The sequence below is a fragment of the Ovis canadensis genome, chromosome 10, assembly GCF_042477335.2.
Source record: "Ovis canadensis isolate MfBH-ARS-UI-01 breed Bighorn chromosome 10, ARS-UI_OviCan_v2, whole genome shotgun sequence".
Taxonomy (NCBI): Eukaryota; Metazoa; Chordata; class Mammalia; order Artiodactyla; family Bovidae; genus Ovis; species Ovis canadensis.
In genome coordinates, this window is record NC_091254.1 from 27,420,906 (window position 1) to 27,563,479 (window position 142,574).

At 41.8% G+C, this 142,574-nt stretch overlaps 1 protein-coding gene across 1 annotated transcript; it reads right to left on the minus strand.

Moving 5' to 3' along the window:
- Positions 1-12,871: 12,871 nt before the first annotated feature.
- On the minus strand, positions 12,872-115,985 carry EPSTI1 (epithelial stromal interaction 1). Its single transcript, XM_069601250.1, has 11 exons — positions 115,502-115,985; positions 95,382-95,440; positions 93,490-93,573; positions 89,491-89,564; positions 88,598-88,681; positions 73,567-73,640; positions 58,095-58,188; positions 46,395-46,478; positions 25,136-25,209; positions 18,559-18,658; positions 12,872-13,416 (listed from the first exon to the last, which is right to left on the minus strand). Exons 1-11 carry the CDS (start codon positions 115,678-115,680, stop codon positions 13,408-13,410), a joined length of 915 nt encoding a protein of 304 aa, XP_069457351.1. The 5' UTR covers positions 115,681-115,985; the 3' UTR covers positions 12,872-13,407.
- Positions 115,986-142,574: the final 26,589 nt, after the last annotated feature.

Consider the following 142,574-nt stretch of genomic DNA (forward strand, 5'->3'; position numbering starts at 1 on the left):
TTTCACATCCTACCGTGGACTTGTCCAGTAGTGTATGAGATAGAGTGTGTTCTCACTCTGATGAGATCAAAGGATGCCGAAATAACATATCTCACTTTGCCAGATCTTATTCAGACACAATACCTGGTGGACAAAGTGATGCCTGGATGCCTCTTCAAAGAAGGGCTTGCTGCCCAGCTGTGGGCACTGCAGTGAGCAAGGTGGCCTCGAGCTGTCAGCTTCTTCGGGGTGTGCCTCAACTGCAGAGAGTGGCCCCAGCAAACGTCATGCCCCTTCTAGGACAGCCTAGACCTGGTGACCAGATGATCTAGTGACCAGGTGAGTTTTAGTTGCTCAGTCATGTCTGATTCTTTGTGACCCCATGGACTGTAGCCTGCAGGCTCCTCTGTCCATGGGATTCTCCAGGCAAGAATACTGGAGTGGGCAGCCGTTCCCTTCTCCAGGGGATGTTCCCAACCCACGGATCGAACCCATGTCTCTTGCATTGCAGACGGATTCTTTACTATTGGAGCCGCCAGGGAAGCCTGACCAGGTGAGGTGTGCATGTAAATATCCAGCCCACTCAGACCCAATAGGGGACATTCTAATGGGCCACATTTGCTCCAGAAACCCCAATCAGGTGATCCAAGGCCTTGTCAAGCCTGCATCCCAGCTGGACAGCTCCCTCTGCCCAGTCCTGCTTTCCCCTCGTCCTCTCATGGGTGCTGTTCCCAAATAATCATCTCAAGCCCCAAACTTCCTCTCAGCAGCTGCTTCTGGATAATACAACCTGCGATACAACTTAACATTTCTCTTTCCAGGACAGCTTATGAGGTGTTCACTTAACAGAAGAAAAAAAAAAAAGTGTGTTAGGGAACTGGCAGATAGGAACAGCTCCTTCTCATCTGGGAAATGGAGAAATAATTGATGTTGCTGCCTCCCCTGGCCCCGCGGGATACCAGCCAGTTGTGAGGTGACCTTTGTCTGAATTTGAGAGATGCCGGCTGTCAGCAGGCCACCATTTGTGCAGTCAGTGGAAAACAAGACCAGGTGTATGTGAAATATTTATGGAAAATAAAGACTGAGCGGTCCTCCGTCACAGAGAAAATAGAAAGGACTTTAACTCCTCTCGCTATGGTGTTTTTATTAACAACATTAATGACACCCTGTATAAATCTACAACTATTATGTGTTTATTTGGTAATACTTTTAAAATTGGCAACAAATATATTGCTACTAATGGGCTCAAAAAATGAAAGATTGCTTAATGAAAAATCAAATACTTCATTCATGAGAAAGTTGATGACAAACTTATAAATTTCAAAATGTTTATCAAAACTGAACACCTACCACGGGGACTATATGATACCATTGATCCCACAAAAATCAGAAGACACAAATATGCTAAAGCACCAATATCAACTCCCAAAGATTTTTCCTGAAGACAATGACCCAACATATACAGTTGGGTAATGTACGCAGCAAGACAAGACTTTCAGAAGAAATAACTGCTCCTCTACATTAACTCTCCAACATTAACTTTCTTCCATTTTTCTTGTGCACATACATAAAGTGAAGGCAGCTATTAATGCACTGGCTCCAATGCAGAAAAATGTTGCAAACAATTCAATGATGCCATTTTTACATGAGTATAATCAGATGCTATGGGGCTTCCCAGGTGGCTCAGTGCTAAAGAATCTGCCTACCAGTACAGGAGAGGGTTCCATCCCTGGGTAGGGAAGATCCCCTGGAGAAGGAAATGGCAACCCACTCCAGTATTCTTGCCTGGAGAATCCCATGGACAGAGGAGCCTGGTGGGCTACAGTGCACGGGGTGGCAAGAGAGTCAGACACAATTTAGAAACTATACAACAATCAAACACTATATATTGGAAGATGATTGTTTTTCAATAACGGTATAATTTTTCAAATGGAATTCACGGTACCAAAGTAAAACATTTGGAATTTCACCCTGTTGAGAGTAAAATATTTTACATTACTGGAGCAAGATGCCATTATAAACTCAGTTAAATGAATCGCTGCTACTGTAAATTCAGTGTTTAAAAAGTTCACACTAAAATTATCCTCACATAATAATATAAATACAGATTGATGGAGAACAATGCCACGGCAAAACCATGTTCTTTCTAAAGAAATTTATGGAGTAGGAATGTGCTTGGAATTAGGTGTGGTACAACATAATTTATCCTGCACTCAAGTTGTCAAACGGTAGCAGTAGCTATAGAAATTCATAAATATTATATCATATACATAGTAAGAATAACTGAACCACACTTTTTTGTGAAAAATCTGATTTTGAATACAAAGCAGTACATGTTTTTCTCTTTTCTGGCAGCCATAAGCAGGATTTTAGACATATTTAAGCCTCTGAAGAAATATTTTGTAAATCAATCTAAGTGCCCGACAATGGTGTTAAATTCTTTGTAAGTGAGCCTTCTAAATTTGGTCCATATTTTTTCAAAATAGTTTTAGAAAATTTATCAACATCATCAATGAATGGAAGATCAAAAAGCTTCAGTTTTTCAGACTTCCAATTATTGATAACAAGGTATAAAGACAGCAAGACACTAAAATTTGTCCCCACAAAAGAACAAAACAAATTAAATGATTCGTTCTGAACAAATCAAATGATGTGCAAGATTTAACTTTGAAATTCTATAATTGCACTTCAAAATATCTCAAATTGTAAGAAACTTTATTTAATAAAGCTCCTATTTTTTCTGTTTCAGACTAGCATAAAGTTGAGAACTGAAATTTGCAAAATATAAACTTGGCAAAATAAAGAAAACTAATTTGACAAGCATTGCCTTGTAAAAATACTCTCTGAAGAAAGGTACTCTGAACGGAGGCCAAAAGTAGCCTTGAAAATACATAAGAATTGAGAATATTATCCACTTAGAATTTGTTTTGATCCTATTAAGTATGCTAGAGACAGTACATTCTGCAACATAATATGGTCTATAGAGAAGTTCAATTGAAGGTTCATTTCAAATTTATTAGCTTTAAAATGCAACTTTAAAGAAAATTTCAAGTAATTTTCTTCAAAAATGTAACATAGCAAGACCACATTGGGGGAAAAACATATTCTTCAGAAAAATACAGTAGCATGTTATTTGAGATACATGTGTTTTAAGAAACTGATTAAAGGGGGTGAGTTAAAGGGTTGGGGGGGAAGTCTTTCAGATGGGGATTCTGAGAGGGCTATCCTAGCAGCTCACCAGCAAAGAATCTGCTGCAACGCAGGAGCCTCAGGAAACCTGGGTTCAATCCCTGGGTCAGGAAGATCACCTGGAGAAGGAAGGAATGGCAACCCACTCCAGTATTCTTGCCTCAAGAATCCCATGGACAGAGGAGCCTGGTGGGCTACTGTCCACACGGTCGCAAAGTCAGACACAACTGAAGCAACTAACACAATTACTCTGATTCTTCTCTAATGTTTACTTTTCACTATAAAAAGTATTTTTAAAATTAACTTTATTATAGGTGCTTTACAATGTTGTGTTGGTTTCTGCGGTACAGAAAAGTGAATCAGCTATATGTTTACATACATCCCCCCTTTTCCTTTTTGGATTTCCTTCCCATTTAGGCCACCATAGATCATCAGGTACAGTTCCTTGTGCTACACAGTAGGTTCTCATTAGTTATCTATTTTACACACTGTATCAATAGTGTATATATGTCAATCCCAAATCTCCCAATTCATCTCAGCCCCGCACACCCTTTCCGCCTTGGTATCCATACATTTGTTCTCCACATCTGTCTCTATACTTCTGCTTTGCAGAAGAGCATCTACACCATTTTTCTAGATTCCATACGTATGTGTTAATACACAGGATTTTTCTCTTTCTGACTTCACTGTGTATAACAGCCTCGAGGTCCATACACATCTCTACAGATGACCCAACCTTCTTCCTGTTTATGGCTGTAGAATATTCCACTGTATGTATGTACCACATCTTTTATCTGTTCATCTCTTGATGGACATGTAGGTGGCTTCCATGCCCTGGCTATTACGAAGAGTGCTGCAATGAGCATTGGGGGGTGCATGTGTCTTTTTGAATTATAGGTTTTTTCTGGGTATATACACTTCCTAAGAGGATTGCTGGATTATAGCAATTTTTAACTTTACCTTGAAGTCCACGGATGGATGGAGTCGAAATGATGTCCCACCAGAACTGGCCTAGGCCACGCCAGAGGACAGAGACAACCCCAAGGCTAACCCGGCCGCTCTTTTTCCACGTGGGGCCCTTCACCACTCCTCCCCGCCTGTCCACGCTGTGTGGAAGTCAAGGATGCTTGCATGGAGCCAGACCCTCTCGTCTCCCAACCCCGACGCTCCCCCGGGTTCCTCAGACACAGCAGACACTCTCGCGAGGCCTAGTCAGCTTGCATCTCGCGAGAAGTCCTCTGCGAAGTGGGCTTTGGGGCCGGGAGGTTCCCTTGGTGCGTGAGCACGTCCCGCCTGGCCCTGGGCGGTAACTGGGAGTACTCTGTGTCGGTCCTGAGGGGCTTGAGGCCAAGTAGGGGCATCGTCTCCGGTTCCCAGCAAGGAGCCCCTCAGGCTCCCGTGGCCATGGTGCTTTCGGTGAGCAAGCTTTCCGAGGGGTTGAGATGGTAAGGGAGGCACAGCTGTTATCCCATACCCTGCACCCCTGGCCGCCTTGGGGCAGGGAACCGCCTCTCCGCGGTGGTCCTCACTGACCGCGGTGGTCCTCACTGACGCTACAGAGGGAGGGCGGCCTGAGTATCAGAGCTCCACCTGCCTAGGTGAGGTGGCTGAGGAAACTCACATGCATGTTTTCTCCAGAGCCCGGCACTGTCATCCTTCAGAACCAACGACTTCCGCGCACTTGCAAGCCACTGCCGGGCTCCAGAAATCCTAGAAGGACGCAGTCGCTTCCCCTCAAGATCCCCGCCGCTCCCATGCTACCGTGAAAGTGAGGTGCAGGAGACAGGAGGTCCAGGTAGTTCTCTCTGACAGTGGTCTTTTTAAAACATACCGAGGGGCCAGGTCAAGTGGATGGCAATAACTTGAAAGTGGGCGATTGTTCTAGACATGGTGGAAGTCAAATTGGTTGTTTTGGCAATGAATTATGCCTGGATGGGGTGGAGGGGAAGACCGGTGAGTCCTGTAAGAGTCCATGGTGTCTGTAAGTCAAGGGTGTTCTGTAGAATGGTGATAAAGTAAGGGAGGAAGAAGACTGAAAGACTGAACCTTGAAAGCCTGTTTCTAGTTGATTCTAATTTAGCACTTGCCATTCCCTCACCTCATTCCATAGTTCATCAGGCACTCTTATCTATCAGATCTAGGCCCTTAAATCTATTTCTCACTTCCACTGTATAATCATAAGGGATTTGATTTAGGTCATACCTGAATGGTCTAGTGGTTTTCCCTACTTTCTTCAATTTGAGTCTGAATTTGGCAATAAGGAGATCATGATCTGAGCCAAAGTCAGCTCCTGGTCTTGTTTTTGTTGACTGTATAGAGCTTCTTTGGCTGCAAAGAATATAATCAATCTGATTTCAGTGTTGACCATCTGGTGATGTCCATGTGTAGAGTCTTCTCTTGTGTCGTTGGAAGAGGGTGTTTGCTATGACCAGTGCGTTTTCTTGGCAAAAGTCATCTTTGCCCTGCTTCATTCCGCATTCCAAGGCCAAATTTGCCTGTTACTCCAGGTGTTTCTTGACTTCCTACTTTTGCATTCCAGTCCCCTGTAATGAAAAGGACATCTTTCTTGGGTGTTAGTTCTAAAAGGTCTTGTAGGTCTTCATAAACCGTTCGACTTCAGCTTCTTCAGCGTTACTGGTTGGTGCATAGACTTGGATAACTGTGATAATGAATGGTTTGGCTTAGAGACGAACAGAGATCATTCTGTCGTTTTTGAGATTGCATCCAAGTACTGCATTTCAGACTCTCTTGTTGACCATGATGGCTACTCCATTTCTTCTGAGGGATTCCTGCCCGCAGTAGTAGATATAATGGTCATCTGAGTTAAATCCACCCATACCGTGAACTTCCGGATGTTCAAGCTGGTTTTAGAAAAGGCAGAGGAACCAGAGATCAAATTGCCAATATCCGCTGGATCATGGAAAAAGCAAGAGAGCTCCAGAAAAACATCTATTTCTGCTTTATTGACTATTCCAAAGCCTTTGACTGTGTGGATCACAATAAACTGTGGAAAATTCTGAAAGAGATGGGAATACCAGACCGCCTGACCTGCCTCTTGAGAAATCTGTATGCAGGTCAGGAAGCAGCAGTTAGAACTGGACATGGAACAGCAGACTGGTTCCAAATAGGAAAATGAGTCCGTCAAGGCTGTATATTGTCACCCTGCTTATTTAACTTCTATGCAGAGTACATCATGAGAAACACTGGACTGGAAGAAGCACAAGCTGGAATCGAGATTGCTGGGAGAAATATCAATAACCTCAGATATGCAGATGACAACACCCTTATGGCAGAAAGTGAAGAGGAATTTAAAAGCCTCTTGATGAAAGTGAAAGAGGAGAGTGAAAAAGTTGGCCTAAAGCTCAACATTCAGAAAACAAAGATCATGGCATCTGGTCCCATCACTTCATGGGAAATAGATGGGGAAACAGTGGAAACAGTGTCAGACTTTAATTTTGGGGGCTCCAAAATCACTGCACATGGTGATTGCAGCCATGAAATTAAAAGATGCTTACTCCTTGGAAGAAAAGTTATGAGCAACCTAGATAGTATATTCAAAAGCAGAGACATTACTTTGCCGACTAAGGTCCGTCTAGTCAAGGCTATGGTTTTTCCTGTGGTCATGTATGGATGTGAGAGTTGGACTGTGAAGAAGGCTGAGCGCCGAAGAATTAATGCTTTTGAACTGTGGTGTTGGAGAAGACTCTTGAGAGTCCCTTGGACTGCAAGGAGATCCAACCAGTCTATTCTGAAGGAGATCAGCCCTGTGATTTCTTTGGAAGGAATGATGCTAAAGCTGAAACTCCAGTACTTTGGCCACCTCATGCAAAGAGTTGACTCATTAGAAAAGACTCTGATGCTGGGAGGGATTGGGGGCAGGAGGAGAAGGGGACAACCGAGGATGAGATGGCTGGATGGCATCACAGACTCAATGGACCTGAGTCTGAGTGAACTCCGGGAGTTGGTGATGGACAGGGAGGCCTGGCGTGCTGTGATTCATGGAGTCGCAAAGAGCTGGACACGACTGAGCAACTAAAATGAACTGAACTGATTCCCTCACCTTATCCCCTTGCTTACCTTTGAAGAGCATTTAGCCCACCCAGGTTGTGCAGAATGTGAAGTAGATATGGAGCTAAGAGAGTTGTTCAACATTAGCAGCTGACTCAGAGAAGGCGATGGCACCCCACTCCAATACTCTTGCCTGGCAAATCCCAAGGAGCCTGGTAGGCTGCAGTCCATGGGGTCATGAAGAGTCAGACACGACTGAGTGACTTCCCTTTCACTTTTCACTTTCATGCATTGGAGAAGCAAATGGCAACCCACTCCATTGTTCTTGCCTGGAGAATCCCAGGGACGGGGGAGCCTGGTGGGCTGCCGTCTACGGGGTAGCATAGAGTCGGACACAACTAATGTGACTTAGCAGCAGCAGCTAGACTCTCCCTTCTCCTGGCAGCCCAGAAGTCCTCCTTCCTTTTTCCAAATGCTTCAGCTCATGGCTAATGATCTGTATATAGGTATTAAAAGACTGGCATCACCAGCAATCTTGCTGAATTACAAGTAGACAAAGCCGGCAGTGGTTTGTGCCAGCAGCTGCCAGTGGCAGGGGCTGAACTGACTAGTTCAGTCTGATAGCCTGGTCCCAAGAATCTTTCCAAACCTTGACTGCCACACCTGGGGTTGGTCAGTTAGCTATGAGACATCCCAAAACATCAGAAGAAACTCTTTTGAGAAGTTTTCTTCTCTCCTCATTCTGATCTTCCCACTTCGTTTCACACTGAGCAACAACTGTATGAACCCCCAAGGTAGCTCCCCTACTCTCTCTCTCTGCACCCAATCTTCCACCAACCACCATGATACTTATTTCTCTTAATCTCTGAAAATCCTATTCCTCCATCAAATCCATTCATTTACCAAATATTTTCCCTGTTATGTGCTAGGCACCTTTCAAGGCACTGGGAATATAGCACTAAACAAGACAAAGTCCCTGAGCTCACCAAGTTTAAATCTACAGTCTTTAAAACTCTTTATTGACTACATCAGGGCTCCCCATCTTCTGAAATAACGACATATTTTGTCTCTGTGGTTACATCACTACCAACACATTCACCCAGGCTAGAAATATATTCTTGGGTGGGAGATGAGCTCCATGTCCTCTTACTCTGCCATCTTCATCTCTCTCTCCTTAACTAGAGACCCAGGCTACAAATACAAAACTCATCTCTCACTTGTCATTTTCCTTTTACATTTGAGTCACTCACAAAGTGCTGTTTTTAAAAAAAAAAAAAAAACAGATGCCTGTCCTGTTCTCCCCATCTCTAGTCAGTGCTCTGGCTTAGGATTTTAATTATGGATCGTTTGGACTCTTACTGATTGCTCTGCCTCTGGTCTTGCCTCCTTCAAATCTATCTTCCATGAGATCTCTCATGATTTATTTAAAACAAAGTCGAATCAAGTCCATTCCCTGCTCATAACCCTTCAAAAGCCCGAGCTACTTGATATGGTACACAAAGTCCTCTGACATTGATCATGTCTTATACTTCTTGCCTCATTGCTTTACATAGTTGCTAACTTGTTTTCTCTGTGTGTGTGTGTCTGTATCTTTGCACATTTTGTAGTTTCCATACCCAGCACAATGCTTGGCATGTAGTAGTCCCTTTATCAATTTTGAATTGGACAGGGCTTCTGCTATCATTTTGCATTTATATGTATGTCTTAAGTTTTTATGGGTCTTGCTTCTTCAACCTTACAGTGCCTTGAGGGGTAGTCATTAGAATTATTTACAATGTTCCTGTTCTTTTCCTCCTTCTGGGAATATTGCAGAATTATATTTCCCTCTCCCTTAAAAGTTGGGCATAGTCATGTGATTTGTTCTTGCCAATAACATATGAGCAATAATAGCATGCACCGTTTTCTGAGAAAGCCTTTAATTACAGATGCAAGACACTGCTACTGTCTCTTCCCCTTACATGAGGAAATGGAAGCTTCATCAGCTTGGTTCCTTGAGGGACAAAGGTGAGCAGAGCCTCCTGCTGCCTATGCTTGAAATATAACGTAGTCAAGAAACAGATATTACCAGTCCACTAAGATGTGGGGCTTTACTATGGTCACATAACCTTGTCTATCTTCACCACTTCATTCCCTCAGGACAGGAACAGTACCATTTATCTTTGGGTCTTCATGGTGCCATATTCAAATCAGACTAGAATATAAATATTGTATTTAAACTCTGATTTCTGATTTTTTTCCTAATTTACAGTGTCCCATTTCAAAGATTCCTCTCTCATCTGTTTCTGCTGTCTCATTACTAAAGCTCATCTTATGCTCCATTTTAGCACCATTTTGGCTTCTAAAATGCAAAAGTTAAAAAATTCTAATCAGTTCATAATTCAGTGTTGATCATCGTGTAACATTTTGTAGAGAATAAGATGGCTACCCTCTGATGACTGAGTGAACAGTTTCTCCAGCTCAGCTGTAGCAGTGCTCTTCGGGGAAGTAAAGGAGGCTGGAGCACAGGCATGCAGCTCTGAGGAATGATAGTAATCAGCTTACAAGGGGATGTGAGTGTTACAGCACAGGTCACCCTGTATCCTCTGCCCAAGCAGACAGCACAATGACATGGTAATACATGTAATAAAATGTTTCCTCCATTTGCCTTTATATGTCTTTAAAACCCCTCAGCTTTGTGTATATGATTCTGTGAGGAAAAAAAAAAAATCCTCTTTCTATGATCCTTTTTAAATGCCACTGTTAAACAATGGACTCTCCAAAAAGAAGAGTTCCGACAAAGACAGTCTCTACCTGAAAGAAATGCCTAACATTTATTTATTCTCTCTGTAATCCGTATAGTAACTTAAAAGGCATATCATATTTTTTTTTCTTGCTCATGTAAGTATTATACATTACTCCAGTCATTTCCTGGACATCGGTACAGAGCTGCCTACTATATGCTTTAGTTCATAGGGTTAAAAGCAAAAGGCCCACAGCCTTCTTACTATTTTCTTCTATCTATTAACAGTTCTAACACAGTATCCATTACCTCCTCCAGCATCCACAGCTCCAAACATGCCCTTTCATAGGAAAAGGTCCAGCTCATCACAGCCCATCTGTTAAATATTCTGGAACTTAAAATTAAGCCTGTAGGCACTGTCTCTATGATTTATGTTTCCTAAAGTCAATTACAAATTTTCAGCCAGAGTTATCAAAATTTTGAATTTTAACTTGAAGTTTTCATTTTTACAAATACCAAGTGCTTTTAGAGGGAAATATTTCTATGTTTACTAAAACTATTAATATAATGTAATTTCCTATAGATAGTTTCTGAAAGACAAACAAATCTTCAGGTTTAAAAAACAGCTTAGAGAATTTTATCATGTTTAGCAAAATCAATCTGTGGAAGGAATCTAATTTTTTTCAAGCTAACAAAATGTTTAGGGACCACAGGAAATATATCTTTAGTGTTAAAAATACATAAAACCAATCTGTGAGCTCAGGTCTGTGCTATGAATGGAGTAAGATCTTCTGCCCCATATCACTCATAACCATACCCACGAGAAGTCCTGCATTTTCTTATGATGCGTCTTTGGGTGGGTTTCTGCCTTTAAAAATCTACCAACATAACACCAAGAAAAAACCATAAAGGAAAAAGATTAATAGGTTCCCATACACAAATGTTTAAACTTCAATACTAAATAATACTAAAAGATTTATAAAAATTTAAGTATTTCAAACATAATATCTCAGCACAGAGAGATCTTTTATAAATCAGCTACACACACAGACACACACACACACAAACACACAAGAAGATTAAAAAATGACCAGTAGACCTAAGGAAAGAAAAGAGGGATTAAGCTCTCCAAATGAGATTTTTTACTCAGCTTATAAGCAAAGATTTTTTTTAAATAGTAATAGGATTAAGGAGAGTATAGAGCATACTTTTGGTGCCAGTAAATATTGAAGTCAACTTTTGGGAAAGTAATTAAACTACATATATTAAAAGACCAGTAAACATGGATTCCCTTAAATCACCAGTGCTAATTAAAAGTGTTTGTCCTCATCCAGTCATTAGACAAGTATCTGTAAGGATTTTTATTGCAGGGGGTTTGATATATATGTTGATAATATCTTGATGGATGCATACCAAAATATTAAGCTGTGAAGATCAGCAAATTAAACTTGAAAAAGTCACTAGTTTTTTTTTCTTTTTATAATTTACTCATCTGTATGTCTAATGTTTCTGTAACAAGTATCTATTACTTTTGTAACAGTTTGTCTCATTTTTATTCTCTTTTATAGAAAATGTACTTTAGAAGCATAGAAAAGGTAATTGGAACTTTGGAATTCCTATCCAGGGTTACTCATAAGTCAAATTGTATTCCAATAAAGAGCAGGTTAAATGTGAAAAACAAAATAGTAGGCTCCCTTACTCAGCAACTCTTGCTTCTTTTCTGGTTACTTCTACCTGCATAGAGAATTGTTTAAGGAAGATGTGTATGATCCCATATGTAGTCTAGAAAATTCTGGCCATAAAGTCACAATCTTCCATACTTGCACAGTAACTTTTTAACAAGATCAGATACCTGAACAAAATCTTTGGGAATGCAGGATATGGCAGGCAACAGAAGAGAAATTGACATCAATTTTCCTGAGAGTCCCCAAAGTGTGAAAGCCTCTCCTTCCCCTATATTGAGTCCTGGTTACACATGGGAAAACAGAAGCAAATGAGAATGCCGAGCCTAGACAGAAAAACCAGAGCATGACCATGAACTGTGAGGTAGCCAGGCTGGCAGGTGCAGGCCTGAAATGGCTGCAGTAAAACGCCTCCAACATTCACACATTTACAATCAGTTTGGCGGTGTTTCCAGGCCAGGCTGAGGGATTTCATTGTCCCCATATTAGGCAATGACAAAGATTTCAAATGGACCGAACATTTTATATTACTGTCAACAGCACTAACGTAGATTTGCCTGGCAGAGGAGAGGGAAACCAAGAGTGTCTGCATTACTTCAGAGGAACACTGAGTACCATCTGCTCTCAACCACCATCACCACCACCCAGTGCAGCTCTTTCTGTACCACACCCTCACCCCACTTCTGTGAGCCCTCTCCCACCAGTCTTGGTCCAAGAACCTGAAATCCCAATGCTTCTCCAAATACACATTTGGAAAGTCACTTTCAATGCAGCAGTTAGTAACACTGGAGAGCTCTTAATGTGCACAGTATTGTGTGCTCTTGTCCAGTTCCAAAAATTATCTGCTCTTCCAACCTTCATTCTAAGACTAAATGCAATGCTGCAATGCTTCTCTTATATAATGTGGGAGGAGAGGGGGTGGCCAGACCATACAGTGTGGAAAACCAGTAATTCCCACACCAGGGTCTATAAACTGGTTCAAGGTCATAAAAGAACAGGAAAGCCTACTGAACTAGTAATAGGAACTAGGTTGCATGAGCAAAGACAAGTTTCTAAAACACATACAAACCACATGTGGTATTGACATTGGTGTCCAGCTGGTTTTTTATGACCTTTCAGGAAATGAACTGTCCCACTCTCAAAAACTAGAGGAACAGTATTAATAAGTCAAAACCAAAGCCAAATCTAGTAGTGATTATAGTACTACATTTGATCTCTATGGACTGTAAAGAAGAACATAAAAACAAGAGAGAAAAACTCAAGAGCTTTTCATTAAAAACAAACACAAACCATCTATATGGAACCAGTTCAAATTTTATTTATAAATTTTTTTAAAAGCATATAAAGGATTTTTTCTTTTGCTCACATTTGTAGCCTAAATTAAGAAAACAGGGATACAAATCTAAAGGTGCCAGAGCTTCCCCAAACCTGATCTGAGAAGCAGAAAAAAATTAGCTGTTTATAAAGACAGGCAGGCAGGCAGCACCCACAGTTCTCACTAACCTGAAAGCATCAAATGACTCCCTGCTATTCTAGCTTACCAACATGGCTGTAATTATACTTCCAATAAGAGGCAAAACCAATCAGAAAAATAATGCAACATTTCACTAGCAGTAGAGATTAAATATGAGTTCAGTAATCTGCGCCTACAAATATGCATAAATAATGACAGGGAGAAGAAACCAGTCATCCTCAGCCACTCAGCTGAGTGGGTGGGCAGTGGGAGTCAAGGTAAAAAACAGTGAGGCTGAACAAAGCTGCAAGAAAGAAAAATATCTCGTGTGGTTTTTCAAGGTCAGTTGACAAAGGCCAGACATAAGCAAATATTTCTCATGTATCCTGGAAGAAAAAGAAAACGAAAATTAGCACCAGCAACAAAACAGAATTCAAAGCCTTTGTAAATCCAAAATGAAGTTCCTCCAAAAAACACTCTGACTACATGACTATTTTTTTAATGATTTCAAGTCCCAGTGAAATGATTTAATTTTCAAGTTCCATTTCGACTCACAAAATGGTCTCTGTCAACAGTGCATTGGCTTATTGAGTGACAGCTCATCAGCTGTGTTCTGAGAGACAGGCTAACACGAGTGACAACTAATAGTGTTCACAAATATTGTCACCCACCTCCATAGTTAGAGCAAGGACAGGGCAAATACAGTATGGAGCAGAGCTACTTCACTGGAAATGTGTGGAGTAAAGTGCACTGTATTATACAGCGGGAAGGTGACATCTAAGGGGACCTGGAGGAAAGGAGGTAGACTTAAATGAGTTCCCTCCTCCCACTATGTGCAAACAGTCATGTCATCTCAATCAAGCCTCCCAGACTACCAGGCCAAGGTACACCGAGGTTTCAGACTACTGCTGCTCCAACATTCTGGGAAACAAATATCAGGTTGCCTCATGGGTCATGGCAAATGCTTAACTGCCCTCGAAGACACAGGATTCAGAGTTTCCACAGCATCTCAAAGGGTCTTACCTACTGGTATCAGAGAAATGATCATTTGAACTGATTCTTTAAATACCCTACCTTAGATGCATCTTATATGCGATTCAAAGAAAAGCTTTGGAGGTATTTTTATTATAGATTTTTGATCCCTTGTATTAGATAAATTTATTTTCTATACCTAGTTTGCTAAAGATTTTTACCACAAATGAGTATTGAAATTTATCAAATGCTTTCTCTGTATCTGTTGAGATGTTTCTCCTATAATCTATAGGTGTTTCTCCTATAATTTATATGGTATATTATCTTGGCTATTTTTTGGTTCTATTTATTTGTGATGAGCCAAACTTAAATTTCTGGGATAAGTATATACTATGCTTTTTTAAAAAATTCATTGTTAAATCTGTCAAAATTTTGTTGTGATTTTTTTAATCTATGTTTATGAGTGAGACTGGCCTATGATTTTTTTTCTATATAGTCTTTGATTTTGATTCTAAGTTACATTCACCTGCTTAATCCTTTGGAAGAATACTCCCTTCTTTTCATTTATCTGGAAAACATTCTGGACATTTGGAATAATCTGTTTCTTGAACATTTAGTAAAGCTTTTCTGTAATATGTGTAGGCCTGTTTTTTCTTTGATGGGAAAACAGTACCTAATCTAGACACAATTTAAATCATTTTGAATCCACCTACAAAGTGTGAAAGAAAGTGTCTCCCCTATCTTGCAAATAGAGCATGTTGTCAATCTCTTGTATTTTTCCAAATAATAGACAAGAAGTGGTATTTTGGTTTAGTTCTTAATTTGTATTCCTTTTGTTATAAATTCATTGGGTGCTTTACTTTCAAAGATTATAATTTTTTATTCCTAGAAGTTCTACTTTGCTCTATTTCAGTCTTCTTTGTTGTCTTTGTCTCTTCTTTTCGCTTATCATTTCAAAGTCAATATTTATTCCAGATGTTCTATACATAAATACCTTAAATTCAATATCTAATCATTTAAGTATATCAAATCATTTGATTCTAAATTTCATTTTGGTGACCCTCAGCCACAGCTATCTGTTTCCTGTCCTTGTGGTAAGTTCCAGTCATTGTGTTATACTTAGGATATACCAGTGAACAAAACAGTCAAAGAGACCTGCTCTGATGGAATATGGAACATAAATTATCACAAGGGGAGAATAATAGTAATTGATCAACAAAACATCTAAGACAATGATGTTAGAAAATTAGGCCAGAGGTTGCAGAGTGCTATAGAAAAAAGAAATGGAGCCTGGAAAGAGAACTGCAGCAGTCTGGTGGCAGCATCAAATGGATGGCCAAGGAATCCTTGGAACTTAAGAAAATACTTGAAAGAAAACAAATCATTTGGATGTTTTGGAGAAGAGTACAGAGAGAGCAGCCAGTTCTTAAGTATTCAAAGAACAGCCAAAGAAAGCTGGCGTGGCTGGGAGGAATGAGGAAGAACGGCAGTTGGAGGAGAGTCCCCGAGGAGTAGCGTGGGCTCTAGGTCTTGAAGCACCTGTAAGGATGAGTAATAGACATCCTGTGGCTTTTACTCTAAGGACTTTGGCTTTTACTCTGGAGTCATCAGAGCCACTGGAGGGCTTTGAGCCAAGGAGTGACAGCAGATGACTTATTTTTCAGTCTCATGTTGAGAACAGACTAGGTGGAAGTGTAAAAGCAAGGACACCATCTAGGAGATGGTCTCAAGAATTGAGATGAACAATGATGGTGGTTGGGATCAGGATAATAGTGGTGAAGGTGGATGAAGCTGCGAGACTGGATACATTTTGAAGAAAGAGTCAAGGAGACTTGCTGATGCATCAGCTGTGGAGGTGTAAGAGTCAGTCATGCAAACATGAAAAAGTGCAGACAGAGAAGTGGGGTCAAGGGCATCAGAGGTGAAGTCTTAGACATGTTAAGGTTGAAATGTCTATGAGATACACAAGTAGTGATGGTGGGCAGAAAAATGGATCTGCAAGTCTAGAGGAAGAGATCGAGGCTGGAAGTTGAAATCTGGGAGTAAAAAGCATATTGGTATTTCATTTCATGAGAATGAATGACGCCATGAAGGTATTAAGTGTACATAAAGAAGGTAGTCCAAGATATATCCCTGAGACACTCTAATGTGGAGAGGACAGAAAGATAGAGGATTCAGCAAAGGAGTATGGAAAGCAGTGGTCACTGAAATAAAACCCAGGAGAGTACAAAAGCCAAGTAAACAAAGAGTTTCAAAGAGGAGGCAGTGATTTATCATGAAAAATGATGCTAATCAGTCAAAAGATGGAAGACTGAGAAATAACCACTTGATTTTGCAATGTAGATAATGTTAGTGACCATGAGAAGAACTTTGTAGTTAGACAGAGATGGTCTAAATTCTGATTAGAGGGGGTTTAAAAGAAAAGGGAATAAAGAAATTGGAAACAGGACAAATACCTCAAAGTTTTTCTCTAAAGGGGAACAAAGAAATAGGACAGTAGCAAGAGGAAAATGGGCATCAATATAATTTAATATTTACATTTTCTGCTGATGAGAATTTAGTGACGTGGCAGCTCAGGAGAGAGGGAGGAGCATTGTTAGAACAAAGTCCCCCGGCGGATGGAGAAGACAGAATCTGTGCCATAACGAAAAGCAGACACAGAGGAAGGGATGTCTGTAGTGAAGTGAGGTGGAGATGAGAGCCTGGGCAAGTTTTTGCCTCCAGGCCACTGCTTCTTTCATGCAAGTGAAAAGTCAGTGACCATGTTGGACTTGGGTATGCCTGTCTTAGCAAGGAATCTTCAGTCATCCTCACTCACATCATATCCTGAGAAAGTGATGTTTCTCTCTTTCTATCTGTGAGGAACCCAAGTGGAGATTCATAGCTCACTTACCTAAGACCTACCAACAGTCAGGGGAAGCCAGACTCCCACATCCCTATTCCCCTTATGGCAGCCCATGGAGTATTCATTTACTCTCTCCTGTCATCTTCTCTTCAGCCGCAGGTATTTTTCTATGTATGTGTGCTTAGTCTCTCAGTCGTGTCCAGCTCTTTGCGACCCCATGGACTGTAGCCCGCCAGGCTCCTCTGTCCATGGGATTCTCCGCGGGATTCGCCTCCAGAATACTGGAGTGGGTTGCCACGCCCTCCTCCAGGGGATCTTCCCAACCCAGGGATTAAACCCAGCTCTCCTGCACTGTAGGTGGATTCTTTACCATCTGAGCCACCAGGGAAGCCCTTTCTATGTATATGTACCTTCTAAATTGGGGATATTAAGTACAGGAGAAAATGTACAGGAAGGCCTGTCCAAAATCTGAGTGTCAATCACATTTCACTACTTATAAATTCTATAAACTTGGATAGTGTCTTAAATTCACAATGCCCTATTTTCCACATGACTCCTACTCACATATTCTTTTAAGTCAATAATTTGTCAATTTCACACACGATACAAAGATACTGTTTTGATTCTTTTCTCTCTTTGTACATTGAATGCCTTTGTACATTGAATACCTCTCTCTTTCTACTCTGAATGCCTTAGTGATACACAGGAGCATACATTATAAATAGACACACCCACTATGCATTCTCTACAATTTGCCTACATTTAATTATCTTCAATATATATATGTTTGTGAGGTCTATCCATAAATTTTAACCACTAGATGCATTCCAAGGAACCTATCAAATCTCTAACAGATTATTTTCTCAAAAATGACCTTTTGTCCACCAAGTATTTGTTAAGGGGTGATCTCCTCTGGAGTTACCAGGTCAGCAAGTACTTGATTATTTTCTCATATTTTACCAGTTTAAAGATTTCTGTCTGTTCCTTTTTTTTTTAAATAAGTACAAATACACTTAGGCTTCAATTAAATTGTAAAACCCACTATGGTTAGTTTTAATTCTGTACACATTGCAAACCCCACAATCCCATACATTCCAAAGCTTTGGTGCTGTTTAAATAATCTACTGTGCACACAAAACACATTACACACATATTACAACACAGTCGCAAGGCTTTCTTCCCCCAAATCTGTAAGAACATTTCATTTTCAAAAAGTGCCTTTTGCCATAGGGTTTTTTTAAAAATCATATTGTAGTGAAAAATTAAATACTGATTTCTTTGATGTGCTAGTTTCACTGAAAGAATATGTTACAAGAGAATGCTTACTACTTTTAGAACCATATTTCACTGAAAATCTTCCTGGAAAAAAAAATGTTCCTTGGTTTTTATTGTAGGCCTGGGCAAAGGGTGATTTTTTTTTTTTTTAAAGACTTGCAGTCCAGGCAATCACACAGCAAACAAAGGGCAGGTGTCATTTTTTATTGTGATTGGCATTGGGCTAGAGCTGAAATCAGGACTTTCTCCATCTCTCAGAAGCTATTGTGGAATTTACAGTAATCACCCCAGCTGCCTGCCCACTACACAGCTGAATGGCACACCAAAAAAATATTTATCTAGAGAGAAGACCACAACATATTTTTTAAATTCTCATTGTTTTTATTCTTCAACTTGGAAATATTTATTTTTTGAGGAAAAAAATAATAAAACTCACCCAGCTGTTACCACTATTCATATTCCAATAACCACCAAAATTCTGGAGGCCACCTGGTTGACTTTTGCCTTGGAGTCGGTCCAGAAAAGCATTATTTACCCTTTAAAACAATGAAAAATGTGGGTAAGTGGAAAGCTTGCTGCAGGGCTGAGAGATTTCTGAGAACCTAATGTGCTGTCTGAATGGACTGTGGGGAGCTCTGCCCCCATTCAGCTCAGAAGAAATCTACAGACACTTCTTTTCACATTAACCATATGACTTGCTGCGAACAGCCCTTTGGTGGAGGTGGTGGTAGTCTTGGATCAGTCCAAAAGAGGCATAAATTCTTTACTCCAGAGTTTCACTCACCCACCTCTACTAGTTCTACAAGAGTCTTGGTCACCCAAACAACCATACCCCTCAGGGCCATTCCAGGCGTGAACCCCAGAGGAGGAAGGAAGATGGAAGCTTCAGCGAGAACTAAATCATGAATTACAAGATAAATGTCTCTCCCATACACCCTGTACCCCATTGCCAGTCTTTCTAAGGTAAACCCAATAGTGAAAGGTAGAAGGAAAACAGGAAGAGAGCGTGAGAAAAGTGAAACATCTGAAGAAGGAAGCCCAAGCTTTCAAAAGAAGGGATACATCTTTCCCTGATGTTTGATCATACCAACAGCAACCAATTTCAGAAATAAAGTCAAACATATAAGAGGTAAAACTAAAAAGAAAGGCAAGAAGTGATCATCCTAACAGTCAAGATACGGTTACCTGTAGGACGATGGTTATGTTATTGGAGCTGGCTACCTGGGTGTCCATTTTATAATTAGTCATGCTAAATATCCTTTTCATGGACTTTTGTGTGTTACATCTTACAGTTTTTAAATTTAAAAAGGAAAATGGCCACACCATGCTCTGTGTTGCCCATGTATGGCTGAGCAGAGTCAGAGACATGGCAGCTGGAGAAATAGCATGGTGACAGGTACCCTATGATGGAGAAGGCAATGGCACCCCACTCCAGTGCTCTTGCCTGGAAAATCCCATGGAGGGAGGAGCCTGGTGGGCTGCAGTCCATGGGGTCACGAAGAGTTGGACATGACTGAGCTACTTCACTTTCACTTTTCACATTCGTGCATTGGAGAAGGAAATGGCAACCCACTCCAGTGTTCTTGCCAGGTTCCTGGTGGAGCCTGGTGGGTTGCCGTTTATGGGGTTGCACGGAATTGGACACGACTGACGCGACTTAGCAGCAGCAGTACCCTATGATGTGAATGAATTATTGAGGAACAGCATCATGAAGGCCATAAGCTTCTCAACAGAAACACAGTGCCTGGATCCCAGAAACCGTTCAATCCATGCTTGTGGAAAAGGGGTTAGGCAGCACCCAGTGAGGTGAGTCTCCTTTTTAGTCATGAAGTTTAAAGAAGGTGATCATGGTGGGTGGCTGTAAGTCAACATCTGTGTAAGATTTAGGAACTTTGAGGATAATGACTGCTGACTTGCAGAGTCAGAGGCTGGGGGTTTTGCCTATTTGTCTTGCTTAGTGTGTTTAGCTAAAATGCCAACTGCATGTTGACTCAGGCTAGTCTCTGGTTTTTTGGTTGCTGTTTTCAACTTCAAGCCCCATTTGGCAGTGGTTACATCTTAGTTATTAGAAAGCCTTTTTTAAAAAAATCTTTCACCATAAAATCTACCAAGGTGTCATATTCTCATCAGCCTGGTGGTGGCGGTTTGGTTGCTAAGTCATGTCTGACTCTTGCAGTCCTGTGGACTGCAACCTAGCAGGCTCCTCTGTGGGATTATCCAGGCAAGAACACTGCCGTGGTTTGCCATTTCCTTCTCCACTGGTCAGCCTAGTTCACTGCAGAACTGAATGTTTACGCCCCTTTTTCTAGACCTCTCAGCATGCAGACTGAAATAGGATACCTGAGCTGGAGACTTGAATATTAAGGAAGAAGGAACTGGCTTTGATTCCCCTAAAACTATACAACCAATGGTACAGTCCATACACCTGGAGTGTCCAACTATTCCATACACCTGGGGCTGTTTTTATCCAGTCTCTCTGTCATAGCAAAGATGGACGTTCCCCTCAATATCCCTCGTCCCACTTCACATCCAATCTGCTAGAATCCTTGTTGGCTCCACCCACTAAACACATTCTGAATTTACCTGTTTATTTCCATGGCCACCATTCTAGTCCAAATCCCTATCTTCTCTCATTTGCCTCTCTTTTCACTCCTGCCCTCTGCAATCCATTCTCCACACAACCACTTGAATAAATTATAAAAGGGATCAGGCCTTCCTTTTGTTTAAAACCCTCCCACAACTTATCAGTCTTAGAATAAAATAATAGACTTACAAAATCTTCTACTTCCTGCCTATCTTTCTTTCCTCATTTTGTACTCTTCTCTTTCTCACCGTCTATAATCAAATCATTTGGGCCTCAGAAAGTTCAAGCCTATTCCTGATTTAGGGCCTTTGTGTTTGTTGCTATGCTTGATAAGAGGGGACATCCCATTGTAATGTTTTGCTCTCTTCCCATCTCTGTGTGACTGACTCTTGTTCTTGGATGTCACCTCTTCATTGAGGAACTATCGCCTGTAATCTCTCCCTTAGCGTCACTTTGTGATGTGGTCCTCATGGTATGCATCGCTATCTGAAATAATCTTGTTGCTAAATTGTTAACTTCTATTTATCTCCTCCAGACTGTAAATCCCACGCAGTTGGGGACCTTCTCTGCCTTGTTTACACCTATTCCTAGTGCCTAGAACAAAGCACAGGGTATGCCCTGATTCTTAAGAGGTGAATGAATGAATTGTCCAGGTGCATGGTCCCCACATTAGCCTCTTTCTGTGACCGCAGCTGCATTGTAAAATTAGCCGTGGTAGTGAGAGTAGTTCATTGTCCACTGCCCTCAATTCACTTAAACACTCTGAAGATGGATGACTCTGTAATGTACACAAGGTGATGTGATTCACTTTTGAGCGTGTTACTAAGAGGACAGCAGACTGGGTCAACTAGAGATCACAGGTGGTAAAGAGATTACTCTTTCAATTTCTATCAAGAATTTGTAATAGGGAAGAACCTTTTGTATTCTATTACAAGTTAATCACAAAAGGGATGTTGCCTATAAGCTTAAATTATACATAATGGCCCATCTCTGAGAACCCTGCTTCTCAGATAATGAGCATTAAGCTAAAATACCTTTGTTTAGCTCGCAGGAAACATCAACTAACACATAAACTCCAGTGACTGACTGGAACCAGGAAATGTTTGACTTTACTCCCTCCCCTTTTAGTAGAAAAGAAGCCTGAATTCTAATTCAGGCAAGACTGGTTCTTTGAGACACACGTCTACCATCTTTTGCCGACTGTCCAATAATGTTGCTGTTCTTTGTCCCAGCAACTCATCTCTCAATTTATTGGGCTGTCATGGGACGAAAAGTGCGAGCTTGGACTCAGTAACAAATTCAAATGGGGGGAAAAGTACCAGTTTATATTTTTGTTTACTAGTTTTAGAAAATACATATATTTCATTGCTGTCAAGCTAGTGCTCAGGATTTTCTTCAGAGGCTTAACTTGGATAAAAACTATTGTTCAGAGATGATTCATGTTTCAATAAATCAATTCAGTTCATTCCAATTTCCAGCTTGCAGCCCAGTTCAAGTCCTTCACCCCCAGCGCTCTGTTTTTTTCCTCTGAAGTTTTAACTTTCTTCTCTTCCTCAGAAAGTTACACTGGGTCAGGTTCAGGTGCCATCAGGTTCAATCGTTGCAGGGTTGGTTGTAAAGCTTGTTAGGAATCTGCATGATTTCTATCATAAAACTCAGGGCTGCATTTTCTGCTATGTGAACTTCCAAACAGTAGAAAACACATCATCTTCTTGTCTCCGATAAAATTATGTCCCTGGAGAAAACCTAACTTAACGACCCCTTTCCCCAAACCACATAGCTTGTATTGCTGCCCTCAGCAGGAATGGACACAGTTATTTTATTCTTTAAGTGACAACTGAATGAGTATTTTTATATGAAAAGCTGGAAAAGCTCACTGTAAACACCAAAGGACAATACAAACATGAGCTTTTATCAAAAACTGATAGTATAAATAAAATATGTGTAAAGACTTGATCAATTGTTTCAAAACTGGTTGCTGAGTTTATTATCCAGAGAGATTTCCTATTGGATTAAGTTGGGATCTATATTTAACTAGAATCAGCAGAAACAATAGAAGGTGAAGGAAAGAAATAGTGCCATCAATATTGGTAGGTATTCAGCAATAAGGAAATAAAGGTCAAAGTTCCTATAACAAAAAGTAATCTTTTCGACCTCTAATCAAATAATGCATTTTTATCGGGTGCCCACTAAAGATTAATTTCTTAGCAGTGGGGCCTATTAATGTGACATATCACTATCTTGAAAATGCCTAAAGCTTTATAATCCAATTAATCCTCAGAAATCCAGAGAAATACTGGCTACTAATAACTAGTGTTATAGAAATATCAGGTTTTTTAATAGAAAGACTTTAAAGAGAAAAAGTAAAAGACTAAACTAATTTATGACCTAATTTATTTAAAAAAAAAAAGGTAGCAATAAATGTTATGTGGCAGCCTGAATGGTGAGGGGAGTTTGGGGGAGAATCAGTTCAGTTCAGTTGTTCAGTTGTGTCCGACTGCGATCCCATGGACTCCAGCACGCCAGGCCTCCCTGTCCATCACTAGCTCCTGGAGTTTACCCAAACTCATGTCCATCAAGTCGGTGATGCCATCCAACCGTCTCATCCTCTGTCATCCCCTTCTCCAACCGTCTCATCCTCTGTCATCCCCTTCTCCAACCGTCTCATCCTCTGTCATCCCCTTCTCCAACCGTCTCATCCTCTGTCATCCCCTTCTCCTCCTGCCTTCAATCTTTCCCAGCATCAGGGTCTTTTCAAATGAGTCAGGTCTTCACATCAGGAGGCCAAAGTATTGGAGTTTCAACTTCAACATCAGTCCTTCCAATGAATATTCAGGACTGATCTCCTTTAGGATGGACTCGTTGGATCTCCTTGCAGTCCAAGGGACTCTCAAGAGTCTTCTCCAACACCACAGTTCAAAAGCATCAATTCTTTGCCACTCAGCTCTCCTTGTAGTCCAACTCTCACATCCATACATGGCTACTGGAAAAACCACAGCTTTGATAGACAGACCTTTGTTGGCAAAGGTCCAACTGTGGGGGAGAATGGATACATGTATATGTATGGCTGAGTCCCTTTGATGTTCAACTGAAACTATCACAGCATTGTTTGTTAACTGGCTATATTCCAATACAAATAAAAAGTTTTTAAAATGAAAAATAAAAACAAAACAAAAAATAGGCAATAGTAATGGTTCCCCTTTATCCAACAAAATAGTTTAACCAGTGTATCAGAATTTTGATGTTTCCTTACAGCCAGAGAGGGGGTTCCCTGGTGGCTCAGACAGTAAAGAACCTGCCTGTAATGTAGCAGACCCAGGTTTGATCCCTGGGTCAGGAAGATCCCCTGGAAAAAGAAATGGCAATCCACTCCAATACTCTTTCCCAGAGAATCCCATGAACAGAGGGCCTGGTGGGCTACAGTCTATGGGGTCGCCAAGAGTCAGACATAATTGAGTGACTAACACTTTCATTTTTTCACTTTATAACCAGAGAAAAACACATAAATTCACATTTAACATTTTAAAACTATTTTGACAGGACCATGGAAGCAGAATAATCCATTCAAAATAATATGAAAACACAGCCACAGTTGGCAGGTACAGCAGAATTAGGAACTTCCATTAACACTTTCTAAAGTCTCATTTACAAAATGAAACCACCACAATTTAAAAGTACACCTTAGTGATAGCGGGAAGGTTAAACACGTAAACGAAGCCAGTCGGTTTTGAAAGAATGTGCTCCTTTAAATCGTGAAAGCCTTTATTTTAAATTCTTCTCCTGAGACACTCAATCACATAGCAATAAACTCAAATAACCCAACTGCTCCCTAGGAAAATCTAGAATAATGATAGATAAGGTAATTATTAGCACTGACCCAATAGCAACATGATATTCTGGGCACTCTTAATGTCTGACATTAGAAATAAGATAAAGACTATTTCCACTATTAAAAATTACTTACTGATTCTAAAAAAAATTTCCCTAATATATTAGTCAACATAAAATAACTAATGGTAGATCTTGTCTGAGCTTTTATATTCAGGCATGAGTATCTCACCATCTATACTAGTTCAGTTATTATAAAGTAGTGTACAAATGATAAGGGTTATATAAAAGGATTACTATGCTTTGTCTTACGGGAGGGAGATTAAGTATAACCTAAACAAACAGAGCTTGAGAGCTGAGTCCACTTTCTAGGGTCAATTTATGCTGCCAGTTCAGAAGAATTGGATATTGTTTGTATATGTATGCGTGTATGTGTGTAGCAGCTGGCATTCTCACACATACCACACCCCAATAACATAATGATGAGAAAACTAATATAGATTCAAAAATCCTGTTCAGTATTACTGTGTTTTCCTAAAACATTGCAAAAACTTTATAGGTAATTGTTTTAACCAAGGATGCTCATCTTAGTGATTTATACCTCCTGTGTTCAGCTTGGTGGCTTTTGGTTCTTTCTTCCTCCTGTTGCTGTCGTTTAAATTCTAGTAATTCACCCTAGGGACATTAACATATGGTTTTCAGTTAACATGGTTGTATAGAAGACACCCAAATCAATTACATATTTAACCTTAGCTAGTACAATATTTCATTTGTGAAACTTTTACTTAAGTGCCATTTCCATGTGAAATTGTTTTCTTACCTAACTAGGTAGCAAAAATAATTGTGCCTTAGCCAAATAATAACTGTGAGTGTAAAACTGTGAGATTAAAAAGGCAATGTGCATGTTCAAGCTATTACACCATTAGGTACAACATACACAAGAGAAAACGCAATGTGAGCCAAACTCACCTGTGTCTTACAAAGAAAACAAATTTGTTTCCTTAAGTAATGCCACACAACACTATTTCTTGGTAATTTCTTGAGCTTCTTTTTCCCAACAAATTCACAGCTGCTTACAAATATATATTTGGCTCAATTCTGTAGAGCAGTTCCATTAGAAACACATTTTCCATCCTGGAGAATAATCACTCAGCTCTCATTGACTAGTTATTTCCAATACTAGCAGAACATAGGAGTGGATGCTTTGCTTCAAATATGTTACTCGAACTAAATCTCTAGCTTCTGACATTCTGTCTTCTTGGAAGAGTCAGCAACTTCCACATTCAGTTACTGTGTTCACAGTATCAAACCAAACAACTAGGTTGCCAGACAATCTCAATACTCAACTGCCTACACCTTGAGGCAGACCAAGTTACAACCTCATGTCACAGGACGAAAAAGGCAGAGGGAATGAGTTAATGCCTGAGTGAAAGAGGTTTTCTGACTCCGGCACTAACTGAGAGAGAAAATACCGTCACCTCTTGATAAACACATAGCAGCTTGTGTATTTTTTTAACCCCCGAACTTCCATGATGAAAAGTATAAAATAAGTTCAGAATTCAGATTGACATTTTATTTTAATTTTATTCTAAGGCCTTCCAACATTGTATAGCCTCCAAAGTAAAGACTGGTTTCTTATACTGTGATAATCCAAATAAGCTACACATTAATCCCTAAAGCACAATATTTAATTCTAATTTCTCCTGAGCACCAATGACAAGGGAAAAAAATTAGAGTATTCATTCAGTCACTTTACAAGTATAAAATGCTGAGGCTTGTGCTAGAGACTTACTTTTTCACAGTGGCATAAAGTCTTTCGCTTTAATTTCTGTCACTGTATAAGCATAGTTTAAAAATCTACCAAGCAACAGTACTACTTATACTGCTGCTGCTGCTGCTGCTGAGTCGCTTCAGTCATGTCCGACTCTGTGCAGGATGGCAGCCCACCAGGCTCTCCTGTCCCTGGGATTCTCCAGGCAAGAATACTGGAGTGGGTTGCCATTTCCTTCTCCAGTGCATGAAAGAGAAAAGGGAAAGTACTAGCCTTATATTAAAATAAAGGAAATCCCAATCTTCCCCCTCACCCATACAGTCATGTTCAGTTTTTGTGTGTGGTTTCATCCGTCAATTGTCTTGTTTAAAGCATGAATATTCTGTTGTTTTTTAATTTAAAAAAAAATAGCATTATCATTTGGCCTCCTACCATGGAGATTTACATCTCTATTACTACCTCCATGCCAATGCCCACTTCCCTTCCAGGTACACCACCATCCTCATCCTTCAGCCTGATAACTTTGTTTTAAGTTTCACTGTGGTGAGGGAAGAGTCCTACGGGTCTTACCACTCCTCAGCTAGATTTCCAAGTCACTCTTTTTTCAACTCTAGCCCTCTGAGGTACCAGGTGCCTCTAATTCCACATCTGTATCAGGACTACTTCAATATCAGTATTACATTTCTTGAAAATGAGTTCTGCCTTCTCCTGCTCTTTCTACCAGCTTCCAAAATTGTGCTGATAACGTTTTTTTGCTATAGTCTCCTGGTCTGCACTTTTGTTCTACACACTGGCTTATGCCTTTTTAAAAAACATCCCCTTTATTGTCTTTTTAGGGGACCTAGGGAGAGAGGGACTGGAGTTAAACAAATGAAATGTTGTGAAAGTGCAGTGTTTAACCAGACCTTAATATTCTGAAGCAAAAATTACACCAGAATTGTGTTACTTGATCCTCACAACAATTCTCAAAGCTAGGCAGAGAGTGTTTTTTGATGAATGAATGGATAAACATTATTATACTTGTTTTATAGAAGAGGAAACAAAGGATCAGAGACTCAGTTTAAGTGTTTTGTCAAGGGATAAATGGCTCCTAAGTAACAAAGACGAGAGCTTAGACATTTTTGTACCTAATCTATAAAAATGCATCCAGTATAGGCGGTGGAGATAAAGGATAACTTGTCACTAGTTAAGCATACTCAAGAATAAACAGCCACATCTAGAACTGTAGAGCCCATTTACACTCAAAAGTTCTAGCAGAATCTATCTAATCTAAGTTCAAACCTAAATCCCACTTGTCAAAGGATGCTGATTCTTCCCACTTATATTAAACCATTTCTCCAAGGAACAACTTCTATATCCAGCCATTCCAAGTTTGATAACATGAACCCTGGACAAACTAAATTAGGACATCAATCCTAGATATGAGACAAAAGAGTTTTTAAAAACCTTTGAAGCATATATTTTATAGATGTGTATTACCACATATTTCCTTAAAATAATTTTTAACATAATTTTTTCAGCCTTGGCAAAAATGATCCTGAAATTTATCTAGTTAAAGATAAATTAGCAAATAGCAATAAAAAAATTCCTGAAAAAAAGAAATGAGTGAAAACCAGCTTTCCCAAATATTAAAACATATCATGAAACTGCAGTAATTAAAACAATTTGAGTTCAGGAAAAGACTTACTGCAGGGAAGCACAGCGTACCATAAGTTATTTTGCTAAACCCTCACAGGAGAGATAGTTCAGTGAATGATGATGGACTAGCTGACTACTGTGAGAAAAAAATCAGAGCAAGATCCTTTATTTTTATATCAAAATAAATTTTACAGAGCCCCAGGACTTGAACTTAAAAGATGGAACCATATAAGTTTCCAACGGAGGCATGGGTAAGTGTATTTATAAACTTGAAATGAGGAGGGTACAGACTCAGGAAATAAAAGGATGAATAAATTTGGCTACATCAAAATTCAAAACTTCAACTGGGATAAAAACTTAAAAAGATGTTTATGACACACAAAGGCTAATTCAGTTATTCTTTCATTCAGTCATTCAGCAATATCTGAGTGCATATTGTGAGGCAGGCTTGCATCTATGTGATGGGGGTACAATAACAAGACAAATGAGATCCTTGTTCCTTAAGAGTTTATATTCTAAAAAAAAAGAAGACCATGAATAAGTGAGAAAAATATCCACTGATAATCCTATGCAGAGGATTAAACATGCTGTTGTGAGGATCAGTGACTCAGTTCTTATTTTAGGTGGAGGCTCAGGGAAGGCCTGAGGAGGAAGCTAAAGACCTTATATAAACCAATAAAGAAAACACAGACACCAAACAGAAAAGGGCCAAGCAAAGGAAGAGAAAGTTGGCAGCTAAACCACAGAATGCCTGTAAATTTTAAAATAGTCATCATTTTCACACATAGTCAAAGAATATAAATCCAAACAATGAGATAAAGTTTTTCTTCTGTTGACAAAAACTAGGAAAGTTTGATAGAGAATCAGGTACATTCCAGCACTTTGGTGGAGTGCCTAAGTTAACAAAAAAATAGTTTTTGGAAAGCAGTAACCATAAATATGCTAAAGCTGAAACTCCAGTACTTTGGCCACCTCATGCGAAGAGCTGACTCACTGGAAAAGACTCTGATGCTGGGAGGGATTGGGGGCAGGAGGAGAAGGGGATGACAGAGGATGAGATGGCTGGATGGCATCACGGACTCGATGGACGTGAGTCTGAGTGAACTCCGGGAGTTGGTGATGGACAGGGAGGCCTGGCGTGCTGCGATTCACGGGGTCGCAAAGAGTCGGACATGACTGAGCGACTGAACGGAACTGAACCATAAATACGTAAAATGTGCACATCCTTTGCAGAATGTTCAAAGATGTGTAAAAGGAGAGGCAGATCTGAATTACTAAAACAGTGAAAGTTTAAGGGAAAGACTTCTTGCACATTTGCAAGGACCTGGCACAGTAAAGTATGGCGTCATCCACACAACGGAATATTATGCAACAGCTCCCAAGAATTAGACAGATGGCAGAGAAGGGGTGCCTATGATAAGATCTCTAAGATACATTAAATGATAAAAGTAATGTTCAGAGCAGTTTGGAGGGTACTGTTCCATGTAAATAGAAAAGATACACATATATCCATTTTTAACTTTTATATGCTGGTACACATATCTTAGACATTTTTATGGTAAAACACATACTAAAATGTTAATTCTAACTATCATTGGAGCTCAAAGCATGGCAGGTAGGTAGGCAGACGAAGGAACCTTTAATATCATAAGTAGTGTTTGTTGTTTTAATCTTTGAACCATGTGAACATTACTTCCTCAAACTATCAAGAAAGGTTTATATCTGTGTGGGAGACCATTTCTGTTTCTTTCTGCTTTCCTTTATTTAAAAATCCCAATGGATATCTAGTTTTTAAGACACAAAAATGTAAAAGAGCAAAACAGTACATCATGAAGCCAAGAACTGTCAGGGAAGGCAAAAAAAGAGGACAGGAAGAGACTAGCACAGAGAGTCCAGTTACAGAGGCAAGGACAGGGGAGGGAAGAAAACAGAGCAAGAGGGAGGCAGGAGGGGAGTCGATGAGGCACCACCAGCAGGACCACGACTCCAGGTGGCAGAAGGGGGTGCTCAAGTTCCGCTGCGCTCAGGATTTTTATTCTACAAGCAGCAAAGCGTGTTTACTAGGGAGAGGCTGGTTTTCCTTTGGTGCCACAAAGGAGAATTTCAACTAATTAATTTCTTCTGCTGAGCTGACAGCCACTGCAGATGAATCTGTATGCTTTATAAGCATATTCCTGGTTCGTTGATGTGATTCTCACCCAGAAGTGCAACACCTCCTTGGACAGATAAAAAACAAGTTGTTCCCGTTCCAAGGACTGAGCTTTGGACACTAAGAAAATAAAAATGCTCTCCAAGTCGGAGGGACACGACACACAGCATCTGAGGCACTGTCAAATCTCATCTCACTCAACACATATTTGTGAAGCACCAACCATTTTCCAGACACCTGGATTCAGGCTGAGGTACAGATGCAAAGGAGACCCACCTCCAACCTGAAGGAAATCACAGAATAATGAGGAAGACAGACCCAGGAAACAACTGTGACACAAAACAGAAAGAAACACATTGCTGGACACAAGTTCAAGCAACATGACAGCAGAATAAGAAGGAAGGGATGCAAACTAGAGACAAGGAGCAAATGTTCCTGAACGTTTGACATTTTAAGTGCATCCCAGGGGAAAGAATATGTGTCTTCTCACTGCTCTGCTTGCCTCCCTGCATTCAGGCGGAGCTTCATCGAGAGAAGGTACTTAAGTCCTCTGAAAAACAAAGTCTCATTTTGGAGATGCTAAAGCAGAAACTCCTGTAAACACTGGCTAAGTCAGATATGTGTGTTAGTCGCCCAGTTGTGTCCAACTCTTTGTGACCCCCATGGACTATACAGTCCATGGAATTTCCCAGGCAAGAATACTGGAGTGAGTGGCCATTCCCTTCTCCAGAGGATCTTCCTGACCCTGGGATTGAACCCAAGTCTCCTGCATTGCAGGCGGATTCTTTACTAACTAAGCCACCAACTAAGTGTTTAGTTAGTGAGGACAACACTGCAAACAGTGCCACAGTCTGTGCCCGTCCTGCTGGGACTGCTCTTGCTGGAGGAAGGACTGTGATGAAGCAGTGCTAGGGGACCAAGCTAACGGTAAGAAGTAAAAGGGTCACCATTTCCTGCCAGAGGTTACAGAAATTACTTCTCTGTGGTGCATTCTACCAAAGGCTCAACTAAACAACAAACAGGTGTGTACAAGGCTGGATGTGTGAGAAAGCTGATGAGTTTAAAGGCATGTTCCAAAGCAAGGCTGTGGTAATTGGAGACTAGGACAGGGTCATTTTAAAATCATGTTCGAATTCCAGTGGGGCGTGTTCTGACATGGTCAGCTTGACTGCATTATATGTAAACATTAAAGTATCATCACCAGGGCAGACATGCTTCTCCCAGGAGAGAATGTTCTCTCAACTCAACAAGGGGAAAAGGATAGTCGAAGCAGGAGAGTTGATGCCATGAACTTCAAGAACCCCTACCTTTGGATGTTTAAAAGAACAACAAAAAACAAGAGAAGAGTTTGGGGCTGAGATAGCTTAGAGGAGCCTTGGTTCTGCAGCTCCCTACAGTAATGCCTTTCCCTAGAATAAAGATGATGTTGGCTATGAGAAAAAGTGGAAATGAACTCAAATTATTGAGAGGAAACCAACCAAATCCAAGGAAGTAAATACTCATGGGTAAAGTAGGAGATTGAAAAAATAGCATTAATAATGTGTACTCCTCTCTTACTGTGCTGTGCTAAATCGCTTCAGTCATGTCCAACTCTACGATCATATGGAACATAGCCCACCAGGCTCCCCTGCCCATGGGATTCTCCAGGCAAGAATACTCGAGTGGGTTGCCATGCCCTCCTCCCGGAGATCTTCCCGACCCAGGGATCGAACCCGGGTCTCTTACACCTCCTCAGGGGGCAAGTGGGTTCTTTACCACTAGTGTCACCTGGGAAGCCCCCCTCTCTTACTAGTTATTGTTAATTCTGTCATTATTTAATATAAAGAAATGGACTTTCAGCTACAATAGTCATTGAGTTCCCTATCTCCCACACAGAAATACTTCCTATCAAATTTCTTCCAACTTATAAAAAATATTTTTTAATCATAAAAATTGCTTTTATATGGTGGAAAATGTAAAAAGTACAGAAATTATGAGGAAAAATATAATAATCACTCATAAAAATTCTCCACCCAGAGATAAGCTCCTTTAACATGTCAGTATATTTTCTTCATTTCTTGGTTTACATACATACAGAGACTGTAACTGCCTCTCACCACCTCGGGTCACATGTGCAGGCTTACCACGTGCCATGCATTAAGCTAAACTCTCCATGTGCTTGCTCTCATGTAATCTTCCAGGGTCATGAGGTAGACAGCACGACTATCATCCATAACAGATGACGTTTAGAAAAAGAAAGGAATCCGTACAAAGTACAATAAGAGAAGAGGCAGGCTTCAAAACTCACCCAGACTCTATTTTATAATCACTTTTTTGTTTTCATTTTCACATAGGTAAGCGCATTTACCCTTGTCTAACTCAATGAAACCAAGCCATGCCTGCGGGGCAACCCAAGACAGGCGGGTCATGGTGGAGAGGTCTGACAAGGCTGGTCCACTGGAGAAGGGAATGGCAAGCCACTTCAGTATTCTTGCCTTGAGAACCCCATAAACAGTATGAAAAGGCAAAATGATAGGATACCAAAAGAGGAACTCCCCAGGTCGGTAAGTGCCCAATATGCTACTGGAGATCAGTGGAGAAATAACTCCAGAAAGAATGAAGGGATGGAGCCAAACCAAAAACAATACCCAGTTGTGGATGTGCCTGGTGATAGAAGCAAGATCCAATGCTGTAAAGAGCAATATTGCATAGGAACCTGGAATGTCAGGTCCATGAATCAAGGCAAATTGGAAGTGGTCAGACAAGAGATGGCAAGGGTGAACATCGACATTCTAGGAATCAGCGAACTAAAATGGACTGGAATGGGTGAATTTAACTCAGATGACCATTACATCTACTACTGCGGGCAGGAATCCCTCAGAAGAAATGGATTAGCCATCATGGTCAACAAAAGAGCCTGAAATGCAGTACTTGGATGCAATCTCAAAAACGACAGAATGATATCTGTTCGTCTCCAAGGCAAACCATTCAATATCATAGTAATCCAAGTCTATGCCCCAACCAGTAATGCTGAAGAAGCTGACGTCGAATGGTTTTATGAAGACCTACAAGACCTTTTAGAACCACCACCCCAAAAAGATGTCCTCTTCATTACAGGGGACTGGGATGCAAAAGTAGGAAGTCAAGAAACACTTGGAGTAGCAGGCAAATTTGGCCTTGGAGTACGGAATGAAGCAGAGCAAAGGCTAATAGAGTTTTGCCAAGAAAATGCACTGGTCATAGCAAACACCCTCTTCCAGCAACACAAGAGAAGACTCTACACATGGACATCACCAGATGGTCAACACCGAAATCAGACTGATTATATTCTATGCACCAAAGATGGAGAAGCTCTATACAGTCAACAAAAACAAGACTGGGAGCTGACTGTGGCTCAGATCATGAACTCCTTATTGCCAAATTCAGACTTAAATTGAAGAAAGTAGGGAAAACCGCTAGACCATTCAGGTATGACCTAAATCAAATCCCTTATGATTATACAGTGGAAGTGAGAAATAGATATAAGGGCCTAGATCTGATAGATAGAGTGCCTGATGAACTATGGACTGAGGTTCATGACATTGTACAGCAGACAGGGATCAAGACCATCCCCATTGAAAAGAAATGCAAAAAACCAAAATGGCTGTCTGGGGAGGGCTTACAAATAGCTATGAAAAGAAGAGAGGTGAAAAGCAAAGGAGAAAAGGAAAGATATAAGTGTCTGAATGCAGAGTTCCAAAGAATAGCAAGGAGAGATAAGAAAGCCTTCCTCAGCAATCAGTGCAAAGAAATAGAGGCAAACAACAGAATGGGAAAGACTAGAGATCTCTTCAATAAAATTAGAGATACCAAGGGAACATTTCATGCAAAGATGGGCACAATAAAGGACAGAAATGGTATGGACCTAACAGAAGCAGAAGATATTAAGAAGAGGTGGCAAGAAAACACAGAAGAACTGTACAAAAAAGATCTTCACGACCCAGATAATCATGATGATGTGATCACTAATCTAGAGCCAGACATCTTGGAAAGTGAAGTCAAGTGGGCCTTAGAAAGCATCACTACGAACAAAGCTAGTGGAGGTGATGGGATTCCAGTTGAGCTATTTCAAATCCTAAAAGATGATGATGTGAAAGTGCTGCACTCAATATGCCAGCAAATTTGGAAAACTCAGCAGTGGCCACAGGACTGGAAAAGGTCAGTTTTCATTCCAATCCCAAAGAAAGGCAATGCCAAAGAATGCTCAAACTACCACACAATTGCACTCATCTCACATGCTAGTAAAGTAATGCTCAAAATTCTCCAAGCCAGGCTTCAGCAATACGTGAATTGTGAACTCCCTGATGTTCAAGCTGGTTTTAGAAAAGGCAGAGGAACCAGAGACCAAATTGCCAACATCTGCTGGATCATGGAAAAAGCAAGACAGTTCCAGAAAAACATCTATTTCTGCTTTATTGACTATGCCAAAGCCTTTGACTGTGTGGATCACAATAAACTGTGGAAAATTCTGAAAGAGATGGGAATACCAGACCGCCTGACCTGCCTCTTGAGAAATCTGTATGCAGGTCAGGAAGCAGCAGTTAGAACTGGACGTGGAACAACAGACTGGTTCCAAATAGGAAAAGGAGTACGTCAAGGCTGTATATTGTCACCCTGCTTATTTAACTTCTATGCAGAGTACATCATGATAAACGCTGGACTGGAAGAAACACAAGCTAGAATCAAGATTGCTGGGAGAAATATCAATAACCTCAGATATGCAGATGACACCACCCTTATGGCAGAAAGTGAAGAGGAACTCAAAAGCCTCTTGATGAAAGTGAAAGAGGAGAGTGGAAAAGTTGGCTTAAAGCTCAACATTCAGAAAACGAAGATCATGGCATCCGGTCCTGTCACTCATGGGAAATAGATGGGGAAACAATGGAAACAGTGTCAGACTTTATTTTTCTGGGCTCCAAAATCACTGCAGATGGTGACTGCAGCCATGAAATTAAAAGACACTTACTCCTTGGAAGAAAAGTTATGAGCAACCTAGATAGTATATTCAAAAGCAGAGACATTACTTTGCCAACTAAGGTCCGTCTAGTCAAGGCTATGGTTTTTCCTGTGGTCATGTATGGATGTGAGAGTTGGACTGTGAAAAAGGCTGAGCGCCGAAGAATTGATGCTTTTGAAGCGTGGTGTTGGAGAAGACTCTTGAGAGTCCCTTGGACTGCAAGGAGATCCAACCAGTCCATTCTGAAGGAGATCAGCCCTGGGATTTCTTTGGAAGGAATGATGCTAAAGCTGAAACTCCAGTACTTTGACCACCTGATGCGAAGAGTTGACTCATTGGAAAAGACTCTGATGCTGGGAGGGATTTGAGGCAGGAGGAGAAGGGGACGACCGAGGATGAGATGGCTGGATGGCATCATGGATTCGATGGACGTGAGTCTGAGTGAACTCCGGGAGTTGGTGATGGACAGGGAGGCCTGGCGTGCTGCGATTCATGGGGTCGCAAAGAGTCGGACACGACTGAGCGACTAAACTGAAACTGACGCACATTTACATTATTGAAGCATAGTGGTCACTGTTGCATGGTATTCTAGACTTCAAAATCCTCAACTTCTCTACTGCTGAAAAATTATTTTAAACCTCCCATTAAGCTGATTTTAAATGTAAACAATCCTATCCATACAGCTTGGGTGCGTGTCTAATTATTTCCTCAGAATAGATGCATACCTTTTAGACCTAAGAGTTTTATTTTAGGAAACTCTTTAGAATCTGATACTGTCAGAGTCCTTTCGTGCCCGTCTTATCAGCAGCAGTACGAGGGAGTCTGTAATGTTTTTTAATAACTAATAATGTAAATACTCCTCACCCCAGCAAACACACAAATTATTTCTTAATCTTGTGATTATTCTCTCAGTTGAAGTGTAGATATGGTTTTTCAAACTACCTCAAATTCCACTGAAATTTTTACTGGAATTGCATTAAACTCACTCATTAATGGACAGAACTGTAGTTGTTACAGTATTGAATTTTACCACTCAGGGGCATCAGCCATCCCTACTTTATTCAAATTGACATTAATGGATTATAGGAAAATTCTCAGGTATTCTGGGGCTTTTATAGGTTTGGGGGTTTTGAATGTGTTTTTTTTTTTTTAGGGATTGAGCAATTTTTTATATTGTTGCTTTTTGATGAAATCTTTCTATCCCCTATTTTCTCATTAATGTTTACTAATATTTGAGGGCATTATTGATTCTTACATATATGTTTTATGCTGTGCTTTGTCGCTCAGTCATGTCCAATTCTTTGTGACCCCGTGGACTGTAGCCCACCAGGCTCCTCTGTCCATGGGGGATTCTCCAGGCAAGAATACTGGAGTGGGCTGACATGCCCTCCTCCAGGGAATCTTCCCAACCGAGGGACTGAACCCGGGTCACCCACATTGCAGGCGAATTCTTTACCACCTGAGCAATGAGGGAAGCCCAAGAATACTAGAGTAGGTAGCCTATCCCTTTCTGCAGGGGATCTTCCTGACCCAGGAATCAAACCAGGGTCTCCTACGTTGCAGGTGGATTCTTTACCAGCTGAGCTACCAGGGAAGCCCTAAAAAATACAGAAAGCTTCATGAATTTGTGTGTCATATATATATGAAGTGAAGTGAAGTGAAAGTCACTCAGTCATGTCGAACTCTCTGCGACCCCATGGACTTTACAGTTCATGGAATTCTCCAGGTCAGTATACTAGAGTGGGTTGGCCTTTCCCTATTCCAGGGGATCTTCCCAACCCAGGGATTGAACCCAGGTCTCCCACACTGCAGGTGGATTCTTTACCAACTGAGCCACAAAGGAAGCCCATATATATACATACATACAACTCATTTAATTCCATTTGTTCTAGGCAATTTTTAGTTGATTATCTTGGGTTGTACAGATTGCTCTCATCCATAAATAATAACTTTTATTTCCAATAATTAGATAAAACTCCTTTTCTATTTTTGTCCTATCAAGTTGGCTAAAACAATTCTTGAACCTTGTCGCATGCAATACTGAAGCTTTCTTCCCCTTCACTAGAAAAGAGTTTTTTGTCAAATAACACTAAAAGCATTAGGTTAGAATTTCCAGAACAAATATTAGTTGGTGGTAGGGGTTGCAGATCCTTTTATGTTGTTCATTGTTCTAATATTTTACCACTGAGATTAATGTTGGTTATTGGTTTGAAAGACTATATGAATGTTAAGGGAAAAAAAAATTAGCCTACTATGTTTTTTTCTTTTAGCTGATAGATTTTAACCTACCAGTGCCCCTTATTGGCAACTACAGAGGTAGTCGAATTCTTTTTCTCTCATGATCTCTTTTTCTCTCATATTTCAGTCTTCCTTTGTGGCTCAGCTGGTAAAGAATCCACGTGCAATGCAGGAGACCTGGGTTTGATCTCTGGGTTGGAAAGATCCCCTGGAGAAGGGAAAGGCTATCCACTCCAGTATTCTGGCCTGGAGAATTCCATGGACTGTATAGTCCATGAGGTCGCAAAGAGTTGGACACAACTGAGCAACTTTCACTATCATATTGCAGTGATATAAAAAGTTATAATATATAGATAGTCATCTTTGCACTCCTAGAATAAACTTAACTGTCTATGTAAATGATATGAGAAAAAAATTCCATTAGCTAGAATTTTCTTTCAGATGTTAATCTCTATAAATCTGTGAGTGTGTGTCCCTTTACCAGGTTGTGACATCATGGGAATGACAGTTAAATAATATTAATTCTAAATTATTTCATCTTTTTCCTTGCTCTGAAACAACTTGTAGAACACAGGAAAAAAATATGTTCCTTGAAAATTCTAATGAACCAGTCTGTAAATTTATCCAAATTTAGCTTGTTAAGGGAAAGTAATTCTCAGAAAACTTTAAAATCACTTGCATTTTTGTCTTTAATTCTTTGAGTCAGTTTAGAGTTTTACATTTTCTCATAAAACTGTTCACTTAATCTTTTCTAAAACTATGGTTCTAGCCCCTCATTTATACTGTTGTGTATTTGCATTTTTACTAATATTTTCTTGATTAGACTTACCAGAGATTTATTCATTTTGTTGACCTTATCAAAGAAGAAGCTGTTGAATTTTTATAACAGCTGTTTCTTCAAGTTTGTTTTTGTTTTTTAATTTCTGTTCCTAATTACTTCCTTTGGTAATGTTTATTATTCTTGTTTTAAATTCTTAGGTTGAATACTTTAATTTGTTTCTGTTTTGAGTACTGACTGGATTTAAAGTTGTGATTTTTCTGAGTACAGCTTTGCAAGGATTCCCTATAAGCTGCTCTCACCATAATTTCTAACATAGTCTACAATCATTTTCTCTGTCATTGAATAATTTAAGTATGTTTTCATGTTTTGGTTTGTTTTTACTTTCCAAATGACTATATAAAATCAATAACCATGCAAAATCAGTAAGAGCACTCAACCTACCAGAAACATTTTAAATTCCTTGTAGGTAGAAAAGGGATAAAATAAATTATATGGAGAAACAAGTATGCAGGATCAACTGGGTCTGAGTTAGCTGTGTTTCTAAAGGAGGGCTGAGAGAAGCTAAAGATGACCAGCTCGAGAAGTGCTTTGAGACGAACTTGATGGTGGGTTCTTCCTCTCCCACACTGGCATGCATAGCAGCCCACACCGACATAGTCCCCTGGGTAACACAGAATGGAGGAGGGGTTGTGAGCTCAGAGGAGCAGGACAGTGTCCCAATACATGCTGACCACAGCAGAACAAGAGGCTACCGCATGCAGAAGATTGGCTTCTGTATATCTTAACTTGGCCAGGGGCTTCCTTGGTGGCTCAGATGGTAAAGAATCTGCCCCAAGTGCAGGAGATCTGGGTTCAGTCCCTGGGTTGGGAAGATCACCTGGAAAAGGGCATGGCAACCCACTCCAGTTTTCTTGCCTGGAGAATCCCATGGATAGAGGAGCCTGGTGGGCTACAGTCCATGGGGTCATAAAGAGTCAGACACGGCTGAGCAACTAATACTTTCACGTGTCCAAAGAAACATGAGGAGATAACCAAGAATCACCAAACATTTGAGAGAGAAAACTACATGAGATAAAACTTACATCAGAAAGGAAAAAATACTGTTAAAATAGTAAGTAGAAAATGTTAATGATTGTATAACTACCATTAATTAAGAGATCAGAAAGGATAGTCCACTTATAAAGCAGAACACTGCTATGAAAAAGTAAGTCAGTAACACTGGTAAATAAACAAATTCAGTGCAGGGGCCAAATAAGCAGAATGACTAAATGATTCCAGGAGCAAGATGATCTAGCGAAAGGTTTCTCCCAGAATGCAATGGAAAAGGCCAGACAGGAAGTATAAGACAAATGGTTAAGAGAAACAGAGGATAGGTCGAGCTAAAATTTCCAGAGCTACTTGATACATATCCAAGAAACAGGGAATAGGCATGATAATAGGGAAGAAATGTGAAAAGAAAATAGAAATTTCTCAGAACTACAGTAAGACATATTTTGAGGTTAAACAGGCCAACAAAAGGTAATACAAAATTAAAATCAAAACCACTAAGAAATTTCTTATGATAGGGAGGAAAGGAGAGGAGAGAAAAGAGGAAAAGTAAATAAACAGTACAGAAAATTCAGAGTCAAGAAAATAAAGAATGGAAAACAAAAATAAAAAGTAAATTATGTAGAAGAAAATGGGCAGATACACTAGCAATCACAATAAATGAGAATATATTAAAAAGACATGTAATTAGGTAAAAGAAAAATCAGCCATTTTTGTTACTAGAAATCTAAGCCACGTGACACAGAGAGGTTAAAATTAAGTAATGGAAAAAGAAATTGCCACATAAGTTCTAACAAGAAGGATGGCAAAATAATTAGGATCAGACAAAATTAAGACCAAGAACCATCACGGTGAAAATCACTAAGTGAGAAGAGTAGTCCATTTCATATTGATAAAATCCTGTACTGAAAGGCTGGCTTCCCATAAGTCATGTTGGTTGGAACTACTTCTCATATCAATGGCTGAACCAATCACAGTCAATGAGAATAGAATTCCCATGATCAGTTAGACCATTTGCAAATGCATCCCTGGGCTGACTTCTTCTGACTTTTCTGAAACAGGCCATGCTAAGTAGTATGAATACATGAAGGGGGGAAAAAAATGGGATTTTAGGAGAGAAGTAGGTAATCAACACTATTTGATACCTATTCTGAAGTTATAACACACAATTTTTTCTTGTGTAGCATTAATTACTACCAAGTGATTATTCACTATAAAATAAAAGTACAGTGTTTTATTTGTCTTCTTTTAATTGTTCATCTCCTCCACAAAAAAGTAAACTTTAGGAGAGAAGGGGCCTTGTCTGTCCTGTTTCTAGTTGGAACTTCAGTATCTTCCAGAAGGCTCAGTACATAATAGGAGCTCAGTTCCTGTTGTTGACAGAATAGATGGATAGATGGATGGATGGATAGATGGGTTGGTGGATGAATACTGGGATGGATTACTCTGAGATAGAATAATATCAGAATAATAGAGTAAAAAAAAAGCCATAAAAGCTTTAAATGGTATAAATAATGTCAGAGTTACAGGGACACAGGGACTGCACAAAAAGACCACTGAACCACTGAACTGAATGTTCAGAAGGGATTTTATCTTTAGGAGCAGTTTCAGTAAGAGCATTTATGAAAATAAACCAAAATGTAAAGCATTAAGGACAAAGTGGGCAATAAAGATGTGATTATAGTAATATTACCTCTGTCTTTTTTTTTTTTTTTTTTTGGTAGAAGCAGAAAAGGTGATAACCCTGAGGATAGCTGAATCAAGGAAGAAGTAGGTTGGCTTGTTTATTTTATTACGGCAAGAGTCAGCATGCCTGCTGACAAAAAATATACTAGTTAACAGAAAATATACTGAAGGTGTAGGGGGGAAATGATGCTTTTAAACTGTGGTATTGGAGAAGACTTTTGAGAGTCCCTTGGACTGCAAGGAAGTCCAAACAGTCCATCCTAAAGGAGATCAGTCCTGGGTGTTTACTGGAAGGACTGATGTTGAAGCTGAAGCACCTGATGCAAAGAGCTGACTCATTAGAAAAGACATTGACTCTGGGAAAGATTGAGGGCAGGAGGAGAAGGGGATGACAGAGGATGAGATAGTTGGATGGCATCACCGACCCGATGGACATGGGTTTGGGTAGACTCTGGGAGTTGGTGATGGACAGGGAGGCCTAGCGTGCTGTGGTCCATGGGGTCGCCAAGAGTCAGACACAACTGAGCGACTCAACTGAACTGATAGGGGGAAAAACTGAAAGTAGGAGGTGTTAGTCAGTTGTGTCTGACTCTCTGTGATCTCATGAACTGTAGCCCACCAGGTTCCTCAGTCCATGGAATTCTCCAGACAAGAATACCGGAGTGGGTTGCTATTTCCTCCTCCACGAGATCTTCCCAACCCAGGGATCAAATCCAGATCTCCTACACTGCAGGCATATTCTTTACCTCCTGAGCCACCAGAGAAGCCAAGGGAATTAAAGTAAAGTTTTTGAAGAGGGAATTGAATCAAATGTAAAATACTGAGGAGTTAAAATTAAGGAAGAACCTACTGTCCCCAAAGACCAGAGTAATGGAAGAATGTGAAAGTCAGAGACAGACAGAGGAGGATCAACATGTGGTCACCTCACTGTAACCTAGGGAATCTACTCTCCAACTTCTCTACAGTAGGTGTTCATTAAATACTTGAATCAAGGGAACAAGTAAACACATGAATGTGTGTGTTAGTTGCTCAGTCGTGTCTGACTCTTCGCGACCTCATAGACTGTAGCTTGCCAGACTCCTCTGTCCATGGAATTCTCCAGGCAAGAATACTGGAGTGGGTTGCCATTTCCTTCTCCAGGGGATCTTCCAGACCCAAGGACTGAATCCAGGTTTCCTGCATTACAGGCAGATGCTCTACCATCTGGGCTACTAGGTGAAATCAAACACATGAAAAGATGTGATGATACAAGTGTGTTATGGCTCCCTACCATGAACATGATTCTTCTTGTTTTCTTAAGCAAAATCACTGAAGTGATAATGAGTGACAGACTCTACTAGCTAGGGAAGCTTCTAGTGGACATTTTTTAACAACAGACTGAGCAAAAAGGGAGAGAAGCAAAAATAAGGTAAATATTCCAAATAGGAAAAGGAGTCCGTCAAGACTGTATACTGTCACCCTGCTTATTTAACTTCTATGCAGAGTACATCATGAGAAATGCTGGACTGGAAGAAACACAAGCTGGAATCAAGATTGCTGGGAGAAATATCAATAACCTCAGATATGCAGATGACACCACCCTTATGGCAGAAAGTGAAGAGGAGCTAAAAAACCTCTTGATGAAAGTGAAAGAGGAGAGCGAAAAAGTTGGCTTAAAGCTCAACATTCAGAAAACGAAGATCATGGCATCCGGTCCCATCACTTCATGGCAAATAGATGGGGAAACAGTGGAAACAGTGTCAGACTTTATTTTTCTGGGCTCCAAAATCACTGCAGATGGTGACTGCAGCCATGAAATTAAAAGACACTTACTCCTTGGAAGAAAAGTTATGAGCAACCTAGATAGTATATTCAAAAGCAGAGACATTACTTTGCCGACTAAGGTCCGTCTAGTCAAGGCTATGGTTTTTCCTGTGGTCATGTATGGATGTGAGAGTTGAACTGTGAAGAAGGCTGAGCGCCAAAGAATTGATGCGTTTGAACTGTGGTGTTGGAGAAGACTCTTGAGAGTCCCTTGGACTGCAAGGAGATCCAACCAGTCCATTCTGAAGGAGATCAGCCCTGGGATTTCTTTGGAAGGAATGATGCTAAAGCTGAAGCTCCAGTACTTTGGCCACCTCATGCAAACAGTTGACTCATTGGAAAAGACTCTGATGCTGGGAGGGTTTGGGGGCAGGAGAAGGGGATGACAGAGGATGAGATGGCTGGATGGCATCACTGACTTGATGGACGCGAGTCTGAGTGAACTCCGGGAGTTGGTGATGGACAGGGACGCCTGGAGTGCTGCAATTCATGGGGTCACAAAGAGTCGGACACAACTGAGCGACTGAACTGAACTGAACTGATTCTACCATTATTGAAGTCTCTAGTGATGGAACTATCTGTACACTCATTATTCATTTTACTGAAAGCTTCAGTAAGTAAAAGGAAATAATTTATGTAAAAAGAAAATATGTTTTAATCAATAACCAGAAAAATACATATGTATCAACATTTGTCTGACTCCAGAAGAAAAACAAGATTAAGAAATAAAAAGCTTAATTTTCACTGTTTAAAATAACTGCTCAACCTGAAAATTAAATAGCAGATCTGATTTTCTAATCTGTTGAGCATGCTCTTTGTAAAATGTTCTACATTTACAGGTTTTCACACTCTAAATATACCAAACTTTATAAAACTAGTTAAGATTCACTAGTAGTTATTTTTAAAATACATTATGTCTACACTGGTTTGTAACACCCCTCTTATTATCTAAGTACCTCAGGATGTGGTAATAAATTGAAAGATCACAGAAAAATATTAATACTTCCATGTCATTTGATGGACATCATTGAAAATATAACTTAAATATATACTAGATCCAGTTTCTACTTGCTAATTACTAGAATCTCACTATAACACTGCTTATTTAACTGTGGATTTCAGTATGAAGCCTTTGTCAAAGGAAAAATAATTTTTTTTTAAACAGCAAGAGATAAAAATGCTTTGTGGCTTCTTTATTGCTTATCATGCTTGTATTCAGTCGCTAAGTCATGTCCAGCTCTTTGCAACCCCATGGACTGTAGCCCGTTAGACTCCTATGTCCATGGGATTCTCCAGGCAAGAATTCTGGAGTGGGTTGCCATTTCCTTCTCCAGGGGATCTTTCAGACCCAGGGATAAACCCACATTTCCTGCACTGCAGGCAGATTCCTTAGCACTGAGCCACTAGGGAAGCACCTTATTGGCACTTGGCTTAATAATTAAGCCTAGTAAGTGGCTTAATAACTAAACTGAAAATCTACATTATTTCTTTCAACAATTTAACAGTTAGAACCAGATATGGAACAATGGACTGGATCCAAATTGGGAAAAGAGTACGTTAAGGCTGTATATTGTTACCCTGCGTATTTAACTTGTATGCAGAGTACATCATGTGAAATGCTGGGTTGAAGCACAAGCTGGAATCAAGATTGCCAGGAAAAATATCAATAACCTCAGATACGCAGATGATACCACTCTTTTGGCAGAAAGTGAAGAAGAACTAAAGAGCTTTTTGATGAAAGTGAAAGAGAAGAGTGAAAAAACTGCTTGAAACTCAACATTCAAAAAACTAAGTTCATGGCATCTGGTCCCATCACTTCATGGCAAATAGATGGGGAAAGGATGGAAACAGAGACTTGAGCTCAAAAATCACTGCAGATGGTGACTGCAGCCATGAAATTAAAAGACATTTGATCCTTGGAAGAAAAGCTATGACCAATCTCGACAGCATATTACAAAGCAGAGACGTTACTTTACTGGCAAAGGTCCGTCTAGTCAAAGCTATGTTTTTTCCATTGGTCATGTATGGATGTGAGAGTTGGACCATAGAGAAAGCTGAATGCTAAAGAATTGATGTTTTTGAACTGTGGTACTGGAGCAGACTCTTGAGAGTCCCTTGGGCTGCAAGGAGATCAAGCCAGTTCATCCTCAAAGAAATCAGTCCTGAGTATTCATTGGAAGGACTGATGCTGAAGCTGAAGCTCTAATACTTTGGCCACCTGATGCAAAGAACTGACTCATTGGAAAAGACCCTGATGCTGGGAAAGATTGAGGGCAGGAGGAGAAGGGGATGACAGAGGATGAGATACTTGGATGGCATCACCAACTCGATAGACATAAGTTTGAGCAAGCTCCAGGAGTTGGTGATGGACAGGGAGGCCTGGTGTGCTACAGTGCGTGGGGTCATAGTCAGACATAGTCATGACTGACTGACTGACTGAACTGAACTGAAGCACAAAACAGCTCAGTGACAACCACTTATATTGTATGTTGGATTAAACTATGAAAAAGTAAGGGCTTGACCTCTGTTGGGAGGAGGGTAGCACTCAAAAGGTCAATTCTAACAGCAACAATCACTACACATTTCATAATATGAATATGTTAAAATATGATTTCCACACTCAATTGCTATAAGTTACCTTGTAGAGCAAAGACATAAGGGGAAAAAACAAACCAAATTAAGGAAATCAGAATGGGCGTTAGAATTTAAGGTAATTGAATAATTGAAGAAACAGACTTGAGGGATATCCTGGAAGAAATGACAGGATAGATTAAGTACAAATAGAGCAAGAAAAAAGTTGGAAAATAAATATGGGGAAGATAATGGTCTCCCACTAGCTGAATAATTTTTTGTTTTGCTTTCTTAAAGGACCTGGAATGAAGTGGCGCCTTGGAGCTGACTCCCATCTCTCTCATCGCTCCCATTCTTGGTTGAGGAGCTTCTGAGCCTATGAATCAAAGGTAGGTAAGACCATCAAGTCACAGTACTGTTTTCAGTTACCCTGTCAGAAGTTTCCTATTCTAATACGTACTTTCCTCAGTGTCCATCTCCCTAATTTCTGTTGCTCGTTTTATTTGGAATAGTGTGTTTTTTTGAAACACCTCACATATTTGTACATGTGTAAAGTGCATTGTTTCATTCTTTGGGTATTTTTAGCTGAACATTTAAGCCAGTGTCACGATTTTGCGTGCCTGCTTTTTTTCCATTATGCATTATAGTGGTCTCTGGACATTATTTGCAATATCATATATCTTTAATTTAAAAAATGGCAGCTGCATGTGTTATATTTTGTAGACCAGAAGTTCCCAAGTGTCCTGGAATCCCACTTAATATTCTGCAACAACCTAACTGGGAAAAGAATTTGAAAAAGTATAGATACATGTTTATGCATGTAACTGAATCACTTTGTTATATACCTGAAACTAACACATTTTGAATCAACTATACTCCAATACAAAATAAAAAGTAAAAAAAAAAACAAAAAAAGAAGTTCCCAAGTGTTCTATCATCTTCTCCCTGAACCAGCGGCACCAACTACAGCAGACACACTGTAGCCCTCTGAGGCTACGTAAGTAGCAGGAGCCAATAAGTAGTTGAACAGAAGCCACCATCATACCACCATACTCTTAAAACATACTCACATCTCACCATTTTTAACACCTGTGGTGTTTTGTTTTGCTTTTAGGATTTTCATGTATATAAATATTTCTGTTCTCAAGCTCTTCAGCATTATCCAGTACCACAACCAAATACTAATATGGTCTTTGAATACCTGCTGGTGCTGTTCTTCCTTCATCTTTTGCAATTTTTGATTCTGTTCTTCCTTTAGAGTATCCATATAAGCCTGTCTTCTGGCCTGCAATGGTATGGAAAAAAAAAAAACAATCATGAGAAAAAGCATCACCACAATGTCTAACGCCTACCGTGGGTCCAGTTCTAACAGATCAACCTGAGCATATAGCAAGCTCTCCGTGTACACTTGCGTAAAATTGAGTGATTTATGCATATGTCTGCAGATGCCCCTTGGGATATACAGAAAGAGACGAGTATAAGCACAACCATCCAGCACACTTTAAAGGATGCTCTAAACATTTGTTTAATTAAGCTGTAAAAAAATATCCCCTCAGAGATAATCAACACAGTTTACTCCTTCTCATGAGGAGGATTTGAAGCAGAGGAAAGTTAAATGCATTTTTTCAAGAATATTTCAACTAGCTGATGAATATCAGAGGCAAGCCGTGGTGACACTGACTGCAGCAGCACGGACGTGTCTACTGCTCATTAACGATGTCCTATTAAACAGCGTGTCAGCTGGTGATTGATGCCGCGTAATTCCAGAGATGAATTTCTCTCCAGGTCTTTGTGCTCCTAATCTGTACCTGAAGTTCCTTTCTGTGCCCGAGTGGGAAAGCAAAGTCTGTTCAGGCGCACAGAAGCCATCATTTCTGGCTGAATTAGGACCCCAAGGGGGAAGCTCGGAAGAGTCAGCACACACAGTAAGACGTCCTTCAGTCCCAGAGACCCTCCGTGTCAGGGTCCCCCCTCCTCCATGGGCAGAGAGACCACAGGTGCTGGAATTGATGAGATTTCAAGTATTCTATCTATTCATTTGTCATACGCTTTCTCTCCCTCACCCTGATTTGCAGCCCACCCTCAGGAAGGCAGAGAGGCCAGCCTGATAAGCTAACACGTAGGAAATCCATTGTTCTCATAAACTACTCGCAGCATCATGGCAGCAGCGACATATTTCAGGCCCTAGTTCTTTGGACTAATAATCCATAAAGCTTCTGTAGCCTGGTCCCCCCTTTTCCCTTACTATAATTTTTCTCAAGTACTTCTTAATTCATTCCTCCACTTCTGTCACTATAAAACCCATCTTCCAGCAAATAAGACGAAGCACTCGCCAGAAAGAGAGAGATTCTCAGGATGCATCAGCCGTAGCACTACTAAGGAGAATTGCGGTGCTCCAAATGTGTCCAGACGTGTTCAGAAAGCCCACATATATCCAAACCCTGCCACATCAGACAGGCACACACATCCTAGACTTTATCCATATTCTGAACACAAGGGGACTGTGATAAGATATAAATGGTGGGGAATCATTCTCTAGTGACCCTTTATTTTTATATGAGAAGGTCTGAAAGGCAGGAAGAGAGGCTGGTAGCACATTTTCTATTCAAGGGAATAACAGGAGGAAGAAGAGATTTAGTTAAGGCAGATGAGATGACTTGAGTGAGGAACCTATTTGTATACCTTCCTTTTAAACTCCACCTGTTGAGTTTTTTATCAGAACATGGGTCCTGGGCTTCTCAGGTGGTGCAGTGTTAAAGAATCTGTCTGCCAGTGCAGGAGACGCAACAGATGTGGGTTCTATTTCTGGGTCTGGAAGATTCTCTGGAGTAGGAAATGGCAACCCACTCCAGGATTCTTGGATGGAAATTCCATGTCAGAGGAGCCTGGCAGGCTACAATCTATGGGGTCGCGAAGAGTTGGACGTGACTGAGTACACATGGACCCAGCACACAATATTTGACTTAGAAAAAAATGGTTAGACACACTTAGTGTCAATGAAAAGGCCACAGAAACTGGGCAGTTCACAAGGCATCGCAACTGCAGAGTTCAAAGTTACTTGGAGTCCCAGTGCTTGCTTACCCAGCTGTGGTCCCCTAGGCAGGACAGAAGTTTCTCTTTAAAAATACGGGCAAAGACTCTCGATTACTGGTTTTCTTTATTTTTATTCTCACAATGAAATTTTAATCTTGAGTGTTGTGTGTGCATGTATGGGTATCACTAGCTTTCTTAAAGTCTCAGAAATTTCTATGTAATTATATTCATATAATTTTTCTATCAAAAGGTATTGATTTAACATATTAATGATAAATTTGTTACTCAGCTACACTTTTGCTCATCCTCTCCCACAAGCGATACTAATAATATATTCATTCAATAAGCAATACTTCAGCCTCCTATGCACAATCCCTGAGGTCAGACAGGACCCCAGGCCTCAAGTACTTACAGCCTAGTGTGGAAGTCAGACAGAAAGAAAGATTAACAAGATTAATGATTACAGTAGAGCATGAGAGGTATTGTGATAAGGGATGCTAAAAAGAAGGACATTTAATTAAAGCAGATCAAGGACACCTTCTCAAATTGGGAGACATCAGGTTGCATTTTAAAGAGTAGGAATCAGACTAAGCAGGGGCAGGACATTCTGTGAATAAATGAAAAATGGCATTGTATTATACTAGGTTGTTCAGGCTGTCATAACAAAACCACAGACCGGGTGGCTTAAACAACAGATGTTTATTGCCTCACATGGAAGCTAAAAGTCTAAAATCAAGGTGTCCACAAAGTTGGCTTCTTTTTTTTTTTATTGGAGTATAGTTGCTTTATAGTGTGATGTCACTTTGAGTGGGTTGCCATTTCCTTCCCACTAAGGTCACCACGGAACACAGAACAGTTTCCTGCACCGTCCAGTAGGTCCTCAGTTATCTGCTTTATATGTAGTGTCGGTAGTATATATACATGTTTCTGCTGATGGCTGTGAGGGAAGGATCTCTGCCTCTCTCCTGCTTACAGATGACAGTCTTCTCATGTCTCTTCACATCATCCTCCTCTATATGTGTCTGCTCCTGTGACCAAATTTCCATGTTTTTATAAGGGTACCTTTCCTAGTGGATTCAGTTCAGTTCAGTCGCTCAGTCGTGTCCGACTCTTTGCGACCCCATGAATCGCAGCTCACCAGGCCTCCTTGTCCATCACCAATTCCCGGAGTTCACTCAAACTCACGTTCATCGAGTCAGTGATGCCATCCAGCCATCTCATCCTCGGTCGTCCCCTTCTCCTCCTGCCCCCAATCCCTCCCAGCACCAGAGTCTTTTCCAATGAGTCAACTCTTCGCATCAGGTGGCCAAAGTACTGGAGTTTCAGCTTCAGCATCATTCCTTCCCAAAGAACACCCAGGACTGATCTCCTTTAGAATGGACGGGTTGGATCTCCTTGCAGTCCAAGGGACTCTCAAGAGTCTTCTCCAACACCACAGTTCAAAAGCATCAATTCTTTGGCGCTCAGCTTTCTTCACAGTCCAACTCTCACATCCATACATGACCACTGGAAAAACCATAGCCTTAGTGGATTAGATCTCATTTTAACTTAATGTCCTCTGTAAAGACCCCCATCTCCAAATAAGCTCACATGGTGAGGTACTGGCAGTTACGACTTCAACATATAAATTTCCAGGGGACACAATTCAATGCATAACAAGCACTGAGTTCCCATTTCAAGATGGTGAAGTGAATATGTTTCTGCTCCATGCTTTTCTCAGCAATTACCCTGAACAGAGGAGGAACTGAAACAAACACAAACCCCAGCTTCAAAACCCAAGAGAAACCAGTGTCCTCAGACAAAAAATCTATGAAGACAAAGTAGATGAAGAAACACTGAGGGGCCAGGAGAGCAAAGAGCAAATCTAAAGCCCTGCTGCGGGGGAGGGGGCAGGGTGGGGGGAGGCGGGAATGCAGGAGCCACAGGAAGGCAGCTAGCCCCACAGAGCAAGGTGAGGGCCCCAGAGATGGACGTACCAGCTACAGGGAAGGTGATGGATGAGAGGAAGGCACCCACGTCTGCCTCCACCCTGACAGTTCAGGTGCTAATGCCCCCAGCCTGACAGGAAATCAAAAGTGTATCCTCTGGATCAACCAAACCAGACAGGCCTAGGACAGAAGGCAGCCATGTTCAGACCCCAGGGTGAGAGTGGAAAGACTGTGTAAACTGCTGCATACCAGGCTGTGAGCCTCTGGGCCCCCTTCTTTGAACTTTTTAACTGCTCCCTGCACTTTTTCCTCTGAGACATAGAGCATGATATTTTATCCATGAAACAAGAACAGGTTGCTGTTTTTTTTTTTTTTAAGCAACAAAATAAAAAGGAGCTCTTAGAAATTAAAAATATCTCCTCTTCCCCACAAAAAGACAAACAAGTAAAATATTTAGAAGATAAAGCCAATACAATGTGTGAGATAACAGAAAAAATGATGTATGTTTAAAATTTTTATATGCATATTTGTATACAGTATATATGGCAGGTTGTTGTTGTTGTTCAGGCACTAAGTCATGTCCGACTCTTTACAACCCCATGGACTGCAGCATGCCAGGCTTCCCTATCCTTCACTATCTCCCAGAGTTTGCTCAGATTCCTGTCCACTGAGCCAGTGATACTATCTAACCATCTCATCCTCTGCTGCCCTCTTCTCCTTTTGCCTTCAGTCTTTCCTAGCATCAGGGTCGTTCCAAAACATAAATATGACAAATATGTGTATACATATATATATACACACACACATACCCCAAGTTCCTGGTACAGAGCTCAGAGCTCAGACCTCCTAAAACCTTCGTAATTTCCTAAATCATAAGAGCTTTCAGAGCATCTCTTGTTCCAGTCTTTGGCCTTTGACCCCATCTCTGATTCAGGGCTCCTAAAACCCTGTAATTTCCTAAGTGATCAGACCACAAGGAGCACCTTTTGTTCTCCTGAGGCAACTCCATGTGGGCTCCTGAATGATTCCTGCATGGGGGCTGGCCACCAGAAGAACCAAGTCATGGTTAGATGTTTGGAATTTTCAGTCTCAAATCTCCATCCTCCAGAGAAGAAAAAAGAGCCGGAAATGGAATTAATAACTGATCATGCCTATAGGAGGAAGCCTCCATAAAAGTCCCAGAAATATAGGGGTTCAAGGAACTGTTGAGTAGATGCCCATATCCATATATAACATATCCACCAGGAGGGTGGCTGCACCCCAACCCCACAGCGACAGAAGCTTCTGCATAGAACCCTCCCTGGCCTCTCCCTTTATCTTTCCTCATCTGGCTGTTCATCTATATCCTTTATCATTCTCTTTAATGAACTTATCAACATAACTAAGTAAAATGAGTTCTGTGAGTGGCTCTAGCAAATTAATTAAATCCCAAATGCAGGCTGTCGGAACTTCTTTTTCGGCTGTACCACATGGCATGTGGGATCCTAGTTCCCCAACCATGGATTGAACCTGAATCCTCTAATGGAAATACGGAGTTTTAACCACTGGACTGACCACCAGGGAAGTCCCTTGTGGATACTTTTGATTTGTAGCCAAGTTGGGCAGAAGCCCTGGGTACCCTGAGGACTGACCACTTGTGCCTGGCATCTGAAGTGGGGCGCAGTCTTGTGGGACTGAGTCCTTAGCCTGTGAGATCTGATGCTATCTCCAGGCAGAGAGTGTCAGAACTGAGTTAAACTGAGGGCCATTTAGCTGATGTTGCAGAACTGCTTGGTGGGAAAACCCCCCCCACATTTTGTATCAGAAGTGCTGTCTCTGTGTGTGTACATGCGCATGCACACGAGGGAGTGTAGGAGTTAAGGATACACTTAGGAGGGAAAAGAGTGGGGTTTTTCCTAATTCAATATGCCAGGAAGTAATTGACTAACACACACACACACACACACACACACACACACACACGAGGTAGGGAGGCGAGGAGTAGTCAATGAAAAATTAGAGGGAAAAAAATACTTTTTTATGAAAAAGTTAGAAGATAAATCAAGGAAGCCTAAGATTTGAATAATAAGAATCCCATAAAGAGAAAATGAAAGGAAATAAATCAAAGAAATAACACAAGAAAATCATCTAAAACTAGAGATAAATTTCCAGACTGAAAATGAATAAAATGACCCTCACACTAAGATCATCATTATGCAATTACAGAATACCAGAAAAGAAGAGAAGGAGATAAGAAATATTTCTAGGGGAAGCAGGGGAAAGCCCCCATATAAGTACAAAATTCAGATGGCCTTGCATTCCTTAGGAACGAATAACTCAAAGTCAGAAGAGCAATGCCTTCAAAATGGTAAAGGAAAATTATTTGCAATTTGGAATACTTACTAGAAAATTGCAAGTTGAGTATGAGGGCTGAATAAAGACAGTTTCAGACATGCAAGGACTTGAACATACATCTTCTCTTGGGAAGCTACTAAATAATATGCCCCACCAACACAAATAAGTAAAGCAAAAAGAAAAAAAGAAGAAATGCAACCCAGAAATCAGGGAACCCAACACAGGAAAGCAATAAAAGCAATTCCCCGGATGGTTTTAAAGCCCTGATTCCCATCCTTGGCTGCACACTAGAATCACCTGGGGAGCTTTAAAACCCTAAAGCCCAGGCCAGGATACAGTAGGAGCCCTGGGGGCGTGACCCAGGCATCAGGGAGCTTTAAAGTCCCCCGCCCAGATGATTCCAGTGAACAGCTGAGGTTGGGAACTATTCCCTGAAAGGATAGTCCCAGAACAATAGCACTGTTGGAGGCTTCAAAATCAACCAGCCCAGATGAAGTGAGGAGGGAGGTTTGCAGAAGGGAAAGACCCAGAATTGACAAGTTAATCTGACAGTCACAAAGTGGAGAATTTTATGGAAATTTGCATCAAGAGGCACTTTGTAGAACACTCACAAAAGCTAAAGGAAGGCAGTCAGGTGTTCAAAGGAAACTAAGAAAATGAAAAATAAAAGGAAAGATTTCCGAAATTATAAAAGAAAAAAACCGTAAATTATAACTGGCTTGGCAGTGAAAAATATTTGCAGAGTCATAATAAAGGAAAGCCTGAGATACTGAATGATTAGATGGGGAGAATCAGGGGAAAAAATCATAAGATTAAAAATAGATGAATCAACAGATAGCCACATACTTTACTAACATCAGTTCGGTTCAGTTCAGTTGCTCAGTCGTGTCCGACTCTGCAACCCCATGGACTGCAGCACGCCAGGCTTCCCTGTCCATCACCAACTCCCAGAGTTCACTCAAACTCATGTCCATTGAGTTGGTGATGCCATCCAGCCATCTCATCCTCTGTCGTCCCCTTCTCCTCCCACCTTCAATCTTTCCCAGCATCAGAGTCTTTTTCAAATGAGTCAGTTCTTTGCATCAGGTGGCCAAAGTATTGGAGTTTCAGCTTCAGCATCAGTCCTTCCAATGAATATTCAGGACTGATTTCCTTTAGGATGGACTGGTTGGATCTCCCTTCAGTCCAAGGGACACTCAAGAGTCTTCTCCAACAACGCAGTTCAAAAGCATCCATTCTTCCGCCCTCAGCTTTCTTTATAGAAAACTTCATTAACATATTCAGAGCCACACAACAAAAGACACAGCTAAGGGAGTGTGGCTAGATGAATAAGGGCCCCCTCAAAGAGCTCCACATCCTAACCCCTGAACACTCTCTGTGAAAGTGTTAGTCACTCAGTCTTGTCCAATTCTTTGCAACCCCATGGACTGTAGTCCAACAGGCTTCTCTGTCCATGGAATTCTCTAGGCAAGAATACTGGAGTGGGTAAGCCATTCCCTTCCCCAGGGGATCTTTCCAATCCAGGGATTGAACCCAGGTCTCCCGCATTGCAGGCAGATTCTTTACCATCTGAGCCACCAAGGAAGCCTCGGAAGCTGTCAGTGTTACCTTTTATGACAAAAGGGACTTTGTAGAAATCAAGAATCAGGACACAGAGAGAGGCACCTGTGTGGTCCAGGTGGAACCAACAGAATCACAACGGGCCTTACAAGAGGAAGGCAAGAAGGTCAGAGTGGAGAGGAGGTGATATGACGATGAGAGTCGAGATTAGACTGAGCCACAGGCCAAGGAAGGGGCTTCCCAGGTGGCTCAGTGGTAAAGAATCTGGCTGCCAATGCAGCAGACACAAGAGATGCAGGTACGATCCCCGGGTCGGGAAGATCCCCTGGAGAAGGAAATGGCAACCCACTCCAGTATTCTTGCCTGGAGAATTCCATGGACAGAGGAGCCAGGTGGGCTGCAGTCCGTGGGGTCACAAAGAGTTGGACACAACTGAGCAACTGACGCACACACACGAGTTAAGGAACCAAAGAATGGCAGCAGCAGCCGAGAGACACTGGGAGAGAAAAGGAGCAGATTCCTCCTCGAGCCTGCAGAAGAAACCAGCCCTCCTGACACCCTGACTTCAGTCCCTTCCTCCTCATATCTGACCTCTGACCTCCAGAACTGCAAGAGATTCCATTTGTGTTCGAAGCCCCTAAAATGGCAAAAATGCACTACAGCAGCAAAGGAAACGTTATCCTAAGAATGTAAAGAACTGGAATAGAAGTGGGTTTGAATGGCAAGTGAGGGAGCTCTGCCTTTCAGTGTTGACTTTTTAAAGGACGTGTGACACACGGAGAGAAATTAAAGCAACCTGCAGTGAGCGTTCGGGGTAGTGGAAGTGAAAGTAGCAGTAGCAGCATTAGCAGTAGCAGCGGCCAGAATGAGAGAGCAGTGTTCCTCAAACATAAACGTGTGCACACTTCAGCTACAGACCATGGTCAACCGTGGGCGCTGATTCAGGTCTGGAGCATCAATCAGGCAACGCCTCTACTGCTGGGCCGTGGACCACATTGGAGCAGCAGAGACCTAGACTGCAGCACCAGAGAGAGGGGGGTTGTGGGGTGAGAAGGTGGGGGGTGGAGGCACGGAGAGGGCTTTGTGCATGAGCTAAGGCATTTTGACTTGATTCTTGAAGACAGGGAGCCACTGGACCATGGAACAACAGGATGAGGCGGTATTTTTCTCAAAGTGTTGATCTCGGTAGAAGAGGCGGGGGAAGCAAACCAGAGACTGGCCGCCCGCACACTGATACACTGATGACGCAACTGGAAACGCTGGGGAGTGGGGGCGGGGGGATGATGCGGGCGCGTCTGCTTCCACACCCAGCACAGAGAACGGCAGCCACCCGAGTGTGAGTGAACACTGTGAATTCGTCCTCTCTGACGTTCTGACCTACAGGAATTTTCTTGTTTTTCACATCAACATCACATATGCTGCTGCTAAGTCGCTTCATTCATGTCTGACTCTGTGCGACCCCACAGACCTCTACAGCCTACCAGGCTCCTCTGTCCATGGGATTTGCCAGGCAAGAGTACTGGAGTGGGGTGCCATTGCCTTCTCTGACATCATATATAGTACGTATTAAATTCCCATCTTCCATGGTAGCCCCACATTTAAAGAAGTGGTAAGAACAACCATTTTCTCAGGAAAGTTGCATTACGTAGTAAAACGGAAATAGCTTAAAACAAACAAACAAACTTGAAACCTTGCAGCTCCTCACATCCCACATATTTGGGTATCACACAGTGTTCACCTTCTGCGCATTGACCATAATTAAGGCAAACTGCAGGTGTCTGCCTTTAAATTCACAGAGGTGTAATGTACATATTTGATTTTCCTAAAGCATTAAAAAAATGGTTCTGGAATGCATTCTCTGAGGAATTCTATGCATATGGATTAGACAGTATGAGAAGACTACAATATGGGTAACAGGTCAGTAAATATATTGAACACCCACAAATTATTAATAGTTTGGTGTCAAAATGGGAGCAGCTATTGAATGCTATTGGTGAGGAGCCATCCTGGGTGCAATCCTGCTCCATATTTTCTATTAATAGCCTGAGGATCTTATGAGTAAGGCACTAATCAATCCACAGGAAATGCAGCTCTGGGAGAGATTACTAATGCCTTGGACAACAATATTGAAATTCCAGGAGGATCTTGTTCAATCGAAGAAATGAGCCAAAATCAATAGGGCAAGCACACAGGTGTTTCAGCCACAGGATTCAAGACCCTTCAAACAGAAATCAAGACCATCCTGCCAGCCAAACACCCAGGTGGTAAAGCTCTCCAACTCCTGTCTTGCCTCCCCTCCTCCATCACAAAAAGGCTGGGTAGACATATGTCAAGGAGCATCTCTACACGGGATTAACCCTACTACCTACAGCTCCTCAAAACTTCTCCCTCCAGTACCCTGCAATGAGAGGGACGATGGATTTGATACGACCGGTGGAGCCCACATTTAGCAAATCTGGACTTTGGGACACCGTGGCCTTCACTGCAGGGACAAAATAAAAAGCACTGAGAGGTTTCTGTAAGAGTAGTATGACTTTTTCCCGAGGAGTGTCATAGTATCTTCCTGACATTTTGAAATGTGGTCAATAAAGAGAAAGAGAGCTGGAGGAAGAGGACAATCAGATGTCTCTAACAGCCTCTCGTTTACCTCCCCAGACGCTGAAAAGCTGTCTTTCTAAAACCTAAAACAACCTTTTCTTTCAATTACAACCCTTTCCCCTGGTCGTCCTTGCCCCCACCTGGTCAGTCAGTAACCAAGCTCTGCCCTTTTCACCTGCTAAGCGTTCCTCTGACCTACACTCTCATCTCCATCCTCTCACCCACCACTCTGCTTCAGACCTTTATCACTGCTCGCTGAGTCTAATATGGGAGCCTCAGAGACCTCTCTGTTACTTCAGACCCATCCTTCACCTGGTTACCAGTGTGATCCAGCAGCCAAAATGCAAATGTGACCTTGAAGCGTCCCTGTTTAAAACATCTCAGTACCTTCAGGACTCACAGAATGAAGTTCAAGTTCGTTCAGGTCGGCAGTGGTGTTCTACCACGGGCACCAGGAGCTTCCTGTACGTGGCATCTCTGGAGCCTCAAAACCTGGGAGATGCTTCTAGCATCTTCTGCTCAGGGTGTCAGGGCTGCTACACATCCTGCAGTACACTAGATAGCCTACTCAATGAACCACCCCACCCAGACTGCTACAACTGAGGAACCCTCCTCAGGGCTCCTGACTTCTGCAGGCTCCTAGCTTGCCCTTCTCAACTGCAGCTACACAAAATTCATCCATGCTTTTCCTTGCCATTATACCTTCCTTCCTTCTTCTAATTCCTGACACCTGGAATGACTCTCTTGTGACTCATCTTTTAAGCTTCAGCTTTCCAACTGTTTGTATCCCCTGCACTCACCACTCTGCTCTATACCTAGTTCTCTTCACTTGACTAAGGTCCTTCTAGGCAGAAATTGTATGTGCCTGGTCCTTGTTAGTACAGTGGTGACTATCCCTGCCTGTCATGCAGAAATCAAGGGTTTGATTCCCCAATGAGGAGGCAACATGCCCTTTTTGGGGCTTTCTCAGGTGGTGCTAGTGGTAAAGAACCTGCCTGCCAATGCAGGAGACACAAGAGATGTGGGTTTGATCCCTGAGTCAGAAATAGACCCTCAAGAAGGGCATAGCAACCCACTCCAGTATTCTTGCCTGGAGAATCCCATGAACAGAGGAGCCTGGCGGGCTGCAGTCCATGGGGTCGCAGACTCAGACACTACTAAGCAACTTAGCACGCATGACAGTATTTATATAAACATACAAATGTGAGGGATGGATGACTGGGTGAGAGCAAAGGCTTTTCAGAGGCTGCTGCTCGTCCCAGTGTCCATGATGTTGGCAACAGGTGCAAGCATTGTTTTACAGCTGAGACAATAGTTGAGGTCAGTTTCAGCTCAGATCATCTCTGCCTTTAGTTCCAAAATTCTGGGCTGTAGAAGTCACTCTCTGGCCCTGATCCTCATCCACTTTAAAAAGTGCCAGACGGCACCTTGCGTGATATTCCACTCACCCAAGCTGAAGACTGTGGATCACAACCAGCAACTGGACAGGCTCCTCTGTGTGGCAAGTCTGCCTCAAATCTTCTCAAGAACTCAGCAGTTTTGCTGGCAGGAACACAAACAGGTGTTAGTGCCTTCGTAAAAGAAGAACCATCACTCTTCATTGTGCCTCTGGATGCTAGCCTAGACTTCTGTTGGGGGGTGATAGAACAGAAGGCGAGTTTGTGGGCGTGGTAGAGTACAAGGTCAAGCAAAATGCTAGTGCAAGACTGCACCTCACGGTGGAAGAATGTAATACTAGGCCTGTGGAATGTGAACCTACCGTTCCATTCTCTTCTGCTTTGTGTCCTTTACATGGAGAGAAATGCCCTATCAGACTCCACAGTATGGGCCCTAATTTCCTACCTGAACACTTGAAGCTTGACAGTGTAGGGCTGTAGAATGAACGGCCCTCCCCTACAATATCCCTCCCGTGGTATGGTGTCCCTCACACCACGCTGCTGTCACGTCAGGCCCTTCACCCTCCAGGGGTCTCTCTTCTAGTCATCTCACTGCCCCTGTGGCTTGGACTACCCTCAGGATACACAGAGCCACTAAGTCTGTCCCTCTTAACCATTTACGGGTCATGGACCCCTTGGGAATCCTAAAAGCAGAAATGGGCCCTCTCCCTATACACACACACACCCCTTTGCATTTCATTTGTACCTTCCATGGAAGAAAGACATGCTGCCAGTTCTGATCTGTATCTCTTTTTACCTCTGAGAGATTGCAAAAGGCATACCAAGACATAGCTCAGTGTTTTTAATATTTTTTTGATTTATTTGATTGCACGGGGTCTTAGTTGCAGCATGCAGGATCTTGTAGTTGCAACACATGGAGTCTTTAGTTGCTGCATGGTACCCTAGCTGTAACACATGGTATCTAGTTCCCCAACCAGAGAGCAAACCCAGATCCTTGTATTGGCAGCACGAAATCTTAGCCACTGGACTACCAGGGAAGTCCCCTCAGGTTTAATAAGCTGCTTTTCCCTTAAAAATCCAAACCGTCACCCCAATTTCTCCCTCACATGTGTCAAGCATAGAATGCTGGAATTGTTTCCTAGTCCTTACTTTAACGACTGCCCCTTTCTGCCTCCCGCTGATGAATTTCTATTGCTTGGTCCTTTCCCCATGTAACTGGTGGAACTTTGATCCCCTTACTCCATGTTCACAATCAAATAGCTCAGCAAGACCCTGCACGAGATACTGCACGAGACCCTGGCAGCCTGCTTTCCTTCTCCCTTTTCCTCTGCCACCCCTCTGCTCCCCCCTCGTGTTTTAGGCCTGATGCTAAGATCCAATTTATCAAGCACTTAGGGCATGGGCATCAAAGGAGACACAAATGGTCTGGTAAGAATACATGGTATCCAGTGAGGGTGGAGATCAAAATAAGGAATTAGAAGTTAAACAGAGATGCCAACACCACTTCAAATAATTACTTAGGTAGAACATGGCATCTGAACAAGGTCAGAGTCTTCAGCTGGGAAAGGAAGAGCTGAAAGTTAAGCGACGAACATAACCCAGAGAAACACAAGGCTTCAGCAGCTGAGACGAGCAGCCTTTCCATTTGTCTAGGGTTGCTTATCTTGCCCAGAGTAGACAAGGAGACTAATGATGCCGTGGATCTGGAAGCTGCCCCATCGTCTGAGGTTTTATGAAGCCATCAGTCACAAGTGTAAAAAGAAGAGTGTTGCCAGAAGTTTGGCTGAGATTTCTGAATATCCTTAGCTGAGAGCAGACTATGGGAGAAAGCAGTGGAAAAGAAGCACCATGATAAGCAAGTAAGGAGCTTCAGACCAGGTACACCAGCAGCCCCGCACTGTGTTCTGAGGGATGCTTCTTACCTGCCAACGCCAAGCACAGAGCTGGCTGGGTAGCTCACCAGCAGCCACGGCCTTTGTGCCCGTGATCACTGCCCTGTTCATGCCACAAGATCAGAGCACAGTGACAGGGCCACGGGACTGCCAGAGGCATACCAGTAGGGGCCTGGGAAGAATGTGGGTTACTCCCAAGTGATTAACTTTACAAACAGGAGAAGTTCCAAGCTACCAGGCTAACTAGCATTTTTCTGTTGTCAATAGATTGGCTGAACTGGATTGGAATCCCTGTAGGTAATTATGGTCAAATTCAATAAAAATAAAATAACCTCCTTGAGGCTCAACAGGACAAACATCTACTGGAGGGAAGTCCAACAAAACTAAGAACCCCAGACTCCAGCACTGAGTCACCTTTTTGTTGGGGTTCCTTCTTTGCCACCACTGTGACTCTGTCACCTAATGAGGGGGGTGATCCTCTCCCACGTTAGCAATTTGACTCAGGCACAAATACAGGATCCCTTCCTTTATTCTCCAGAGAACACCTGAAAAGGGACCACCAATAACAGACTGGTTTTGAAGACTTAGTTAACCTTAACTCATCTCCAACTTAGGATGCTTAAGCATCCTTCCTACTTGTCCTTAGGGTGGTGCCTATGGCTTATCCTAAAAGGCCTCTTCAGGGTAACATCACCTGGACATAATTCTGTTGTAGCAGATACTTCTAAATATCCATCAAAATGAGAGTTCTCTTCTAGTCATATAACCCGACCATATTTCCTAGCTTCCCATGCAGCTAAGGTTGGCCACGTGGTGGTTTTGACCAACAAAATGAGAAAGGAAGTAATGCACACCACTTCCGGGATGAACTGATAATAAGCCTCCCATGTATGAGCCTCCATACATTTCCCTCCTCCTTCTGGCTGTCTGGAATAGGGACAAGCCCTAGCACAATCCTGGAAGTCATTTGTGTATTGAAAGTGGTAAAACCACTGTTTTTGGTGTCGGAATATCTGCGTGGAGGGGGCCTCTTCTCAAACCTGTTTGCCCATGTCTTACATGAAGAAAAAATAGGGCTCAAATAATTATTTTATTTTGAGGTTTGTTGATTACAGCAATTAGCCAACCCTACTAATACAACATAATATACACAACAGAATCGCCTCTCAGTTTAGGTTATCAGTTTCACAGGACACGAGGAGAGGCCAAGAAGGGCAGAGGAACAGTAGAAAAAGCAGAATTCTAAAGGGTTAAGCTCAGCATCTTAGTTATTTCAGAACCTTAAGGGGAGGAGAAGGTGAGAAAGGGGAGGAAACCACCTGTCCTCAAGGCTGTCTGGTGTCAGGTCCAGCAGCTGCCTAGGCCCGTGGTGTGAAAATGAATAGGCATTTATCTCAGTACCACTAAGATTTGCCTAGTTTGAGGACAAGTGGGAGTTTGGAAGGAGAAACTGGAGGGCGAGAAAGTCAGGGAAGGAGAGGGATATGACTGGTTTATAATGTAATATGATGGAATATCAATGTTAATGGTGATTCATCAATCAAAAAATTTTTGACCTTTTTGAAAGGATAAAATATATGGGAAAGATCACAGAGAGTGAAATGTGTATGTGTTGGCTCATTTAAATAGGCCAGAAAGGCAAAGATAATTCCTATAAGGCTTTAAAAAAAATTGTTAGAAAAGACTACCAGCATCTCTAATGTTCAAGGAAGAATCAGTTTATATTAAAAAAAACTTATAATAGTTACCAAAGGGGAAGGGGGTGGGGGTGGGGGGATAACTTGGGACTATGGGATCAACAGATGCACAAGGACCATATATAAAAAAAAGGTAAACAACAAGGATTTTTAAAAAAACAATCAGTTTAAAACCAGTCACAGTGATCTGTAAGAGCTCATGAGTCAGGCGCCCGCCAGCCATTGCACCACAGGGTTACAGGCTGTGCCACGCAGCTTCCTCTGCCTGGTTGCCCACATCCGATGCTGAACCATGACAGATAAGGAGGTGCTAATAAAAATGTTAAAGGACCCATTTTAACCCTCAAGAGTCATAATTAGGAAGGCAGGCGCCTTGCAGGGTGGCTGGAGTAGTTTTTCCTTCTCTCATCGCCTAGTCAGTTGACACACAAACTCCAATAACTGCAGAGCACGGACAGTGAGGTAAGAAGGGCGCCTAGACAGAGGGTGCCCACAGGAGCACCACTCAGCAACACAGTACACACACCAAGAACTTGCTAACCTAGTGTAGTGCTTGACACGCACCAGGTGCGTAAGTGTAAGTGTGTTAGTTGCTCAGTCGTGTCCAGCTCGTTGTGACCCCATGGACTGTACCTCACAAAACTCCCCTGTTCATGGAATTCTCCAGGCAAGAATACTGGAGTGGGCAGCCATTCTCTTCTCCAGGGGATCTTCCCAACCCAGGGATCGAACCCAGTCTCCTGCACTGCGGACAAATTCTTTACCATCTGAGCCACCAGGGAATCCAGTACATACTGGTACAAACTTCCCCACCAGGGAAGCTCATACATACCAGGTACAGTACAAACTCTTAAATATATGAAAGCACATTTCCTGTGAGATACTATCAATGCATTAGAATAAAAATTTTATCTTGTGTTTCTCAAATATTTTTTTCGTTTATATTTGTTCTCTTTGGACTATTTGTTTCAATCCCTTTGCCAATTTTTCTGGAGTTGCCTTTTTTCTTATTAATTTGTAAGAGTTCTTTGTGAAGCTAAGCCTTTATTATTTTGAAGTAAATAGTTTCTCCTAGACCATCACGTCCTTGTAACGTAGTTCACTATGTCATCTAGCATAAGTTTTTCCTGTAGTCAAATCTGTACTTTTTTCCTTGGATTCTAAGTTGTACACATAGTATAGGAAGGCATTTCTACCACAAAATTTTTAAAGCATTGTTCATTACATTCTGTGTTGAATTAATACAGTTTGTCAAATTATCTGTCCTTTTGACACTGATTTGAAAAAAATACTTGTATCAACAGCTAAAGTACCCTGATGCTGGGAAAGATGGAGGGTAGGAGAAGGGGACGACAGAGGATGAGATGGTTAGATGGCATCATCGACTCAATGGACATGAGTCTGAGCAAACTTCAGGAAACAATGAAGGATGGGGAAGCCTGGGATGCTGCAGTCCATGGGTCACAAAGAGTCGGACACAACTAAGAGAATGGTAGACTCTCTTCCATTCACTATTAACTGCAATGCCAATAACACTTTTTTATTATTACCATACCTATGTTGTATACGATTCATGTCATCAGCTTCTCCCTTATCCCTTCAATTTTTCAAGTTTGTCTATTTTTTAAATATTTTTCTCTTTAAAATTGGTTTATCATATGTCATAAAAGGTCCTGTTTAATTTATATATGAAAAAGAGTAGAATTATCTTTACAATGGTGATTTTTTTCCTTTTCTAGTAAATAGATATTCTATATTTATTTTCATCTTATTTTAGGTATTTTCTTTTATAGATAAAAGTCTATTAGACTTACATTCACCTGTTTTACAATGTCGATAGATATTGTAAATGAAATTTTTCTTTTAATTATATTTTATAGTGGACTTTTGATGGTGTGTCTGATGATGTGAAGACGGAAGTATTTGCATATTGATTTTAGATTCATTCATGATAGCCAAACTGATTAGTTCTAACAGTTTTTTAGTTAAGTCCCTTGAGGATTTTTTAGTTAAGTTCTTTGAGAGGTTTTAGATAAACGATCAGAGTCACTTATTTCTTCCTTTCCAGTATTTAAGTTCTTTCTTTGTTACAAATAAATTCTCTTTAACGGCTGAGTAATACTCCATTGTGTATATGTACCACAGCTTTCTTATCCATTCATCTGCTGATGGACATCTAGGTTGTTTCCATGTCCTGGCTATTATAAACAGTGCTGCGATGAGGAGATGAGGGAGAGGGAGAGGGTGGGTTGATTTGGGAGAATGGCATTCTAACATGTATACTATCATGTAAGAATCGAATCACCAGTCTGTCTGACGCAGGATACAGCATGCTTGGGGCTGGTGCATGGGGATGACCCAGAGAGATGTTGTGGGGAGGGAGGTGGGAGGGGGGTTCATGTTTGGGAACCCATGTAAGAATTAAAGATTTTAAAATTTAAAAAAAAATAAATAAATAAAGTTTGAATTCACACACACACACACACAAAAATAATAAAAGCCACATGTACTTAAAAAAGAAATAAAAAAAATAAATTCTCTCTAATTTCCTATCTAAGAATCCCTATCAGTCGTGAATAGCAAATAGTCTTGTCATCCTGTTCCTGACTTTACTGAAAAAGTTGCTTTCTTTTTCTGTTTTCAAACCAGCTGGGCCTAGTGTCTTTTTAAAGATGAGATCAAACTACATTTTCTCTTCCATTTAGAGTTTTCATTCTATTCAGGTTTCAAGTCTAATGGCATACCTTTTCCTAGGAAATAAATTAGGAAATCTGAGTTAAACAAATTAACAGAAGTGGGACATAGTATTTCTCTTCTAGAATTGTGGTTATACTTCCTTTCTTATCCTTGGAGTTCTTCCTTATTCCTTACTCAGACAAGTCAAAAGTTTATCCATTTTATCAGAGTTTTACAAAAAACTTAGGCTTTGGTTTATCGATGATAAATTTTTCTATTCAACTTCATCACTTTTCTCCTTTATTCCTTCTTTCTGTTCTTTTGCATTTATGTGCTTAGTTATTTTATTTCCATTTTTCTAAAAGCTTTTAAACCTCTACATTTTAAAAATAATTTTATAGTCACATTCCATAGATTTTTAATGTGGAATACTTTAAACTTTATATTCTCTTATCCCAAGGTAATTTGTAATTTCAAAATTTTTATCCTAATAGTCTCCCCCATCCTCCCAGGAAACCTGAATATTTATTTTTTAATTGAATAATAATTAACACATAATATTAGTTTCAGGTATAGTGACTTAATATTTTTATACATTATGAAATGGTCAGTACAATAAATCCAATATGGTGACAGATGGTAACCTAACATTTACAATTTTAAAATATTAAGTGGATAGACTTTAAAATTTCTTACTGCTTAATTTCTAATTTTATTACATTTTCCCCCCTTAGGAATGGTGACTTGATAGATTTGGGGAGTATTTTGGGAATTTGCTGAGAGTCTTTGGGTCATTGTTGTTTAGTCACTTCAGTTGTGTTTGACTCTGTGACCCCATGGACTGTAGCCAGCCAGGTTCCTCTGTCCATGGGCTTTTTCCAGGCAAGAACACCGGAGTGGGTTGATATTTCCTACTCCAGGGCTCTGAGTCATGGCCAATGGTAATTAAGTCATATTTGTAAAGAATAGGTATTTTCATAAACTAGGCACAATACTTTGTGACTATGTCCATATAATCATGCCAAGTCATTGTTATTCACATATCCTCTATGCCTTATGAAATTTTTTTGGCTCACATGATGACCTGTTAATTTCTATGGAGAATTAGTTAAATAAAAGGAAAATTTGACAAATCCATAATCTACATATAGACTTCAGCAGTTTCTGTTTCATATATTTCACATCTCTATTGGTATTTATAGTTCATATTATCTTTTGGATTACATATTTTATCTGCATAAAATATCCTTTATCCTATTGAATGCTTTCATCTTGAATTCAGTTGTGTCTCAATATTGCTACATTTGCCTTTTTTATCAGCATTTATGGATATATGTTCTGTGCCTTTATTTTTTGTTGTAGTAGCTATCTCTAATAGTAACATACAGCTAGATTTTTGCTTTTTTTTTTTTTTTTGCAATCTGAAAATTTTTTTAATAAGGAAATTTAGCCTATATAACTTTTTGCCAAAGAATTGATGCTTTTGAACTGTGGTGTTGGAGAAGACTCTTGAGAGTCCCTTGGGCTGCAAGGAGATCCAACCAGTCCATCCTAAAGGAAATCAGTCCTGAATGTTCATTGGAAGGACTGATGCTGAAGCTGAAACTCCAATAGTTTTGCTACCTGATGCAAAGAGCTGACTCACTTGAAAACACTCTGATGCTAGGAAAGATTAAAGGAGGGAGGAGAAGGGAACGACAGAGGATGAGATGATTGGATGGCATCACCGACTCAATGGATATGAGTTTGGGTAAACTGTGGGAGTTGGTGATGGACAGGGAGGCCTGGCGTGCTGTAGTCCATGGGGTCGCAAAGAGGTGGACACGACTGAGCTGAACTGAATTGAGCCGAACTGAACCAATTACTGTGACTACTATCTTGTTGCTTACAAAACTTCCACACCTTTTCTTGCCTTTTGTTGTAATTATCAATTTTTCATTTGATTTGTTTCTTATGTTTTTGTTATATATCCTATTTAAACATTAATATAATTAAATATATAATAAAAACATAATTACTTATTTTTTACATCAATATCTGGAATTCATTAGCATTCACTCATATAAAAAATAATACTTGTTTTACTTCCTATCTTTCTCTCTTCCATCCATATGCTGCTTCTTGCACTGAAGCCCTCCATGATTTTATTTTGATCATGTTGATTCTTAATAATGAAAAAGAAAAAAGTTAATCATGTATTTAACTATAAATGTCATTGTTTTCTTTATTCACAATTGTTCTGATATCTCTTCCTGTCTCTAGGGTTCCTTATTTGTTTGACCAGAGTTCATTTTGTGGTGACATTTTTAAGTAAATATCTTAGAATTCACACAGAAGTGATAAATTGGCTAGCTATGTAGGTAGCTTGTGGTGCATATCCCTCCAGGCAAAGTATATTTACCAGGCGCTCTTTCAGGCCCTGGGGCCTTCTTAATGAATCTCTTGTCTAGAAGTTCTTAGGCTCTACCCTTGCAGGTAAAGGCGAGAGTTAGCTGGTCTCTCTCTTCTTCCTCTGCTGTCCTTGTTTGCTGTTCCTTTATACTCCACCTTCTCCCTCCAAGTACTATGTCTGATTTCTTACGTGGTTTATATTGATTAATTTTCTTTTGATTTAGCAAATATTAGCCCCACCCCATGCTATATATGAGGAAACCAAGGCTCAAAGAGGTTAAACAGGAATTTCCTGTTAGGACAGTAATTAAGACTTGGCCCTTCCACTGAAAGGGGACGGATTCAATTTCTCTCTGGGAAACTAAGATCCCACATGCCTTGCAGCCAAAAAAAAAAAGTAAAGCAGAGAGATTAAAAATGTTAGAAGTTAAATTTTGAGACCAGGCAGGCAGTCTGGTCCCTGGTATATCTGGGTCCTGATATACCCTCCCAAGGGGGAAGCACAGATGGTATGATGTTCCAGTGATGAGATAGTTTAAGTGAAACTATTTTGTAAGTAAGTGGCCAGTCAACTTTTATTTTTTTACCAATTATTAATCAATGAAGAGCCTAAGCTATTCCATTTCGTAAAAGAACTCCATTTTTGCAAAGGTACCGGACAAACAGACTCAGACCTTGGATATTGCCTAAACTTGCCCCACTATGCACGAGCCAATCAGCCGTTAGGATAAACCTCCTGACTTTAAGTTCAAGGATTTGTGATTTACCTTGGAAGTAATGATTTACATTTGTGATTTACCTTGGAAGTAGTGGTTTACATTTGTGACATTTGTGATTTACCTTGGAAGTAATGATTTACATTTGTGTTTACCTTGGAAGTGATGATTTACCTTTGTGAAATAATGATTTACCGTGTAAGTGAAAAAAAAACCAATCAGAGATCCACACACGACCCTATAGAAGAGGGTAACCAATCAGTAGTCCTTCAGCCTGAACACCCCTTTTTGTTATGCTTTCACCTGAATATTCCCTATATAAGCAGTGTAAGCCAAAACTCGGGGCTCCCTCCCTATAGCCGCTGCGTCGGTGCCGGTGGGAGCCCCAGCTCGAGCTTGGTAATAAAAACTCTCTTGCTTTTGCATTGGATACTGGCTCCCTGGTGGTCATTGGGAGATTTCGCGACTTGGGCATAACAATCATATCCTAAGAAAGGCAGAAGCTGTTCCTGACATCCAGGAGCTGGCCTGGAACTCATAGCTAAACCTTGGTCTTTTCCTATTGAAAGTAATTTCATACAACATCAGTATCAGAGGAGGTCACTTTATGGCTTAAGAAAAAATAAGACCACTCCATGACATGGCTGAACAAAGAAAAATGTATGAACCTTGTCTAAACTACAAAAATGACTATTAAACTAAACCCCCAGTATTTTGGCAAATGATAGAGACTGGTGCTTATTATTCAATTACAGTATTAGTCTCACTCTGATCTTCCCTCCTTTTAAATAACATATCCGATAACTACTTTGCAATACCCCTGAAATTAACACAACATTGTTAATCAACTGTACTCCAATATAAATTAAAAAGTTTTTTAAAAGCTACTTGATACCTAATCACTATTACTGCTGCTTGCCGATAACAGCCAACCCAGGACAAAGCCCTGTCTTCTCAAACCCTCTCCCACATCACCCAACACAGGCCCAAATCCTATCAGGCTTTTTGGTATCTATAAGTTCACTTCATTAGCATAAGACAGAAAGTTATGAATAGGATGACTTTTGGTTCACCTTACTTGGATTATAAAATGTGAGGTTGGATGTAAGCCTACCATATGGATAAGGGATCAATTTGGCCCTTAAGTGTCTTTTGGAAGCTCCCTTGAAGGGCATTAGAAGTTTTGTGAGCATATTAGAAGACAAACTTGGAACCTAAGTATGCATATTCAGCAGACCTGCCTAGATCCCTGGCTCTCAGAAACTAAAACAGATGAAGATGTGCCTCCTAGGAACTAATCACACTATCATTCAAACGGAAGTAAAAGAGATGCATGGCTCCAATGGCGGGAATGAAGAAAACTTCCCAACATTACCATCGGCAGGTGGAGTGCATGGTGATGCTTGGCAGTGGGAAAAGAAGGTCCTATTTGGGAATGAGCTTGGTTCCAAACACTTTTCCAACTAAGGTTTTAAGAACTGAGCCCTGGACTTCCCTGGTGGTCCAGTGGTTAAGAATCCACCTGCCAATGCAGGGGACATAGTTCAGTCCCTAGTCTGGGAAGACGCCACATGCTGTGCAGCAACTAAGCCCATGTGCCACAGCTACTGAGCCTGCGCTCCAGAGCCCCAGGGCACCACAGCTCCTGAAGCCTGCAGGCCTGAGGGCCTGTGCCCCACACAAGAGAGGCCACCACAATGAGAAACATGCTCACTGCAACTGGAGCCCCTGCTTGTGCAGCTACAGAAAGTCAGCACACAGCAGTGAAGACCCAGTGTAGCCAAAAATAAATAAAGAAAGAAACAAATTTAAAAAAAAGGAACTGAGCCCCTTTTCCCCTAGAAATATTACATATTGAGTCTACCCAGGAGAGTTCACAAAAGCCCATGTACCCTACAGTAAGCTTAACTGTGGAATTAATCCCACGTGAGACCTAGAAGAGGATGTCATTCACGTGTGAGGAAAATCAGAGAAAGCAGACATATTCCTTGGTTTTTCTTTTGCTTCCTGCTGGCAAAATTTAGATCTTCCTTGGAAGAATCAGAAGTCAATTTTGCCCAAGTCTTTATCTTTGAACTGATCGATAGTCTTCTCCACAGTACCCCCACCCAACGCCATGGAGCTACAGTACTTATCACCCATCCCAGCCAGATGGTCCTGACCACACCTCTGAAATACTCATTTTCCCTAGCCCCCCAGATTTCAGGACCAAGATTGGACCTCATCATTCACTGCGTCTGTGACTTTGGCAGCAGGCTCAAATTTCACAGTGGAGGGTCAGTCCTAGGATTAAGCATGAAAGTGAAGGGTAGAATTTAAATTACACAATCCCTCCACCTGTAAAATAAAGATGATATATCTCTAATAGGATTGATCTAAAAATTAAATGACAAATGTATATAATATGCCTAATATGGCTGAAATACCCTAAGTTCTCAATAGTATAGCAGCTTATTACTTTGAAATAGCATTTTAAAGAGCCACACAACTTTCTATATTTTTTAAACCATACAAATGTATAATCTATTATATTAAATGATTATTAGATAGGAATTAAAATTATAAATGCTCAAAACACACACAATTCTCATTTCTCCAGCAAATCCTTATGAGAGCACTGTTTTTCCTAACACCTGCACCCAAAATGCATCTGATTGCCCCATTCACACCTTACCCTAGCCCCCATAACTCATTATGTAGTCTCCAAATTCAAACCTGTCTTGACATCCATCCAAAAGCCACATGGTTAGAAAGATGACTGTGACTCAAAATAAATTACCATTTAAATTAAAAATGCTGAAATTTGAAAAATCTAAATCACAACATCCTTTCTTTGATTATAACAATACATACACACACAGGTTTATTAACTGCTACTTCAGATCCTTAAATCTACCAGTACTATTGACTCATAAAAAAAAATCCTGAAAAATCACATTTCACCCTTTATAAGCAGTAAAGAATGACAGAGTAAAATAATGATGAAAACCATGCCAAGGTTAGAAGCCTATTTCTCCCCTTCACTTTCATGCTCAAGAATCCTAGAACTAACTCTCCACCGTGAAATTTGAGTCTGTCCCCAGCCAGAATAGCAGACTTAATGCACCATTAATCTGGTCTGTTCTCAGCCGCCAATTGAAATAGTCACAGTCATTCGATTGTCAAGGAAAAGACAGTGCTGCAGAAGTACATTCCAGAGGTCCTTTCATAAAAGCCATCCCGTGTGCTCCATCTGCGTGTGCAATCTGCTTGTGTATTTCCAGCCAGCTTGCATGGGCAGATTAATGTGTACAATTAGAAAGCAACCTCACAGGCATTCAATAAACCGCCTTCATTATTACACTCAGGAGAGTCCCTTTAGATGTCAATAAAAGCCTAGTTTTCTGCCTGTTAGCTAAATAATTGACAACACTAAAAATAATCAGAAGCAAATGAACAAGCCTGGAACAAGGTGGTAAGAAAGAGCACATTAAGATTCCCATGGTGGTGCCCCAGGATACTATCAGGAGCTTTTTCTTCAGCAACTTGGAGTTACAGTCTGCTCAAGTCCATGGTTGCCCTATTCTACAGAAAACAAAGACCACCACTCCCAGTCTGATATTTGAATCACACATATCATGGCATCGAAAATAATCCTTATTTGTGTTTCTATTTTGTGATCCTTCATTTGAACACCTTCAGAAGAATCTAACTTTGGGGTGAGAGGATGGAATAGGGAACAGCCTGGTTGGTCTAGTGAAAACTTTGTGCTGTTAAAATTCTGACAGCTCAGGGGAGACTTCCCTGGTGGTCCAGTGGCTAAGACTCCATGCTCCCAATGCAGGGGGCCCAGGTTTGATCTCTGGTCAGGGAACGAAGATCCCACATGCTGCAACTAAAGATCCTGTGCGCCACCACGGAGGTCAAAAATCCTCTGTGCTGCAACGAAGACCTGGTGCAGCTAAACGTATATTAAAAAAAAAAATTCTAACAGCTCACCTATTCAGTTTCTCCATCATAAATTGATTCTAAGAAAATATGATAAAGGCTTGTTATAGAGGACCCATCTTTTCCAAGAAGTTTCTTTCATATTTCTAGCTATATAATGGTCATTCATTTCATTAGCTACTAGCACTTCAAAACACAATATACTTAAAACACACACACACGTATACTTCTTCTTGTGTTTCTCAATAGGCTTTAAAAATCAATTTGAGATACTTCTCATTTTCAGCCAACTTCTTTTCTTCCTGGTTAACTGGGACTTTTACGATAAGCAGAAGAAAGCAAGAGTGAAATATGCATGAAATTGAATTCAGCTCCACTGATAGTGTGTGAGGTGGCTGAGGGTAGAATTCTTTTTTCTTTACAGAAAAAGGATGATCTCTAATGTTTAGTAAAACACAAACTCAAGAAGCTGGAGGACTAGGAAAAATAAAAAAGGTTTGCTGACACAATCTCCCACATCCGCTAAAACTCTAAGAATCTCTTATCCTTCACCTTATCATGTTAAAACTTCGCAGAGGATGGGCTTGTTTTCCTAGTCCTGTACCTAAGATTCCTCACAGTGAGAAGGTCTTGCCTTTTCCAGTATAAAAGGAGGATGCCACAGGATAAATGCATTTTATTATGTATTACAATACATTACAATACTAAAATACTTTCTTATTGTTTCCAGGCAACATGCTCCCATGGAATCCCTGTGTCTCCTTCAACTCCTCTGATTGGCCAAGAAATCAGCTTTCATCCATTATCTACCAAAGAAGGCAGAGGCAACAATACATTAACCCAAGTCTATTGCCTGCCTCCCTCAATCTCCAGGACAGTCAACTTCTCCTGGTGTTTAGCTTCACACCAGCTTTCTTACCCCATGCCTGCCTTAAAACTAAAGTGGGGAAAGATAACACCATTCATTAGCACTTCCACCCAACCCCATTCCATCTCCCACTTTTTACCTGGCCTGGGTAGCAGAGGCAAAGTGCCCCATTTGAGAAGGGGTGAAGTGAAATATTGAGAAACATATTTTGCATTCCGACCTGAGTCTTAAAGCAAGGAGTTGTTGCTTACAACAGATGAAAGAAAATTTCAGTGGAATGAGAAAACCAGAGAGGGCTGTACTTAGAAGAGGAATACACTTTAGGGTGTCACATATGCTCACACCAACATGCGAATAAGCTTAAATTCTGCAAATGAGGTATAACGATGGGAACAGATAAGAAGAAGCAGTCAGAACAATCCATCTGAAAGTGGGAGGCCAATGTCTAGCTCTGGTGCAACCAAAAATCTCTATACAGTCTTTACAAAATGAGCTTTCTGATCCTATTCAACAAGAACCTCTTTCTGTACGAAGTTACTTATCAAGTCCCCATAAAATGAAATCACTTGTATACCATTGATATATTTTATTTAATCCTTACAAATGGCTGATGGGATATTACCAACCCTATTAGGAAAAAAAAAACTACTGAGGTTCCAAGAAGTTTAGTAGTTTGTCCAAGGTCACAGCTGGAGAATGGAGCTAGGATTTTTGAACCCAGATCTGCTTGGTTTTAATTCTACAATATTTGGTATTAATCTAGGGACAGAAATACAGTTCTTCGATTTTGTCTATTCTTTTAGGCGGTGTTACTTAGAGCTGGGACACCAACTTATGATAAAGCATATTGTGGTTGCCCTATACATGTTAGCTGCTGTGATTCGCAAGTCACACTGGAAAAAGTACCTTGAGGTATGACCATCAGTTGGAGCTGTGCTGATAACTGTGAAATTATTTCTCAAATCTTGTTTATAAAAATGTAAGTCCTCAGTCCATTAGCTAAATCCCTAGTTAGATTCTGCTTGGGTACTTCTTTTCAAACATCATCTTGCTTATATTGGTGTTTCGGAAGTCTTCATAATCAAAACTAACCTGGATTACCAAAAAGTCAAGCCCTCCAAGTTATTTAGAATTTCTCAAATTTAGCAGTATTCACTCTAATCTGTTGACTACTAACCACGACTTTGGTGAGTATAGATGTCTCCAAACTTAGAAACTCACTTTTAGAGTTCAATTACATAATTAATAGGCAAAAATTCATTACCAGATATTTTAAACAGTTACCTTCAACTGGAATTTAAAAGCACAATGAACAATATCTCTGTAAAATGTACAAAGTTCTGAAAACAAACTTACTATTGCTGATGCTCTCTAAAAGTTTCTCTTCTGAGGTTTTCTTGAAGTCTTTTTTTCTCCTCTAATTTGTTGCTCTGAAATTGCAAGTAACAGAATATTATCTTTTAAGGAAGCTTTAGGTGAAAATGTTGGCTTAAAACTCAACATTCAGAAAACTAAGATCATGGTATCTGGTCCCATCACTTCATGGGAAATAGATGGGGAAACAATAGAAACAGTGAGAGACTTTTATGTTTTGGGCACCAAAATCACTGCAGATGGTGACTGCAGCCATGAAATTAGAAGACGCTTGCTCCTTGGAAGAAAAGTTATGACCAACCTAGACAGCATATTCAAAAGCAGAGACATTACTATGCCAACAAAGGTCCATCTAGTCAAGGCTATGGTTTTTCCAGTAGTCATGTATGGATGTGAGAGTTGGACTAAGAAAGCTGAGCACCAAAGAATTGATGCTTTTGAACTGTGGTGTTAGAGAAGACTCTTGAGAGTCCCTTGGACTTCAAGGAGATCCAACCAGTCCATCCTAAAGGAAATTAGTCCTGAATATTCATTGCAAGGACTGATGCTGAAGCTGAAACTCCAAAACTTTGACCACCTGATGTGAAGAACTGACTCACTTGAAAAGACCTTGTGCTGGGAAAGATTGAAGGCAGGAGAAGGGGATGACAGAGGATGAGATGGTTGGATGGCATCACCGACTCAATGGACATGAGTTTGAGTAAACTCTGGGAGTTGGTGATGGACAGGGAGGCCTGGCGTGCTGCAATCCATGTGTTTGCAAAGAGTCAGACATGACTGAACGACTGAACTGAACTGAGCTAAGCAGAATCATGATGTTAAAATTACCCAAGGTCCACAATCTTTAGGTTCAGATGGCCTCCATAATCCATTATGGTGCCTAGCAGGGCTGCAAACATAATACCCCTCTCACAGCTCTTGGGCCCTACACTGAAAGCCAGAAGCTCCGAGTTCTTTCCATGGTCCCCCTCTCCCAGCTTGATGGGTATAATCACAAAAATCAGTATTTCATATTTTTAATCTTAGTTCAGAAGATAGCAATATTTCTATCTTAAGCAATGTTTTCAAAATGTTCTAGGGAAAACATAAAATTTCCATACCAATCATGTTAAATGAAAATGATGATAAATGGTTTAATAGTTGATATAAATATATATGTAATGATTAAATAGTTTATACTACATACATATATATATATATGCTAAGTCTACTGCTAAGTCGCTTCAGTAGTGTCCGACTCTGTGCGACCCCCTAGACGGCAGCCCACCATGCTCTCCCATCCCTGGGATTCTCCAGGCAAGAACACTGGAGTGGGTTGCCATTTCCTTCTCCAATGCACAAAAGTGAAAAGTCAAACTGAAGTCACTCAGTCGTGTCTGACCCTCAGCGACCCCGGGGACTGCAGCCTACCAGGCTTCTCCGTCCATGGGATCTTCCAGGCAAGAATACTGGAGTGGGGTGCCATTGCCTTCTCCACATATATATATATATATATATATATCACTCTATATATCCTGATCGGATAGACTTCCTAGACAGCAAATTTAATGGGGAGTTGATACAAGTTCCACAACACAGGAGAGATTTGAAGTTTTAATGTCAAGCATCTTTTATTTGCTTTAATAATTTAAAAAAATGGACTTGTCCACTGGGAAGACCTGTGAAAAAGGAATACAGAAATCATCACTTCCAAACTCTAACATAAGTTTAGTTCCATTTTCCAAAGAGGGAAAAAATTGTTCATTTCCGTGGAAGTCTTCATTCACACAGAACTATTTACTTATCCCATCTTGAAAGGTAAAATAGATGATTTCAGTTTCAGGGAAAAAAATAATAGGAAAATTTACTCCAATCTGAAAGCATGAATTACAATACAAGGCAATGGGGTTATTAATGAAACAGTTCTAGGAAGCAAACTGAATAAGCATGATCTCAATCTAGAAAAAAAATCTTGACTCATGAGACCAAAAGTGGTCAATTTTGATGAGCTCCCCACATCTCGGGGGGAAGAAAAGGGGGCCAAGGGTTAAAAGGCAGCAGGCAAGCAGCAGGTAGGTATTGCTCAAACCAGAATTAGGAATGCTACCGAGAGAACAGTGAGAAAGCCACACAGGCATCTAGAGGCCAAGGCTGGGTTCCTTCAGCAAGGTCAGAGACTGGAACATGGACTCTCATCTCTTCACTAGTAGATTGTCACTGTACTCAACTCACAGAAATAGTTACCCAGTAGCTATATCCATCCAACAAAGGTCAGTGTATCCCTGAAGAGTTGATGGGGAAGTGGTTCTCAAAATTCTAGAGTAATTGAGTATTCAGCCCCTTCCACTGTGGTAGTTGTTTTAATTGTTTTGTGTTGTTCACCAAGTCGTGTCCAACTCTTTGCCAGGCTGCTCTGTCCATGGGATTTCCCAGGCAAGAATACTGGAGTGGGGCGCCATTTCCTTCTCCAGGGGATCTTCCCAACACAGGGATCAAACCCGTGTCTCCTGCTTAGCAGGCAGATTTTTTTACCACTAAGCCACCTGGGAAGCCCAGGTATTTTAGTACACTAATCCAAACACTTAGATTTAGTCAGACTATTTCTTTCTGTCCATTTAGCAGTGAATTAAGGAGTCACCCAACCATACTTACACATGCATATACAAAGGCAGAATGTAAAATATCTTAAGAACGTGAGGTCCAAAAGAAAAAATTAGGGAGTCGGTTCTAGATTTACCATCACTGAGTGACCTTAAGCAAATAATTTACTATCACTGAATTCCAGGTACTCATTAAACCTTCATCATATACCTATTATATGCTCCATACTGTGTTCCGTTAGATGCTGGGACTACAGATATAAACCGAGCAGTGCCTACCCTGGAAAATTCAAGAAGCTAGCTGGGACCACAGACAAGAAAGCCATGATGGCAAAGTGTAAAATACATTAGGGAGTAAAGGCTTGCAAATCTCTAGTATGAATATAAAGAAACAAGCACAGAAGTGGCCTGTTGGAGAAATGCTTTCAGTAGTTCCCATAAACATTCGTTGGGTGTCTTCTATGTGGCAGGCCCCATCTTAGGTTAGGGGTAGAGTCAGGGTTAGCCAAAATTTGAATAACATTTGGAACGTGATTTCTAACCTTGGGTTCATGAATTAGGTGTCTGTTAGAACTATGCTCAGTTTTATGGTGAATGAGTTCATAGCTTTCTTTCTTCAGATTTCCCTAGGGGCTGGTGATCAAACAAAAGGATAAGAACCACGGGTCTAGTGAGAGATAGAAATTCTAGATGGAGACCAATATTAAGCAAGAACTTCGCAGGGGGAAACGGGGGTAGTGGGAGCAGGAGACTGCATTCCACTGTATGAGTCTCTCACTGCCCAGGGGCCTGGCAGAGAGGTCCGAAGGGCTAAAACAGAGGCAGCATTCAGCTCCCCAAGCTTTGCATCCCGGCACAGGGGGCTTCAGCATGGCAGAGGTATCTTTGTCTATTTCTCACAAAGGTACCACCTGTCACCTCTGTGGCAGTCTGAGCACCCACAGAACTGCCTGCCTGGACGAAGCATCTGTTTCTAATTTGCACGAAGGCAATGATGGGCTAGTTATGGCCCTGACTAGGAAAAGGGCATATTTATAACATGCATTTTCAGTACCGAAAGGCAGAAGAGAATATATCAGTTCAGGAAACCCCAAGAAGCTTCTGTATAAATTCAAAGGGGTTGGTACAAGATGGGTAGAAGATAAGATTGAGAAAGGAGGAAGGGGCAATTATAAAGAAATTTATATGCCAAATAAAGGCGTTTGGACTTCATTAAAGGCAATGATGAGCCACTGTGTTACTTTAAGCAGGATAGTAAGCAGTTAATCCTGAAAGCAACATGAAGGATACGCTGCAGAAAGGATCACAAATATAAAAACCAATGGTGTGGTTCTCACAAGCCACAACATAAAGTTATGAGTCCCAAATTAAGACAACACAGACATAAAAGAAAGGACAAAGTCTGGAAAAATATAGGGGACAGAAATAAGAGGAGAGTAAAGAGGAAATACGGGAGGCGAGCTATACTAATGTGTGTGTGTGTGTGTGTGTGTGCACGCACGCACTCAGTCATGTCAGACTCTTTGCAACCTCATGGACTGTAGCCTGCCTGGTTCCTCCATCCATGGAAATTGTCAGGCAAGGATACTGGAGTGGGTTGACATTTTCTTCTCCAGGTGATCTTCCCAACCCAGGGATCGAACACACATCTCTCATACCTCCTGCATTGGCAGGCAGATTCTTTACCACTGTGCCACCTGGGAAATCCATATTAATAATAGGATGAGTCAAAAAAGGGGGAAGAGTACAGGTGACTATGATTTAAGAGCATCAGAATGAATGTGAGGTCAGTTTTGAACCTGTTAGGAGTATGCTCATTTGTATTTGAGATAAACTGTGGCACATCTAGAAAGGAATAGCAAGCATACAGTAAAATAGACGTTCTGCGATTCAGGAATACGGTCTGGAGATGGGGCTTTCACAGATCATCAGCACAAGCAAAATCCGGATGTGGAAAGGTGGGGGCCTTCACCTAGGAATATGGCGGCACAAGGCAATGAGAAGATGAATGGAAGGGACCTGACGGAACATCAGTATAGAAAAACAAGCAGGGAACAGGGTCCAGAGGAAATCCAGAAGAGAGAATCTGAAGGACAGAGTGCTTAGTAGATACAATATTACAAACAGTTTAAATAAATTAGGAACTAAAGAGTCTCCACTGCATTTTTCAACTAAGCTCCATCTTAGCTAGATCCAAACCAATGAATTACTAGAGACAGAAGTCAATTCTGGCCCACCAAGGAGCAAGTAAAGGTGAGGATGCAAAGAGAGTGAGTTCCTAAAAGCCAGCTGAGCTCAGCAAATCACCTAGGGAGCATCACTTAAAACAGATTTTGGAGGGGAGCAGTTCAGATGATTGATAGGAATTGGTCTACAGACTGGCATGTGGGAATCCAGTAGGGCAGAGAAGACTTTCAAGAAGCTGAGCTGTGATGCTTGGGAAGAAGGAGTTGAAAGCAAGCCAACATAGAGAAGATTTGTTTTTAAGGTGAGAGATTTGAGTATGATTATACCCCAAGAGAGAAACAAACAAGAAAGCTACAGAAGAAATGGAGCCTTAACCGATGGAGCAACAAGGTTCCTGAGGAGGATGGAGGAAAGATGGGATGGGATGGGAAGCACACGCGGGAGAATCCATCACGGCAACAAGGAAAAGCAGTTTCTTATTCCTCCTGAGATGAGGTGGGTGTAGAAGCAGCAAAGAAAGAGTAAGGAAACAGAAAAATATAGAGACTTTCAGCCTCGTGGTCTTTATCTCTGAGACGGTGAGAAATGAGGTCATGTGTTGAAAATGAAAAGTGAGGATAAGGGGGAACAATGTTGATAATTAGAGATGAGCCTAGACTGCAAAGGAAGACGCTGTGCCCTGGGGATGATAAAAGACCCAGATGAGAGGGAAGCCCAACAATTTCTGTGAGAAGAGGAGCCAAATGTATTTTTTCTCTAGCAACCCAGTTCATGTGAGCTTCAGTTTAGTTGCTCAGTTGTGTCCGATTCTTTGCGACCCCATGAACTGCAGCACACCAGGCCTCCCTGTCCATCACCAGCTCCCGGAGTTCACTCAGACTCACGTCCATCGAGTCGGTGATGCCATCCAGCCATCTCATCCTCTGTCGTCCCCTTCTCCTCCTGCCCCTAATCCCTCCCAGCATCAGGGTCTTTTCCAGTGAGTCAACTCTTCGCGTGAGGTGGCCAAAGTATTAGAGTTTCAGCTTCAGCATCAGTCCTTCCAATGAACATGTGAGCTTAGTGAAAATGAAATAATTAAGCCAATCCAATTTGTGTGTAGAATAAAGTCCTGTCTGCCATCCACACGAGAGGTTGTTATAGTAATAGAGGTAGGGACCTACCAGATGGACCAGGGGTTAAGAATCTGCCTTGCAATACAGCCGACAGAGGGTTCAGTCCTTGACTGGAGAACTAAGATCCTACCTGCCTCAGAGCAACTAAGCACAGGTGCCACAGCTGCTGAGCCCCACACCACAGCTAGAGTCTGTGCACTGCAATGGAAGATCCCACACACCACAACCAAGACGCGACTCCGCCAAATAAACAAATAGTTTAAAAATAGTAAGAGAGTCGAATGAGACAGGGTGCTTGTTTACAGATATAGTCAGTTAGGCCAGGGCACCTTATTCCATGCTTACTTAGCACTATCCACGGTATTCAATACAAAGGGGTTTGCATGTATTGTATCCCTTAATCCCACCAGTCCCATTATTATATTATTATACCCATTTTACAGACAGTGGCTTCCCCGATGGCTCAGTGGGTAAAGAATCTGCCTGCAATGCACGAGACACAGGAGACATGAGTGGGATGCCTGGGTCAGGAAGATCCCCTGGAGGAGGAAATGGCACCCCACTCCAGTATTCTTGCCTGGAAAATCCCATGGTCAGAGGAGCCTGCTGAGCTACAGTCCATGGGTCGCAAAGGATCGGTCAGACACGACTGAGTGACTAACACACAGACATGCTTTATTACAGATAAGGAGAGTGAAGCATAAATAAACGAATGGCTTACACTTTGTCCTATACCTGCATTTCAGAGATATCATTAACATCCCAACATTATGTGTTAATTAACGGGGTCAGTTAATGAGACCCTACTGCATTTCAACAATCAGAGGCTTAATGCCCACGCTGGGTCATACACAAAGAAATGCATAATGTCAGAACCATATTTCTGGGAAAAGCTTGAAAGTTTGGTTTTGTTCCTTGAAAGTTTTCAGAAATGGAAACTTTTCCCAATTTTTAAAAGCAGTATTGGAATAATTACCTTGATGTTGAGTTTTAACCCTAAAATTGTTCTAAAGTCATTAGCCCTTACTACTGTTTGTTTCCTAGAAATAAGCAACAGGTGTGAACCCTTAAAAACACGTATGTGAATGCTCCTCTGCACCTAATATGCAGACCTCGTTTTCTACGCTAATAGAAAATGAAGTAGGTATGAAGTAGCTCCTACCTCACTTTTAGCATTAAAACTAACTAATTATGTTTTTCAGTGTCTATAAAAAATACCATGACCTCTAAGGCTCCACATAACTTCATCAGCTTTATGACTTTATAGTTTATTGGAAAGAGCAAAGAAAGGTTTCATCTGCCACTCAGATTTCTAGCTGGTTTCTTGCCCTCTCTGACGTCCTGATGCTCTAAGAAGTTGGGAGAATTGAATGAAAATATTCGTAAACTATATAGCACTATCTATTATTTCAAACATGTGTTGATCAAAAGCAGAATAAGATAAATCCAAGAGGTAAAGAAGGTCTTTGACGTGGACTTGGAGATTTTCATTTTTTAAGTTTGTGGGCATTATGAAAGTCTGAAAAAAAATCAAATCATTACTTAATTCATCAATGTGATTATGAGGGGAAAGTGTGGTGGAGGTTTATTTTCATGGCACTGCATTTGAGTGAAAGGCTCGCTATGACGATTCCTGAAGACCTGTCTGCCATGCTGAGATCAGTGACAGAGCAAGTACTTGCACGTGGTATGCTGCTGTTTTGTTTTTTCCAAGGACTTAATTTTACTGATGCACCAATATTTTAGAGATATTTTCTCTTCCATATAGATTTCCAAGAGAAATTAATACACTATATAACCACATGCAGTATAGTAGCTTTCTGTTGGTGCTATACCAACTATAAACTTAGTGGCTTAAAACAATATGAGTTTGTTAATAATCTTACAGTTCTGGAGATCCAAAATGGGTCTCATGGGGCTCAAATAATATACTGAGGTTGAGGGAAATTAGCAGATTCCAGTACCAGCTGTCATGTCCGCAAGGCTTTCAGGTAGCTAGCAATATGAGTGCCCTCCAAAGACTACTGCTGAGTTTTTGAGCCTGGTGGGCTGCTGTCCATGGGGCTGCACAGAGTCGGACACGACTGAAGCGACTTAGCAGCAGCAGTAGCAACCCCTACAATATGTGGCTCAAATCATGAGCTCCTTATTGCCAAATTCAGACTTAAATTGAAGAAAGTAGGGACAACCACTAGACCATTCAGGTATGACCTAAATCAAATCCCTTATGATTATACAGTGGAAGTGAGAAACAGATTTAAGGGACTAGATCTGACAGAGTGCCTGATGAACTATAGACTGAGGTTCATGACATTGTACAGGAGACAGGGATCAAGACCATCCCCATGGAAAAGAAATGCAAAAAAAGCAAAATGGCTGTCTGGGGAGGCCTTACAAATAGCTGTGAAAAGAAGAGAAGCAAAAAGCAAAGGAGAAAAGGAAAGATATAAGCATCTGAATGCAGAGATCCAAAGAAGAGCAAGAAGAGATAAGAGAGCCTTCCTCAGTGATCAATGCAAGAAATAGAGGAAAACAACAAAATGGGAAAGACTAGAGATCTCTTCAATAAAATTAGATACCAAGGGAACATTTCAAGCAAAGATGGGCTCGATAAAGGACAGAAATGGTATGGACATAACAGAAGCAGAAGCTATTAAGAAGAGGTGGCAAGAAAACACAGAAGAACTGTACAAAAAAGATCTTCACAACCCAGATAATCACGATGGCATGATCACTCACCTAGAACCAGACATCCTGGAATATGAAGTCAAGTGGGCCTCAGAAAGCATCACTACAAACAAAGCTAGTGGAGGTGATGGAATTCCAGTTGAGCTATTTAAATCATAAAAGATAATGCTGTGAGAGTGCTGCACTCAATATGCCAGCAAATTTGAAAAACTCAGCAGTGGCCACAGGACTGGAAAAGGTCAGTTTACATTCCAATCCCAAAGAAAGGCAATGCCAAAGAATGCTCAAACTACCACACAATTGCACTCATCTCACACGCTAGTAAAGTAATGCTCAAAATTCTCCAAGCCTGGCTTCAACAATATGTGAACCGTGAACTTCCTGATGTTCAAGCTGGTTTTAGAAAAGGCAGAGGAACCAGAGATCAAATTGCCAACATCCACTGGATCATTGAAAAAGCAAAAGAGCTCCAGAAAAACATCTATTTCTGCTTTCTTGACTATGCCAAAGCCTTTGACTGTGTGGATCACAATCAACTGTGGAAAATTCTGAAAGAGATGGGAATACCAGACCAACTGACCTGTCTCTTGAGAACTTGACCTGCCTCTTGAGAAACCTATATGCAGGTCAGGAAGCAACAGTTAGAACTGGACATGGAACAACAGACTGGTTCCTATGGAAAAGGAGTATGTCAAGGCTGTATATTGTCACCCTGCTTATTTAACTTATATGCAGAGTACATCATGAGAAATGCTGGGCTGGAGGAAGCACAAGCTGGAATCAAGATTGCTGGGAGAAATATCAATAACCTCAGATATGCAGATGACACCACTCTTACTGCAGAAAGTGAAGGGGAACTAAAAAGCCTCTTGATGAAAATGAAAGAACAGAGTGAAAAAGTTGGCTTGAAGCTCAACATTCAGAAATCTAAGATCATGGCATCCGGTCCCATCACTTGATGGGACATACATGGGGAAACAGTGGAAACAGTGTCAGACTTTATTTTTTTGGGCTCCAACATCACTGCAGATGGTGACTGCAGCCATGAAATTAAAAGACACTTACTCCTTGGAAGAAAAGTTATGACCAACCTAGATAGCATATTGAAAAGCAGAGACATTACTTTGCCAACAAAGGTCATCTAGTCAAGGCTATGGTTTTTCCTGTGGTCATGTATGGATGTGAGAGTTGGACTGTGAAGAAAGTTGAGCACCAAAGAATTGATGCTTCTGAACTGTGGTGTTGGAGAAGACTCTTGAGAGTCCCTTGGACTGCAAGGAGATCCAACCCATTCATTCTAAAGGAGATCAGTCCTGGGTGTTCTTTGGAGGGAATGATGCTAAAGCTGAAACTCCAGTAAGAAGAGTTGACTCATTGGAAAAGACCCTGATCCTGGGAGGGATTGGGGGCAGGAGGAGAAGGGGACGACAGAGGATGAGATGGCTGGACGGCATCACCGACTCGATGGACATGAGTTTGAGTATACTTGGTAATGGACAGGGAGGCCTGGCATGCTGCAATTCATGGGGTCACAAAGAGTTGGACACGGCTGAGCGACTGAACTGAACCCCTACAATAAGAACTCTGTTTCCAGAAATCACATCTATTTTTATGTCCTGCTGTCCGAAGTGCCAGTCATCCATTTGGTCAGTGTAGAGCTAGGGGTACCATGTCACAGTTTTGTAGCTCCTACCTATAATATAGGTTTAGTCTCTTACCCAGTGGCCTTCTTCTATCTTCAAGCCAACAATGGCAGGCTAAATCTTTCTCCTGCTCCATATCTTTCAGAGAAGGCAATGGCACCCCACTCCAGTGTTCTTGCCTGGAAAATCCCATGGATGGAGGAGCCTGGTGGGCTACATCCATGGGGTCGCTAAAAGTCAGACACGACTGAGCAACTTCACTTTCACTTTCCTGCATTGGAGAAGGAAATGGCAACCCACTCCAGTGTTCTTGCCTGCAGAATCCCTGGGACTGGGGAGCCTGGTGGGCTGCCGTCTGTTGGGTCGCACAGAGTCGGACACGACTGACGCGGCTTAGCAGCAGCAGCAGCGGCAGCTCCATACCTTTATGCTCTCAATTTTCTGCGTCCCTCTTCCCAATTTAAGGAACCTCATGATTACACTGGACCCACGTGAATAATGCAGGCTATTCTTCCTATTTGAATGTAAGTTGATTAGTAACTAATTTCACCTGCAAACTGAATTCCTCTTTGCCACGTAACATCCCATCTTTCTAAGTTCTAGGGAGTAGAATGTGGAAGAGCAGGGGAGGGGGCGTTATTCTGCCTGGAATCCACTTTTAAATCAGATACTTCACATGCCAGATAATTCACAGAATCTTTGCCCCCCCACCAGCCCTCTGAGGCTTAGTTTTAGAATGGGAGACAGGGAGGGAGGTCTTATTTCCTTTAGGGTGAAGCAGTGGTGTGCTGATAAATTTAACACCTAGCTCTAGCAAGGAGGGGACAGGTGGTTGATTTGCAGCATTTACTGATTCCAGTGGTGAAAATACCCCCTCATGGTCAGTTTCAATCCACCAACATGAAGTCAACTAAAAATGTAACAGTCCACTGTCATGAGCCAGTACAAGGAGGTCCCAGCACACCACTGGAAGAGCACGCATCATCAGCATCCTCTAGTATAGGGAATACAAGCTTACCTGCAGCACCCCGATGCCCTCGCCTAAGTGCCCCTGAGCCCACAGGATTAACTCCTCCCGGACACCAGCGAGGTGACCAGATGCTAAAGGACCGGCTGCCTTGCATACCTTTGTGTGTATTAAGGATACAGGGAATGCAATTTACTCTCCCCTCACTCACACACAGGTAGTAACCAATCGGAAAGAGACCCAGTGTTCCTGGGTGACCCTCCTGCGTGCTTGTGTGCTAAGTCACCTCAGTCATGTCTGACTCTTTGCAACCCCATGGACTGTAGCCTCCTGCCAGGCTCCTCTGTCCATGGGATTTTCCAGGCAAGAATACTGGAGTGGGTTGCCATGCCCTCCTCCCGGGGATCTTCCCAACCCAGGGATCAAACCTGAGTCTCTCACGTCTCCTGCATTGGCAGGCAGGTTCTTTACCACTAGTGCCACCTGGGAAGTCCGGGGACCCTCCTGGGATAGGACAAAATAAAGGTCAAGGGGGTGTTAAGACCAATGGGCCAAGCTGGAAGTCCTCGGGAGGCAACAGGCTGCTTGGATTCTCCTTGGCTTGTCATTCCTGGACAGCAGCCATGTGCCTGGGGAGGAGGGTGGTGTTTTGTAGGCCGGTGTCCATGTGTGTGTCTGCTGTGCATTTCAAAGAATAAATGCTCCATAAGCACAGCCATTATCGCTTCCCTTGGCCATTTTCACACTGGCAATGTGAAGCATGCCATTTCGAGATGGCTAATGTCCATTTTTCTTTTATCTGACACAAGCTACTAAATAGGCTCACATTTAGTATGAAAGCCACAGATTTATATACAGTAGGAAAAACTAGGTCAGGGTGGCAGTCCGAGCCAATTAGCCAGAGAAATCAAGCCTGTGCAAGGGTTGGAGTGGGTGGCCCTGTCTCTCTCAAGGCAGTTTAGATGAAGGCTCCTCCAACCAGGATGTGCACGAGAAGCACCTGGGGAGCTTGTTAAAATGCCAACTCTGTTTCAGAAGGTCTGGGCTGGGGTTTGAGATTCTGCATTTCTTCTTTTGAAATATTTATTTCTTTGGCTGCATCGGGTCTTAGTTGCAGCATCAGGATCTTCATTGCAGTGAACACCCTCTCTAGTTATGGCACCCGGGCTCAGCTGCTCTGTGGCACATGGGGTCTTAGTTATCCTGTGTGCATGCTCAGTCACTTCAGTTGGGTCTGACTCTTTGCAGCCCCATGGACTATAGCCCACCAAGGCTCCTCTGTCCATGGTATTCTCCAGGCAACAATACTGGAGTGGGTTCCCATGCCCTCCTCCACAGGATCTTCTCAACCCAGGTCCTGAACCCGAGTCTCCTGCATTGCAGGCAGATTCTTTACTGCTGAGCCACCAGGAAAGCCCCTTAATTATCCTACCAGGGATCAAATCTTTGTCCTGTCCATTGCAAGGCAGATTGTTAACCACTGGACCACCGGGGAAGTTCCTGCATTTCTTGTAAGTGATATGCCAAGGCTGCTGGTTCAAAAACTGCTGCGTTTTGAATGGCAAGGATCTAAACATCAACTCTCTCTTGCCATCGCTTACTCTTAGACAGATTTATACCAATAATCATTGTAGCTGTCATTTTAGAAAAGACAATTCAGTTTGGATTTTTGTAGTTAATGGCTGCTGTATATCCAGTGGTGTAGCAGAACCTAAGAAGGAGGGAATGCTGCTTTCACTCGGGGTCAAAGAAACTGTTTCGGCCACTAACATTTCTAAACAGTATACAGTACATTATGTGAACCATGAAGAAACGAGCTATAAATGACCTGCAAGCCAGCCAGTTATGGGTATTAAATGACAACTAGGAAATGGCTTTTAGGATAAGAGTTCACAACACAATTCTTCAGGATCTGCAAGCCTCTTAATTTGTTCCTGGTGATTATTTGATGATTTTCTGAGTTTGACCTGAAATGCAGAAAGACTATGCTATATAAAGGGAATACCTCCTTTACAATCTTGAGACTGAAGTGTAAACCTTCCTCTGAAGGAGGAAATGGGTGGCGGGGTGAGGAAATGGGTGGCGGGGTGGGGGGCGGGGGGAAGGCGTTGAACGCAAAAGAGTGAAGAGTAGAGAGGAAGTGAGAGAGAGAGGTTTCAAAAAGTCTTATTATGAGAATCTTTTCAATGAAGGTGTAATAGCTAATGACTTGGAAGTGAATTGCTGAATCAAATTGAGTAAACAAAGTGCCTATACTCTTTTTTTAATACCACCAGCGTCTCATTTCAATTCCTCGTGTATATGTCCAATCTTATCTCTACCCCAGAGCCTACATCTCTACAAATGTAGCATTTCTATATCTACACATATTCCTGGCCTTGGGAACGAGGAGGTGCAGCTTACAGACTCATTTTACAGGAATAGTTCAGAGAGGGGTAGGGGCCTGTCCAAGGTCACATGCCACAAGAGGACACCTTCCAAGAAATATACTCTCCAGCCAGGTAAAGAGCTCCTTGGTGAAAGAAGACTCACATTCTTGTGCATTCTATAAGCCATCAGCTTTGGGCTTTGTTAACTCTAACTAGTAAAGATATCTATTGCTTGGTAACCAGGTTTAAGTTTGACCAACACCCAATCTTTAAGAGGAAGAAAATAAGACAGAGAGAAAGATAGAGATAGAGACAGCAGGAAAAAGAATGGTGTTTTCATGACTTATACATAAAACAGATATCATACTTGGTCACTAGTATCATCAGCCAAACTCTTGCCCCCAAACCTCCAACACTTAAAACCTGTGACAGCTTAGGACTTCACCGGGCATGGGAGAAGGAGGAGGCAGACAGAAGAACTGTACATTCTTCTTCTCTGGCGAATGAGCATCTTCAAGACACTTTCCCCCCAAGCCCCAGAAAGAAGATCAAAACTAAACACATCACTTTGAGATTTAAAATAGTTCATATCACTAATACTGAAATGCAACGCATGCTTTTTCTTTTACCAGTGAGAAAGACATGTTCATCTATTTAACATTTAGCCTGGAAAGTTCCATATTTGTGCATAAACATGATGGTGTACCACTGGCGGCCATCGTTACTAGTTGCTGTGCCTTTTGGCTACAGCTACTCTTTTGATCACCCTCCCGAGGAGGTGAGAGTGTGAAGATAATGAACTCCAGATCTGGGTCTTCCCTGTTGGTCCTGTGGTTAAAACTCCATGCTTCTAACGGAGGGGGCATGAGTTTGATTCCTGTTTGGGCAACTAAGATCCCGTATGCCATGCGGTATGGCCAATAAAGAAAATAAAATTACTTAAAAAAAAAAAAAACCACTAGTTCTGAGACCAGTTAGTCTGGATTTGAATCCTACTTCTTCTCTTTGGGGACTTCCCTGGTGGCTCAGAGGTTAAAGCGTCTGCCTGCAATGCGGGAGACCTGGGTTTGATCCCTGGGTCGGAGATCCCCTGGAGAAAGAAATGGCAACCCACTCCAGTATTCTTGCCTGGAGAATCCCATGGACAGAGGAGCCAGGTGGGCTATGGTCCATGGGGTTGCACAGAGTCGGACACAACTGAGCGACTTCACTTTTCAGTTTTCCCCTCTTTACTGGCTGTGAGTCCTTGGGCAAGTTATCTGATCCTCTGTCCGTAGGGTCACAAAGAGTCGGATATGACTGGGCGACCGAACCATCAGTTTCATTTGCAAACTTGGACAACAAGAATATTATACACTTCATAGGCTCTTGTGAGGATTAAACACTTTGTATGTGAACAGTGTGGGAACCTGGCACATCAGAAGCCCTAGGTAAATGTTAGCTTACCATCTTCTCCAGTTCCTACCTTCTCTCTCTGAGCTGCCCTCATTTTTTGGACTTCAGCTTCTTCAGCTTCCTTCTTGATTCTTACACATTCTTCTCTTTTTAGCTAAATTGTATTGAGATTACAGAGGACAAAAAGCAGTTACTATTTTTCCGCCCGAACCCCTGGAACACAAAATTATGATGAAAGGCAAATTACAGTATTGTTTGTGCTATAGCACACCATGATTATAGGTTGGTTCTGCAGGCTACTTAGATCACAAAAAATGGTCAAGCTATATCTGCTGCCCATGAAATTTCTCTGTGTTTCTACCTTGATGTCTGTTTCTGTCTTCCCTGGCCCCAAACCACCCTCACTGCCAGCCCAGGTTAGGGAGAAGAAAGGGCAGATAATTTTTCCTTAGTATTTAACTCAGACTTCAGGGACTTCCTTGGCAGTCCAGTGGTTAAGAGTCTGCCTTGCAGTGCAAGGGACGCGGGTTCAATCCCTGGTTGGAACTACATGCTGAATGGTACAACCAAAAAAAAAAAAAAGAACCTGAGTTCCTTGTTAAAAAAAAATCATTGGTTTTTTTTCGTGCTACTTTCATGCTTTCATGACGGGAATGTAGTAAACAAATCTGTGCTCCTGGAATCAAATATTCAAACCATAGTAGAGACTTAAACTGGGGTAGGGGTGGGAGATATTCCCTTACCAAGGTCCCACTGACTGATACACAGCTTGGGTGAGAATTCACAGTATTTATCTCTTCACTTCTCACATCTCGATTTCTTTGATTTTTGAGATTTTCTTTTGCAATTTGTTTCAAGGTTTTATGCTTTTTGGTAAAGTTACTGTGTTATTTCATGGTTATTTTGAAAGTGCTGGTACTGTAATTTCTTGCCAAATTTAAGCTAAAAGAGATGGATTCTGACCTTCTTCTGGTATTTAGATTGTATCAGTTGAAGTTGTTGTCTCCGCCTGACTTCAGCCTCTGATTGGCTTCCCCCTAAGGAAAAAAGTCACAAAGGTGAAACATGAATGTTAAACTGAAATGTCAGCCATCAAAGACTAATTAAATACATGATAAGTCTATACCACGTGTTTCTTTAACATTTTCATACCACTGGAAATAACGGCCTAACTGAAATTGAGTCCCTCTAAAACCTAGTTCCTCTGCTGAGTTTATGATTAACCTCTCCATCCAAAACATTATTCCCTTCTTTGTCCAACACCTGTTCTCCTCAAGCTTAAGGAATCTCAAAAAAAAGGGGGAAATTGTAACTGGGCAAGACCCCTCAGGAAGACCCCAGGATAGAACCTTCTCTCATATCCTCATATCCTCTACTTTAGCTTCTCTCTGAAGTACCTAGATAATATATAGTATCTGATGTACATTTTCCTGAGTTGTTTTATAGATGCTAAAAATGGAAGAAGGTAACTCTGTGATTACAGTATGTAGCCCCCAAGCCCACTGGAGCGTAAGGATTGATAATGTTAATCCCTGTGGTACAGTCCTAGGATCTCACCATCAACCAATCAGAATTGTGCACAATCCGATCGTATACTCTGTGACTCCCCTCCCTCACCTGGCCTTTAGAAATGCTTTCTTGAAACCCATCGGGGAGTTCAAGTTTTCTAAGCACTATTTGTCTTCAACTCCTTAGCTGATGCCTTACAATAAACACTGCACTTGACTTCAAAAAGCAGTGTCAGTAGACCAGCTTTACTGCACAGGGGCAAGCAGACCCAAATTTGACTCGGTAACTTAACCAATTTTTTTAAGTGAGACATTAAACAACAGTAATTGCATAAAAGAAAAATAAGGCTACATTCCCCCAGTAAGAGGACAATGCTATGAGGGTTTTTCAATCATGTAGGTATTCAAGTTTTTACATAGACTGAAATCACATGTGAAGGTCCATGCTAAATAAGAAATAGTGCTTCAGAAATTCTAGAACATTCTTCCTGCTAGAGTATGACCATTTCTTAACCTAATAAAGATGATATTCAATGATGTTTCTAATGTTTTTCTTCTTTTGATTCTACTGCCCTGTATTCAAGTAGCAAAGCTCCGGGAATCCTGAGAGGTCTTGCCATGAGACAAGTATACAGTCTTTATAAGCCAGTTTTTAAGTACAATGGGAATATTCTAGGTAAAATTAATGGTCAATCCATACTATTTATTGTTCTTTCTTTAGGTATTCAAGAGAAAAAATATGGATGTTAGATTATTCACCTACTCTCTCTTAAACCTATAACAACCAGGGGCCAGAAATCCTTGCAGCTTGACAATCATCTAAGAATTACTGTTTAGGGAGTTTTCAGTGTTTATGCAAGCTTGGCATGCATATTTTAAAGATTCCTTTGAAATAATTTTCTGGTGCTTTGGTCACTAAAAGTGTCAGTTCTATGAAAGATTCACTTACACAGAAGATGCATTAAAACAATTTGCATTCATCATAGTTTTTATAATTGAACAGTTAAAGATACCATAGAGACTTCTGAGTCCCAAAAGATCTGTAATACCTGTTTGGTCCTGGCCCTAAGGAAAGAAACAGTGAGGCCTATTGAAGCTTTTATCTAATGTTACAGCTAATTTTAGTATCTCCTAGAACCATTCCAGCATTTTAAGGGGTAGAGGAATAGAGGAAGAGTTGAGAATTTTAAAAATGGAGAAAATCAGATGTCTAAGCATTTACAGGTTTTCCTTTAAAACTCATCTCAAAGTTTAATACATCCCAGAACTCTTTTCTAGTCTGTGCCCTCTTTCTCTTGACCATTCCAAGATATACCAAATACCAGAACTCCTGATCATTTTTGGTTAAAACCCCAAGACAATAGACACCAACAACTCCAAATACTCAAGGCAAGTGCTTGGCTCCCTAAGCAGGATCTGCAAGGTGGTAACTTAAAACCAGTTTGGGGAACATTAACTGGCAACTACTTTCAGCCTATAAAAGAGGTTAGCTAGGTCAAAGGGAGGTAGAAATCAGAGAAAAGATGTCTTTGTGAATTTCATCTTCTCTGAGTATATGTTTGGGGAAGGAAGAATCTTCACATCTTCAATGTGAGTAAGAGAGATTTAATGAAAATCATTTGAAGAGCTCAAGCTGTGTCCCCAAAAGACTGAGGGACCCCTGCTTAGGAAAGACAGTGCCAGAAGGCACATGGCTGTCCTCGGCTACTCAGACTGGTCATCAAGAAGAAATGACCACAGGGCAAATGGCCTGTATTCCCAGAGTCTGTGGGAAGAGTGCACAAGTGTTTCCCACACTCCCGGTCTGGTTGTCATGAAAGAGAATGCCAATCTAAAGCCACTTTAAAAGGGACTTGCCCATGTGGACAACTCCATAGGCACAATAGAGCTCTACAAAGATAGTCTAGCTACCAGGAGCCAAAGTGAAGCCAAGTACTGCCAGCAGGAAAGTATCGTCTACATCCGGGAAAGCCAGGGGAGAGATGGATGGCGAGCAACAGGGGGGCTCTGAAGAGCTTCAAGGACCCCAGGGCTGAGATGCACAGCAAACACACCCCAAAACTTGAGGAAACTGGTATCGGTGCAAGAGAGACCATAATCTCTTCTTCTTCCTTTGACCCACAAGGATCAACAGAGAAACAGAGGAGTCAATAGAGAAAACTTCAGCCACACTCATTTCCTTTGCCAACTTTCTATCCAAAAATAAGCCCAGGCTGGGAATTCCCTGGTGGTCTACAGGTTAGGACTCTACGCTTCCACTGCAGAGGGCAGGGGTTCGATCCCCGGTGGGGAACTAGACCCCACATGCCATGCGGCGTGGCAAAAAGAGGAAAGCAGGCCCGGGCTGGAACAGGGAAGAAGCTTTAATCTCTATTAGCAATAGAGTCGTGACCAGTATTTAGGGCTGAACTTACTGAAAAGACACTGTTTTATGCCTAAAATTAGCTGGACAACTTTATTATTTGAGAAAGACCAAAAAGATCTAATTTCATCCGAAGAACATAGGGAAAAAAAAAAAAAAAACAGACCCAGATAGCTAGTGTGAGGGGGCCAGTTAGGAAAGACAGAGCTGTCCTCCAGGTTGTACCCCTCAAATGCAGCTTATTCAGCATAAAGGTGACATGAGATGAACCCTGTTCATGAAATACAGTGGGATGATAATGATAATGCTGTTGCTTGTACACAATCACCAAATGAGCTTTTTTTTACCGACATCTTGGAAAAGGTACTTCTTGCAAACTACTGCGAGAGTCAGTGGCCCCTGATTCTACCACATTTGTGCGAACTAAACCTGTGAGAACTGCGTGTCCAGCCCTTGAAGCTCCCAGCTGCTGCTGGCAGAGAGAAGATGTGAATGCTTCGCATGAGAGGACTTCCCTGGTGAGTGAGTCAAACGCCGGGCAGAGGCAGCCCAGGCAATTTATCACACTGCCCTGTGCTCCAGAGGCCCCAAAGTCTCTATTTGCAAATGAAAACACAGATGATATTATTTGTGTACCTACCCTGTGTCCCCAGCCCACTGACATCTTACTGTCGGAATTGACTCTCCAATTTTTCTTCCCATAACCAGTTAACTGCCATGATTAATATGCTTGTGATACCACTAATCAGGATGAGAGTAAAAGCTATGACGGGGCATATGCAATGCCCTAGGTAAGGTTTCTTCAGAGCTGATCAACTGAGAGGCTGTAAATTATTTGGCAATTAAGCCATCGTCTTATTCCGCCATAACTGTGGCATCATCTGTTTGCTACTTGCAGAGTCAGAAACAACAGTCTACCTGCATGCTTTTGACTTTAAATATATGTTTTGACTTTAAATGCTTTCCATTCCAAGCAGTACAATGACCCAACGACCTATAACGGACATCGAAAGACAGATGTGGGCAAGGTGCTAAGCGAATCGTTGGGCGGACCTGTCCTCCTGCATTCAAGCAGCTGGCCTGCTGGCTTACCGAGCGTCATGGGCGGTAGGGTAATGGACTTCACCCTTTGTTGTTCCTTCCACCTTTCCAGCTCCTCCAGCTCTTTCGCAGCCACTAAGTCAGGTGAGAAATATTAAATCATCAATTATCAGAGTGTGAAAAGGAAACTGCTCCCTTGAGATGGACATTTAACTACATGCGGGCATGAATGGGCGAGATATCTCAGAAAGGAAGCCACCACCCAGTCCTAACCCCTTGGGGTTACCCTAAGGCACTTTCTCTCCAAGAGTTGGCACAGAAGTACAAATGTGAAAACAACGTGAACTCCTGCTACATAAAGAAGTTTAGTTCTTCCTCCCATCCTGGCATTTTTCAAACCCTACATCATTTAATCCTGGAGAAGGAAATGGCAACCCACTCCAGTATTCTTGCCCAGAGAATTCCATGGACAGAGGAGCCTGGCAGGCCATGGTCCATAGGGTTGCCGCGAGTTGGACGTGACTGAAGCGACTAAGCGCACATCATTTCATGTTTAAAGTTTCCTATAGGGTGTATACAAAACATTCATGTGGCAATAAGAACTTTGCACACACAGTAAACATAACCCCCCATAGAATTCTGATGCCTGTATCTGCTGCATTTTAAATATTCCCCAAGATTACTGTAACTGTGAGGAATGAGAGCTCTCCAATTCCTACTACCTGGGCCCGCCGAGCTGAGCCTACTCCCAGTGGAGCAGGGCCCAATTCCCCAAGTATACACTGACTGGCAGCAGGGGGCGCCAGAGATACTAGTTCTGTTTTTTCCAAGGTATCTCATGAGACGTGATTGTTTCAAACATCCATTTATATTTTTTAATTATTAGAGGGGGAAAAAAAAAACTTCTGAAACATCTCAAAAATCCAGACCACACTGAAGCTTAAATTCCTGTTAACCATTTAAATAAAAAACGTGTAAGATGCCAGAATCTTTGGGATTCCATTGGTCAACTGCAGGCGGTACCCACAGTCGCCATGTCTGCGCAACTGTGACTGCCATATTCTGCACAGACTCAGATCTGCCACCCAGGAGGCTACTTGTCCAGTGGAGACCGTTAGAGAGCTGCCTTCCTGTTGTGTCCTTATGTTCATCAATCATTACAAAATCAAATTTCTTAGTAAGATCTGGAATGGAGAGCACAAGATCTCAGTGCTAGCCCCACAGCTGACTTGAACAAGCCTCAGAAACTTCTTTGTGAATGAAATGAACTTCAGTTCTCCTCCTAACTCGAAAATACTAATGCTGTCTCTTTAAACAGCAGCACTTATTTTACCGCAACATTAACACGACATTAATCATGTTGTATGTCCGCTAGGTACAAGGAGCACAAAAACAAGCAAGATGTAGCCCTGCCCTCAAAGAGCTTATAATCCAGAGAAGGAAAGTGAAGTCACCAATAAAAACAGCCGAGGTTAGACTCTGTTGGTTACAAAATTACAGGAGCACAGAAACTAAAGAAAAATTCCATTAAGAAGGAATGGGAGAGTTCCAAGAAAAAGAAAGATTATCTTATAATCTATTTCATGTATCATGTCCATTTCAAAAGTGTCCCTAGTCCTGTAAAGATATCTGAAGTGAGTCCAATTTTGCAGGCACTTGATAGGTCTGTTGGCAATAGGTGTGAAATTGTTTAACTGCAACAGAAGCCTCAGATTTATGATTGTGCCATGAGTTCTGCTATTAGCATAGAGAAAGAAATTTAGAAGCATAAACAATAAAATAGTTTTAAAAGGTATAATTAAAACTGCCAAAACTTAAAAAGGAAAAAATGAGCTCCAGTGAGTCTATCCAGATCAGAAACTAAAAATTCTTCAGACCAATGCAAGCCAGTTCTACTCTGTAAGAAAATGAGCAGTATTTTGAGTGTTAAATAATATACGTACTCTGTTGTATCTCATTTCTTCGTTTTTCATTTGGTGCTATCAAGGTATATGCACCTGTGCTAGAAAGAAGAGAAAAAAATCAATTATCAGGAGAAATTATTTTTTTTAATATTTATTTGGCTGCATCAGAACTTAGTTGCAGCATGTGGGATCTAGTTCCCTGATCAGGGATCAAACCCAGGCTCCCTGCATTGGGAGCACAGAGTCTTAGCCACTGGACCACCAGGGAAGTCCCCATGAGAAATTATTAATGCATATAAACCACCAGATATTCTTTCTGATAATGTACTGTATTTATGATCATCACCATCAAATAGGTACTATGAAAGATAATCTTCCTCTAAAGACCAGAGTGTGTTCTCCAGGAGCTTACAATCTAGTTGTCCAAGTAAAACAAGAACACATGGCCCAATATGGAAATACAGAGCAGCTGGTGAAGCCTGACAAGTGAGTACTTCCCCATTAGCTCTCAGTAAACCATAGGGTTCACTGTTCTGCCCGGTGGCCCTCACGGGCACATCCACTTGAGATGACTGGCGTTCTCCCACGTCACCCACACTGGGAATACAGAACACACTCCTTTCTCGTTGCAGCAAACTGGGTGGAGGGGCCATTTGCAATGCAGACACCTCTTCTTAATGACCCATTTGAGTGGCCAGATGGCCACAGTCTTGGGTTTTGGGGCTTTGACTTCCAGGCAGGGGTCCACTGGGCCCCTCATTCTCCTGGGGACACAGGTTGAGCATAATCAGGAGCTCAGAGAAGCAAAGAGTCACTTCAGTTCACTGGGCACAGGATGAGCAGGTGGGGAGGGAGTGGGAATTAGGGGAAACTTCATTTAGGCAAAAATATTCAACACTGAGATACAAGAAGTTGTTCAAATATTGTGAGCTTTTGCAGGCAGAAACTGTGCTTGATTGATCTGTATATGCCCAGCCCCTGGCACAAAGTAGCTGCTTGATGAATGTGGACTGAATTGAAATGATACCACACACCCCAGTCTGCGAGTCTGTGCTGCAGTAGCTCTTCTTTGTCATGATGCGTGTAATCCCACAAAAGTATGACTACTTCATACAGCAAAAATATAACACGGCAACTGACTGCAGCATACATATGGGTACCGTGTGAGGGGAAATGTTATGGATAAGTACCATCAGCTTATAAATGTCGGCCTTTAAAAAAAAAAATCCCAGATACTCTTAGAAGTCTCTGTCCAACACAGACAGACCGTACCGTTTCAAAGGACAAATTAGCAAAGATTGAACAGCAGAGGCCAAAAGTGCTGATTAACCGAAGCCGTTTCTTCCTTATCTCATTATTTTCCTAGCAGTGAGCCTTCAGCCAGCTTCAAACTGAGCTTTAATTTTAGATTGGTACATGGGAGGTGTGTAACCCCCTCTGCATGCAAATGTGGCTGCTGGATGCCCAACTACCTAATGGATATCAACAGACGTTGCCTGTGTAGCCTCACATACGTACAACGTGATGAATACAAAATTAGGAGGCTGCCGCTGGAAATTAATCCCTTGTCCATTGCATATTTTTTGTTCACCCTCAGAAAGGTTTTTCACTTCTCAAGTGCCCACACTTGACAGAAGCTTGGGAGCTGCAGTTCTGTGGGTCATACCTGCAGACTTGAATATGATGCAACAGTGAGCCATTCTGCAGGGCCTTAAAAATGAAACATGAGGTGCTGGATTTAAATGCCAAGGAAGAAACGACTGCAGAAGCCTCAAGGTCCCCTCACATTGTGGTTTGGAGCTTCTCAACATACCAAGGGTTTGACTACACTGCAAATCAGTAGTTCTTAAACTTTAGCATGTATTGGAATCACCTGGAGGGTTTATAAAATGTTGAGTTTCTGATTCAACCGGTATGTGGGGGAGGGAGAAGCCTATAACTTGCCTTTTTAACAATTCCCAGATGATGATGATGTTCTGGATCTGGGGACCACACTTTGAGAAGCGGGGATGTAATCAACCAAGCTGTCTTCAAATACTTGGACTAAAAGGGAATTGTGCAGGCATGCTCAGTCGCTCAGTTGTGTCTGACTCTGCGACCCTATGGACTGTGGCCCACCAGGCTCCTCTCTCTCTGTGAAATTTCCTAGGCAAGAATACTGGAGTGGGTTGCCATTTCTTCCTCCAGGGGATCTTCCTGACCCAGGGGTTGAAATCACGTCTCCTGAAGCTCTTGCATTGGCAGGCAGATTCTTTACCAAACTAAGCCACCTGGGAAGCCCCAAAAGGGAATTGAAGGATTCACAAATATTGATAAAGATGTAAAGGTTAAATCATATGCCAAAAATCATAAGGTTTTTTTAAGCAATTGTGTTGAGACTCAAACCTAGCACTTTTGACTAAAACCAGGGTGGGTGTCTGGAGCTAAATATTCATCTCAAAGTAGAAAATATAAAATATGACTGTCCTTAACTTCAGTCTCTTGATAGACTTCCAAACAAAGGAAATAAATGTAACTGAGCACCCACTATGGTCTTGTGTGTTAGAGGCTTATGAGGAGAGAAGAGAGAGAGCAAAAAAAAACCCAGATACAACCCCTTTAACAGAGCTTACACCTGCCAGTGCAGGAGACTTAGACTCTGGTTTGATCCCTGGATCAGGAAGCTCCCCTGGAGAAGGAAATGGCAGCTCACTCCGGTATTCTTGCCTGGAGAATCCCAAGGACAGAGGAGCCTGGAGGGCTACAGTCCATGGGATCATAAAGAGTTGGACACAATTGAGTGATTGAGCATGCACACTTAGGAACAATTCATGAAACCATCAGAGCAGACCACAAGGATGTTTGCTAAGAGAAGCTTCATAGAGAATTTTCCAAATTCCATGAATCTCTCTTATGAAATTTTCAGGAAAGGTTTGAAAAGAAAAAAAAAACAGTTTGTAAAAGATTTTATTCTACAATATCTAATCTAATTAAGTATGACAACATCACACTAGAATCTTTAGTTTTAGCATTAAATAGGACTATGGTCAATCTAAGGCCAACATAGGTAGCTGACAAGTACCCAGACTCAGAACAGGGCCATGAGAAAAGAATTCTCTAGCCTTGAAATCAGAGGCTTTTAACTGAAAACATTTAAACATAACCCTGGGCTCAAGGACAGTGGTCCCAGTAATAAATGTTTTATGTTAAAGAATTCCTTAGCAACCTTCTTAGCAGTATTTTATTGCCTGAAAATGTCAAAGCTGAAACATAATATTCAGAAGAAAGCACTGGCCAAGTAATGAAGCCTCTATCCCTCTTCCTTCCTGTAGGAAGAGGTGCTTAAGTTTAAGGATTGGCTTTCTATTCTTTACTATCCCGTGGCACAGCCTAATGCCTGGGTAGACACAAATATTCATCCCTGCTCTCTTGGCTTTTCCTTGACATGAATAACAAGTATAACTTATTCATGTTTTCAGCCGATTAGTTTCCACCCACAGCAAGGGCCTCTGCTGGGTTAACCTCCATGTCATCCCTTTCAACAGCCTGACTCTCAAAGCTGCTGATGGAGACAAGCCCAGCCTAACTATATTTAGTATTCCAGTCATTTCCTGATTAAGCCACATTCAAAAGCCACTGAAATAAATGTATATCTTTGAAAATGAGTTTCCTTAATTACCTCATTGAAATTTAATGAAACATCGCCATTTGTAAGATTATTCTCACTTTCCAACAGCCCACATCCATGAGATATACTAAGGGAGAACGTATAAAGATTAGCATGTGACAAGGGAAAAATGTTTTTCTGTACCATTATATAAATATATATATTTAAGAATTCTTTGCCTTGTGAGCTCTCTCCTAAGCTACACCACTGCCTCTCTTGTGCACAGTCTTGCATGCTTTTAATAAGGTCTCATCAATAAGCACTCTATGAAACAATGTTTTGTTGAAGTTATGAAGAATATCTTGGCTGGATAAAAGTATTACATAAATATATCCCCTGGTGTGTATAAACCACAGCAGATGTAATTTAAATTTCTAATTAGGAACAACACCGATTTGACTGAAAAAGGAATGTAGTCACAAGCAAAAATTCAGAAAGAGATTACATTACAAACAGATAAAGCAGAATAGTAGATACAAAGTTTACTGTCCTATAAAAAGTTGGCTTGAGGTTTTCATAGTTCAAGAAAATCTTACCTTTGGGGGAAACTGAAACAACAAAAAATTTTTTGGTTCATCAAACATAGTGGATAGGGTTTCCCTGGTGGCTCAGTGGTAAGTAATCCACCTGCTAATGTGGAAGACACAGGTTTGATCCCTGGTCCAGGAAGATCCCACATGCCTCGGAGCGACTAAGTCCATGAGCTGCAACTACGGAAGCCGGTGGATCCAGAGCCCAGCGAGAGAAGCCCTGACAACAAGAAGCCCATGTACCGCAACTAGAGAAAAGGCCCGCACAACAACAAAGACCCAGCACGGCCAGAAGAAATAAATAAACCTTTACAAAGGCACTGGATATTTAATTTCTAGATATGGTTTTCCATATTGGTTTTTAAAACATGGTTTTCGGCACAGGACTCAAGCATATGTTTTTTACCAATGTGAGTCAACTTATAGGGCACTTGGGTTTTCAAGAGTTCTTCTGTAAAGAGACCATATCCCTAAGTTTAAAAAAAAAAAAAAAAGACAGGATCAGGCTGAGTAAATTATCCTTGACCCCTAGCCTATCACACCAGCCCTGACCCATATTCCACATCCATGGTGTGGAAGGACGAGTGAGTTCTCTTTAGTCTCAGAGTCTGAAGAGCCCAGGACTTTGTCTGCACACCCAAGAGGCTGACGTGAGGCTGGTTAGTTCTCTCATAGCTTCTGATGGCTCCAGTACTCTTGCCTGGAAAATCCCATGGTCAGGGAGCCTGGTAGGCTGCTGTCCATGAGGTCGCTAAGAGTCGGGCACGACTGAGTGACTTCACTTTCACTTTTAACCTTCATGCATTGGAGAAGGAACAGAGGAGCCTGGTAGGAGGCCGTCTATGGGGTCGCACAGAGTCGGACATGACTGAAGCGACTTAGCAGTAGCAGTAGCAGCAGCAGCAGCAGCAGCAGCAGCAGCAGCTTCTGATGGAGGGCTGAACAGATGTCCAGAAGGCTGGCTGCATAGACACCCAGAGAGAAAAGATAAGAGACCATCAGGACACCAGGGCCTTTGTTCATAATACACCTTTATGGAAAATAGAAAGAGGGACACACACACGTATCTCCATCCAGGATCCTCATGTAGACCCACGAGAGGTGGGTAAACTGAAGCAAATCAGAAAAAAGTGCCCCTTCTGTCAGGCAGAGGTAATCCCACCTGATTAGAGCACATGATTTGGTATGTACTCCAGCTTCAAATTACTATCTTATCCAGATACTCATATAGCAGAAAGCTGAAATATATGATGCTTCTTCACTTAAAACACACATAATATTATAGAGACTCGCCGTCTTTAAGAGACCAAAAACCAGTGATGGAAGTAGAGATGAGGACCAACTGGTAAGAATACTTACAAATGTTTTAAGTTGCTTCCTCAGGAAAAACTATAAGAAACTCACATTTTCAGAATACAGAGATGTCAGATCTGGGATGTGACTGGAGCCTACATATAAGCAAATCTTTGCCTAACAGGCTATTACTATGTCATGGATGCTGGCAGAAGACAAGACTCCTGAGTCAGAGCCAAAGGACTCTATTACTCACGGCACAGCATCAGCATCAGCATATTTATGTCTGGTCTCTCTCTTTTCAGGTTAACATGATGGATGTTGCACACACAAAGTGTTTGCATTGCAGCCGAGGAACACTGAATTGTGGAATCCACCATTTTTAAAGCAGGTAGTAAGCAAGCCTGGTCTTTTCTCTGGGGAGAATGTACCTCATCTCTCAGATGTGGTACAGATACATAACAACCCTGAGAGATAGTCCAGGTTAACAAGTAGTCTGGTATGCAATCTTGGCACCTAGCAAGACATCTAGTATGCAAGAAACCCAAGGAGGACTATCTTTTCCAACAAAAGAATATTTAAGAATGACTTAGTGATAAAAAATGGCATCTGCATAAAAAACCCTTATCAGATTGTTATATACTTTCTCTGATTATTATTATCATCACCATCATCATTATCATTAGACTAAGATCTGATTATGTCTCCCTAATCAGGTCTGAAGTATTGCTCATCCGGGTCATCTATAACCCGGTCATCTATAACTCCTATAAAGGAGAAAACTAGAGATGCAAGATATAAGGTATTTATATCTAAATATCTGCATAGAATATTTAAAAATGAAATTCATCCTGATTTTGAAATAAATTATACTCATATAAGAAAAAGGAGAAAATTATCTTTAAGACATTTAAAAGTCACTCATAACCCTACTCTTCAGAGATCTCAATGACAGTTTTATTTGGGTGAATTTCAGTTTAATCTATATTCTATACATATTACACAGATGTAGTCATATCTTAAGTCCAATTTTATATGTTGCTTTCACTTGTGTTTTTTCCAATTATGCACATAAGAAGCTTAATATTAAATGGTTACATAATATTTCACAACATCAATGCATCATTGATATAACCACTCACTTAACCATTTCAGTTATTTCAGCTGTTCACTATTATAATCCTGCAGGATGTACCAAGCATAAAACAAAGATTGCACAGAACATCATCCAGAAGAAAACCCTTAATAGTTCTCTAAAATCAATACTCTGAACAGTAATGTGGACTACATTTAAATTTTTCTTCCTTAGATACCCCATTTGCATTTTCCAAAGTTCCTGCAATAGTTTGATCACATAATTGATTTCTGCTCATATGCTTGACTCTCCTCAATGCCTAAACCAGACAATATGGTGGCCTACCTACCCATTCATTCTCACCACCTCCTTACTGAAAGCACTCCTGTATTATTCAGGTTAACAATGTGCCCAGTAAAGACTATAGTCTCCAACCTTCTTTATAGTCAAACATGATGTGTGATTGTTTAGAGATAAACAAACTGAGATATAAGGGGAAGCCATTGAGAAGGATCGCAGAAGGCAATGGCATCCCACTCCAGTACTCTTGCCTGGAAACCCCCATGGATGGAGGAGCCTGGTAGGCTGCAGTCCATGGGGTCGCTAAGAGTCGATCACGACTGAGCGACTTCACTTTCACTTTTCACTTTCATGCATTGAAGAAGGAAATGGTAATCCACTCCAGTGTTCTTGCCTGGAGAATCCCAGGGACGGGGGAGCCTGGTGGGCTGCCGTCTAAGGGGTCACACAGAGTCGGACACGACTGAGACAACTTAGCAGCAGCAGCAGCATTGAGAAGGATTTCTAGGAAAGCTCCATTAAATGAAGACAGACAGATGGACAGGAAAGGTATTTTGTTGCCTTCCCCCCTTCCTGGATGGTTGAAATGGTAGCTGGTACTCAAGCAACCATCTTGGTCAGTGAGGCAACTTGGATATAGATGACATGCCTCAGAAATAGCAGAGCAGAAAGAGGTAATCTGGTGCCCTGTAACTATAAAACCACCACACTAGTGGTAATCTATTGCCAAATTGCCTGGCTTTGAACCCTAATTCTGTTACTTACTAGCTATAACTTTGAGCAAATTGCCTAGTTTTCCTATTATTTCACCTGTAAAATGGGGATAACAAATATCCATCTCTTAGAGTATAAAGTGTTTAGAATAAAGCTAGGAAATAACAAAAGTTCCATTAAGGTTGCCTGTTATTTGTCCTATTATCAGACCTAGACTACTCACCTTCAGAATTATTCTACAGGAGAGAAACAAAGCCATCAATGCTTAAGACACCTATTTAGAGATATCTATTTTATGTAATTACAATAATTATATATAAGACATTATTTTTCTCACCTTCAGTTGGCAGTAGAAATTGAAAGGCATAATGGCTCTAAGACTTTCTACTTGGCATAAAAAGTGAAAAAGCACAACCTACACTTTAAAGAGTTCCTTACATCAACAGCTTGTTTATTTCTGAGGTTCTGAATTGCAAGGGATTTTTCCTTTCTATATTAGTTTAGTAATGTTTAGTTTTTTGTTCTGGGGTCGAGGTGGGGGTGGGGGGGTTGGTCTTTTTTTTCTGGCTGGACCACATAGCTTGTGGGATCTGAGTTCGAGGATCAGGAACTGAACCTGGGACACAGCAGTGAAAGTGCTCAGTCCTAACCACTGGACTGTCTGGGAATTCCTGATGTAGTTTAGATTTTTATAACAAGTAGATATAACTTCACTTTTCCAGCCATGAAAAAAATATTCCAAGGATTTTAAATGAGAAAATATTTAAAGATTTCTTAAAGCAGGGGTTCAAATTTTCTTACAAGCCTAGGTAGCCCAGGATTTTTGCTTTCACTGGTTCCCTAGTAAAACAAACACTGGGCAATATTAGCCTGTGAGTTTTAAAGATGGCAAATGTCTTCAGCTTTTGTCAGTTCAGTTCAGTTGCTCAGTCGTGTCCAGCTCTTTGCAACCGCATGGACTGCAGCACACCAGGCCTCCCCGTCCATCAACAACTCCTGGAGTTTATTCAGACTCATGTCCATTGAGTTGGTGATGCCATTCAACCATCTCATCCTCTGTCATCCCCTCTCCTCCTGCCTTCAATCTTGCTCAGCATCAGGGTCTTTTCAAATAAGTCAGGTCTTCACATCAGGTGGCCAAAGTATTAAGAGTTTCAGGTTCAGCATCAGTCCTTGCAATGAATATTCAGGACTGATTTCCTTTAGGATGGACTGGTTGGCTCTCCTTGCAGTCCAAGGGACTCTCAAGAGTCTTTTCCAACACCACAGTTCAAAAGATCATTTCTTTGGATCTCAGCTTTCTTTATAGTCCAACTCTCACATCCATACCTGACCACTGGAAAAACCATAGCCTTGATTAGATGGACCTTTGTTGGCAAACTAATGTCTCTGCTTTATAATATGCTGTCTAGATCGGTCATGACTTGTCTTCCAAGGAGCAAGCGTATTTTAATTTCATGGCTGCAGTCACCATCTGCAGTGATTTTGGAGCCCCCCAAAATAAGTCTGTCACTGTTTCCACTGTTCCCCATCTATTTGCCATGAAGTGACAGGACCAGATGCCATGATCTTAGCTTTCTGAATATTGAGCTTTAAGCCAACTTTTTCACTCTCCTCTTTCACTTTCATCAAGAGGTTCTTGATGTTCTTCTTCACTTTCTGCCATAAGGGTGATGTCATCTGCATATCTGAGGTTATTGATATTTCTCCCAGAAATCTTGATTCCAGCTTGTGCGTCCTCCAGCCCAGCATTTCTCATGATGCACTCTGCATATAAGTTAAATAAGCAGGGTGACAATATACAGCCTTGACATACTCCTTTCCTGATTTGAAACCAGTCTGTTGTTCCATTTCCAGTTCTAACTGTTGATTCTTGACCTGCATACAGATTTCTCAAGAGGCAGGTCAGGTGGTCTGGTATTTCCATCTCTTTCAGAATTTTCCACAGTTTGTTGTGGTCCACACAGTCAAAAGCTTTGACATAGTCAATAAAGCAGAAATAGATGTTTTTCTGGAACTCTCTTGCTTTTTCTATGATCCAGCGGATGTTGGCAATTTGATCTCTGGTTCCTCTGCCTTTTCTAAAACCAGCTTGAACATCTGGAAGTTCATGGTTCATGTACTGTTGAAGCCTGGCTTTGAGAATTTTGAGCTTTACTAGCGTGTGAGATGAGTGCAATTGTGTGGTAGTTTGAGCATTCTTTGGCATTGCCCTTCTTTGGGATTGGAATGAAAACTGACCTTTTCCAGTCCTGTGGCCACTGCTGAGTTTTCCAAATTTGCTGGCATATTGAGTGCAGCACTTTCACAGCATCATCTTCCAGGATTTGAAACAGTTCAACTGGAATTCCATCACCTCCACTAGCTTTGTTCATAGTGATGTTTTCTAAGGCCCACTTGACTTCGCATTTCAGGATGTTTGGTTCTAGGTGAGTGATCACATCATCGCGATTATCTGGGTCATGAAGATTTTTTTTTGTATAGTTCTGTGTATTCTTGCCACTTCTTCTTAATATATTCTGCGTCTGTTAGGTTCATACCATTTCTGTCCTTTATTATGCCCATCTTTGCATCAAATGTTCCCTTGACATCTCTAATTTTCTTGAAGTGATCTCTAGTCTTTCCTATTCTGTTGTTTTCCTCTATTTCTTTGCATTGATTGCTGAGGAAGGCTTTCTTATCTCTCCTTGCTAGTCTTTGGAACTCTGCATTCAAATGGGTATATCTTTCCTTTTCTTGTTTGCCTTTCACTTCTCTTCTTTTCACAGCCATTTGTAAGCAGTCCTCAGACAGCCATTTTGCCTTTTTGCATTTCTTTTCCTTGGGGATAGTCTTGATCCCTGCCTCTTGTACAATGTCACGAACCTCCATCCATAGTTCTTCAGGCAGTCTGTCTATGAGATCTAATCCCTTGAATCTATTGGTCACTTTCACTGTATAATCATAAGAGATTTTATTTAGGTCATACCTGAATGGTCAGTTTTTGTTCCGGACTTTAATAAATTGCCTTTTAAGTGTTTATGGGGGGGGGGGGGTGGGGGGGGGGCAGGGATGGTTACCAACATTACAGAACAAAGGAACCATCATTGGCTGATTCTCTGATATAGAACAGACCCTTCAAATACAGTCTTCTCCCTTTGATTTTTTTTTTCCTGTTAAGCTTTTGTTTCAGATTCAAATGCATTCTGAATAGATGCAATTAACCTTAACAATATGTATAACCTTACAACACTCTGCTGACTTTGAAGTAAGTAACCTTACTGTGTAATTGAACTAAGTTTCTTTTTTTCTCTCCTCATTTCTGCTATGCTTCTACTGATTATTACAGGTATTATGTGTGTGCAGGCTTTCATCATACTGCTGATTTATTGTTCCACTGTTTCAGCTGTCAAAAGACTTTCTGAGACATTCCCACTCATTTTTGATATTATATTTGAACAAAAATGATTGCTCCCCAAGACCTGGCAGAATGCAAATACATATCATACTGAGAAGTGGAGTCTAGTGCAGAAAAGTTGGACATTCATCCTAAATCAGACCATAATTCCTCCCCTCCTGTATAAACAGGAAGGTAAATTTGACCTAATCAAACCAAAGTGTCTTTTCTTTCCATCCACTCAAATAATCTCATCTGCCATGCACAGAACAAAGCTTTGCTTTTCACTCTGTGGATGATAACCCACTAGTGGACCATGAAATCAATTTAATGGGTTTATTTTTAATGAATTAGAATAGAAAATGTCAAAGTACATCACATGTAGTAAGGGTAAGAATTATTTTCTGAAATTTTTTTTCAATTATCTACAAACTCACATATCCCATACATGTACTAGGTCATGAATGTCAAATGCATGGCTAACCTTAGGCTATGGTCAGAAGTCTGAAAGCTTGCTGGAAGGCAGCAGGTAGTTTAGGTTGCTCAGAAACTGTGACCATGAGAAAACTGTTCTAATGCAAGCCAACCAAGCTGCCGGGAGGAAGGCAGCAGAGAGCAGAGCATCCCCACAGCAAGTTTCCTCTACCTCTCTATGCACGTCATGTGAAAGCTGGAAATAAATGTCAACTGCTGATTCTATGTAGTACCACTCTCTTTAGCCTATAGAAATTCTATTTTCTTATGTGAATAGAGGACCATTGATAGGAAATTCATGAGCTGCACGGTCATTCCCTCCTTCAGCTCCATCACATTCAGGATCCAGATTCTGGTAGACAGATTCAGGTTTGACTGCTGGTTCTGTGACTTAAAAAGCCATGAGACCTTAGGAAATCATATACTCTCTCAAGATTCAGTTTCTTCAACTAAAATGGGGCAGAGTGTTCATTGTGAAGAGAAAAATGAATTATATGATGTGGGTGGCACAGCATTACAAGTTTGAGACATCAGAGTTCGAGCTATCGATTGTTATTTTGGGTTTCAGTCCCTCAGAGTACCCGATCTAACTATTCTAGATCACAGTTAATTTCCTTTCCACTACCACAGGGTTGCGATGCTTTCTCACATTTCTCCTGTCTAAAATCAGTCAAATAGCAGAGCTCAACTGATTAGTTTCGTAGTAGAATCCGGTCATCATTGAGACACCTACCCAGCTCATTGAGTTGTATAATTATCATTGAGTTAAATACTATCTGTTGTTTCACAGACTTTCTGAATGCTTATGAGCCCTGCCTGGAGATTGAGTTAAATAGTACCCTAATGAATAGCTACCCTTACTGAGCCATCAAGAAGATTACTCATTAGAATCAATCATAGATTTTCTCTTCCTATGTACCATTATCTCAGAGCACTAAAAGGAACTCTGGCATTATTCGGTCCTCCATCTCCAGGGAAAAGTAACAGCCTGATGCTTCCATGCCATTTAACATCTACAGGCTAACAGCCTGATGCTCTCATGCCATTTAACATCTACAGGCAAAAGCGTATTTTCTCACAGTCATAACAGGAGACAGAAGAGAAATCTGGGCCATTCGCAGTGAGGAAATAGTAAAAGCAGTTCCTACAGGTGTCATAAGTTTGTAAAAACTTGCATTTCATTTAAGACTATTTTATGTGACTAGTTCGGAGTCAAATGAGCTGAATCAAGAATGACTCAAGTTTTTTGCATGGTCTGTTTTAGACGTAAATTATATATCAGGATTAAGAGTATACTCAACAATGATTAAATAGTGATGTTTATAAAAATGGGACCAATGCTATAACTTAATGACTATGCTATCATCTAGCCCATCTTATATTTCACCTTACATTTACAAAATGTTTAATATTAATATAACACCGTGTTCTTTAAGAGAGAAAAATCAGGAATTAGTCATTAATCAGTAGGCTTACCAAGCCATTCTTTATTCTCCCTTCACTCTCCCTTGAGATTTTGTGGATGTAGAAGAAAAGAAGTGTTAATTACTGGGGTTACTTTCATCCCTGGAGCACAAGAAGCTGGAGAAAGCATTGAGGTTGGAGTAAGAAACTAGAGAATGTCCCCTGAGCCCCAAAGAAGCAAATAAAGGAAAGGAGAGGTTTCCCACAGAACCCAGGGCACCCCCACAGCCACGGTGTCTCAGCTGCTATGGTTGGGAGCAGGATGGATCTTAAAGGCTGAGTCTTAAAGGTTTGGGTCCTCCAAGGAGCAGCCATCACGACAAGGTTAGACAAACAAGAGATCTGCTGAGAGGAAGACGTGTGAAGGATAAAGGGAGCAAGCAGGAGTAGGCAGGGAAAGCCTTCAGAACGTGAGCAGGTCTGAGTCCTGTGAAAGGAGAGAGGGAAGGAGGATAGTAGGAAGAGCCTTGGACAGGTATACAGTTCTGAGAAAATCTTGGGTAGGTCCATGGGGAGTCTTCTGGCAAAAGCTGCCCCATAGAGAAGTCCCACAGTGGGATGCTCAGCCCGCTGGTGGCAAGAGGGCAGAATAAATGTGCTCTCAGAGCAAAGGGTACAGTGGAGTCAAAGAATGGCTGCTAGAGCCGTCAGTTGACTATGCTCCCCGCTTTAAGTTGTCATGAAGATCTGAATAGCAGGCTGCCCTGGCTGCCACAGAGGCTATTTAAACAATGCTGGTATAATGAGGTTTAAGTATTCGATCACTGTCCCCGGTTCCTGGCTCAGAGCTCCTTAAAATCCTTGGAATTCTAAGTTAGAAGGGTATCAATCATATGTTAAAGTAATGATTCCTGGTGTGGGCCCTAGATAGCTTCAGGATTGGAGATGTTTTCCATGAAAACAACCACCATCACAACAACACCCTGTGATTAGAGGGTTAGAACTTTGAGGTCTACTCCTTCCCCAGCTCTGAGGAGGGGAGAGGGGCTAGAGATTGAGTTCAGTCACCAATGGCCAATAGTTTAATCCGTTATGCTTATATGATTAAAGCCTTAATAAACATCCTCAGACAGTGAGTTTAGGGCACTTCCAAGTTAGTGAACACATCTAGGTGCTAGGAGGGTGACCCCCCGAGAAAGGGTGTGCAGCGCCCATCCCCATGTCTTCCATTTGGGAGTTCCAGTGCTGCATCCCTTATAATAAAGCTGTAATTGTAAGCACAGAAGTTTCCATGAGTGCTGGGAGTCATTCTAGTGAACTGTTAAACCTGGGCATAGGGGAGATCATGGGAAACAGCCAAATTTGTAGTCAGAAATGTGGGCAGCCTGCAGTCCCCCTTATTGGCTTACTCCTAAAGTGGGGGCACATTTGTGGGACTGAGCCCCTAACTTGTGGAATGAATGAATGAATGAAGTCACTCAGTCGTGTCCGACTCTTTGCGACGCCATGGACTGTAGCCTATCAGGCTCCTCAGTCCATGGGATTTTCCAGGCAAGAGTGCTGGAGTGGATTGCCATTCGGGGTCTATATCAACTCTGAGTACTGTCAGAACTGAATTAGAAATAATCAGTGTTAGAACATATTCATCAGAAACAAAACAAAAAACACAACTCCTAATTTATCTGGTAGATTATAGCTCAAACATTATCTCTTTTCCTGGAAGTAATTCTCCTACTCCCAGGGCTAGCTCAGGCACTGGCTCTGCTTCACGGAGCATATAAAGAGTTACTCATGTAGTTCTCTGATAACTGTCTGCCCCGCTAATTAGACCATAAGTTTCATAAGGGCTTGTCTTTCTGTTGAGTAGGCATTTGTTCCTATATTTCTAATTAAACATCCAGAGCTAGAGACCCTCTCTTACTGCAAGGTTGTTGTGAAGAATCAAAGAGTTAATATTTGTAATGCACTTTAACATACATACGTTAAATATACAAGTATTTGCCATTATTTTTGCTAATCTTTGTTTCTACAGTTCTCACTATAAAATTGGCCACAAATAAGGTAAACTGAGTTTGTATACAAATTAGGTTCAAGTTAACTTATAGTAAAATTCCATGTGATGGGTTCATTTTCAGAATATCTTTTTAGCATCAAGCTAAAGGACCACTTCTATAGATAATTTTAGACCAGTATGTGAACCTTGCCTGTATTATCGTCATAGGCAAAAAGCCTTGTGGGTAAAATGCCCTTCCAGAAAAACCCATGTCTTAGTCTTATATTTATCTAGAGTTTGGGGGAAGGGTAAAGGATCACTTTGATTAGAAGTTTGCGCTATTTACTTGGCTTCACCACACACACACAACTGGTTGTGGATCTTAGTTCTCCAACCAGGGATCAGACCCGTGCCCCTGACAATGGAAGCACACAGTCATAACCACAGGACCGCTAGGGAAGCCCCCAGTTTTTCCTCTTTAAACCTGTATGAATAGCTGACAACATTTAAGGCCAAGATAAAATCACCAACTGAAAATAATTAGGAAAGCTAATATTTATTAGTAAACACTTGTAATTACTTAAATCCAAATAGAGTCGAGGGCTCAGCTTTGCCTTAGAGTCTAGTAGAGGACATCAGGAATCTAACAACGTCCCTTAAAGTCTCTTCATATGTAAGTCAGTGTTTTAAACCAGTATGCTTTTACAAAGCATAAACACTCCGGGGTGACAGCAGAGTACCTGGTCAATAAGACATTTCTGAAATGAATTCAAGGATATCAGCACCCAACATGTACTGGATATTTGCCTTCTAACAGGCATGAAATTGTTTTATGCATACATGTATTCACACATACAGACACACACAGACCCTGAGAGGCTGGTATTATCCCACTTCACGTAATGAAGACACTAAGAGATAAAATAGCTAAAACCTTGTTGAAGTGCAGAGAGTAAGGAATGGCAGGATCAGAACTTGAACCCAAGTTCTTTAATTGGCATCAAAGCTCCTGCTCCTCTGCCCAGATTGGGGCTTCCTTAGTGAATAAGTGGAAGGATGCATATAAAACAAGGTCAAAGTTCAGTGCTTTATCATGTAAATAAGTTCGCATTGAAAGAGAACAAGTGAGGTTTCACTATTAAACACTCAACTCGATCCTTCCTTTTTCTTAATTTCCCATCAGAAAAGGCTTCTAATTTCTCCCCAAGAAAATAAATCTTAATGGCTTTTTGTCAGTTTTATTGAGCTGTTATTAGTATCTGCCATTCAACCAGTTTCCCTAGTTTCCTACTTCCATTAAAGGAGACAAGCAAGTATAAACAGCAGATACAAGTGACTAATGGAGATGTAAGAAGAGTTCAGAGTGGTCAAAGCAGGATCTTACATGTTAGATACTTAAGAGGAAATGTATCTTATAATGTCCTGCTTATTGTAGCTGGTTCACATGGAAATGATGAGCTCTGTGAAGTACAACTGAACCCACCCCACCCGTGTACTCTCTAATGTCTACTGGCAAATTAGAAACTACAAAATAGTCTACAGTGAGGTCTTCAGATACCGAGGTCTGGAAAATTAATTAGAAAACTACCTCTTTCTGAATAATTCAGTCCAGCAAGATTCTGAAGGTAATTTACTGGTACAATTAATTTACAAATAAGAAAACAGATAGATGCCACTGCCAATGTTTATGTGATGTTATGAGCTTGCAATTAAATAATTATGTCTAAGTAGATGCTGTATAATAGAAAAAAGGCATAGAGGGTATTTACTATCAACATACATCCATGACCTCTGTTTTATCAAATGCTACAGCTTATAGAGCTGGAAGTTACCCAAAATTAATGGACTTCCATTATGACGAGATAACCTTCCTGTTTTTTTTCTTTGCCACTATACTCAGCTTATGGAACCTTATTTACCCAGCAGGGATGAACTCCAGGCCCAGGGAGTGAGAGCACTGAGTCCTAACCACTGGACTGAGGTGTGGGGTGGGACAGTGTAGGGGGACGGGTACGGGAGGGATCTGTGAGGAATTCCCCCACCCCCAGCTACTCTGAATTGGAGACAAATGCAGCAATTGCTAATTGAAATCACCCAGATCATCCACCCCATCTAAGGGCAACTCAAAGTTCAGTTCAGTTCAGTTGCTCAGTCATGTTCAACTCTTTGCGACCCCATGGACTACAGGATGCCAGGCCTCCCTGTCCATCACCAACTCCTGGAGTTTATTCAAACTCATGTCCATTGAGGCGGTGATGCCATCCAACCATCTCATCCTCTGTCATTCCCTTCTCCTCCTGCCCTCAATCTTTCCCAGCATCAGGGTCCTTTTAAATGAGTCACCTCTTCGCATCAGGTGGCCAAAGTATTGAAGTTTCAGCTTCAACATCAGTGCTTCCAATGAATATTCAAGACTGATTTCCTTTAGGATGGACAGGTTGGATCTCCTTGCAGTCCCAAGGGACTCTAAAGAGTCTTCTCCAACACCACAGTTCAAAAGCATCAATTCTTCGGTGCTCAGCTTTCTTTATAGTCCAGCTCTAACACCCATACATGACTACTGGAAAAACCATAATAGCCTTGACTAGATGGACCTTTGTTGGCAAAGTAATGTCTCTGTTTTTTAATATGCTGTCTAGGTTGGTCATAACTTTTCTTCCAAGGAGCAAGCATATTTTAATCTCATGGCTTCAGTCACCATCTGCAGTGATTCTGGAGCCCCCCAAAATAAAGTCTGTCACTGTTTCCCCATCTATTTGCCATGAAGTGATGGGATTGGATGCTATGATCTTAGTTTTCTGAATGTTGAGCTTTAAGCCAACTTTTTCACTCTCCTCTTTCACTTTCATCAAGAGGCTCTTTAGTTCCTCTTCACTTTCTGCCATAAGAGTGGTGTCATCTGCATATCTGAGGTTATTGACATGTCTTCTGGCAATCTTGTTTCCAGCTTGTGCTTCCTCCAGCTCAGCGTTTCTCATGATGTATTCTGCATAGAAGTTAAATAAGCAGGGTGACAATATACAGCCTTGACATACTCCTTTTCCTATTTGGAACCAGTCTGTTGTTCCATTTCCAGTTCTAACTGTTGCTTCCTGACCTGCATACAGATTTCTCAGGAGATAGGTCAGGTGGTCTGGTATTCCCATCTCTTTCAGAATTTTCCACAGCTTCTTGTGATCCACACAGTCAAAGGCTTTGGCATAGTTAATAAAGCAGAAATAGATGTTTTTCTGGAACTCTCTTGCTTGTTTAATGATCCAGTAGATGTTGCCAATTTGATCTCTGATTCCTCTGCCTTTTCTAAAAGGAGTTTGAACATCTGGAAGTTCATGGTTCATGTACTCTTGAAGCCTGGCTTAGAGAATTCTGAGTATTACTTTACTAGCGTGTGAGATGAGTGCAACTGTGCAGTAGTTTGAGCATTCTTTGGCATTACTTTTCTTTGAGACTGCAATGAAAACTGACCTTTTCCAGTCCTGTGGCAACTGCTGAGTTTTCCAAACTTGCTGGCATATTGAGTGTAGCACTTTCACAACATCATGTTTTAGGACTGGAAATAGCTCAACTGGAATTCCATCACCTCCTCTAGCTTTATTCGTAGTGATGCTTCCTAAGGCCCACTTGACTTCATATTCCAATCTAAGTTGAATAATATTAAAAGCCAGGTACTTATGAATTCTTTCAAAAGTTAAGGGATGAAATAAAATCTGTTTATTGGTCATAAGTTTATATATTGTTTCTGAGCAACCAACATTTGCCTTTCATGTAACTAGAAGTTGATGAAAAGGGAGAACTGAAAATGAAACTACCTATCAATAGAAAGTTCCAGTTCACAGAGGCAGCACTTCAAAAGCAGTAATGTCTTTACAAACCCTGCTGCTGCTGCTGCTGCTGCTGCTGCTGCTGCTAAGTTGCTTCAGTCGTGTCCGACTCTGTGCGACCTCATAGACGGCCTCCTACCAGGCTCCCCCGTCCCTGGGATTCTCCAGGCAAGAACACTGGAGTGGGTTGCCATTTCCTTCTCCAATGCATGAAAGTGAAAAGTGAAAGTGAAGTTGCTCAGTCGTGTCCGACTCTTAGCGACCTCATGGACTGCAGCCTACCAGGCTCCTCCGTCCATGGGATTTTCCAGGCAAGAGTACTGGAATGGGGTGCCATTGTACTGTCGGCTTAATAAAGTAGCTTATCCATTGGTAGGAAAGAAAGCGTCACTGACACTTTACATAATAAATGTTTCCAGGATAGTAACTGTAGTCCCTAAACCAAAGACCAGGAATAAGTGCTACCTACCTGTTGATAAATGTAGAGCACTTCTCAACACGGGAGACAAGAAACAACTGCAGGGCTTCCCTGGTGGTCCAGTGGTTACTAATCTGCCTTGCAATGCAAGGGACACGAGTTCAATCCCTGGTCCAGGATGATCCCACATGCCACAGAGCAACGAAGCTCGTACTCCACAACTACTGAGCCCACACTCTAGAGCCCATAAGCTGCAACGACTGAAATCCCCACACCTAGAACCTGTGCTGCACAGCAAGAGAAGCCCACGTATGGCAACAAGAGAGACCATGTGCAGCAACAAAGACCCACCACAGTCCAAAAAAATTAATAATAATAAAAACTCTTAAACACTGCAGCCACTCATATCCTCTCTGACTCAGTCCTCTGATGTTAAGATGCCACAATTTTGTTGTTGGGCTGCAAACTCCTAGAGGCAATATTTGCATCTTCTACCCCTTAACACATTCCCTCTTCACCCTTACCCTGGCAGCTGATGTGAAGATACTATTTACGGCATCGATTTTTTTTTTTTTTAAGAAAGGAAATTTTTAAATATTTTCATATTGTTTAAGGGCTTCCCTGATGGCTCAGTTGGTAAACAATCTGTCTGCAATGCTGGAGACCTGGGTTCGATTCCTGAGTTGGGAAGATACCCTGACAAAGAGAATGACAACCCACTCCGGTATTCAGGTCTAGAGAATCCCCATGGACAGAGGAATCTGGCAGGCTATAGTCCACGGGGTCGCAAAGAATCGCACACGACTGGGCGACTAACACGCAAGAGCATGAGTTCTGGAGATACCTGGAAAATTCGCAAGAAGCCTAAGCAGCCACTACACACGTATGTCTTTCAGTCCTGGAGCCGGTCACAAGAATCAGGAAAGGAACAGGGGCTTCGATGTTCAGTAAAGGGCCCCGGACTGGCACTCTCAATATATACTGTAATTCACCGGTTGTTAACCCTGATTGGGCCCGCGTGTCTCAAACTCCATAGATCAGGGAAGAACCTGCGGGTCTGCTCGCGGAAGACCTGCTGGGCCGCCGCCGCACCGGACAGGTGGTTAAATACTTACAACCTCGGGCCCGCGTGCTCCGTGCTCTCCCGCGAAGGCCTCTCGGGAGCCGCCTCCAAACCCTGCCTGGGCGCCTGCGGTGAGCCCAGCTCCCCGCGCCAGGCAGGAGGGTCCCGGGTGGGGCGGGAGGCTGCGGGGGCTCCGAATCCGGAGCCCTGCACCCTGGTGCCGGTATACATGGTTCAGAGCCCGCGGAGCCCCTGCCGGCGCCGCTCAAGACGGATGCGGGCGGCGCTGGGATGCGTGGCGGGTCTCGAGACTGCGACTCCGAAGAGCCGCGTCAGCGGTTTTAACAGCTGAGTTTCGGTTTCTCGCTCCCAGCAGCCGACAGCACCGCCCCCCAGGACTTCCCCTACCTCGCTCCTCTGTGGCGCCCTCTGACCTGATCGCAGGAGTCCACCGCCCCGCCCAACCTAGGATATGGAGCGAACCTGGCCGGCTCCAGGTGAGTCGGTTTGAGGATGTCACAACCACCTTAAATAGTGATTAAAAGCTGTCTATGATCAGTGACGGACACCTCGTGTAAGCAGGAGTAGCCACTAGGTAACTGAAATTCCTGAAAGACGCCTTAGGGCCTGTTTAACTCTTCGCCCTAATATGAGGTTCCTGCAGAGTATTTGAGAGTGTGAACAATGTATTAAGCTTCAGATGCCAGAGATTAGGTCAATAGTTAAAATCATCTAGACACAATATGGCCTTTCACCAGTAAAGGCTGCTGTTTCGCTTTTACCGAGTACGCTCAAGATACAGGAAATGGAAAGTGAAATCAAAGAAAAAGCAGAAGTGGGGAGAAGCAAGCCAAGGAGAAAGCAGAGATGACTTCACGGCTAAGTGACTGATCAGACAGTCAAGTTTTGATGAAATACCTGCTCTGTGCAAGACATTGGGCAATAATTCAACCATGGTGTGGGAATAGTTTAAAATACAGATTTGCAAGATTCTGTGGGTCTGGGGACTAGTGCCCCCATCCATATGGTTCTGAAGTGTGCTGGGTTGATCACCATTGTCCTAAAGTTGGCTGTACAACCATGAAAGAAGTCTCTTCCTTCAACTAACCTGTACCCTAAGACAGCGGTCCCCAGCAGTTTTGGCACCAGGGACTGATTTCCTGGAAGAATGATTGTTGGAGAGGGATGGTTTTAGGATAACTCAAGCACATCCATTACATTTATCATGCCCTTCATTTCTGTTATTACTACATCAGCTCCACCTCAGATCCCAGAGGTTGGGGACTCAACCTCTGTGGATGTTCAGGAAAACTAGGGCTTAACCCCTCTGAATAATTCAAAGGGACATTTGGGAACGTGCCACAAAAGTCAAGAAGTTCACCCGGAAGAAGGAGGCTTGTGGCTTAAACTGACACTGTGTGTACCTAACTCCAGGCGGGGCAGGATGGTGGAGCACCCCAGCCTGTAGTCAGGGAGACACCAAGGAGCTCAGTTGTTTTGTTTGTCTTACTGGTACCTGGCTCAGTCTGTAATGAATGTGCCTGCAGAGGCAGGAGACTGCCTGCAATACAGGAGACTAGGGTTGGATCCCTGATTCGGGAAGATCCCCTGGAGAAGGAAATGGCAACCCCCTCCAGTATTCTTGCCTGCAGAATCCCATGGACAGAGGAGCCTGGCGGGCTACAGTTGCAAAAGAGGGTTGCAGAAGAGTTGAATATAACTTAGCAACTAAACCACACACTAGCACTTAGAAAAGAAAGATGAATACATGTTTGATAGCTAGTGGAAGAATTGAACGAAGGGCAGGCAGTGGGTGGAGTGGGACAGGAGAGAAGTTAGTGGCAAGGTGCTTGTCAGGAAAGGAAGCCAAGGCTTCTGGGCCACCCTGCAGCGTTAGAGGTCTGTCAAGTAGACCTGGGCTCTTGAACTTCAGAGAGCATCAGAACCACGTGGAGGGTGTGTTGAAACAGACTCCTGGCCCCTAATCCTTGTGTCTGAGATTCAGTAGGTCTGGGGTGGAAGGAACCCTGTGCGGTATTTTGAGGATCTGTAAATAATCCACATGAGTGGTTCTCAAATGGAGTTGATTTTGCCTCCTGCAGACATTTGGCAATGCCTAGAGGTAATTATTGTGGAGCCTGGAAGTTGCTGGAGGTGGGACTCCTGGCATCTAGTGGAGGCCAAGGAGGCTGCTAAACACCCTACAGTGCACAGGACCAGCTTCCCTGCACAGAAGATCGTCCTGCCCCAAACATCACTAGATCAAGTTAAAAGCTTTTGAACAGCAAAGGAAACCATGAACAAGATGAAAAGACAACCTTCAGAATGGGAGAAAATAATTGCAAATGAAGCAACCGGCAATGGATTAATCTCCAAAATATGCAAGCAGCTCAGGCAGCTCAATATCAGAAAAACAACCCAATCAATAAATGGACTGAAGACCTAAACAGGCATTTCTCCAAAGAAGACACACAGCCAGCCAACAAACACATGAAAAGATGCTCAACATCACTCATTATTAGAGAAATGCAAGGCAAAACTACAATATGGTATCATCTCACAGTGGTCAGAATAGCCCTCATCAAAAAATCTAGAGACAAATACTGGAGAGGATGTGGAGAAAAGACAACCCTCTTGCACTATTAGTGGGAATATAAACTGATCCAGCCACTTTGGAGAACAGTATGGAGATTTCTTTAAAAACTAGGAATATAACTACCATATGACCCAGAAACCCCACTACTGGGCATATAACCTGAGAAAACCACAGTTCTTGAAGACACATATACCCCAATGTGCGTTGCAGCACTATTTACAATAGCCAGGACATGGAAGCCACCTCAATGTCTATCGACGGATGAATGGATAAAGAAGTGGTGGTACACATATACAAAGATATATTACTCAGCTATAAAAATGAACAAATTTGAGTCAGTTCTAGTACGTTGGATTAACCTAGAGCCTGTTATACAGAGTGAAGTCAGAAAGAGAAAAATATATATTAATGCATACACATGGAATTTAGACAAACGGTGCTAATGAATCTATTTGTAGGGCAGCAATAGAGATGCACGTATAAAGAACAGATTTGTGGACATAACGAGGGAAGGAGAGGGTGGGATGAATTGAGAGAGTGGCATTGAAATATATACATTACTATATGTGAAATGATAGCCAGTGGGAACTCGCTGCATAACTCAGGGAGCTCAACCCAGCGCTCTGTGACAACCTAAAGGGGTAGGATGGGATGGAGGTGGGAAGGAGATTCAGGAGGGAGAGGATGTATGGATACCTACGGCTGATTCATGTTGACTTATGGCAGAAACCAGCACAACATTGTAAAGCAACTATCCTCCAATTAAAAATTGATAAATTAGGAAAAGGAAAGAACAACCCACACCTGTATTCTTGTCTGGGAAATCCCGTGGGCAGAGGAGCCTGATGGGCTACAGTTCATGGGGTCCCAAGAGTTAGAGCCGATTTACTGACTAAGCAACCACAGAGTCTAATGGTTGCTGTTTTATGGTGACTTTAAGGTTTTAGCTTTGTAAGTGGGTAAGTGGTACAACCATTCATTATTAATCAGGCGGAAGGTGAGAGACTTTGACTTGAAACGGGGTGGGCTGGAGGTGCCCGCAAGATGAGACATGCTTACCGTGGATCTGGGTGGTCTTTCTGGAGGTGATGAGCTTCAGAATCTCCTCCCCTGGGAAAACACCACAGGAGCTTTTGTTTCAGAAGAGAAAGCAGTTGTTTTTGGTGGTTAGATTACATTCAAATTTTGAGTAAGGGAAAGCCCATTAGGGGAAAACCAATTCTGTTAAAGGTAATAGTAAACCTGACTTTAGGAATGCACTTAGTTGACCATGTTTATTTTACATCATGACCGTGCAACACACCCTTGTTTCAAACATAAGATAGAAATAGAAGATAATGGTCAAAATCTAAATTGCTTATTCTATTAATATTCGCTACTCTTAGCTACATTCTCAAAGTGTTTTTAAAAATATGAATATGATTTGTGATTACAATAGACATCTACAAGCTTCTTCAGGGTGCTTAGAGGGAGTCATCTACTGCCTTATCACCCACTGTCTCACCATAGTGTGTTAGTCACTCAGTCGTGTCGGACTCTTTGTGACCCACGGATTGTTGCCAGTCCAAGCTCACTCTGCTCACCACACAGGAGGCCAATGAAAGAGACCAGGTGTTGAGGCAAGGAAAACTACTTTATTCTGTAAACCAGCTGACTGAGAAGATGGCAGGCTAGTGCCTCAAAATAACCATCTTATTAGGGGTCTGGATGCCCAGCTCTTTTATAGATCAGAGGTGGCGGGAGAGGTGAGGAAGCAAAGTAAAAAGGCCATTAATCTTGCAAACATCTCCCAGAACAGGCAAGCGTCAGGCGGGGGATGTATAGGTGGAGAGAGTCCTGAACAAAGGCACTTAGTTTAACAGTCAGCCAGAGGGGCAGGATTCTCTGAGGCAGGCCATTCTGTATGATTATAATAACAATAGCAACAAAAAGCAAGTCAAAGAAACAGTTCCAACATAGCGTCAGAATTGGCTTCTTCTCTGCAACAGGACTGCAGCCCTCCAGGCTCCTCTGTCCAAGGACTTCTCCAGGCAAGAATACTGGAGTGGGCTGCCACTTCCTCCTCCAGGGGATCTTCCCGACCCAGGGATCATCCCAGGTCCCCTGCATTGCAGGCACATTCTTTACCGTCTGAGCCACCAGGGAAACCCAGCTTATGTGTGTTCATTTGTATGAGAAGATAGGCTGGCCTTTTGCATGGGTCGTCCTGAGGCGTGTGCCTCTGTGGCATCACTGGTGGAGAGAAGCAGGGCAAGGGGGCAAGATTCTGGATCTCCATCCCTACTCCCACTGGAGTCTTCCAGCCCTCATCTCTTCTGTATGGTGGACTGCTGCCTGATTTCTGTTTGAAGCAAGAGTTCTATGGCTTTAAAAGTTTGTAGAACCACTATACATAGACAGTTGTTTATGTTTTAAGACAGCGATGCCCAACCGTTTTGACACCTGGGACCTGTTTCATAGAAGACAATTTTTCCACAGACCTGGAGGTGGGGGAGTGGTTTTGAGATGACTCAAGCACATTACAGTGAAGTGAAAGTTGCTCAGTCATGTCCAGCTCTTTGAGACCCCATGGGCTATACAGTCCATGGAATTCTCCAGGCTGGAATCCTGGAGTGGGTAGCCTTTCCCTTCTCCAGGGGATCTTCCCAACCCAGGGATTGAACCGGGGTCTCCTGCATCACAGGCAGATTCTTTACCAGCTGAGCCACAGGGGAAGCCTGACTTGGATGGCATCACCGACTTGATGGACATGAGTTTGAGTAAGCTCCGGGAGTTGGTGATGGACAGGGAAGCCTGGCGTGCTGCAGTCCGTGGGGTGGCAAAGAGCAGGACACGACTGAGCAACTGAACTGAAGCACATTATGTTTACTGTGCATTTTATTATTATTACATCAACTCTACCTCAGATCATCAGGCATTAGATCCTGGAGGATGGGGAGCCCTGTTTTAGGGGACCTGGGGAATAGCTGAAGCCTAGTGAGATAGATAAATTGCCTGAAATGTGGCCAATTAGAGATTTGTTTAGGAAATGGTTTTCTTTTAAAATAGAACTGCCTCCAGGAAATAATCATTATTCATTCCTTTAGGTAAAGGAGTTTAATCTGAGCAAAAGATATTTTGATGGGGGAAGAGGGAAGCTGAGGGAAAAGAGGAGGATTCCAAAAAGCTGTGCAAAGGAAAATGCTGTTTAAATGAGACATTGTTGAGAAATGGCAATTCAGGGCTCAATGAGCAGGTTTAGCCAGCACCATGAGCAAAAGAACAGAAAAAGCAAAAGAATTGCAGCCAAAAGAACATTCACCAATTTGGTCTAATGTTAAAATATCCAGGTGTGTCTTTATTTTCTGAGGAAATAAATGGAAATACATAAAAATGTATCTGATTTTTAAATCAGTTGCCTTAGATATTCCTTCATTAGTGTGAATAAATAAATATAAATAGATATACATTGTTGTTGTTTAGTCGCTAAAGTGAAAGTGTTAGTCACTTGGTCACGTCTGACTCTGACCTCATGGTCTGTCCATGGAATTCTTCAGGCAAGAGTCCTGGAATGGGTGGGTTTCCGTTTCCTTCCTCAGGAGATCTTCCCAACTCAGGGATGGAACCTGGGTCTCCTACATTGCAGGCGGATTCTTTACCGATGAACCACCAGAGAAGCCCAAGTAGAAATACATAGAGTTGGCTTTTCTCATTAAGTGTCCCATGAAGGGCTTCCCTTGGGGCTCAGCTGGTAAAGAACCTGCCTGCAATGCGGGAGACCTGGGTTTGATCCCTGGGTTGGGACGATTCCCTGGAGAAGGGAAAGGCTACCCACTCCAGTATTCTGGCCTGGAGAATTCCATGGGCTGTATTGTCCACAGGGTCACAAAGAGTCAGACACGACTGAGAACTTTCACTTTCAAGTGTCCCATGAAAACAGTCTGAAAATTCTAAAAAGTCCCGCTTCCTTAAATTTTATTCTATAGTGAAAAGTTAGATTAACCCAATAGATTTAGGACAGCAGTTACTTTAAAGGTTTTTTTTTTTTTCTCTTGTAACAAAGGAACTACATGAAACACCTAATACTTGGCATAACCTCATTTTACACGTGTGTGTGTGTGTGTGTGTGAGAAAGAATGAGCATATTTATATCATGACAATTTCATATTCATTAGAAATTCTTCAGATTTGTAGCATAACATCATGGAATGCTGCAGTAATAAGTCACCTTAAGTTCTTGGAAGAAATCTTTATTTAATGTTAAGCATTTACCATCTACTCTGTCAACCCCAGATGCTATGGTGGGGAACAGACAGAGCTCCAAGTTTGAGATTATCTAACTACCACCTTATTTTAGGAAACAGAAAGTTAGAGAGGTGAAGTGAATGTCAGCATTATGTAACAAATCCATGGCAGAACCAGAACTTGATTTAGGTCTTCTGAGTCCAAGTCTAGCTTTTTACATTTTGAAAGATGACTGTGACAAAATATATTTTTGACAAAGTTCGAAATTTGGAACATTTCTCAATTATTATAATTTTCCCAGAGAGCAGCTATATATTATTTTTCCAAAATAGTTGTGTCAAAGATTCTAAACCTATCAGAATAAACATTAATAGAAGCCTTAACACTTCAATATGCCTCCCTATAATTACATGAGCAAATGATCTATATCATGACAGTACTTTATGCAACATGACAAATTTGCAGCAAAACATGCTCATTTTAGCTCAAATTCCTTTTCTTTAACACTGTTAAAATGCTTAACTTTATAGTGTAGCACAAAGACTTCTACTTAAGAATGGAAAGATGTACATTTTCTCCTATTTTTCTGTTGACAATGTGTCCTGTCACTTGGGAAAATAAAGTGAGTGAGTGAAGTCGCTCAGTCGTGTGCGACTCTTTGCGATCCCATAGACTGTAGCCTACCAGGCTTCTCCGTCCATGGGATTTTCCAGGCAAGAATACTGGAGTGGGTTACCATTTCCTTCTCCAGGGGATCTTCCCGACCCAGGGATCGAACCCGGGTCTCCCGCATTGGAGGCAGGCACTGTAACCTCTGAGGCACCAGGGAAGCCCACTCGGGAAAATAGGAAATGTAGAAATGTGCTTTTGATGCTATTTCCTGTCTTCTGGAAGGTGGCTGAATGTGTTTGTACATTTGAATCTACGGAATACATAATTGCTCCCATCTCTGGGTTCTAACACTGTGTGGTAGCTGTCACAGGACTTCTACTGGAGCTTCTGTGGTGGTCTGGTGGTTGGGAATCTGCCTGCCATTGCAAGGGATGTAGGTTCAACCCCTGGTCCGGGAAGACCCCACATACCCCGGGGAAACGAAGCCTGTGCACCATTAACTATTGAGCCCAGGTGACCTAGAGCCCATGCTCTGCAACACGGGAAGCCACTGCAATGAGGAGCGCTCACACCACAGCTAGAGAGTAGCCGCAGCTCACTACAACTAGAGAAAGACTGAGAGCGGCAACAAAGGCTCAGCACAGCCCAAAATAAAATGAAATCTTAAAAAACAAACAAACAAAAAAACCTCTACTGGCTGCAGGGAGAAAGGAATCTCCCTTAACTTTGGGAAAACTTCTGAAGACTCGGTCAGTGGCTTGGGAGATTCCTCTGAACCGGTTCTTTAGCTTTGATAGATGAATCAAACAGAAACTCTACAGAGCACGGTCAGTTTTTCACCCAGCGACGGTGCTTTTTCCACAAGTGCCCCCTCTTTGGGAACTCCTAATTGCTGCGATGTGTTAACCCTCAGCCAACTCTTTTGTGAGCATTCACAGTCCTTTGTGAATATGGCCAAGTCAGTAAGAGCGTGTGTGTTGCTACAGGCGTGGGGGCAACGGGAGGTTAGGCAAAAGATTTGACCTTGAGACCTGGCAGTGCCATTTAAGAGTTTTTGGCCTCAGGCAACCGCTAAAACTCTCTGAACTTTGCTTGCTTCATTTGTAAGATGGAAACATGAATCATAATAATACCGCCTGTCCATCTACCTTTAGGGGTTTGCGAGGACCAAATGAGATCACATGTGAAAGTGATTCATAAATTGCCCCTTGACGCCATATAAATGGAAGTTACTTTTTTGAGCTGTCAATGCAAGAGCTTTATATATGTTTTCTAATAATACTTAAATTTGTCCTCATAGAGTTCTTAACTTCAGTTCCCACAGTTCTTGGCTTTCAATTGCTTAAACATTACAGAGCTATATCCTCAGTGTGTTTTATCTTGAAATCCCTTTCAGAATAGAAATAAAACAGTATATACTTTTACTTACCAACATAAAAATGCCTGGCACAGACGTGGAGTCCCCAGTGGAGCTGAAACTCTGTTGGCATAACTGGAAGATACTGGGTACTTCATAGACATTTTGTGACACTGTTCTATCCCTAATACCTCTGGAAGCTGACAAGAGTTTCATTTCTATGCATAAAACCTAGGGTTCTCTTGTTTGACTTGACTTGAAGAAGGAGTCATATTAGAAATTCCCATGGCCTTTCAGTAATTCCAGGCATGTGACTTGCGGTTGGGTTCCCCATAGTCATACCACACAGGTTGAAGTTGAAGACTCTTCTGAACGGACCTCAGCAGCCCAACTAGGTGGCTCCTTTCCTGGAGGTACCAGTAAGACAATTCCTGAAAATGGTTACGATAATAAAGTTACATGTAGCCCCAGGAAAGGGAGTGCTTCCTATATCGCCTACCAAGGTTTGCTGTTCAAACTTTAGACTGTGGATCTGTGTTTAGAGAGGTTTTGGGTGAATTACTGAATATCCAGAGGCTTCATTTCTTCAACGGTTAAATGGGAATAAGAGTCATGCTGCTGCTGCTAAGTTGCTTCAGTCGTGTCCGACTCTGTGTGACACCACAGGTGGCAGCCCACCAGGCTCCTCTGTCCCTGGGATTCTCTGGGCAAGGATACTGGAGTATCCAGTATCCAACTGGAGTTGCCATTTCCTTCTCCAATGCATGCATGCATATTAAGTCCCTTGAGTCGTGACTGACTCTTGCGACCCCATGGACAGCAGCCCATCAGGGTCCTCTGCACACGGGATTCTCTAGGCAAGAATACTGGAGTGGTCTGCCATTTCCTTCTCCGGAATAAGAGTCATCTGCTGCTGCTGCTGCTGCTGCTGCTGCTAAGTTGCTTCAGTCGTGTCCGACTCGTTGCGACCCCATGGACTGCAGCCCACCAGGCTCCTCCATCCATGGGATTTTCCAGGCAAGATACTGGAGTGGGGTGCCATTGCTTTCCCCAAATAAGAGTCATAAGACCAACTAAATAGTGTTGTATCCATTAGGTGGCTTCCCTGGTGGCTCAGTGTTCTTGCCTGGAGAATCCCAGGGACGGGGGAGCCTGGTGGGCTGCCGTCTATGGAATCGCACAGAGTCAGACACGACTGAAGCGACTTAGCAGCAGCAGCAGCAGCTGGTGGCTCAGTGGTAAAGAATCTGCCTGCCAATACAGGAGACACAGGTTCAGTCCCTGGGTTGGGATAATCCCCTGGAGAAGGACATGGAAACCCACTTCAGTTTTCTTGCCAGGGAAATTCCATGGACAGAGGAGCCTGGCACACTACAGTCCATGGGGTCACAAAAGAGTCAGACATGACTTAGTGACTAAACAACAACAGTGCTTACTACCACCATGTATCCAACCTAGTATACTCAATAAATGCAGTGATCATTTTTTTTAAACCCCAAAACTAAAACAAACTGGGCAATATACTTGAATAAACACTTTATACAAAAGAAGATATCCAAATAACTAACAAATAAATGAAAAGGAGCTCTACTTCATTTGTCTTGGGGAAAATGCAAATTGAAATTACAATGATACACCTCCATGCACACAATAGAAGGGCTAAAATTAAAGAGAAAAACTATTGTGAGCAAGGATGTGAAACAACTAGAAGTCTCATGCTCAGCTAATGGGCTTGTAAATTAGTATTACAACCTGTTTGGAAAACTGTTTGGCAGAATCTTCTAAGGCTGAATACTTTCATATCCAGCCATCCTACTGTACATGTGTTCTCTTAAGTCATGTGCAAGAATGTTTATATGAGGCTCTTTCAGGGGAGTAGAAAACTAGAAACTGCTCACAAGTCTATCAACAATAGATTAATAAATTGTAGTAAATTTCTCCAGGGTACTGCCATATAATAGGGCGTCTATATTTATCAAAATATGAGCTAGTTGGCTTCCCTGGTGGCTCAGCGGTAGAGAATCCGCCTGCAATGCAGGAGATGTGGGTTCGATCCCTAGGTCGGGAAGATCCTCTGGAGAAGGAAGTGACAACCCTCTCCAGTATTCTTGCCTGGAAAATGCTAATGGACAGAGGAGGCTAGCAGGTTGCAATTTATGGGGTTGCAAAGAGTCTTACACGACTTAGTGATTTAACAGCAAAAGACTAGTTAGCCATTGTATTACTCCCTCAGGCCATTTGCAATCATCACTGTGTTTCTATCAAGCCCCTCCCCCTCCCCCCATGTAACTTAGACTGAATAAACTTTAGGTCCAGCTGCAACAGTAGTGACCCAAATTAACTGTGGTTTAAACAGCTTAGAGATTTGCTGTTAGGTACCAGTTTTGGCATACGCAGGCTGCGGCCAGTATACCACGATGCCAAAGGCCTCCTATTGTATTGTATACAATAGGCTCCTATTGTGTTGCTGTGCCTTCTCTAGGGCGTTTCCCTTATGTGCATCTAATGCATAAATAATCCAGCCAGTGAGGAGGGGGAAACGGAAATCAGAGGACAAGTCCAGTCCTTTTAAGTGTACAACCCAGAGACTGCACCCATCACTTTTGCTCACACATCATTCAGGTCAAATTTAGTTAATAGTCAAGCTCACTTGTAAGAGTGGCCAAGAAATTTAGTCTTAATTCAGTCATTCAAAACTTATTTCTTGAGTATCTAGTGTATACCAGGTATTGGGGTTAGAGCAGTGAATCAATCCATTGAAAAGCCCTGCCATTCTAGAAAAGCCTTTCATTCTAGATGCGTGTGGTCATGCGTGCTCAGCTGTTTCAGTCCTGTCTGACTCTTTCAGACCCTATGGACTATAGCCCACCAGGCTCCTCTGTCCATGGGATTCTTCAGGCAAGAATACTGGAGTGGGTTGTCAGGCCCTCCTCCAGGGGATCTTCCTGACCCAGGGACTGAAACCAAGTCTCCAGTGTCTCCTGCACTGCAGGCAGATTCTTTACCACTGAGCCACAGGGGAAGCCTCATTCTAGATGGACAACTAACAAAAATAAGATATGTACTGTGTTAGATATTGTTAAGAACTATGGTAGTCAGATTTAAAGATGGCCTGCAGTAATTCTTGCTTCCTACCCCAAATCTGGGATAAAATATAATGTAGCAGTAGGCAATTAATATAGATTTTAATACTTGGAAGTATGGTGCAGTTTAACAAAAACTGAGAATATGGGCTTGGCTTTGGAATAGACAGCAGTAGCTGAAAAGACTTTTAGGAAAAAGATAGTGAAGTTTAGGACCATTAAAAAGACTGTTATTGGAAGCCTATTACCCTGTAAGTACGTTGCCAATGAAAGACAAGGGAAAATGTTATCAGGAACTGAAGAATAGGGATGTTTGGTGTGCAGTGGTAGATAGTTTAGCAACATTGTTAGCTATGGTAATGTGGGCAGCAGGAAATATACTCAATAAATTGAGTTATCTAGCTAAGGAAATTTCCCGGCAGAATGTTGAAGATCTTGTCTAATTTATTCTTGCTGCTTATAATAAAATATGAGAAAGCGAAAGTGTTAGTCTCTCAATCATGTCTGACCCTTTGCAACCCCATGGACTATAGCCCACCAGGCTCCTCTGTCCATGGGATTCTCTGTGCAACAGTACTGGAGTGGGTTGCCATTACCTTCTCCAGGGGATCTTCCCAACTCAGGGATAGACCTGGGTCTCCTGCATTGCAGGCAGATTCTTTACCGTCTGAGACAAAAACATGAGAGGAGAGAGAGAGAACCTCAACGAAGGATTATTAAACAAAAAGGAGCCAGGACTTACTGGTTTTGGAAGCACCCTCTCAAATAGCAAACTAGGCTAAATTTAAGAAATGAGCTGTTGAAGGGATCAGAGCAGAGCACCATCCTGAAAACCTGATGGAAAGAGGAAGCTGAGAGAGCAGCTGTTAATTCTTTTGTTAAGACTTCAGAATGACCTAAGGTTACAAATACCTCAGGAAATCCTTCAGTCCAAGAATAAAAACTTTCAGAAACTCAAGAGTGTTGACCTTCAAAGTTTGTCCTTTAAGACAAAAAGCCAAGGTGGTGTTTTTTTGTCCAATGGAATAAATCCAAATAAGATCCTTAAAAAAAAAAAAAATCTTCAGACATTTTAAGAGAATTGTTTTTGTAGAAACAACACCAGTTTGGACTGAAAGAGATGTACATTAAAAAAATGAAAAAAAGTCTAATACTGACAGGAATTGGGCTGAGAAAACTTCACAGCTGTACACCTGGGCTATCTTTCCCGGGGGAAAGGTAACTTAAAAGACCGAACTTAAAGCGCCACATGTAATCGAATGCCATAAAGAGTTAGTCCTGGGCTTCCCTGGTGGCCCCATGGCTAAGAATCTGCCTGTTCATGCAGGGGGCATGGGTTTGATCCCAGATCCAGGAAGACTCCACCTGCCACAGAGCAATGAAGCCCATGCACCACCAGCTACTGAGCCTACGTGCCCTCGAGCCCATGTTCCACAGCAGAAAAAGCCACTGCAATGAGAAGCCCATACACGTCAAGGAAGAGTAGCCCCTGCTCGCCCCAACTAGAGGAAGCCCATGTGCAGCAAGAAAGACCCAGCACAGCCAAAAATAAAAATACATGAATAAGAAGGCTTGAGTCCTTATCAAGGGAGTATCAGTCTGTGCCTCACTGGAGTTCAGAGTTGCTATAGCCCAGGGGTACCAGAGTATCATATTGGATATACTGGGCAAAGATAGTTGTCCCTTTACTTCATACACATGTAAGGAACCTCAGCTGTATCAGGCCTGATTTAGATGACAAATTCTAGATTTGAGCTAGTGCTCTAATGGGGTGAGACTTACGGGGGTGGGGGGGGGTAGAAAAAGGTGGGTGTATTGTCCATGTTGGAGAGATATGAGTCTTTGGGGACCCATGAGCATACCGTGGCAGCTAACCTCCAAGAGGGCATCCAATGATTATTTAGGATAGACTGAAGGAAATCAAGGATGGAAGCAAGAAGGCGAGTTGAGAAGCTATTGCAATAATCCAGATGAGAAATGATGGTGGCTTGGGCCAGCACAATAGCCATAATAAGGTCATGAGAAATGGCAAGATTCTGGGATATGTCTTAAAAGTATAATGAACATGATTTTGAAAGTAGGATTAATAAGAAAAGACTGGATGTGAGTTATGCAGAAAGGACTCAAGATGATATAAAGTATTTTGGTATTATTGGATGGAAGGATGGAGTTGCCATCAACTAATTTGGGGAAGGCTGTGAGAGAGACATGAGCTCACTTTCAGGCTTGTTAAGTTTTAAAAGCCTACTTGATATCCAAGTAGAGAAAGTTATTGAAATCCCAAGTGTGAGTTCAAGAGCTTGCTTGTGAAAGTCGCTCAGTTGTGTCTGACTCTTTGCGACCCCATGGACTATACAGTCCATGGAATTCTCCAGGCCAGAATACTAGAGTGGGTAGCCTTTCCCTTCTCCAGAGGATCTTCCCAACCCAGGGATTGAACCCAGGCCTCCCACATTGCAGGTGGATTCTTTACCAGCTGAGAGTTCAAGAGAGATATTCCCAAACCAAAGATATAAATTTGGAACTCATCAGCAGAAAGATCCCCTGAGGAAGGCATGGAAATCCACTCCAGTATTCTTGCCTAGAGAATCCCATGGACAAAGGAGCCTGGCAGGCTACAGTCCATTGGGTTGCAAAGAGTCGGACATGACTCGAGTGATTTAGCATGCACACAGCAGCAAATAGAGAGTATTTAAAGTCAAGTGATTGGATGAGATTACCCAGTGAGTTTAGATAGAAAAGGGAGTTTGGGAGTCCCCTCACCTTGTTTTAAAATATAAAAGCAACTTTATAAAGTTTTAAAATTTTATGAAACTTTTAAATATAGAAGAAGAGCAGAAAAGATATCTAAAGGAGAACTAGAATTCTCTGCCTACTCGCTCCAGGCCCAGACTGGTCGGTCAGTACAAATGCACTGGGAATCCAGGAGTGAACATTCATGAACCAGACTAATGTTCCAGACGTGTGGGGTCAACACTGAAATGTAAGAACAAACAGACACATCTGAACCTCCAAATCTCAAGAACCAGGAAATGTGGTAATAGACAAACTAGAAAAGCTATTGACTAGCAGTTGGTAAACCTGTTCTTTAGCTTCTGGCTCAGTGGTTCTCAATGATGGCTATGCTTTGGAATCCCTGAGGTTTGGGGTCCACCCCAGAAGTACTCCGCTGAGTTAACCAGTCAGGGGCACAGCCTGGACACTGGGAGTTCAATGTATAGCCAAGGTTGGGAATCAGCATGTAGATGAAGAACGCTCCAGCTAATATGATCATTCTCAGCACCTGTAGGATCAGCTTTCAATTTGCTTTTTACCCAAAAAGGTTAGAGGGAAGTTGCTATACTGTAATAGAATGATGGCTTGAAAGGCTGAAAAATAGACAACATATGGGGAGAAGTCCTGAACATTTGTTTTAAATTGCTTCTAGGAAATCATTTCTCAGAACATTAGGCTAAGACCACAGGGCTGTGTGCAAGCAGAATGACAATTTGGGCTTTTTTGTAGCTTGTGATAGAGTAGGCGTTGTAGTGTATAGCAGAAGAATCATCAGCTGGTCTGTGAGGGGAGGATGATGGAATATGTACACAGAATGCCCTAAAACAGAGGCTCTGGGGGAGAATTTAATACCTGGCACTTTTCAGGGGAATGTGGGAAGAGTAAAGATATTTTAAAAATATATTGCTATAAGAAACATCTCACTGTTGAGACAGTGCTTTTGGAACTCCTTCCAAACACGTACCTGTTGCGTCTGTTTGTCAGGGTATCATTTCTTTGGATCCTGTGTAAGTGACCCCAAAAGTTCACATTGTTCTTTCAGGTGGAGTATAGGGACATCACATCAACGGGATGGGTTTTGTGGCACTGTGTTGTAAAAAATAAAAATATTTTGAAGACCAAACCCACATTACCCTAAGTCCCTTTTGCTTTCCATGATTTATCTTGGGGACTTTCCTGGTGGTCCAATGGTTAAGAATCAGCCTTCCAATGCAAGGAATGCAAGTTCGATCCTTGGTCGAAGAATTAAGATTCCACTTAGCTCTGGGCAACTGGAGAAACGCCTGCCTCACAACTAGAGAAGCCGCCCACTCCCCCATCACCTCAGCTAGAGAAAGACCGAGCACTGCAACAAAGGCCCAGTACAGCCAAAATAAATAATTAAAAATAATAATAAATAAATTATCATGGCTATAATCTAGGGAGGACATGTAAAATGCAAGAAAAGTAGTACAGTTTGTACAATGTCAGTATTCAATATAGGTTTGGGGGCTCAATTTAGGTTAAAACAATGCAACAAACTTCTCAAAACCTTACATACTTATGCAGAATTTGGCCACAAGAACGAAGTCAAGACCCAAGCAAAACATGGTACGTATTTTTCTGTTTCCATGCTGTGTTTGTCAACAATGGTTTTTCTAAGGCAAAAGAGCTCGGGCTATCATGCTGTTATTACAGTTCAGTTCAGTTCAGTTCATTCGCTCAGTCATGTCCAACTCTTTGCGATCCCATGAATTGCAGCATGCCAGGCCTCCCTGTCCATCACCAACTCCCGGAGTTCACTCAGACTCACGTCCATCGAGTCCATGATGCCATCCAGCCATCTCATCCTCGGTCGTCCCCTTCTCCTCCTGCCCCCAATCCCTCCCAGCATCAGAGTCTTTTCCAATGAGTCAACTCTTCACATGAGGTGGCCAAAGTACTGGAGCTTTAGCTTTAGCATCATTCCTTCCAAAGAAATCCCAGAGCTGATCTCCCTCAGAATGGACTGGTTGGATCTCCTTGCAGTCCAAGGGACTCTCAAGAGTCTTCTCCAACATCACAGTTCACAAGCATCAATTCTTCGGTGCTAAGTCTTCTTCACAGTCCAACTCTCACATCCATACATGACCACAGGAAAAACCATAGCCTTGACTAGACGGACTTTAGTTGGCAAAGTAATGTCTCTGCTTTTGAATATACTATCTAGGTTGGTCATAACTTTTCTTCCAAGGAGTAAGCATCTTTTAATTTCATGGCTGCAGTCACCATCTGCAGTGATTTTGGAGCCCCCCCCCCCAAATATTCCCTTTCAGGGTGTATTTAATCCAAGAAATATGTGTTTCTGGCTTATGAAACTCTACAGTTGAGTTTTAAATCCCTGAGAAAATAAATGAAGCAATCAATGTATCTTGTTATAAATAGTAATAGGCAGATTAGTTCTCAGTTACCATCCACAGTCTGTGCTTCAGACCAGATGTTTAATTCTGGCCAGAATGCTAAGCTGTGTTCTAAGGAGATGACTGGTACTGGTTATTTGGGGAATTTTAAACAAGAAAGTTACCATATTGTCTCTTCTTCTTAAAGGGAACATGACCTTGATATGAATTATGAGAGTCCTGTGAACCTGTTTCATTTTCTGTAAAACCTCTCCTACCCATTTACTTCTCGATTTCAGAGCCAGATGTCATTATTCCACATAGGAAATCATAAGGTGTTTTTTGTTTTAAATAATTGTTATGTAACTAGTGAACAATGACATACTGGATAATTTGGATCTACAATTAGTATTGTAACAGTGAGATGGTAGCATTTTTATAGATAATATAAATGTGCTCTACAGGAGGATTGAGAATCTAAAAAGAAATTTTCCATGTATTATCTCATTATTTATCCTGACTACTTCTACTATGTGAAGAATGTTAGTTTCTTAGTTTTAAAGATGAAGTAAGCAACTCAGAATGAACACACACACACACACACACACACACACACACACACACACACACACACCGAGGCTTCCCTGGTGGCTCAGATGGTAAAGAATCTGCCTGCAGTATGGGAGACCCAGGTTCAGTCTTGGGGAAGATCCTCTGGAGAAGGGAATGGCAGCCCACTGCTGTATCTCAAACATTGTTAGGCACTATGTTTGTTCCTGTACTACATCAGTTCCAAAATCAGGCTTCAAATCTAATTCCTCTAACTCTCTACTGTTCTCTACACTCTCTAGATAACATTGGATATTTTAAAGGAAAATACTATCTAGCAAGGAAATAAGGATTAAAGATATTGTCTTAATCCATTCAAGCTACAATAACAAAATACCACAGACTGGTTGGCTTAGAAATTCATTGTTCACAGTTCCGGAAGTCAGAAAGCCCAAGATTGGGACACCAGCTGAGCTGGGTGAGGACCCTCTTCTGGGTCATAGACTTCTTGTTGTAGCCTCACGTGGCAGACTAGGCTGAGGTGTTCTGAGGAATCTGTTTAATAAAGGCACTAACTCCATTCATAAAGCAGAAATAGAAATAGATTTCTATTTCTATTTCTGCTTTATTGACTATGCCAAAGCCTTTGACTGTGTGGATCACAATAAACTGTGGAAAATTCTGAAAGAGATGGGAATACCAGACCACCTAACCTGCCTCTTGAGAAACCTGTATGCAGGTCAGGAAGCAAGTTAGAACTGGACATGGAACAACAGACCGGTTCCAGATACGAAAAGGAGTACATCAAGGCTGCATATTGTCACCCTGCTTATTTAACTTATATGCAGAGTACATGATGAGAAACGCTGCACTGGAAGAAACACAAGCTGGAATCGATTGCCGGGAGAAATATCAATAACCTCAGCTATGCAGATGACACCACCCTTATGGCAGAAAGTGAAGAGGAGCTAAAAAGCCTCTTGATGAAAGTAAAAGAGGAGAGTGAAAAAGTTGGCTTAAAGCTCAACATTCAGAACACGAAGATCATGGCATCCGGTCTTATCACTTCATGGGAAATAGATGGGGAAACAGTAGAAGCAGTGTCAGACTTTATTTTTTGGGGGCTCCAAAATCACTGCAGATGGTGACTGCAGCCATGAAATTAAAAGACGCTTACTCCTTGGAAGAAAAGTTATGAACAACCTAGATAGTATATTCAAAAGCAGAGACATTACTTTGCCGACTAAGGTCCGTCTAGTCAAGGCTATGATTTTTCCTGTGGTCACGTATGGATGTGAGAGTTGGACTGTGAAGAAGGCTGAGTGCCAAAGACTTGATGCTTTTGAACTGTGGTGTTGGAGAAGACTCTTGAGAGTCCCTTGGACTGCAAGGAGATCCAACCAGTCCATTCTGAGGGAGATCAGCCCTGGGATTTCTTTGGAAGGAATGATGCTAAAGCTGAAGCTCCAGTACTTTGGCCACCTCATGTGAAGAGTTGACTCATTGGAAAAGACTCTGATGCTGGGAGGGATTGGGGGCAGGAGGAAAAGGGGGCGACAGAGGATGAGATGGCTGGATGGCATCACTGACTGGATGGGCATGAGTCTGAGTGAACTCCGGGAGATGGTGATGGACAGGGAGGCCTGGCGTGCTGCGATTCATGGGGTCGCAAAGAGTCAGACACGACTGAGCGACTGAACTGAACTGAACCCCATTCATGCAAAGAGTTGACTCATTGGAAAAGACTCTGATGCTGGGAGGGATTGGGGGCAGGAGGAGAAGGGGTCGACAGAGGCTGAGATGGCTGGATGGCATCACTGCCTTGACGGACGTGAATCTGAGTGAACTCCGGGAGTTGGTGATGGACAGGGAGGCCTGGTGTGCTGCGATTCATGGGGTCGCAAAGAGTTGGACACGACTGAGTGACTGAACTGAACTGAACTGAACCCCATCATAAGGGCTGCACCCTCATGACCTAATCACCTCCAAAAGACCCCACCTACTGATACCACAACCTTTGGCATTTACCAAGGTTGCAATCAAAGTGTCAGCCAGGACAGCAATCTAATCTGAGGTTCAGGGTTCTCTTTTAACCCCACTGGTTGTTAGCAGAATTCAGTTCTTTGTGATAAAAGGAAAGAGGCCTTCATCTCTTAGAGGCCACTTACTATTTCCTGCCATGTGAGGAAGATGGTAGTTTGCTACTACAAGGTCAAAAAGAGAGCTTCCAATCTCTCCTATTTCAAAGTTTCCTCAATTTGAATTTTCAAGGGCTCAGTGAATTTAATCAGGCCTGACCAAGCTAACATCCATTTTGATTAACCAAGTCAACTTATTGAAAGTGAAAGTGAAGTCGCTCAATCGTGTGCGACTCTTTACAACCCCATGGACACCAGTCTCCTCTGTCCATGGGATTTTCTGGGCAAGAGTACTGGAGTGGGTTGCCATTTCCTTCTCCAGGGAATCTTCCACACCCAGGGATCAAACCCAGGTCTCCCGCATTGTAGACAGAAGCTTTACCATCTGAGCCACCAGGGAAAATTCTTTCTCTTCCATCATGTTCACAAGTCCCACCTACACTAAGGGGTGAGGAATATATAACAAGGTGTATACCCCAGAGGTGGCAATAAAAAAAAAAATTTAAACATATAAATTTGGGGAGGGTCACATATTCAGAAGATGAAGAGGTTGGTGGGTGGGGCTAAAAATTTCAAATTTCTAATCGCCTTGACTATCCTCATCCTAAGGTTACCCAGGGTGTATGGGGTGTGTGTTCTCAGTCGTGTCCAACTCTTTGCAACCCCATGGACTGTAATCCACCAGGTTCCTCTGTCCATGGGATTCTCCAGGCAAGAATACTAGAACGGGTTGCCATTTCCTTCTCCAGGGGATCTTCCTGACCCAGGGATCGAACCCAATTTTCTTCCGTCTCCTGCATTTGAGGCGGGTTCTCTACCGCTAGGGCTACCTGGGAAGGCTACGGGGGGCCCCACCGTAAATCACCTTATTAGCTTAAACTCAGAGGGGCTCAGAAGCAACTCCCTAGGAATAACAAAAGGTGCTTCTCACTGGAAATCCCGTGTTTTAGGAGCATTGTGCCAGAGACCACGGACAAAGACCAAATACATTTCTTATCATACCACAATTAGGAACCTATCTTCCGCACACTTCTTCTTTGGGGACAAAGAGAGACAAGGGAAGGGCTGGATTTGGAAAAATGGAGAACACAGTAAATTTTCATTATAATAGTGAGGTAATAACACAAAACTTGTTTGGCTGTCTTGTAGAAAAAGGCCGCCTCTCTCAACTATAAATTTGGCTGAGAGACAAGGAAAAAAATAATTATATATTCACCTCAGTCTTTCAACAAAGGCAGAAGGAGCTTTCCATTTCAAATTTGTTTTGTTTTGTACCACATGTGGGTTAATTAGATAAAACCATGTCATGTGCCAGATTCAATCAGCCTGAAAATAATCAGAAAACTAGGTTTGGCATTGTTTATGCTGTTTTGGCTCAGCTAAACAAAAGCACAAAATGTAAATTGGATCCAGAAAATAACATATGGGTGCTGGTGCCAGGTTTTCTTTCATGGGATTATCTCTAGCTGGCACCTGAGCTGCAGATGCTGCTCGGGGACCGCTAGACAAAACCACACGATGCTGATACCCATTTTCCATGATTAGACAGTGAACACCCCCACGAAGGACACTTAGTTTATTGCCTTTGACATAGGCCAACCCCAGCTTTCCAGCTGTTGGCAGTCAACTTGAAAATACATGTTGGAGTTAAAAAATGAAAGCATGCTTTTGTTTGACTTATCTCTAGTGATTTCCTTTAGATTCATTTTTGTTGTTGTTGTTTTCTAAAATCTGAAAGGTTAGAAATACAGTCCTGAAATCACTCTTCAGCTGTGTTACAGATAGTTCAGTGAATATCATTAAGGAGAATGCAGATCATTTCATTGTCATCCTACTGAAGTTCTAAAGAATGAACATCTTAGCAAATATGCAAGTGATCACAAGAGTAACAAATAGTCATTTTAAAAACCTAATCATCTGTTTGATAATAAAATCCAAATCAGCTAGTTTTCCCTTCTCTTCCTGCTACATAAACTATCTGTTATCAATACCGAGGGACATAGGATTACACACTGCTCTCCTTATACCTTTTGTAAAAAGAATGTTCTATAGAATATCCTAAAATGTGGTGGGTGGTGACGAATATCTCTTTCAGTTCAGTTCAGTTCAGTTCAGTTCAGTTGCTCAGTCGTGTCCAACTCTTTGCGACCCCATGAATCACAGCACGCCAGGCCTCCCTGTCCATCACCAGCTCCCGGAGTTCACTCAGACTCATGTCCATCCAATCAGTGATGCCATCCAGCCATCTCATCCTCTGTCGTCCCCTTCTCCTCCTGCCCCCAATCCCTCCCAGCATCAGAGTCTTTTCCAATGAGTCAACTCTTCGCATGAGGCGGCCAAAGTACTGGAGTTTCACTTTTAGCATCATTCCTTCCAAAGAAATCCCAGGGCTGATCTCCTTCAGAATGGACTGGTTGGATCTCCTTGCAGTTCAAGGGACTCTCAAGAGTCTTCTCCAACATCACAGTTCAAAAGCATCAATTCTTTGGTGCTCAGCCTTCTTCACAGTCCAACTCTCACATCCATACATGACCACTGGAAAAACCATAGCCTTGACTAGACGGACCTTAGTTGGCAAAGTAATGTCTCTGCTTTTGAACATGCTATCTAGGTTGCTCATAACTTTACTTCCAAGGAGTAAGCGTCTTTTAATTTCATGGCTGCAGTCACCATCTGCAGTGATTTTGGAGCCCCCCAAAATAAAGTCTGACACTGTTTCCACTGTTTGCCCATCTATTTCCCATGAAGTGATGGGACCAGATACCATGATCTTTGTTTTCTGAATGTTGAGCCTTAAGCCAACTTTTTCACTCTCCTCTTTCACTTTCATCAAGAGGCTTTTTAGCACCTCTTCACTTTCTGTCATAAGCTTGGTGTCATTTGCATATCTGAGGTTATTGATATTTCTCCCAGCAATCTTGATTCCAGCTTGTGTTTCTTCCAGTCCAGCATTTCTTATGATGTACTCTGCATATAAGTTAAATAAGCAGGGTGACAGTATACAGCCTTGATGTACTCCTTTTCCTATTTGGAACCAGTCTGTTGTTCCATGTCCAGTTCTAACTGTTGCTTCCTGACCTGCATACAGGTTTCTCAAGAGGCAGGTCAGGCGGTCTGGCATTCCCATCTCTTTCAGAATTTTCCACAGTTTATTGTGATCCACACAGTCAAAGGCTTTGGCATAGTCAAGAAAGCAGAAATAGATATTTTTCTGGAACTCTCTTGCTTTTTCTATGATCCAGTGGATGTTGGCAATTTGATCTCTGGTTCCTCTGCCTTTTCTAAAACCAGCTTGAACATCAGGAAGTTCACAGTTCATGTATTGCTGAAGCCTGGCTTGGAGAATTTTGAGCATTACTTTACTAGTGTGTGAGATGAGTACAATTGTGTGGTAGTATGGGTGAAATTCTACCAGCAACCACATTCCACTTGCCACATTCAATGGGTACATTTTTTCTGTTATCTGGGGGTATGTGGCATTTCTCATTATTTCAGCCCTTTTGAAATTGTCTTGGCTTTCATAACCCCACTCTCCCTGACTTCCAGCTCTTCTACCACTGGGGAGTTCAGGTTTTTTGAGCATTAGCTGCCTGTGCTCCTTGTCTGATGTCTTACAATAAACACCAGCACTTTCCCTCACCACAACCCAGTGTCAGAAGATTGGTGAGGGGATCCAAGTTTGGTTTGGTAACAAAGGAACACAGAAACAAATGGGCTTCCCTTGTGGTTCTAGTGGTAGAGAATCTGCTTGGCAATGCAGGAGGTGCAAGAGACACAGATTCAATCCTTGGGTCAGGAAGATCCCCTTGACCAGGAACTGGAAACCCACTCCACTATTCTTGCCTGGAAAATCCCATGGATGGAGGAGGCTGGCGGGCTACAGTCCATGGGGTCACAAAGAGTCAGACACTATTGAGCCACTGAGCACAAACACAGAAACACGGGAAAAGTAGAAAAGCAACAGAGCAGTGATAAGCCAGAATCCTAGTTCTTCCTCAAGGGATACATACAACAATATCTTTGAGTTCTTCTAGGGAAACTAAGGCCCCTATCCAATGATTCCTAGAACACCACCCTGTTACATCACCACCAACCAATCAGAAGAAAGTCTCACACTGCAGCCCACCCCCCCATTTTGCCTATCAAACCTCTTCCCCCAAGACTATCGGGGAGTTCAGATTTTTCTAGTACAGCCATCTGTAGTCCTTTCCTGGCCCTTGTCATAAAACTTTCTCTGCTCCAAACACTGACAGTTTGGTTTGTTTGCCTTCACTGCACTAGGTACACAAAGTTGACACTTGACAGCAAGCGGTATGAAAAAATGTGGGGAAAGGGATGTTTGTGATTCAGTTCAGTCACTCAGTCGTGTCTGACTCCATGCGACCCCATGAACTGCAGCATGCCAGGCCTCACTGTCCATCACCAACTCCCAGAGTCCACCCAAACCCATGTCCATCGAGTTGGTGATGCCATCCAACCATCTCATCCTCTGTTGTCCCCTTCTCCTCCTGCCCTCAATCTTTCCCAGCATCAGGGTCTTTTCAACGAGTCAGCTCTTCACATCGAGTGGCCAAAGTACTGGAGTTTCAGCTTCAACATCAGTCCTTCCAATGAACACCCAGGACTGATCTCCTTTAGGATGAACTGGTTGGATCTCCTTGCAGTCCAAGGGACTCTCAAGAGTCTTCTCCAACACCACAGCTCAAAAGCATCAATTCTTCGGCACTCAGCTTTCGTTATAGTCCAATTCTCACATCTATACGTGACTACTGGAAAAACCATAGCCTTGACTAGACGGACCTTTGTTGGCAAAGTAATGTCTCTGCTTTTTAATATGCTGTCTAGGTTGGTCATAACTTTCCTTCCAAGGAGTAAGCATCTTTTAATTTCATGGCTGCAATCACCATCCGCAGTGATTTTGGATCCCAGAAAAATAAAGTCAGCCTCTGTTTCCACTGTTTCCCCATCTATTTGCCATGAAGTGATGGGACCAGATGCCATGATCTTAGTTTTCTGAATGTTGAGCCTTAAGCCAACTTTTTCACTCTCCTCTTTCACTTTCATCAACAGGCTTTTTAGTTCCTCTTCACTTTCTGCCATAAGGGTGGTGTCATCTGCATAGCTGAGGTTATCGATATTTCTCCCAGCAATCTTGATTCCAGCTTGTGTTTCTTCCAGTCCAGCATTTCTCATGATGTACTCTGCATATAAGTTAAATAAGCAGGGTGACAATATACAGCCTTGACATACTCCTTTTCGTATCTGGAACCAGTCTGTTGTTCCATGTCCACTTCTAACTGTTGCTTCCTGACCTGCATACAGATTTCTCAAGAGGCAGGTCAGGTGGTCTGGTATTCCCATCTCTTTCAGAATTTTCCACAGTTTATTGTGATCCACACAGTCTGTGACGCTAACACGACACAAAAATCAGCTGCTGTGTGTGGGCTTTGTTTGGATCCAGATATCAACAAATCAGCTATTTAAACATTTTTTTGTAACACTGTGAGAAATTTGGATATGAACTAGATGACAAAAAATGTTATTAATTTTTGTTGGATGTCACAATGGTGTGATGTTAGAAAATGTCTATATTTAGCAGAAACATATACTAAAATATTCAGAGTGAAATGAAATGGTATGTTAATTTGCTTTAAAATACTCCATCCAGAAAAGGAAAATAGAGAAGAGTATTGTGGCAGAATCTTGACAATTGTGTAATCTGGACTTAGGGGATGTGTGGTCTCATTATACTGTTCTTTCTCCTCTTTAAATGCTTCCATTTTAAAGTACAAAATTAAAGAGAAAGTAAAGTAAAGATAATTTTACTTCAAAACTATAAATTTCAGAGATGGAACAAACTTCAAGTGAAGTTTGATTAAGGACTTGGTTTCTTTTTAACCTCCTTGTAGCTTTCAATGGCGTCTGGCGCATCCTCAGGCTAGCCTTCTAATGATCAGGGCACCGTATGTCCCGGTAGGCCCGGACACTCCCACTTACATCTATTGTCCTAACACAACTATTTATAGCATGGTCTTTCATTCAGATGTGACCTAGTTTGGGATGATAAATTACATGGTCACCCCAGCTCACGGTTGTCAGCCCACTGTCAACCACAATTAGGGCTTCATGCTACTGTGTCTATGTTCACCTGAATAGGAAGAAACTGCTTTCCCTGAAGCAACCAGTAAACCTCACCAATAATCCCTATGTCCCAGAAGGACTGTGTTCCCACCCATGAACAAGCATCATGGCCAGAGTGGTGGGTCCACTCTTGAGAGCAGGGAGCAGAGTCAGTCCTCGGGTCCTTGTTTGGTGGGGCTGAGATGGATTGAACGTGGGAGGAAAGCACTGAAGGTCACCACACATCTTGCCATGTGTCTGCCAGCACCCTAGTTTAGGTCGCAGCATCTCTTACTCTTACTCAGGCCACTGAAATAACTCTCTTGTTGATCTCCTTTTAGTTTTAGTCCACTGACCCCACATCATTACCAGAATCTGATCATATCACTGCCACATTTGACATTTTTTGATGTCTTGCCTTCACCTGTAAAATAAAATCTAAATGCCTTTGCTTAATAAACAAAGCTGCTCCATATCTGGTCTTTGTCTGGTTATCTGTCTACCCTTATCCAACTTTGTCTTTTTCACACTTTTCAGTTCAGTTCAGTTCAGTCGCTCAGTCATGTCCGACTCTTTGCGACCCCATGAATTGCAGCATGCTGGGCCTCCCTGTCCATCACCAACTCCTGGAGCTCACCAAGACTCATGTGCATCGAGGAGTCGGTGATACCATCCAGCCATCTCATCCTCTGTCGTCCCCTTCTCCTCCTGCCCCCATTCCCTCCCAGCATCAGAGGCTTTTCCAATGAGTCAACTCTTCGAATGAGGTGGCCAAAGTACTTTAAGTTTAGCCAAACTGAATGACTTTCAGGACTGTTCATATACAATGCTTTCCTTGTCTCATCCCCCCCAGCCTGCCTCCTTCTTATCTATCCAGCAAACTTGTAGTCACCCTTCCATGGCCAACTTGAGCACTAACTTCTCCAACTCCTGCCTGGGTCTTTCTAGAACTTACTAGATATATGACATTGTTCTAAGAGTTTTACAAAAGTCAGTTTATTTAATCCTCACACAGGAGGGGCTATTATGTTACTACTACCACAGACATACACTAGATCCACTATGTCTATGTCTATTCATGTACTCTATGTTTATCCGCAGGGTCAAAGTCTTTTTTTCTTTTTCTTTTTTTTTTAGAGCCAAAGTCTTTTATTTGAATGAGAGTCCTCTAAATTCTGCCTTTAATTTCTTCTACATTGGTAATCTATCTGTAACAAAGAAGAGTCAATTTTGATTCTTCCATGCTAGATCTGTTACTTTGACTTTAACTCTTTTTTTTTCTTTCCTGTTTTGTTATTATAATCATACATAATG

Bases quoted from the DNA above. Each gene is read 5' to 3' on its own strand.
- EPSTI1 (XM_069601250.1), bottom strand. From the start codon at position 115,680: ATGTATACCGGCACCAGGGTGCAGGGCTCCGGATTCGGAGCCCCCGCA. The intron at 89,565-93,489 runs GTAAGCCAGCAG...TTTTTTCCTTAG, and splicing joins CCTACCGCCCATGACGCTCG to GGGGAAGCCAATCAGAGGCT. The intron at 73,641-88,597 runs GTAGGAACTGGA...TTGCAATTTCAG, and splicing joins GGGCAGCTCAGAGAGAGAAG to AGCAACAAATTAGAGGAGAA.